This window comes from Nyctibius grandis, chromosome 4 (genome assembly GCF_013368605.1).
Source record: "Nyctibius grandis isolate bNycGra1 chromosome 4, bNycGra1.pri, whole genome shotgun sequence".
In the NCBI taxonomy this organism is placed as follows: Eukaryota; Metazoa; Chordata; class Aves; order Nyctibiiformes; family Nyctibiidae; genus Nyctibius; species Nyctibius grandis.
The window spans coordinates 85,604,479-85,746,393 of record NC_090661.1 but is presented as its reverse complement, the minus strand read 5'-3'; the positions used below and the strand labels follow the sequence as shown (position 1 = coordinate 85,746,393).

The window sequence follows — 141,915 nt, the reverse complement described above, 5'->3', positions numbered from 1 at the left end:
ACACACACACACACACTTTATCTGTGACATTTATCTGTCACTCATGTTATTGTTCAGATCACTGATAAAGGCATTAAGGTGCATAGCTAATGATGGGTAGGGAAGGCCCCACAGAAGCACACCCACTCAGCAGTGATTTCCCTGCATTGATGTGCTGTGAGACTTCAGCTAGACAGTTCTCATGCTAGTCTGCATATCACAGAATCACAGAATGTTAGGGACTGGAAGGGACCTCAAAAGATCATCCAGTCCAATCCCCCTGCCGGAGCAGGATTACCTAGACCATATCACACAGGAACGCGTCCAGGCGGGTTTTGAATGTCTCCAGAGAAGGAGACTCCACAACCTCTCTGGGCAGCCTGTTCCAGTGTTCGGTTACCCTCACCGTGAAGAAGTTTTTCCTCATATATTTAAGTGGAACCTCCTGTGTTCCAGTTTGCACCCATTGCCCCTTGTCCTGTCAAGGGATGTCACTGAGAAGAGCATGGCTCCATCCTCATGACACTTGCCCTTTACATATTTATAAACATTAATGAGGTCACCCCTCAGTCTCCTCTTCTCCAAGCTAAAGGGACCCAGCTCCCTCAGCCTCTCCTCATAAGGGAGATGTTCCACCCCCTTAATCATCTTTGTGGCTCTGCGCTGGACTCTCTCTAGCAGTTCCCTGTCCTTCTTGAACTGAGGGGCCCAGAACTGGACACAATATTCCAGATGCGGCCTCACCAGGGCAGAGTAGAGGGGGAGGAGAACCTCTCTCGACCTGCTAACCACACCCCTTCTAATACAGCCCAGGATGCCATTGGCCTTCTTGGCCACAAGGGCACGCTGCTGGCTCATGGTCATCCTGCTGCCCACTAGGACCCCCAGGTCCCTTTCCCCTACGCTGCTCTCCAACAGGTCTGTCCCCAACTTGTTCTCATACATGGGGTTGTTCTTGCCCAGATGCAGGACTCTACACTTGCCCTTGTTATATTTCATTAAATTTCTCCCCGCCCAACTCTCCAGCCTGTCCAGGTCTCTCTGAATGGCTGCGCAGCCTTCAGTTGTGTCAGCCACTCCTCCCAGTTTTGTGTCATCAGCGAACTTGCTGACAGTGCACTCTATTCCCTCATCCAAGTCATTAATGAATATATTGAATAGTACTGGTCCCAGTACCGACCCTTGAGGGACTCCGCTAGACACAGACCTCCAAGTGGACTCTGTCCCATTGACCACCACTCTCTGGCTTCTTTCCTTCAGCCAGTTCACAATCCACCTCACTACCCGATCATCCAGACCACACTTCCCCAGTTTAGCTGCGAGGATGCTGTGGGAGACCGTGTCAAACGCTTTACTGAAATCGAGATAGACCACATCCTGTGCTTTACCATCATCTATCCACCGGGTTATGTCCTCATAAAAGGCTATCAAGTTGGTTAAGCATGACTTCCCCTTGGTGAAGCCATGTTGACTGCCCCTAATGATCCCCCTATCTTTGATGTGCCTAGAGACAGCACCAAGGACAAGTTGTTCCATTACCTTTCCGGGGATGGAGGTGAGGCTGACCGGTCTATAGTTCCCCGGGTCCTCCTTCTTGCCCTTTTTGAAGACTGGAGTGACATTCGCTTTCCTCCAGTCCTCAGGCACCTCTCCCGTTGCCCACGACTTAGCAAAGATGATGGAGAGTGGCCTAGCGATGACTTCCGCCAGCTCCCTCAGCACCCGCGGGTGCATCCCATCAGGGCCCATGGATTTGTGGACGTCCAGATTGCTTAATTGGTCCCTGACCCAGCCCTCATCAACCAAGGCAGATTCCTCCTCTATCCTGACTTCTTCTGGGGCCTCAAGGGTCTGGGGCTCCTCAGGACAGCCTCCAGCAGTATAGACAGAGGCAAAGAAGGCATTCAGTAACTCCGCCTTCTTTTTATCCTCTGTCTCCAGGGCCCCCACCTCATATGTCGATTCTGCATTCTCCTTATTTTTATTTCATGTTTTAGAAAGTGAAAAGGTTTAGAGAACTCTTACAACTAAGTTTGTAATATTTCTCATAAAAAGTTTGACAGGAAATCATTTTTATAAAGCCTTATTCATCAGCATTTATTCTATTACCTTATAGTATTTTTTATGATTTGGATTCTATATTGGCAGATGTGATAGTTTGGCTTAAAGTGGTGTGTTCATGTGGCAAGTTTGTAATTAGCTACTTCATGCCATTACGTGCTTGAAATTTTTGTTAAACTGCCTTTCTTCCTGTTTTGGGAAAACACCTTAAGCATTTTTAGGGACTAATGAAAATAAGTGTTAATTGTTCTGGAGGCACTTGGGCCTGTTCTCTGGGACACCTGGATGGATGCAGGCTATCCAAACCTGCTGCACTGTGCATGCCCAACTATACTGCTGGCTCTTTTAGCACCCTCCTGCAATGGAGTTGAAATAGAAAGCCCCAGACTGTTTTGCAATCCTTTGAATTGACATCTGACATTTTCCTGGTACAGAAGATGTACGTGTATTAAATGTTTTCATTCACCACATTATTTTTTGTAATTTCATATAATAGCATATATTTCCATATAATACCATGCCAATTTCAAAAATACATTTTCTTTTTATCCTACATTATTTTTTAGTCACACAGGTAGTAGATTTCCCCTTGTATTTTTTGTACATTCTTCAGTTTATTGCCACATAATGCTCATTCCTTCACTGTGATACAGTGGTTCTCATGTAGATTTAAAAAAAAGTGTTCCGCTGTGCTCTCGGGAGTTGTTTGTTGATAGGTTGTGCTGAGTGGCTTGTACAAAAGATGAAGAAGTTACAGCAGGGCCATGTCTCCTTGTCCTGCCCAGCAGTGACACCTAACAGCTCCCCATCCAGGTGCCAGGAGAGAGGGGCTGGAGACCAGGGCTGGGCCATCTGGAGAGATGAGTACCTGCTTGCCAACATTTGTGGGGAGAGGTGCTCCACAGTTTGTCATCATCCAGAGCCCAAGGGCAGAGAAGCTGTGTTGGTTGCAAAAAGTGAAACTCTGGCACTAGAGAAAATTATTAAATTTGTTAGTGAAAGAAATTACCCTACAGAGGTCCTTTTCTTCCCTGTTTGCTGGAGGGCCAGCCAAACAGGCTGATACAGGCACTCGAGCTTGTGAAGCTGTGTGATATAACTAGGCATGCAGAGTCTACTGGTTTAATCTGTAAGTAATAGCCTTACGAAACCTCCTTTCAGGAAATCCTGTTCAATATCTTTATAGATGATTTAGATGTGGGGATTGAGTGCACCCTCAGTAAATTTGCAGATGACACCAAGCTGGGTGGCAGTGTCGATGTGCTGGAGGGTAGGAAGGCCCTACAGAGGGATCTGGGCAGGCTAGATAGATGGGTCAAAACCAACGGCATGAGGTTCAACAAGAACAAGTGCCGGGTCTTACACTTCGGCCACAACAACCCCATGCAGCGCTACAGGCTGGGGGAAGAGTGGTTAGAAAGCGGCCCGGCGGAAAGAGACCTGGGGGTGCTGATCGACAGCCGGCTAAACATGAGCCAGCAATGTGCCCAGGTGGCCAAGAAGGCCAATGGCATCCTGGTCTCTATTAAGAATAGTGTAGCCAGCCGGTCTAGGGAAGTGATCGTCCCTCTGTACTCGGCACTGGTGAGGCCGCACCTTGAATACTGTGTCCAGTTCTGGGCCCCGCACTTCAAGAAAGATGTTGAGGTGTTGGAGTGAGTCCAGAGGAGGGTGACCAAGCTGGTGAAGGGTCTGGAGGGTCTGACCTCCGAGGAACATCTGAGGGAGCTGGGGTTGTTTAGCCTGGAGAAGAGGAGGCTCAGAGGTGACCTTATTGCAGTCTACAACTCCCTGAAGGGAGGTTGTAGTGGAGTGGGAGTCGGCCTCTTCTCCCAGGCAACTAGCGATAGGACAAGCTGACATAGCCTCAAGCTTCGCCAGGGGAGGTTTAGGTTGGACATTAAGAAGAGTTTCTTCTCAGAAAGGGTCATTAGACATTGGAACGGGTTGCCCAGGGAGGTGGTGGAGTCACCATCTCTGGATGTGTTTAAGAAAAGACTGAACATGGCACTTAGTGCCATGGTCTAGTTGCCAGGGTGGTGTCAGGGCAATGGTTGGACTCGATGATCCCAGAGGTCTCTTCCAACCTGACTGATTCTGTCATTCTGTGAAATTTCTCTGATGGGAAATATCAGATTTCTCATAATGTGCAAGCTCATCTTGAAACCTTTCTTTTTGTGAGACAATAATAGGGCAACCACTTCCAACAACGTGGCGGGAACTTGGTCTCCTTGTTGCTGTCAGTCTGGGAATACATTGGTTGGGGAGCTCGGAAGTTGTGGAGGAAGGACCCCTGTGCTTTGCCTGCCCCACGCACATGCTGCATAGGTCTGACTTCCTTAGGAGTACAGGGCTTGTTTTTCACAGTGATGTGGTGGGAAGATTTCATTTATGTTTTGACAAATTTAGATAGCGTGTTACTGGAGAGGTTTTGATAATCATCTGGGGGAATCTGCCCTCTCTTAGCTCTTAGGAGCCAATGTAAATTTATCATGAAGCCTTGTCTACAATGTCATTTAGGACAGATATGTCTGCATGAACTGTGAACAAGCTACTGAGGTGCTGCTAAGGGTTTACACACAGTGGGGCAGAGCTCAACCTTGGCCAGTGGCCTGAGGGCTTATCCAGGATCTCTGGTGGATTTGCAGCTCTTGGTATAAAGTCAGTGTTCTTTTGACTATGCTTCTAATGTATCTGATATTTTCTTTCTAACATTAGGCATGTCTACACCAGCTGGAGTGTGAGCTATGAGTGCTGCCTTGCAGATAAAATGTAGAGCTTATTTCCACAAAAAATTATGGAGGGCAATCTATTTCCAAAACTATGTGTTTAAATTAGGCAAATTTATGGAGGAAAAATCTGTCTGCTTCTATTACACATGAAGATATAGGTACAAACTCCTGTCTCAAGAAATCCTTATGTTACACGTAAGAAAGCAGAAAGGATATAGGAAGAAAATTATCACTGTAAGATTCCCATTTATTTCCTAAGCGTCTGCTGTCAGGAAATCTCAAAGACAGGATACTGAGCTAGATGGATATCAGCCTGACCTATCAGGGATCATTCTTATGTGGTATTTATTTATCTAAGAAGGATGGGGAGGGAGCTATTAGCTCATTTTTACTTTGAATATGTTCCTTTGATTTTGAATGAGGGATAACTTTACCTAACATTACCATGGAGAAAGATACCTTGTCTAGAAGATGAAGGGAGTTTGTGAATTAACATGCTTCATGACCCCACTCAGGAGGCCCAGGAGGCAAACACTGTATCCTCTAGCTCTTGAACAGCACTGGTAAAACTATTTTCCAAACTTGTAGGTTGAAAACTGCCATATTTGAGAATGACTAGAGGTGTTTTTTCTTAGTTGTTACAGAGAGACCAGTGCAAGAGCCTGACAATCATAGAGAAATCTAGTCTATGGGTGTGACAGCTTACGGCTGATCTGACGCTCTACAGATGCATACTGTGTGACAGCTGCAATGAATCAGGTTTTTAGAGGGACTTTCTGCTCCCTAAAACTTATTTATTTCTGCCTTTCTCAAAAGGAGGGGTGGGGAAATGTAAAGCCTATCAATGAGACAGAGAAGAGGGCCTGAAGCCAGACAAACCAAAACATTTAGAGATTCTGCTAATGCTACGAAGATGAAAGGAATCCCCAAATAAAAAGGAGTCAGAGACATATTTAGCAGAGCCTCATTCCTAAACAGCCAATTGGATGTAGGCAGGAAGGTCTCCACGCACGTCTCAGAAGTTGTTTTCCCTTATAAAGTAATGGCTTGTAATGTTATGAGTAAAGAGGTTACTTTATTCCCAGTTTTCTGTAGCAGCTGGGATAAGACTGCAACTTCTGCCCTCCTTTACCATAAAAATATGGCATCTCTGAAATGGTGCGTGGCCTCTGAGCTGTCGTTCTTCAGGCCAGCTGAAGCCTGTGTCCTAGGCATGGTGGCTATTACAGCTCCTGCTGCCGTGGAGTCCCAAGCACATTTTCTGTCCATACAACAATCTGCACAAGTTACTGAAAACCAAAGAACGTGGCTTAAGGAACATGTAGCCAAGAGTTTCCACTGATATCTTGAAAGATGCTTGAAGTCAATAAGGAAGTTCCCATGGTGCATCGGAGCTTTGCTATTATCACTATAAAGAGAGCAAGGAAAAGGGTATGAAAGAAAGAGGCAAAATTACTTTCTTAGTTTATTTTCCTCTCTCTGATCATACTCTGGACATGCTCCTGTGATGGAGCCTGCATGGACAAACAGAATTTCTCAGGGAAAGCCATAAAACCCATCATTTTTGCCTATGGATACAATGAAAGAACTAGAACCTCAGGGTATAGACACACTGGGCAAATTGTTCTGTGGCAGTTTCTATAAAATTGAGTGGGATAAGTGCTGAAAGATAGGCAACAGAGAGTGGTGATGGAAGTGGCCTCCAGAAGGGAAGATAAACTACTTTCAGGAATGGTGTTGTGTTCTTTTTCTTGCCAAAAATTATATATATATTTGGGCTAAGCTGGTACATGTCCATACAGGAAGGTTCAGAGGTTTGATCCCCAGCATTTAGGCTTGGTTCTCAGAAGACTTGTTCTGTTCAGTTCTCTTTAAGTTCTTATTCATGTCTCATGCCAAGTACATTCTGCCTTTTCCCCCCTGCCCCTCTGGTGATGACCTAGGTTGCTGAGAAGAAAGGTGTAAACTACTAATGTCATTTTTTCCCATGTGTTTTTGTCTGTAGTGATATCTGTGTGATCATAACTAGAGCATGGAATCGCTAAAAAGAAAAGAAATACTTATATACTATGAGGTCCCTTGAGCTGGACTGACCTAACTTCCTGGCATAGTTCGCCTGTTTACTTGCCTTCCTTCCTGTCCCAGGACCTTCCATAACGCAACACCCCAGAGAGGAGCTGCCTGCTGAGCGCTGGCTCTCCATTGTGTGCTGGAGGCATGGTTGTGCAGCATCTCTATATTTTTGCTGTGCTGTTCCTGTGTATCCATCACTAAATCTCAGTCAGTCTCTGGGCTACTTCTCCCTTCTAGTCTGCATAGCCCTGTCTCTAACAAATATCCTTCATATGATAGGTTCCTCCAAACAACAGGTGTTTCCTCTTTATCACTGTATCAACAACTACCTGCTCTGAATGAGACTCTGTGTCAGCCGTTTCTTTTTCATGAGCACCCTGAAACCTGGGATTCCCACCTCTTTGGTGCCCATGACAAGCAAGGTTATGTGTGATCCCCACCCAAATAACTATTCCTCATAGCAGCCAAGGGGCTGCTGCTGCCATCATCGCCACCACCAGTAATTGTGGTACACACCAGGCTGAGTTTACAGGAACTGTGATGAAGCTTAACAGAGACACAAAGGTGTCTGTGGTATCTTCCCGGCCACTGACTCCTATAATATTCACAGAAGCCTCTTGTAGAAAACTGTTGCCTGTATTTCTAGCTATGCTGAGGTGCAGTGTGAATGGTGTACCAGTTCTACTGAAGGGTTGTTTACTTGGCTCTGCAATCTCATATGTGCTTTATCCACTAAAGCATCATCACCAGTAAGCTTTCTGGGGAGCTTGAACCTCTTCTCATTAAGGTGAGGAGTTTGGATTCTTTTGGTTCTTTGTCCCAGTCTTGGTACTTCCAAGGAGAAGTAGTAGATGATGCTTCTGAAAACCCTGGATTATGTTTCCTCCAATCCAGGAAGTAGATGATGTTTGTATCAAAATCAGACATGATACTGCGGTGCAGGGTTCTGCTGTGTGAAATTCTCCTTCCCCTTGACCTGAGTTCCCTGATCTAATACCACACGTTCTATGTGAGGTACATAATTTTTCTCAGCTGTGTTTTTGAGTGTTGTTTGAAAACAAAGAATTTGGTTTTGGCTGTCCTTTGAGTGTCAGTTGGAGAGACACAAAAAAGGATTTCTTTATATCCCCTGTTGTAGGTTGCTTACCTTGGTGGTTTCTTTCCTTTTTTTTTTACGTATCTCTTATCTTTTGCCCTGATGCTGGAAGTGAAATAATAAATAGCTTTTGCATGGCTGATGTTCCAATACTTGTTAGCTTCTGTTTCTAACCCTCAAAGGCAGTTACATTCCTTAAGAGTTCCTTTCCTTAAAAGTTAAATTCCTGTTGGTCTTCAGTCCATAATTCTGCCTATCTGCTATCTCTACTCATGGCCTAATCCTTATAATCTCTACATCAGAAAAACTCCCACTGTGTTTGTATGGCAGATTTTATTGCATTAAGACTATTAAGTTAGGCAGCAAACACTCTGTAAGCAAACACATGATGCTCCTCCCCATTGTAACAAGACTCACAAAGCAAGAATCTTGCTTGGATTCTCACATCTTTCTTGGCTTGTGTGTGTAGAGCAGTTTTGAATTTGTAATGGTTTAGTATCGGAGTTTAGAGATGGTGACTTCTGGTCTTTAGTACAAACTTAATGACAAAATATTGTCAGCTATGCAAGGGCTGCTTTGCTAGAATCAGCCTGTCCAGAGAACAGCTGGCTACAGCTGTAGCAATCCAGTCCTGTGCTGAAAATAACTTGTACAGTGAGAACCCTTGCTTTATTCGATAAAAATATGTTCAATGGAAAAGCTAGATGGGGGTTATAAAATTTTAACAACTTTATTATGAACAATTTGAGAAGAGTTTACAACAGTCCAGACTTGTGGCCATCAGTGGAGTAGTGCTGGGGTGAAGCTGGCCCACAGGTCCTAGGGTTTTGAAGATAAACTGATAGAGAAACAGAATGGATTCTAACCCATCACAATCCAGAGGGGATCATAACAATCTTTTAATGGAACGTTTTCACAGCCTTCGAAGACTTCACTGTGAACCCTATACAACAGCAGGTATTTTTTTCACTACCCTTAAGCCTATGGGCAGTATTTAGCATGAAAGCAAAATGCTGAGCTTTTAAAGATACTTTGTAGCAAATTTCAGCAGCTGTTTATCTTGCCAGAAATATTCTCATTGTTTTTGTCAAAATCTTTAACAAAAGTAAAGTATTTCTTCAAAAATGCCTTCCCTGTTATAAATGACCACTTTTCCAATTTCTCATTTTGCCTCTCGGATGTTACTATGGAGGCCTGGACCTCTCTTGTTTGCACACATGCTCCTCCTGCCAGAGGGTGTCTATTGTTGGCACACTCTGTCTCTCTGTATTTCAGTAACTCTCCTGAAGTTTTAAAGTGTTTATCTTACACAGACGAAAATCTCCTCCTGTTTCATGAGCTCTGCACTGGAATGCAGTGGAAGAGACCCAGGGCCTGTGGCCACCCAGATTAGAGGTTTTTGTAATAAGGTCCCTATATGGTTTTCTTAGAGACTTCAGCTCTGTCTCTGGCTGTCTCTGCTCCTTGTTTGGGAGGCTGGTGGGAGGAGAAGAGCTGAAGGGGCTATATAACCTCAGAGCTTTCAGATACAGAGTGCACCATCCCAAAGCAGCTATCCCCAGCCAAGCACTGTCAGGGTAAGTGGCACTGGACCAATAGCATGATTTACAGATTGCTGGAGGACTTCAATTAAGTAATGTCAAATGGAAGTTATTCAGGAGGATGTACTGCTGTGCTGTAGTTTACTTAAGCAAACTTACTTATTAGAATTGAATTGATAAAATGCTTGTAATATCTATACTGAGTTGTCTTTGTTTTATAGCGCTTCTGAAAGGGAAATAAAAGTTCTACCTGATGATTTTGTTGATTCCACCAGCATTCCAGCAATAGCATAAAGATACAGTCTGTGTAACGTTATGGCTGGAATTATAGCTATATTCATGTTTAAATGAACCTGTGTGACCCTGTGGTGTTAGTTTTGCACAGAACAGTGTTTCTGAAAGGGTAAATTTGCCCTCTGCGTAGTAGGGTTTCTCAGCAGATTTGCTTCAATGCAGTTAACTCAGTGTAAGGTGACGTGAGTGTTTTGGGGAATATGACTGTAAGAAGAGCTGGAAGTATGCAAAATAGCAATATCTAATAGGATACAGTGAGGATGCATGTGTATTTGTCCTTGTCTCTATGTATATGAAATTACTGTTCTGTAAAATGCCAAACATTTCATTAAGGAACAGGCTACACACATTATTTCTTGTGGGGCTGGAGTTCTCTTAGTAGCTTTTTGTGGAGATTGGTGAGGTGATTGTTTATCTTTAGATATAAAGCAGGTAGAAGAAAGAGGCTAAATACTATATTAATTACTTTGGAGAAAAATTTCCTTTCTTCCACAGTGCTGAGTGACATTTGCTGCTGTAAGATATTACTACTGCATGCCATGGCAATCCTGAGCTGTAACTCACTGGCTGGCAGCAGAGCGCCCTGTCTGACATAATTCAGCTCTGATTTTTCAACTTTTTGTGCTTTATTACTAAATATGGTTTTCATTTAGAGTCCACTAAGCTCAGAAATGTAGCCTCTCCTGCCCCTTTCTTTCCCCTCCCCCAAGTGATTTTTGGCATTGCATTAGCTGCATGGGTTTGAGAAAACCCCCTGACCTCCAACTCTGTTCCAAAAACAGCCGGTTGAAAAGCCTATTTCCTAATTAGGAAATGGTTTGTCCAAACCAGTCTGTTCATTCACGTTAGATAACAATTGTACTCCATTCAGTAAATGTTTAAATATAAAGAGCCTGTTTTCCCAGGGGTTTAATAAGTACAAAAATTGCAACCTACTTTCCTTTCCCAATAATAATGGTAAAATATCTGGAGTACTTCAAGTTAGGATTTCCCTATCCTTGTCTTCTCCTGGGAGCTATGCCCAAGCAGCCTGCAGGAGCGGGGCTGCAGCCGTGTCTCGTGGCTGCCTGGCTGGGGAGAGATGAAGGATCTCAAATGAAGGATTTGTGAGAACTGTCCGTGCTTGTTCCATCCAATGTAGAGGCTAAACAGATTGTGGGCTGCCTTGCTTCTCGGCCATGGCTCTTGCTGACCCCATTCCCTCTTTGTCCTGCGCTTCCAGTATTCCCATGGCAGAAGGTTTCAGAGACTGTGTGTGGAGCCATCTGGTCTGTGGATGACAGCTGTCTGCTTTAGCTGTTAACACACTGCAATTTGTTGAAATCTTTATGGAAGCCCAGACTCAGAGCTAGCCAAGTGATTCCCTACCACACTATAAATTGCAGGCAAATAGTTCTTGAGTCCTGGTGTTCAGTGCTTGTTTCTGTAATTGACTTTAATACAAAGCCTTCAAAGCATTTTTATTACCCATATTATCTTCCTCTTGCCAGAGGAAGAAAACAGTTTCTTTTTACTGAGACAAGGAGCCAACATAAATTACTCTGTCACTCTACAAATGCGCTTTATTAGCTGCTTTGAAATGATAATAGACCGTACACTATGGCCTGTTTTTTAAAAAACGTACTGTCCCCTACTTAATTTTAAAGGCAGGTTATTTTTTCTGAGCGACTAGGGGAAGGCTGGAAAAGGTTTTTTTTTTTAATTGTTTTTGCTTTTTAGTTGGGAACATTTGATGTCTTTTAAAAGGTTAAATGTAAACTTAATTTACCCTCTTGACCCAGTAGGTTAATATCTGCATCAGGAAAACACCCCTGATACATGCCTAGCATTTAATGTGTTTAGTCTTTGGGAAGCCCAAGATTGGATGGGGAAGACTGAAGTACTCTTACCTTTGACAGCTTTATACATGTGTCAGGATTTTTCCAGGATGATAGAAAAGTGGGGGAAGTTGTGCTGAATCTGATGCAAAGGGATCATTGTTTTTGCAGCTGTCACTCCAGCATTCTCTTTTTATCTCCCACCCACCCCCAGCCATGGATTTCTGCGACCAAATTTAGATAAATATTTGCTGCTCCCTGATCTGTCTGCCCATGCTGCAGGACTAGAAGTCTCCTCTGGAATCCCCTGGATAATCTGTAGTGCATACAGCCCTCCAGCAGACATGGTCAAAACCTCTCGTACTTTCAAAAGGAAGCCTGTTCCCTCATATGGCCCTGCAGGCCTTGTGATTTCCAAACTGGTGCCATACCTCTCTTTGCTGGTCTTGGTTCCTTTCATACAGCCATCTCTGTCTTCAAGGGTGGGTCTGCTGCCTGAGTATGGGGTTTTTTTAAAATTCTTTCCTGCTATTTTCATAGGGCTGTTTTCTGTCTGGAGGGCCTGAGGACATTGACATAGAAGATGTGCGAGGAAGAGGACAGCACTGCCCTTGTTTGTGACAACGGGTCAGGGCTCTGTAAAGCCGGCTTTGCTGGGGACGATGCTCCACGAGCAGTTTTCCCGTCCATTGTGGGTCGTCCCAGGCACCAGGTGATGAACTGCTTTGGTTGTTCCATACTGGGCTTGTAGAAGGCTTTGCTGCCCCGTCCCCAGCCCTCCATCCCAGAGCCACCTTTTCCTGTGTTTGGGACTAGCCCAGCCCTGGGTGATCTGTGTAACACGGTATTTCCAGGCAAAATTACTCCAGCAGTGCACTCACCTGAATCAAAGCAGGTCTCTTGCCTTGTGAGAGGAGTCCTTCTAAAAGTTTTCACTCCCTTATATGCCCTCTTCTACCTGTCCCTTAATTTTGGATTACCCAGAGAACTTGGTGAGTAAAGCTAGTTTAAAAAAAAAAAACACAAAAGCCCAACACAAAATTTCCAGATATTTCTGAGTGCCCTAAAAGCTGATAATAGGTGACGTGTGGAAAACTAAAGGAGGAAAGAAAAGTTTTCAGTCAGCTTCCTATTAACCTTCCTGGCTTTATTCATTTAGTTGTATCACAAATGGACATCTGTCTAGGTTTGAGTTTGTTTAGCTTCAAGGTTTACGTTAGAGTATGTGATGCATTCCAGTTCATTTTAATAGTTTGCAAATACATATATTATCTGAGCTATTACATGTAGAGAGTTTTTGAGCCAGATCATTGTTAGTGTGAACTAGAGCAGCTTGGCTAGGCCATGACAAACTAATCCTCCTAATTAGTAGATCCACCCAATTGCTTCTATGCTATCTAAGCACCTGGTGAAATGAGAAGAGGTAAACTGGTTGTAAGATGCAGCACTTTATATACCCATCAACAAACATTTTAAACTCTTCAGGGCAGAAGAAACCTATGCCTAATTGAGGCCTCTGGGCATTAACATAATTTAAAAAAAAATGCAAATGCCAGCTTCTGCAGATAGTGTGAACAGTATTAATTGCTCAAAAGCAAGCCATGCAGTCACAATAGAAACAAATACAGCAGATTTCTAGAACCTTTCTTTTTAGATCATGTATCACGGATAGCATTAGTGCCCTAAAGGAAGGATCATCCCATCATAAATTCCAAATCCAGCTTGCCTGTTTCTAAGACAGGGCAGTTTGAGATGCCAGAGTTTGGAATGTGTAATGACTAAATTCTGATGACAGTATTATGCACTCAAAACATCCTACTGTATTTTTTTTTCCAGTATTTCTAACTTTAACATAGAGATTACTGTATATCCAGAGTAATTTCCAGCTTCTGGTCCATGGACCATTTCTACAGGATCCATGAAAATATCTATAAAGAAGCCAGTACCAGTAGATTTAAATTGTCTGTCTCTAATGGCAATATTATAATGTTCAAAAAGAAGATTAAAAAATGTTGAAATTTAAGCTTTGGGAAATGTAAAGTGTGTATTGCTCTGTCTTGACCCTTAGATGGCACAACTATCACTTTCTGCTTTTACTTCACTTTATTATAGTTCAGCAGACAGTTCATCCCTAAATAATAACAAACGTTAAAACAACCCTATTTTTCCACTTTATCTTGATGAATTTAACATTGTACCTGTGCTGTTTACTCAAACTGTAGTGGAAACATGAACTCCAGAGGTTTAAGTGAACTAAACATTTAATTTTGGAAATTAAAGAGCAATGAGTAATTCTCCATTCATTAGTATTCGTATTTTGTAACTAGTAACACTAGCAACTAGATTTATTTCACAGCTAATGTTCTAACTACTTTGTGACACCTCTCCTTGAGAGGCTAACTCCATTTGTGTTATTTTATAGGGAGTGATGGTTGGTATGGGTCAAAAAGACAGCTACGTAGGTGATGAGGCTCAAAGCAAGAGAGGAATCCTGACCTTGAAATACCCCATAGAACATGGCATCATTACAAACTGGGATGACATGGAGAAGGTATTTCATTTTTGAAAGGTTAATGTATATCACTGGTAAACAGAAATACTTGATCCAAATGTTTACAGAATACCCACTAAATTTTAGATGAAAACGTCATGCTGTCAAGTATGGTTTAACAAGAAGGTTGTTAACAACAAAAGTTAACTTGCATCTAAAGCTGAAGTATCAGCACTAGGAGATATTGAAATATTTATTGGGAGTTCTTTTACTCCAGTATGATCTATACATCTTTGCTAATTACTGGAGGGGGAATAAAGAAAAAAAAAAAAAAAAAGGAAAGAAAAGGAATATCCTCAATTTGCTAGTCAGGAAATGGAATTTAAGAAGGCATCTGTTTCTGCAAAAATGCAAAGCGTGTATGTAATTCTGATGTGAAGGCCATTGGTTACACACATACTTTTTAATGCTTGAAAGATTAGCAATGTGACAGTGCAATGCATCCATTTCAGAGCCAGTGTTTGGTTATGAAAGACTTCCAGGACTATTTTTACAGTTGTAGTCTGTACGGTTGATATAATTTCTAAGACAGCAAAACCTTTCAGATGCCTAACCTATCAACCAGTCTCTAATCACCACCAGCTTGAAAACAAACTCACAAAAAACTTTTTGGCCTTTAGAAAGTCTCTGGTGGTTTTACTTCTTATTGGTGTATTACCCTCCTCATTGCAGTCCACATGGCCTCAGATTTTTATAGCTGGTAGGAATTAGCCATAAGGAGGCAGTAAGCACAAGTTGACTTTCAGCCTCACAAACCTTTTGCTGTCATTTCTTTTTACGAATTCTTGGGCTGGCACCTACAAACCAAAATATGAAACTGTCTTCAAGAGACCTGTTACCTATTGAGCTCTACCGCATGGTTCTGCATATGTTCTAGAGTTGTTCTGGAACTGTTTAACTTTCAATCATTATTGAAATAGTGTTGCTGGAACCAGGTCTGTCCTGCTCTGTCTCTTCTACTGTAAGATTAACATACTTCTTTTCATTAATTTACGTGTTCTTAAAAGAACTCATCTCTTACTAGCAGTATAAGCTGTTTTCTTTCTACAATTACTTTGCTAATCTCTATGAAGGAAGTAAGAACAACTGCATGAGAATTATTCCTTTGGCTTCTCCCGTTGTCCTTAGATCTGGCATCACTCTTTCTATAATGAGCTCCGTGTTGCACCTGAAGAACATCCGACTCTGCTGACTGAAGCACCACTGAATCCCAAAGCCAATAGGGAGAAAATGACCCAGGTAAGCCCGCACTGAAGTTATGGAATAATTCCAACTTTGTGACTTCCACAGGACGTGAATTTCATCTTTTCAGTTAGTCATGCCAGCTTGACTGACCAGTAGTCTCTCTCTCTTTGTTATGGAAGATGGAAAGTGCATAGTGACACCTGTCATATTTGCATATTATTACATTTGCTTTAGAAAGTCAGGGTATCAGTTTTCAATGTGAGAACTTCAGTCTGTCCAAGCTTAATGTCATCTTAAACTTTTTTTATGCCCAGCCTATTACAAAATTATGTTTAATATGTGTGTGTGTCTATGTTCATATGTTATAGATATAGGCTAGATACAGATATTTTTGGATTTAGATTTTGGTTTTTCCTTCCTTGTTGTTACTAACCATCAAGAAATATGAAAGTCTTGTCTTCTCCCTCCCTTTCAATATATTGCTTCAACTGAGCTAAAACCTCTACTGTTAAGGCAATAATTTTAATTGCATTTCAGATTATGTTCGAGACTTTCAATGTGCCAGCCATGTATGTAGCTATTCAAGCTGTTCTGTCCCTCTATGCTTCTGGACGTACCACAGGTAGGCCTCTGGGGAAGGTGGCACAGGCATCTGAAATATTTAAGCGTGTTGGTGTGCACTTTGGAATGAATTGTGTGTTATCCTCTCGAAGGGATTGTGCTTGACTCTGGGGATGGTGTTACCCACAATGTGCCAATTTATGAAGGCTACGCCTTGCCGCACGCCATCATGCGCCTGGACCTGGCTGGCCGTGACCTTACAGACTACCTCATGAAAATCCTGACAGAACGTGGCTACTCCTTTGTGACCACCGGTAAGGACATGCTGCTGACTGAGGAGGAGAGTTGTTTAATGTGCAACGTTTCTAGTGACCTTAGAAGGTCTCTAGAAGTTGTTCTGCAGTTGATTAGACACAAGAAGGAATCCAACAGGAAAGTCCCCTGAGAGACTAGCAGAGTGCTTGTTTAAAAAATAGGGGAAGGGGTGTTGGAGAATGAAAGGGAACAACCTGTCAACATGTCTGAGTCCTTCCTGAATGCTATTCTAAAGATTGAATCCTCTTGATAGCGGAGCGTGAAATTGTCCGTGACATCAAGGAGAAGCTGTGTTACGTGGCCCTGGACTTTGAAAATGAGATGGCCACTGCTGCCTCTTCCTCCTCTCTGGAAAAAAGCTATGAGCTTCCTGATGGTCAGGTGATAACCATCGGAAACGAACGCTTCCGCTGCCCAGAGACCCTCTTCCAGCCATCTTTCATTGGTAGGTTGAATGATTGTACTGCCTTGGTAAAATGCACGTAAAGATCAAGTCCCTGTTTTCTATTAATTGTGTCCCATTGCTAGCTCACTTAAACATATACACGAGTTTGTCCTAGCACCCATTATAAAATAATCTTTTAGAACAGCACTATTAATATAGTGAGAGAAACTTCATGCCAAACAATGAGGCAAAATGCTTTCCCAAAATAAACCCTGAATGTTTATTCCTGGCTTCTGGCATGGGGCCCATGCCATTTTGTAAGTTGTGCAGTTGGCTACTACGAGAAGCATGGCTGTAAAGCCACTTTTCTAAATAGTGTGAGGATTGTAGTTTGAATGTGCTTGCAGGGAGCACTACTTTTATTTTTCCAAAAGACTGCTCCAAATCCTGAATCCATGGTTCATCACCTTTGCAGAGCAAAGCCAACAAAATGCCATGCTAATCAACTGCCATGAAGGCGCAGACTTGCAATGAAGTCGCACAGAAATACAATGTCAGTTCTGCCAAGCGGCAGAATTTCAGCTCAGAAGTAGATAAAGTAGTTGCATACTTAGAGGTATTAGGATATATTTTGACTGCTCTGTCTCTGAGCTGGCTCAATTTAAAAAAAATTAAAAAAAAAAAAAGAAAAGAAAAAAGAAAACAAATGATTCCAAGACCATATAAGGAATTCTTAGGACATTTGAGATTGCCTGCAAAAGCCTAGTGGAAACTTTACTATTCCACTCCCCCAGCATTCTTTTTAAGGAGGAGCTGTGTACATAAGGGAGAGAGGAGGGCTGTGCACCAAGGAACTCCTTAGCAAATAATTGAGGCAGCTGCAGAATTACTTCCCAGACTTCCACAACTCTGAAGACTGATGTCTTCCAATGAGACACTAAAGTTCATGTTGTCAGTTCTGTGTTAACAATTCTCTGTATGAAGTTGGTTCCTCAGTGTTCCTCTGTAACTTCCCCAGGCATGGAGTCTGCTGGCATTCATGAAACCACTTACAACAGCATCATGAAGTGTGACATAGACATCAGAAAGGACCTTTATGCCAACAATGTGCTGTCTGGAGGCACTACAATGTACCCGGGTATTGCAGACAGGATGCAGAAGGAAATAACTGCTCTGGCTCCCAGCACTATGAAGATCAAGGTATGGTGCAATTATTAATGGACTCTTTGAGTTGGCTTGTACAAAGTCCTCAAGAAGCTAGTGAAACATAGCAACACTTTACAAAGTAAATGCTTTATACATATTTTGAATCATGTCTGTACCTCCTAGCAAATAATCGCCACCTGGTAGCTCTGTTGCTGGAAGGAGAAAGCCTCTCCTCTCATTTCCTTGTGCATGGTGAATTCTGCAAACTGCCTTAATACAGGCAAAGAAGAATAGTGTGGACCCAGAAGCGTAAATCTTCCACTGGGTCTATACGTGAGCTTCGTCAGCCTTTTTTGGCTGATGGTGACAGGAGAGAGGAAATGCTGGTTTTGTCCTTGGCCTACAAGTGCAGAAAAGAAAGAGTATCTGACAAGCCAATCTTCCTTCTGCTGCTTCAAATCTTCCATTACTTGCTTTGCAAACATTTTATTAGCTGTACCAATAAGAGTACTCCACTCATGTTTCCAAGCCCTCCTGGGCTATCATTATATGTTTCCAGAACAGTTATCTCCCCTTTTCTCATACGCAGTCACGAATACACAAATGCACTACTCTTACTGGGCAGACTGACTCAGTCAGAGAAATTGAGGATTTAGGCTCAGACTCAAATAACAGCTTTTAAACTTTACTGCTTGCAGCAATTGCTAACTGTAATGCTAGGGATGACACTAGCACATACAGTGCTTTTATTAATATCAAATATCACTGCTTTAATATTTTTGTATAACAAATATATTTTATTCACAGCTGTATTTAATGCTTTCATTTCTTAAACAGATCATTGCTCCTCCTGAACGTAAGTACTCCGTCTGGATTGGAGGCTCTATTCTTGCCTCTCTGTCTACTTTCCAGCAGATGTGGATCAGCAAACAGGAATATGATGAAGCTGGCCCATCCATTGTTCACCGCAAATGCTTTTAAATTGCTTTATCTTTATATGTCGCCCTAATGTATTACTGTGAATGTATTCAGGAAAATACATTCTTATAACTTCATTCCATAAATCCTTCATTGTAATGACTCTCATTAATTGGATACTATGTATTTTTTTGGAATAAATTTTAAATATGCTATGAAATTGCTGCTTCTATTAAAAAAAAAAACAACCCACAACCCACGCATTTGTGGAGGTACACTTTAGCTGGTTTGAAGCTCCATCTTGTGACGTGAATTTGTTACTACACTATACTGGCCTTAATAGAAAGAGTAGTACCTTTTGCTCAATGTTACCAATGCTAGAAAATGCTCAGCTATCAGGCTGCACGTTGTCAAAATTTAGCCTCAGTAAATATTTCAGTCTGCAAACAGAACCAGTCTTGATTTTTTTTTTTTATGGGCAGTACCAAAGGAGCATAGCATCTGTTCGATACCAGGATGAGCATGTGCACTCTGCTTTGCATCTGCTCTATCCAGAAATATTATCTACGCAGAAATATTATCTATCCACATCACTTCTTAATTCACAGCTGTCATGCTGGAAAAGTGAATTTTTTACAGTGGGCAGCCCAGAGGTGTACGATGCATACTACAACAATTCTGTGTGCTTTCTTTAAAGAAATGAAACCTGTTCCTTTTGAACACATGACTTTCCTATCACATGCCCTCAGGATGAGTGCAGCCTATTACTTTATGTTGTGATTTCTGGTAAGGTCTAAAGGGTAATTAAGCTGGCTTAATATACTTTGTTTTATTTTTTTTTTTGGGGGGGGGGATTAATATAATCAAAGTAGATAAAATAATTTAGACACTTTTTCTGTGATTTTTTCTGATTCTGTTTATAATCTTAAATACATAAAAACTGATATCCAACTAGAAGTATATGCATAGAAGATGATGCCAGTAATACTGTCTAAAAAGTATATATATAAAATAAAGAATTCACTGAGACAGACCTGGAAAAGGTCAGTTCTAAGGAACTTGCTGCAATCTGTATTCATCAGAGTTCAGGATAAAGGATGCTATTTATTTTTGTTACCTAGTTTCCTGTCTAAATTCAATGGTTTACCTCACTTACCTGTTACTCGTTATCTTTCAAACTGCAAGCTTTTTTCAACAGCACATGTTATTTACCATGTCTGTGTAACCCCTGGGTTCCAGATCTTATCCAGCTTCTAACTGTTAGAATATGTTCCAGACTTTATTGTACTAACCTTGTTATTTAAAGTATAGGTCAACTAGGTTCTTGGAACAGACACTAAATAAAGTCTTGTAAGAGCAAATAACTTTGTATGGTTCTTCCTTTTAACTCTATCTAGATCTTTTTATCTAACTCTAGATAGATCCAGGGAAACCCTTTCAGGATAAGAACTTGATTTCAAGTAAAATTTTCTCCTACAGGGGACTTGCTTTCTCCAAGACACTCTCATGCATCTCTGCTATGCCAAGATGTGATGAGGGTCAGCTCTCAGGTAAAGGACTTGTGTTTTCCTAAGTGTTTTCTGCATAATGACTTAACCGAAACTTGAGCTATACAAGGATGGAATGGGGAATAAAAAAAATCACCCAAACTGATGTATTTACCTCTACTGTATCTAACGTAAATTCACTGAAGCAGTGAAGAGATGTACATAGCTGGAAGTCACAAAAGACAACCACTGTTAAAAATTTCTAGTTCTCAGAAAACAATTAGTACCAACAAGTGACAAAAGAAATATTACTTATTTCAACACAGTTACTGTTGTTTGAAGTTCATTTTATTGTTGTGTTTTACAGGTGAGATTTGTTTACAGATTCAGGGGTAATGCCACTGAACTCCATCTTGACAGAGCAACAAAGTAACTCCAAAACAAGCTAGAGCAATAAATATCAAACCATTCAATCTAAAATGTATAAATATAAAAGTCATTTCTGAAAATGTAGGAAAAACAGGAATCCATTTTTCTGTTTTGGCCATTTGTATATTAACATCGCTATCGTCCATCCGTATCACCTCAGATCCAGCACTATTATCTTTATGTCTTTCCCGACCACGTGGCTACATGGCTGCAGGAGAAGTCAACCCATTATTCACAGAAATCAGTTTCAGTAAAATAGCATATGAGGGCTATTGTTTCCTTCTGTTTTTCTGAGCCTGCTTAACAGGTGCGTGGAGGACAGCAGCAAGGAAAAGCAAGGAAAACGTCAACTTGTTCTCTTCCTGCAGTAGCTTCAGATACATCTGCCTACATGGATTTTTAAAGCATTTAGGACTACACTGTGTCTTTAGACACAGTCATGACTAAGTAACAGCTTGGTTTGGGTCTGTAGAGAAGAGGTTTTTACCAGAAACCGGACAGATGCAGAATAGAATTGTTCTAGTCAGGTTTCATGAAGCTTCCTGTATTATCACTCCTGGTATTTTTCCTGTGGCTGTGATCTTACATTTTTGTTGGAAGATCAATGTGTTTTGGGGATTGTACTTGAAAGGATATTTGTGTTTGATATGTGATGCCAGCAGTCTCTCTAATGATTATAACTGAGCTCATGTGGCCAGTAACAACTTCATTCATGAACTAAATCTGTAAAGGACCACTGAAAAGAGCCTATCTGGAACAAACGTCTTAAAATTTTTCAGAATTGGACTACCTTCTCATTATCCCTACTGTCAATGATAAAAGAACAAAACAATAAAGAAACACAACCTCTCCTTCTTTTGAGGAATAATACTGACATTCTGAGAGTCCTACAACAAAGAAGTAACTTCCAGTGTCTTTCAGTATTACTTCTTTTCATTCAATCATTTTATTTTGAGCTATATGAGATGCTCTGCATTTGACATGAGCCTCATTTTTAAAAAATCTTAATTATTCAAAAGTAAAGATTGTTGCCTTCCAGAAAACAGTGACATTTCTGAGAATTCTGACTGACTATATTGTTTAGCCACATGTATAGCATACTATGCTATTAAAACCATCAAAAGATATGGAAGTTACTGAGAAAGACTTGTGAGAAGCTGGGGGAAAATGAGGGGCAATGAAGGAAATGGGGCTTAATCTACTCATATCTGCACTTTTTAACAGCTGGGATGTTCTGTTGGGACACCAGTGTTGGGAAAATTAACCAACTGCTTTGTTTAAAAACTGAAGAGCTCAGGAACAGCTCCCACTTGAAACTATGGCTTTTGCTTCTGAAAGCAGCTAAGAGGGGTGACTGATGTTAACTGCCTCTGGTTAGCCACCATTTGAATGGCAGTGTGGAACACTGACTTCATGGCTGCTATTGACTGCTTAAGTAGACTCCTGACGTCTGCCTTGGTCAGTGAAGGAAGGGTAATGAATTATTAGAATGGGGAGGGGAAGTATAAAGAAACCTAAACTGAAGCACATATAATTTTTGCTTGCAGCAGAACCATGGGCAAGAATTCGAATATTCAAAACCATGTTGGATTATATACTTACATTAAACAACCTAGGCTCCTTTGTATGTGGATGGAATCCCTTCTTTTTACAAGCAGAAACTTCTAGCATGCCAGCATTAGTAAGTCTGAAGATGCCAGTGCTGAAAAGCAAAAGACAAAACTGCTGTTACATACTGCTCCCATAATACAAGTCCAAGGTTTCACATACAAATTGCTTAGCTAACAGAAGGACACAGGATCATGCTCAGTAACCTCTGATACACAGGAGCTAAGGCTGGATTGAATTCTTAAAGATATTTGAAAACAAGGGGAGCTGTATTGCTGTAAAGAAAGAGATGATGAGGGGAAGAGGAGAAAAAAAAACCACAGTACTGCTGCTATTCCCATTACGCAGGTTAGCCTACCAAGGGCGGAGGCGAGTTCATACAGGAACAGATACAAAACAGAAACTTAGGTGTTCTGATTGCATTTCATTCACTGAACTCTAGAGGGGCAACTTAAAAGAGAACAAACTTTAGGCTAGCTGTGTAAACGACTCTTGAGAGTACACATCCTCCCCACTCTTTCAGGTAATCAAGTAGTACAAAGCAAAGCACTACAAAAATGCATTGCTGCATACGTATGACCTAACACTTTGAGTAATGAATAAAAAAGTTAGAAAACCCACTCTTCTGTAAAGAACATTAATATCTAATAACTACTAGACAGCACCTGATTAATAGATGTTACCGATAGGAGTAACAGGTTAGAGTTGGTTACGGGGTATCAGCACAAACTACGAAAGAAGTTGGCAAGACCAGAGATTTGAAAAGGTACACAGATGTTGTGCTCTGGGTTACAAAGCCTAGTGCTTGTGCACTTGCGGCTCAGGCTGTATTTACAGCTCTGCTAGCTGAATGGCCCGTATATAGGAAGTTAAGCAACCAGAATGGGATTCATAGAAGTCATCTACAGGGGCAGAAGGCCAGAAAGACAGGCTAAAGAAACGCACAATCTAAACAACAGAGTTAGTCCTGGGCCTTGAAACTCCAAGCACACCAAAGCAGAATCACGAAATTGTTGAGGTTGGAAGAAACCTCTGAAGATTGTCTAGTCCAGCCTCCCTGCTCCAGCAGAATCACCTTGAGCAGGTTGCCCAGGACCATGTCCAGTCAGGTTTTGAATGTCTCCAAGGATGTAGACATCACACCCTCTCTGGGCAACTTGTTCCATTATATATCTTCATGTTAATTATTATGCAGTTCCAGGTTTTTCCAGATACTTACTGTTTGTATTTTATGAAGTACAAAACCAGGACCTTATTACTGAATAAAAGTAATTTTCATATTGCCCTAGAGAAATACGTCTAACCCTTCCACTTTCTTTAACAGACAGAATGAAGATATGTCTGTGGTAGGACACCGGCAATGAGGTCTCCAGAAGAACAGCTCCTGTCGTTACTACTCAGTTGAGCAGAGTATAAAAAAATAAATAAAATTTAAACCCTGGGGCTGGGAGGGAGGAGGAGAGAGAAGTCAGAAACAATACTGTGCATATAGACTGACTGGAATGTAAGTCTAAACAACTTAAAGAAAACAAACTCACAATACAATATTCCTGCCCTTCATTCCAGCTGACCTGCTGTTTGCATTTGATCAAATTTATAGATAAGGAGCAGGGGAGAATATCTAAATATTACTTAGAAAAATCAGAACTCACTCATTATGCTTTGGTGAACAAACAATTGCAATGGCCTCTGGCAACATTAGCTGATAAGAACAATGAGTATGAAGATCAACACTGGATAAGAACGCAGTTTGTGTTGGATGTGTCTACAAAAAGAAAGGGAAAACTCAACATCATGAAATATTTCTTACAAATCAAGGTCAACATACATTCAAGAAGGAACAATAATTTGTAACAAGTGAAAGCGTCAGTACTTTCCCAGGTTGGTTTCTTAAATTCCTATTAAGCAGATTCTACATTGTTAGGGTGGCTTTTCAGTACGAAGTTTATGGAAGCACATTCACAACCAGATGCACAAGCAATTTTCCAATCATGGAGGGAAATAGGTGGAATGAAGAAGCACAAGACAGAGGGAAATTACTTGATTGTCCAAAATCCCTAAGAGTGAAATTAATATAGAGTTTAAAAAACACAATACCTCCCCCCAAATTTTGAATATAGCAGAAAAATAAATGGCATTAGAAAGTAATAAAATACCCCTAAAACAACATAACAAAAGTGCATGTCAAAAGCAGGCCCATAGTGTCAACAGGATGCCTCAACTTTGTTAAGAAATACTCATCTGTGAAGAACGTCAGTGCTCATTTACATTACTACAATTAGAATTGAGCAAATTAATTTGGATTATTCCAGCTATTTCTTTAGTTTGTTATTTCCAAGGTTTCTTTTACGTAGTATGCAGAGCTGATATAGAAAAGCCAGAATCTGTGAGTCATACGTACATGGATCCAACCCAAAGTGAGGAGATCATACTGATCCTGAATACCAAATAATTCTTCCACATTCTCCATGTCGCAGTAGTCTGGTCCTGAAGCTTGCTTTGGCACTATTACATGGGTAATAGTAAATTCATTATGTGTCTGCAAAACAAACATTGACTTAGAGTGGAACAAATGAACTAATGAATAAATGCTGAATCAGAACCTGAAAGACGTCAGCCCATCAATCAGCTAAAACAGAGCAGTATAGCTCCACGGATTCCAGTGCAGCTACACTGACTTACTGCATCTGAAAATACGCCTTAGCATTTTATCATGAAAACATATAGGGAATTATTAGTAACAACACAAGATTGTTGGATGGACGTGTTCACAGCGACCAGTGTGAAAAGGATGTCCGTTAAAAAATGTAAAACATGAAAGAAAGAGGTTTGAGAATACTATAATTATTTTCTGTGAAACTTGGAACATCACTACCCTTGCTATTCTTTCTCTTCACACAATTCAAATACACTTGGACATCATCTTTAAAAGTCTTTGTATGCCATCATCAGCCATGACATCTTTCCCTGCTCTGAAACGACGTTAAGTGTTATCTAGGTCAAAGGAAAAAGCATCCTGAAAATCAGACCTTCTACAGCTTGATGGGGGAATTTTCTTCCTTTTTTGTTGTGCCATTATGAATTTGATGACTCCAGTAGATTCTAACAGTCTTTATATTTCATTGTCCTGCAACTAAACCTCACTTACCTTAGATGAAAGTCAGAGAAAGTACTCGAAAAAGCCTGTATTGTAGAGCATGCTGAAAAACTTGCTACATTTTATAATGACAGCAGTGTACTTTGGTCAGATGTTTCCCCAATAAGGCAAGCCCACACTGCTGAAGTGACCACTCAGGTTATAATATGAAGTTAATGACATCAAAGACTAATCATTTAGATCTGCTTTTGCTCTGAAATTGATATATTACAGGCAAGTACAGCACTATCAATTATGTCTTTCTCCATACAAATGTGAGGGTTAAACTGTACCAGTTTTCCACAGAGAATTCCACATGTCTCTATTCCTCTTACAGTATTGGCCTCTGCTAGCACCAGAAATTTGTGACAGAGATCCCTTGGCAAAATCACACCTCTGAGTGCTTCGGCCAGTTGAGCTAACAAACAAACAAACAAAAAAAAGGGGAAAGAGATTAAAAGGCATTTGCAGTTTACACAGTGACATTCACTAGAATAGGGAAACGTACACAGTTACAGGAAATTATTAAAAGTGAAAGAATTATGTTTACCACATCACAGATTTCTAATGAGAATAAATCTAAAGCACAAGCACTTCACCCTAAATTGAGGTCACCAGCCCATAAAATACGCTCACTGGCCTGCACCTCAGGTGACAGTGAGCTGATACCCTTTCCCAGGCCAGGGCTTTCCAGGGTGAACTACTGCAGGTTCTGCTTCTGTTCCCTTGAAGTCCATGACAAGATTCAGACACTGAGGCTTAGTCTCTAGATCCATCTATTGGTACTCAACTGGAAAATGTGAAACTGTGCAACTAATCTCCTTTCTTAAAATGAAGAAACTATATGGAACTGTTGTGTGTACATCAACCTGTTCATGCTTATTTCACTACGGACATCCTCACAGCAAACAAATACATATGCATATGCAATATGTGGACTGCTATAAGCAGAAAAGAGGCAGATAAAATAAAAAAGTAAAAAAAAAACCCATAAATCTCTGCACTTACTCTGAACAGCACTTAAAGTAGCTGCTGGCTTTAAGACCCGATTTACTGGAGGCGAATGTCCAGTGCAGCCAGATGTGTCACTCCTCTCTTTTTTCTCAAGCAGTGCAGTAGACAAGGAACTGTTCTCTGGTACAGAAATACAAGATAGCATACTTCCATCTATCTGTTCAGACAAAACCATGCTCTCTTTGATTTTCTGATCTCGAGCTAGTTCTTGCTTCTTAAGTTGATCCTCAAAGAATTGAAACTGTTCTGATTCAAGCTGCTGTTGCCGCATATGTGCGATTCGTTTCTTCTCTGCCTCTATTAGCTTTTGATGCTCTAGTTTCTTCAGAACTTCAGTTTTATATTTGTTCTGAAACATATGCAAAATAGCGACATTCTCAGAACACTAAAAAAAGCTACAAAAAAAAAATGAAAGGAAAGAAACAGTCTAGTTGTTTAATAAACTAATCAAATCCTGTCATTAAAAAATAAATCTTTTGGAACATGTTTGGTGAACTAGCAAATACAACTATATCCCCAAAAGTAGTACGATATGGAAGGAAATACAGTAAGTAAGGAGTTCTAACACTAAGCTTCCAATCTGCATACCTGTAGTGCTTTGTGTTCTTCAGTAGTGATAGCACTTGCTTCATTTACCTGTTATAATAAAGCCATTTAAAAAAAGACTTTTCAAAATAGTGATGGTAAAGAGGCTAGACACAAGCGTAAGCCCTTACAATTTTCAATGCAACAAGAGATCCACGAGCACATGGGTTTTCTGGGTAGATTTCATAATACATTTTGTTATCTGATTTTGTTGCTTGTTGCTGTTGTTTAGATAGGATCGTCAACTTTCTCCTGCTACTTTCTTTCCTCAGCTTTCCCTGGATTGCTTAACCTGGCTTTGGTGCATAACCTCCCCCTGCCTCAGACACATTAGGTGCCTTCTCCTCTCTGGTCTATTCTCCCTCGCCCCCAAGCCACCTGCTGTTCCACAAACTACAAGGGAAGCTTCAGGTTTCAACAGCCTGTCCTCCTCCCTCTTAAGGGAGAGCATCAAGCATCTCCAGGAGCAAATGAAAAAACCAGCCCAAAGTAATTTCTTAAATGTCATGAACAAAATGGAGCAGGAAAGAACACCTCAAACCAATTGGTGACAGAAATATGGCATGTGGGATCTGGGGTTTTCTGTTTTTTCTTCCTTTTTTTTTTTTCCTTCTTAATTCTCTATGTCCATTTCAAGGGAAGGAAAGAAAAAGATGCTTTTTCTCAGACGCTCTTTCCAAGACAAGTTTTTAAAACCGCAGGTCCTGTTTTCAGTGACTTCAATACACAAGATGGAGGTATTTAAAGTTACTTAAAGACTCAAACAGGATCAATTCAAACTTGAGCTTGTTAAGAGCCAAGAGACCTTTTCCACATACTCATATATGAGTGTATCAACAATATCCTCTTCATAAAACAGAATCAGGGTGTGCCAAAGACCTCTTCAGATATTTGTAGACTGTTATTAAGTAAATATCACAGCACATTTATTTCCAAGCACACACTTGCATTACTTATTTTCAAATGACCAACCAATTAGATTCTGAGAAGTGAAGAATCATTCTAAAGCAGCCTGTGAAATGATTAGGTTCTTGTAGAACTGGCATTTTACCGCTTCGTTTTTAAGAAGTTTTATATGACAGAAAAATATTCATACCAACAATGATTTAATAACCATATAAAACTTACTTCATTTTGCATGTATTCTTGATATTCCAAGTTATATTTTTTTAAAAGATCTCTTTTCAATTCATCTGTCCTTGGAAATGCAACCTCCTTCAATTTCTTTAGGGTGGGGAAGAAAGGTAGATAAATTTATTTTTCACTTTTTAAAAGAACTACCTGGAAAAGAAACTCAGATGTAATACAGATTTTAAAAAGATACAAAAATAAAACCAAAAAATACTGCTCTTCTTCCGGGAAAGAAAAGAAGAAATACACACTAAATCATCAGATTATAAAGCTTCTATAGTACACCAGTTTCAATAAAGCTGTATTAATTTCTGTCAGTGAAAGGTGTGACAAGACCACTTCTTATCTCAAGGAAAGATTAGTCCTTTTTTCTAGCAATCCGTTATCTCTGTTCGGTTTAATACGTGTGTGATGACTAGCAATGTTGTAGGTGTAATTTACAAAAAAAAAGCTAAGTTGAAATTTCAGTGTTTCAGGTAGCATTGTCACATTTTTCTCTGGGACTCCCTGGACAGAAATATGACTCAATATGCCCATTTCTAGGTGGGGGATTATGGAAAAAAGTTTATTTGGAGGGATAGCTACACATGTACTTCCTCTGACAGCCCTGGCAGATAAAACAATTTTGTTTTGTAAAACAAAAACAATGCCCAGTGTTTTCTACTGATGCAGATGCTACTACAAAATAATTTAGAGGCTGTAGGCAAGGGAGGGAAAGAGACCATGTGCTTAATCTTACTGAGTGCCATAGGAGGGAACATGTTAGATGCCCTTCCTCAGCAGGGATGCTTTGCTAGATTGTGAGCCACAGTCAAAATCCGGCATGAAGCATTTTGGCCTTGAATATAACATTATTCATCTCTAACAGTAGAGAAACCATGCAAATATGGCAGCACAACGCAAAAGAGATACTTATGCTTCTCATTGGGCAATTCCAGATGTTTTAAGCTTAGTATAAGGCTGTATTTGAAATTTCTCTTTTAGAGAGAAAAAAAAAAAAAGAAAGAAAAAAGAAAAAATGTGAAACTAATTTGTATACAAGTGGAGGAAAAAATCTGGTAAAAAAACAAGTAAATACATATTTAGTAATAAAGAAAGCAAAAATATACTTTGATTATTTAACAGGGTAAAAAAATACTGCACAGACAGCAGTAATGCCACACATCTCTCTTCCCCTGTGTTTGCAGTAGTCAGTTTGAACCAATAGCCATTCACATAATCGAGATGAGAATCAAACTCTAAGTACTGTTAAATTAGTGTATTTTTAATATGTAAACTTTCAGAAATAGATGTACCTGGGTTTCCAAAAATCTACCAACTTACTCAGAGACTGTTCTTGTTCACCTTTTAGAATGATAATTTCATTTCCAGTAATGACCAAATGATGAAACCAAAATAAAACATGAATGACTATTGTAGAAATATATCAGAAATTCAAGTTGTGGAGGCTGCCGTGGGCTATGTGTGCACTGGGGGAAAAGGAGTCCTGGGAAAGAAGGGATAGGTTCTGGGAGAAACATTTCTTAAAGGCCAGGAAATCGTAACCCTACCTTAATAATATCTTGTTTTTCTGGTACTGCACATTGGTGATAGTCTCGGTGACTGGGCAGCTTTTCTACAAACAACCTAGAAAATTAAACATGCTTGTGTTCACCTCAGTAGCCACAGGAATACCCACAATAGCTTTTATGTTGGCAGAAAAATCAGTTTCACATAACTGTTAAACACTGAATTCCAGATGACTTGGAGCAGGTTTCTATACTTTTGTTTAAACTAACACTTAAATTCTTGTACAGACTTGTATGAGACACATAGAGTAACGACAGGAGATAATTTTCTACATCTGAATATGTTTTGATTTTCATTAGTATTGGGTTGGGTTAAAAAAAAAAGGACTAACTAGCAGCCAGCACCTAAAAATAGCCCTCAAAAGCACCCTCCAGCCTAGCCAGTGTTAATAAATCCTATTTCTGTCTTTATCTGTCCTTAGGTGAAATGCTGAATCTTAAATAGGAAGTCCAGAATGCAGCACTGACTACCATTAAAGCAGTTATTTTTATCAGACCAAGCTGCACAGCTAACTGCAGTATTATTAACCTACCCAGACATCTAAATTATGGCAACACTCAGCTGCAAAGAATTTGGAATACAAAGCTGCTATCATTCTTTCAGCAATTTGTATAATGTTCACCTCCAGACACTCTTTTTGTAGTGATACATACATTTAAAATTAAGTAGAATAAGGAAGATTTGGTCTAGTTTTCAGAGTATGAGGAAAATAAGGGGGGAGGAAGGAGGTCTCCTGTTACAAAAATTTTAAAATATGCATTTAAAAAAACAACTTTCACAAGTAAGAAAACAAACCAATCAATCCTACAGCAAAACTAGCTAGTTAAAAAGTTTAAATCTTCCACTGATATGTTTTTCAGCTGGCTATTTTGAAAGTTCTAAAGAAAGCTGTCTGGATTTATTTTATTTGGCTGGGTAGAACAATCATACAATGAACATATATTGTGGATTTTGCATTTATTCCTGTAAGAAGCAATAAATTATACTTGATTCTTTTGGGGAAGGAAAGTAAAAAGAGGCAAAAAGCCATTTTTTCATGTTTTTTTTAAGTGCTGTGCATAAGATCAGCAGAAGCTTATAGGAGATCACTATTAAAGGCTCAGAAATCTTATCTCAACATTGCTTTTTAAGCCATGCACTGTATTTAACCAACATGCTGACAGATAAAGAATAATCTTTGGGAAACTGTGCTCGTAGTATAGCCTGGTACAGTAAACTTAAACCTCTGTATATTAGGTTAGTTCACACCTGGCAGTTATTAGATGGAAAGGACTACTATACTAACAGTTGAGATGAAATTACAACAAAGCCTGTGGTTAAAGATCTCCAAAGAACAAAGCTATTCTGCAAGAACACACTAAACTTTTTTTCTCCTGACCTAAAGGGGTGCCCTGTTTTCACTGCAACACTTCAGTTTACTCAGAATTATAAGCTGTAATGACTACAAATGGTTTCTTACGTTATGAACTTATTATAAAAAACAAAAGCGTTCTCCAGGTTTCCCTCCTCCATGTATACTGATGCCATTCGCTCCATCTCTACTCCAGATCTGAAGTAACGACGCGGAGTGATATCTTCATTGATTGTGATATTGCTGCCAAGTTTGCTTAAGGCACGTACTCTCTCTTCTGGGGTCACAGAGATGTCTGTATGGTCAGGAATAGCTACTAGCTTTTTCTGAAAAAGAACAGCAAGATTAGCAGAGAGAACCAGATGTTATGTTTCACTTTCAGTAAGTGATCTCATTCAAGAAACTCAAGGGAAGTCTTCATTTTTTTCTCAAAATAGGCATTGGTTTCCCCACTGCTAGCCATGGTTGAAACAGTCAGACATGTTTCTCAGTTGCAAATAAATTGTGATTGCAATTACAAATAAAAAGTGATCTTATAACCCTCCCCAAATCTTCAAACAAAAAAAAAATCCCAGAAAAAAAAATTAAGATAAAATTAAGTAAACCCCTGTAGAAATTATCAAAGGCAACACAACATGTACCCTCTTTAGGATCTCCCACACATGAAATTCTACAAGCTTCCACCTTAAGTTAGTGAAATAATTTGGTGGGGGGCCTGGATACTCCTATTACATGATGTATACAGTATGACTTCTGGGTATAGTTCAGCTAGCAAAGAGAAATAAGTTCCCCTGGTCAGTTAACTGTTCACTTCAAATGTTCATTTCCAGTTTCAAAGGAAGCAGCTAAAGCCTAAGAAGTTAGAAGGAACTCTACTGAAGAAGCAGCATAGCTACTTATAACCGTTACCTTCCTGTTAAGTGGCTACATAATTGGCTACAGCATGTTGTTTCCTCTTACTTTGATGAAAATTTTTACTCTTTGTATTCAAAATGTTCACTTCAACTTCTTAAAAACCTGATCGCTGAAACAAGCTACAAGCCCTTAAACGACATATGTAAAAATAAAATAAATTCCAACAAAACTATTGGGCAGAACATGGAAGGAACTGGCAGCATGCAGGAAGAGACCCTTGTAGCTGACAGCCGACACAGCTAAACGGCTCTCTTGAATTGTTTCCTATTTGAAAGAAAGGGTGCTCAGCCATTAAAGCATTTCTTTGTAATACATACCAACGAGCTGACAGTGAATGGTTGTTCCATGTTGTTGTCTGTCTGCAGACCAAGGAGATCACTCTTTTCCTCCAAAGTCTCCATCTGACTGCAAAGGGCAGTATCAATCAGACACTCAGTATTTGCAGCCAGCTGTCTCAGGGTTTATTAGCTCAAGGAAAACTTGAACATAGATCTGTTGGCCACGGTCATACGCTGGAAAAATATGACAAGTCATTCAGATTAGAAATACATTCAAATGTCACGTAAATTTGCATGCCTGCACCCACTCATTACTTCGGTATGACAGTACTTACATATTTAATAATAATCTAAAATTTACCAGGCATCTAGAATTTAAAATGGAAATGCATGGGGGCTTATAGGACAGTTGTGGACTAGCTGACCTGTTCTAATGTTATTACAGTGGATTAGAACACAATATAACAAATTATTTTTACAATTTTTACAGCAACTTCAAAAAAGCCCAACTTTCAAACATTAAGTGAAAAACTCAGAAGTTCAAAGACTAATCACAGAGTCTGTGTTTCCTTAAGCATATGTTTTGACAAACATATTTATAAACAGTGTGAATCTGGCATCTTTTTTCCTGCTAAGCGTATAATTAAAACTTAGCACATAAACACATAGCAGCAATATGAAGCAGAGAAAATATCTCAAGCACCACATGTTCCATCTGCACAGCTTGCTGACTTCGACAACATGCAAAATACAACGAACCCTGATGAGTCAATTGATGGTAATTGCTCCTTGCACAGCTCTGAACAAGTAAAGAAAAATATTTAGACATGTTATGATCATCAGCAAAAAAAACCCCCAACAAACCCCTGAAAGGGAAATGAATTATATAAATTACCCTGGAAATATGAAAATGAAGCTCCTAATGTGTTTTTTTACTTGTGTGCACTCAGTCTAAACAGATTTGATCCTGAATGTCAAAGGCATTTTATATATTGCAATAAATATGCTTTATGCTTTTCTAAAAGCATGAAGAGTGGGTTCAGCAAAAATATTTTCCCAGCACACTTCTCTTTAGAGGCCAGAAGACTATGGGTTAGAGAAAAACAACCCTAATGTGTTTTTAGCTGGCTGCATTTCTTGAGTATTGATTTCTGTATTTGGGTCTTCCTCATTTTTTTTCCAAAAAATAACAGCATCTATTAGATCAGTCTTTAATTTTAACAATTAGTGCAAGTATTACAGAAAACATTAAATTCATTTAAGTAATACACTTTCTTTAAAATAATCAGAATCATTCTGTTTTACTTGTAAAAGCCCTTACTGATATACTCATTCCACCTTATTAATTCTGTCTTACTCTGCTTTTACATGTGACCTCCCAGTCTCAATGAGTATGTTCTTGCTTGACTTTACATCCCTGTTTTCAAGATTTTTGTTCTCATCATCAGGTATGTCACAGGTCTGTGAATTTAATTTCAAGACCTGCTTTTTTTGAAATTATGGTATTCAAAATACTTGCACATTTTGTGACCAAAAAACGAAGCATGGATTATACACCCAAGACATCAACATTAGTTGTGGTTTCAATGCTAATGGAAACAGTTCTCTAAACAATTTGATTTTATATACGCAGAGCTCTGGTGTAAATGATCAGCTTTGCAGGAGAGCCTATTCATTGCCTATTCATGAACCGTAGAAAGGCCCCATGGGACCACAGTAATGAAATATTTTTGCTTTAGCCTACACCAAGAGACATGCTCCTTTACGGCTCGTTCCACCTGAAACCCTTCTTCAGCTGGACCACTGCTCATATGGCAGACTGTGAAAGGAGAGGGATAAAAGTTAGGCCAGTGCAGAGCTCATACTAGTCTTCTGCCCCTGCAGCTCAGATTTTAAGCAGAAATAAAATCTTCAACAAGAGACTCTGCATTCATATGCTCTGTGTGGCTCAGGAATAACAATTAAAAAAAAAAAAAAAAAAAAGAGAGAGAGTTTAAAAGCATGCATTTAAAACAATATTCACTCACTCACCCATCACTTGTGGATATTTTTCTTCAATTTCCCTTAGAAGCAACTGGGAGACCTATGATAGCTGAATGGAAGGCTAGTTTTGGTCTACAGTATGCATCCATGCATGACACACTGCAAAATATTCATTCATCTCCAAAAATATTGTTCAAAATAAAGGGTGTAGAAATGTATTTCTATTCAATTCCCTATTTCAGTTAGCAGCTTTTGAGAAAGAAAACTGCTTTTCAAGACTTTCTCCCTTATGAACTTTCTCCAAAATCTAGTGAGGAAAGGGACATTTAAGAGAATGCTCTTGAGATGCTTCCCTACAGAGGACATAGGGTATGGATCATATGCTTCTTTCAACTATTACCACACCTAGAAGACCTTTCAGCCTAGCTGGTAGGCAAGTGGAAAAACATTAGTGCAGCCACTGGGAAACACAAAAGCCACTAACTTGTGGTTTGTTTTGTTTTTTTGGGGGGACCAGTATTCCCAAAGGGGTCTTTGTTAAAGCCGCCTATGGTTTCCCCCAGCCAAAATCTCTTTGGAACTGGCACAGGGAGACATCATGGAACCCTCTACTTGCAAACATTTCTCATCTTGGTTGCCTCTAAGAACATTAAAGTTATAAATATAAGTTATTTCAGTGACTTTTTTTAACCTAAAGAAGCATTAAAAATAAGGGGGGAAAAAGCGTAGTACCAGGTATTTTAAAGAGGAGACATCCGGTAACAGCAGAAACTCACACTTCCTCAAAATTGTGTCAGAGTTTTGAAAGGGTGAAGAAGCTCTGCAGAGAGCACAAGTCAAGCCACACTGCAAGAGCTTAGCAGAAGTATTGCTGCAAATAAAAGAGGAAACTTGACTTTTTAAATTTGGCTTCAGGGACACATTAAAAACCAGACACTGTAAATAAAGAAGAAATATGAGGATGAATTTATATCACTTTTACAAAAACATCAAATAAGACACAAATATACCAGCTATTACAGGTGGCAGCATAATTAAAATCCTAAAAAGAACGTGGACTGTCTTATGACTGCACTACAATATATTATCCTTAACATGTAGACACACTGGCCAGAATTATAAACAATTAAAATGCAGAAAGTTAAGTTTTACTAAAAACACCACCACAGGCATGTCTGTCAGCTCCCTGGAATGCCTCTGTGCATAATGTTCCTCACGGCACAGTTTCACACCACCTTCAGCCAGTCAAAGGCCACAATACTGCCAAGGAGATCACCCCCACCATACTTCTTTGTGCTTCCACCTTGACATCAGTGACTCCAAGGCAAGTTGTAGCTGATCTAAATTAAAAATCAAATGGACTTTTAAAATTAATTACTTCCTTCTATAACTCAGAATGCAAGGGAGGAGGCAGAAACATGAAGCCAGCAAAACAGACAGACTTGCCCCTTTCTGAGGCGGTGCTGTCCTAGAATGACATGAACTGGCTTTGAAAATGCACCCTAAGAGCTCGTGCAGTGCCTACAAGAATTGCCCAGTCCTGATGAGTGACTCTCTGTCTTCTGGAAATACACTTATATTTCATTCTACAAGAGCAAAGAGAAATTAAAATATCAAACCTCTCTGTGTAACTGAAACTAATTCTATTCAAATATACAAAATAGTTATGCTAATACAGTGCACTACACTCCAATCCCAACCACAGGGGATAAGTAGAAATGCTAGCTTGGAGCTGTCTTAGTCTACTAGAGGGTAAAGTGCTCCAAATTCTAAGAGTAAAGATGCATTTTTCTGCTTTACAATTTCAGGCATTCCAACTAACTTCGATGGACTTAGGTAATGTTTGATTAAGAAGAAGTGTCTGGACAACTAGCATACATATCGAGCTTTTTCTAATGATGAATTTTCTGAGAGTCATTATCAGAACATAAGAATTAAACTTCAATTCAACAGTTAAGAAATTTCTCTTGATTTCATTGGTAATTGCACTGCTCACCAAATTCCATTTCCTCTTCAAAAAGCACTTGTTTTCTTATATGATCCAGCTTATTATAGTATGCATTAATCCTCTGTAAAATCCAGCTTTATTAAATCAAAGGTCCTTATAGACAGGAAACAGAGCAAAGTGAGAAAATCAGCATTTTAAATGGCATTGAAAGTCATTCTTTCTGTTCAGGCTAACAAGGATGGTACCAAGTACCAGGGGAGTGGAAAGCAGAGAAAGCAATTTTAACTTAAAGTATATGCAAATAGTAGTACATCAAGATACATGAAGTATATCAAGACATATCAAGTACCTCAAGAGCAGGCTAATAAAACAGAGGTAGTATGAGAAGATCTGGAGAATGCATACACGAATTCTCACAGTTTTCTGAGAGGTATAATGTCATAATTTATCACAAATTCTCCAATGCCCTCACAGTTCGCTGCATGCTGGCATATTTCCAACAATTGCCAGTACAGATGGATGTGAACAAACAAGAGCCCCTCTGCCTGTGCTCAGAGCCCCAGAGTCATGACCTAGCTAAGTTTGCAAGCAACATAACTGTGCTCTTGTGATAGTGAAATGTGGTACACACAGCTGCACAGCAAGGCTTATTAGCTCAAGTGCAGTATGAATTCAGTCACACAGGTTGTGTTCGCAATGCCTTCTGTGGAGTCAGCTCACAGTCTGGGCAGAAAGAGCTTGTATCAGTCTTCAGGCATTCCTATGACATGTCTGTTTAGTGTGCTATGTCCTTCCCCGACATAACCTGACCGTATGAGATGATTGTACCAGCAAAGACAAGCCAAGCAGGACCACACTCTGCCAAAGGATGCACGCAGTGATGGGCAGTACCCCAGCGGGAGCTGCGCTGCTTAAACTTTCTAGAGAAGACAAAGCCCCAAAGAGGAGCTCAGAGTACCAGTACCTCACAGAAACTACATAACTGCAGAGCACGAGGACTGAATTTCAACTCCTTATCACCATCCTGAGGCTGCTTTTCCTTCTTCAGCTCTTCAGAAGAGGTTTTTGAATGTTGAATGAGCTTAGATTTATGAACCAGCAATTTCGTAACTTCGATAAGCATTAGTTTAATCATTGTTTCCACTTTGTAACGTTACTTTGAAACAGTGTTGCGAGTTACCTTGACACATTGTTGCAAATTACATTGAAACATTGATACCTGTTTACCTTGAAACATTGTTGCAAATTACTTTGAACAGTTGTGGCACGTTACCCTGCAACATTGTTGCAAATTGACCTGAAACATTGTTACATAGTCCCTTGAAACATTAGTTTCCCCTTTGTAACATATTTTTAAATTCCAAGGGAATTAGTCACAACACACTGCCTTCACTGCTGTCAGCAACGTTAGTCAGTATTTTGACTATTGGTCTTACTAAAAAGCTACATTAGAGAGACTGTTGGTAAAATTTTCCAAAGCACTTTTTTTTTTTTTAATTCAAAGTTAAAAACAACAGGGTCTTGGGGCATTATCAATGATTTATTATTTCCATATTTTTTGTAGTCGGTTCTATCAGAAATACTCATCCTTTTGTTTGATATTTTGGTGGAACGTAAAGCCCGGATGTGGTTCGCATCAAAATATTTCATTTCAGTTCATTGGGATCAGGATCCTTACAGTATAGCTAGAAATATTTGCTAATATAGGAGTTAAATGTGGCATAGTTCCACTTTTTACAAACTACTCTTGAGAGCACTGTTCTGCATTCATCCCATAGTAAGAAAAAGCTTACTTTGCTATTGTCATGAGAAGTTAAAACAATAACACTCTTGTTTTACCACACTATGAAGTGTGATGATTATATAATCCTAGAATGAAGATGAGTCTCAAACCATAAAGGGGTCAGTCCTCACTAAAACAGCCAAATTAGCAAGTGCAAAAAACACCTTTTAACTACCCATAATGGAACTAAATTGTCTCAACAAACTTGAAATAGGGCGTATCCAGTGATTGCCGGATGAAGATAAAAGGACTGTTTCATGCCAATCAGTCACCCATGATGCAGATACCTGTATTTCTGTACTTTGAAGTAGATGTTCAAATGAATTTGGTGAAAAATAGCTTAGAAATACAGGCACCTAACTCATTCAGCTCTTTTTGAAATGCCAGGCCATGTATTGGCACAGAACATAATCATTTATACACACACTTGGGTTTGATATAAAATACGCTAAAAACCAGCCTAAATAGCAAGCTGCCTTCTGTTGGTTCTCTCCAAAAAGAAACAGCATGTTCATCTGTCAACATGTTTTTTGAAACAACCATTCACTGTTACAGCAAGTGATTCAGCTAGCATAGTAAGTAGTCTCTTCTGGAAAAAAACAGCAAAGCACTGAATGTCATGGCAAGATCATTCTCTTGTGCACAGGAAAAAAACCACCCCAGTCAACCAAAAAACCCCAGAAGGGCCTTACAATGAAAAGAAGCACCACAAGGAGCCACTTGCTGAGAACCCCAAACTTCTATTGGAGAAGTTGCTCTCCATAGTAGCAGTCTCCAAGCTTGGCTCTAGGAAATCCTGTCTCAGTAATGGTTCATAATTTAACACTGACCCTTAGCTCCTTGGATTCATTTAAACAGCATTGCCAAGACCTCCTCCCAGAGACAGCTGCTGAGCTATACAATCATCTCTCCTAGAAGTGGGTCGAGGTTATAACCCCTTTTTCACCTACCTTGAAGGACCAGTCCCACCCACCTCCCAATACACTGCCTAGAGCTCTCTCTGCAGATTGTGTCAGTGGCGTACAGAAAGTAGCCTCTTTACCTCCTTGGGTACTGAAAGGGAGAAATCTGGTGCAGAGGAGATCCTCCATGCACAGATCTACCAAACCCAATTCTTGCCTGTACGGTTACACCACTCAGCACTGTATCTTACATCACAAAATTGAGCTTTATTTTCATCTAAAGAAAATGTGGGTGACACAAGGGTCTGTTTTCCCACAGTTTAAAAAATTAGAATAATTATTTGAAGACTTTTTAAATTGTTCTGCAAATATTTGAATAACTACAGTTAGTTAAATACCTACTACTTAAATATCATTGACTGGCTGTTTTCTAGGGACAGTTTTCCTTTTGGAACAGATACAAACATTACTGCATTAAGAAGCTACATCAATAAAATTAGGTTGCTACTGTGTCTGCTAAGATTCTGATAAACCACTACAATATGCAAATAACATCCAACGTGACGCATGCAAGAACCTGACTTTTACTCCCTCGAGAAAATATGAATGCAGAACCTACAGGCTTTTCCCGTTACTTCAGAGCACAGAGGAGACCTCTGACCTTCACCTATTTTCTCATTCATTTCTATGCAGATTATTTTGAAGTCAAGATTTAGTATGTTTGTGCTACTGCAACATAACTCTATGCATTTGAGCTGTACACATAGGTGGTAGTTTGCTACCAGATTTATTAGCATGCTCTGTCTACAAGATATTAGTCACTTCTAAGAGAATGTCCTGAAAAACAGACTGGAAATATTGAACATTGAAACATGCATCTATGAACTGCTGACAATTCTTTCTCTTGTGGTTTCTTGTGTCAAAACAGAACACAATCCCTCCCTCCCTCTCCCTATTTTGGTAACACCATTCAGTTTCAGCAGAAAAGCATTTTTAACATAATAGATAAAGTATCACCAATTTTGGAACGTCTTGGATTGCAAGCAATAGCCGCCTTAGGCAGTCACTGAAATATACTTACACAGCACAGAACAGCATCTTTCCAGTGACCCAATAAAAGGATGTTTTAGCCATGGTGTACAGAAACAGTGCCTTTTCCTTCCCTGAGGAAATCCACAACAATTCCCCATCAAAACTGGTGTACCAGAGCACAGTAAGCCAGAAGGCAGCAGAAAAGAAAGAAATAGTTGTTGTTATATAATTTGTTCTTTGATGATTCAGCTGAAATACTGAAAAAAGAGATACCTGCAATACGTAGCATCGCTGATAAAACCAACTTCCACCATGAAGACAAGAAGCTGTGTTGCTAAGGGAAACAAATGAGGCTAAGATCAGCACAGAGGTCTGCAACACTTCATAGACTTCCAAGAAACAAAGAAAGCATGATTCCCTGCAAATCCTCAGGTTTTACAGATTTTTCTGCTTGTAGCCCTGTTTCTCTCAGAGGCAAAGTCCTACTAGGATAGAAGGTTTAAGAACCTTCCTGTTCTTCCTATGAAAAGTAATGATTTTTCTAGCCATATTTACTACTTAATTTTGTAACACTTTTAGACTCCATAACCTCCAGTATGGACATCTGTTAATTGGGTGAGTAACCAGTTACAACAATCGATTTCTGTTTGTCTGATGACAAATTCCTATTCTGTCTTACTTATTATGGTTCATGATGTAAGTGACAAAAAAAAAAAAAAGGAGAATTAAATTTAATTGACATTTCTGACATACAAATTCACAGTTCATCTGAAGTCTATTAAATTGCCTGTAAAGAATGATGCGTGCCTTGTGGCCTCAAAACTAGGAAAAAGAATTTGGAGCATTAGTTCAATGGATTCTGACTGTTTTGTACACTAATAGTTGAGTAAGCAAAGTGCAGATAAAAAACTAACAGTGTTATTACCTGCAGGATAATGTGGTCAACTAGTACAAATACCTACCAGTTAGTCTGGCATATTTCTGCAGTATGATGCTTATATTAAGATAATACAGTTAGTTGATTTCATAACGAAGTCAGTCTTTGACCTCCTGCCCTATCTTACATGATTCAGGATGTCTCACGCTATGAGCAGATGGGAAAAAAACAGGAATTTCTGGCGCTGCGAGAAAAATTCAGTGCACTTTAGACCATTTTTTCTACTTGGATAGTTACAATATTTAATTCCTCTTTTGTAAGTTTCCTAAGATTGACAATGGTAAGCACATGTTTTATAGCAGCACAGACTGTAGCACAGTCAGCTCACAGGACTGCTTGAAAGTCAGCTGAATCATCCAGAATATCAAAGCTGAGCACAATGATTTGTGGCTAACATTTTATATACTTGCAGGCCAACTGGCCATTCATCCCAGTGAAGCTGTGCACAGACTACCTTTGAGCCTATTCCCAAATTATTTGCTTTTCCCTTCAGATGAGTCCAATGATCTTTGCAGCCTATCCAAGCTCCTTTCCATATCAACAGAGACAGCTAGACATCTCTGAAGGCCTTTTGACAGTGGTTCAGAGATGCTAAAAGAGGAAGATCTTTCTATGTGTATTATGTAGTGAGCCCACAACTTCCCTAATGCAATTCCATATGCTGTGTGCTGAACTGAGTCATCTAGAGATGCAGTAGGAAGTGGTAGGCAATGGGTTGTGCCTGAGCAGGTGCCCGACTCAGACCATTACCATGAGGTATCATCATCCGTGTAAGAATTAAAATGCTGGATTTCTATAAGAGGGATGCCTATGCAACAACAGAACTAAGCCACTACACACGGATCATTCAGGAACTGTACATGCAAGATCATTCGCTTTCACGGACTGATACTTCTATTTATAATGGAAACTATGACCAGAAAATATGTTTAGTGGCATGGTAATCTAAATGTTAAATATTTACTAAAATAATATAGACAGAGACTTTAGTTACAAGGCAGCAAACTAAGTTTCAGAACACAAACTGGAAATGTAACCTTTGATACAGAATTAAAATCTCAGGAGTCAGATAAGAACCAAAAAAACCCCACTATGCATACAAGTCCGGCAAACTGACACCAAATATTTATTTTCATACAACATTTGCTCAGTGTCTTCACGTGTAAGTCACCTTGTCACTCCCTCAACAGTTGAAGATTTCATGACACCGCTCACCTTGAGCTATACTCTTCCTCACCTTGGTGATTAACTGCCAGGAAATGCCTTAAGGCCTGACCTTGAGCATACTTTATGCACATAAAGAAAACCACATGAGAAATGCCTTCGCAGTATTCCCATAGCAATATCAGTAATACATGATTGCAGGATTGATCAAGACACTGAACCCTATTTTTAAATGTAATACTGCAAAATAACCCTGCTGCTCTTACAGCTATTTAAAATATTATAAAAAAAATGTAAGCATGAAATTTACGCCTACAGAATTGTATGGCATTTGGGAGCAATGCTTCCTACACTCTCCTGTGATCTACAAAACTCTGGATTTGTCAGCACTGGCCTTTGGTTTAGTTATTCATAGCTTTAGCACCTAGACAAACAATACACCAGGCAGAAATGCATTTAGGAAGTCAGAAAATCCAGCTGTTACAGAGTAACACAATATATTGCCTCAGCAACATCCACTACAACAAACCTGGACTCCATTCTCCTGCGAATATTTCATGAAGTTATGGGTCTGTAACCCATTTTCTAGGACCCAATGGTCTAAGGCAATTTATCAAATACGAGCTAACTACAGCTTTGGACAGTCCACCACCTTAGCCTGCAATGAGGAGAACACCCACTTCTGTGAAGACAGAACTTTCTCAAAGCCGGTCTTCACCTGAGGAATGAACCCCGGGAACTACAGTCCATCCAAGACCTCATAATCTCACCACTTTCTATTCTCAGTAAAAGATGTGGGTTTTTCTGCCCATGACTTCCCAGACAAGCGTTCAGAACTATGTGCATATTAAATAAAAAAATTCCAAACCCAAAGGAATTCCCCCAGAAGAGACTTTTTGCCACCCTTTTGAAACAGGACAGTGCATCTACGTGTGAGAGAAGTGAACGATATTCCTCGGTGCACTTCAGAGAGATGCCTTAGATCCTACAGGGGTGAGAAGGAGGTACGTGAGCAGAAATAGCTTATGAGAGAGTTACAGATGCTCAGCGAAGATGCCCAGTGGACACAAGTTCCTCTTTTTTTTACGTTCTTTCCCTTTCTGTTCTGATGACAGTCTTTCACGTGTATGGAAATTATTTAAAAATACAGTACTGTTAAAAGTTTGATTTCTCTCCGAAACACGATAACGCTCTGAACTCTGCTCCCCACTATACTGTAATCACCTATTTTTGTAGACGCAGTGAAATCGGCAGCTTCACCCAGCCCAGGCTCGCTGCTCCCCCGCCTCGCCGCACACCCACAAGTAGCCAGTGTCACCATGAAGCCCACGCCACACCCACGCACCGAGAACCGCTCCCTCTCCGCTCCTCGCCCCACGGCGCACCCCGCCTGAGGCGGCTCACACCTCTGGGTCCGCCCTGCCCGGAGGAGGGCCATTTCCGACGGGCCTCTGGGCATCGCGGTACCTGGCACCCGGGGTGGTGATGGGCCGGACCGGTGGCGCACCGGGGACATTCGCCAGGGCAGCGGAGTTGATGAAGCTCGTACCGGCCCCGGCTCCCACCGCTCCCCGGCCCCGGAAGGGGCAGCGCACGGCACGGCACAGCACTGCACGGCACGGCACCTTTTTCTTCCTCTGCCCGCAGGGACCATTGGCACAAAGCAGCAGGATGGAGGCGGGGAGGCGGCGCCCCTGCCCACACTCCCCCGACCGGGGAAGGCGACGGCTGCTTACCGGGTCTCGCATCCGTGTGAGCGGCCCCGGCGGGGCCGGTGCTGGAGACAAAGAGAGGGGCGACCACCCCGCCGCGGGGAGGCGGGGGGGAGGCAGGAGCGGCGGGGCGGCCTGGGCCTCCGCCGCCCGGCCTCGCCTCTCCCCACCGGGACTCGGTGCCCTGGGCGCCCTGCGCAGGAGCGGCGGGCGGGGCGGCAGGTGCCGGCGGCGGCGCCGCGGAGAGTAGCCGAGCCGAGCGCCCTGCGCCGCCGCAGCCGGCCCAGGTTACGGTGCGGGGCGAAGGGAGGAGCCTGCGCGGCGCCGGGGCGAGCGGCGTGGCCGCGTCCCGCTCTGCGCCGCGGGGTCCGCCGCCACCGCCCGCCGCTGCAGCCCAACGGCCGCGGGCGCCGCCTCCCGCACGGGGCCGCCGCTGCAGCCCAACGGCTGCCGGGTGCGAGGGGGAGCGGCGGCGGGAGGTGCCTGGGGTGAGGGGAGGCAGGGGGACCCCGCGGGCGATGCCGCAGCGCGGCCCGTGCTCACCTGGCGTGTGTCCCTTCCGCGCTTCCCACGTCGCTGGTGTCGATGCCGCCATCGCCGCAGTAAGCCCGCACCTGCCTGGGCACTAGTGGGCACGCACGGCTCGCGTGGGCTCATCTACGCCCGGGATGCGGCTAACGGAGGGGAAACATAGCGCTGCTGCTGAGGAAGGTGTCTGTGGGTGAGGAGGAGGAGGAAGGTTTAAATGAAGGTGCCGTGGTCAGTATGGAACTGTGGTGCCTGGGAAGAGGGAGCACTGGAGAGAAGGGGACTGTCTCCCCTAAGGCAGAGGAGGCAGGGGCATGCAGTAGGAAGAGAGGCTGCCAGCCTGGGTTTCTGAGGCAGCCATGCAGCAGTGCTGTGGGCTGGCCCAGATCTCGGCTATGAATGTCCAGCCAACACAGCAGTCACTCCATGATAAGTTTGGATGACCTTCTTGGCGGCCTTCTGCTGAACTTGCTCAACAGATATTCACTGTATTGATGTCTTTCCTGGGGCCCAAACCTGGACACAGAAGTCTAGATGTGGTCTAAGATACTTGTATTTAGCTCATCCTGCACCCCCAAGCATGGTCAGGGCATTTCCTTTCCTACCTTCCGTTGTGTGCATGGTTGTTCTGGCTGCTTGGCATCCCAGCCTTGAAGTACCACTCGTGGTGCTGGTGGCTGTGGTATGGGCAACAAGTCTTGGTCCTGGCTTTAAGAACAGGAGGGATTGATTGAGGCAGGCAACAAAAATCCTGTTTGTTTGAACACTTACCTTGTTATCTTGGATTTTTCATGCAGTGCCAGTGGTTCACTGAGTTTGGCTGAAAGTCTTAAAAAATACAGGCTCCAGTCTATGCCATGGAGGGGTTCCTCTGTGCTGTAGTGGGGCTGTTGAGTTAATCCCATCCTGAAGCAGAAATACAAGGGACCCTTACAGTGCTGCAAGGATGTTGTCTGGGTAGTTAATAGTCTTCCAAGGGGAAGTGTAAGGGGTGGGTGTTTCTTTTGTCCAGACACCGGCCATTCCAGGACTGCATTCCTGATGGACGGCAATAAGAATCACAGAATCACAGAATGTTAGGGATTGGAAGGGACCTCGAAAGATCATCTAGTCCAATCCCCCTGCCGGGGCAGGATTGCCTAGACCATATCACACAGGAACGCGTCCAGGCGGGTTTTGAATGTCTCCAGAGAAGGAGACTCCACAACCTCTCTGGGCAGCCTGTTCCAGTGTTCGGTCACCCTCACCGGGTGAGATAAGGTTTGGTTGCAGGAAACTCTGGCAAGTGCAGAGCCTATCTGATAAGCATTTGGAAATTGTTGTCTTCCATTAGAGAGTTCGACAATCCATTGTAAAACTCATTTAGGCCAGAGGTGATGTTGGGTTGAACGTTAGGCTGATTTTGGTATTCAGTATGGAAGATGCTGCATGTTGTGTTCTTTCCCAAGCAGTGTTGGTCACTGACCTGAATGCTTCCCTGTAACCTCTTGCAGCACGTGTCTGTGACTGGTGCTTCTTGAACAGCACAGGAAGACTCTCTAGAGCAGTTTGAACTTGGTGTCCTGGGGTGCCCCTTGGCAGCTTCTTCCAAGATGAGTGAGCTTAATCTCAGACCTGTGTCCACACAAACATGTTTTGAGGAACTGCTAGATCCTTCTTCATTCATTTCCCCAGAAAGGACAGTCCTCTTGCTTTCTTCGGTCAGGCAGAGCCATGTGCTCTGGTTCACAGAGTATCTGAGTTAGTTCATGGTTAGCCCTGATTCTGCAGCATGTGAAAGGCACCACTTGTGAAGGTAGAAAGAGTTTGGTGTTGCAATTCTTTGTTTTCCCTCCCTTCCATCATATGTTTTGTGCAGTGTCACACTGTCAGGTTCATCATGTGCATCTTGTCAGAGTGTTAGGTGGTGCTGCAGAAAGTGAAAGCAGAGGTGAAGGGCTTTGCTGCCACACAGTTCAAAGAGGTGCTTGCTTCCTCTTTACCTAAGCTGGAATTCTTGTTCCTGCTCCCTCTCCCTTCAGACCTAGAGCTCTTGTTTCTATTGGTTGTAATGTCTGATGTGCCTATTCCAGGTCTGCCCTGCTATGCTGTGGGGGTGGGCTAGGTCTGTTCTGGGTTCTCTGGGGTGGTCAGGACAGTGGGGTTTATAAATAATGTGGTGTAAGTGAGAGTAGCCACTTTGTGATCTCTGTGTCTTGGACTGTGGACTTCTCCAGCTGTAAGCTGTTCCCAGTGGTACCACAGGCTGCTAGACAAGATGTGTCATCTCCTTAGCATGTGTTTCCTGTATTGCATGAGCCAAGCATGTTTTGCTAATGTATAGATATCTATCTTGCAGATTATCATCAAATGGCTTTCATTTGCCACAAGTCTTGATTGAGGAATCTGGGCTTAATCCCCCACCCAGAAACACCCAGAGTGCTTGAGCTACCCTGTCTTGGTCTGTAATGATGAACCCTTTGATGTGATCTTTCACCTCCTGTATTAATCTTCTGGGTGAGCAGGTGAGATGCACTAACACAGTGAACTAAGAAGCTGGAAGAACTTGCAACAGCTTCTTTACTGACAGTGGCAGGAATACTTCTTGAGATGGATGCTGTAGTCCTTTGAGTGCAAGCTGCTGCTGTGTCTGCATCTCCTCAATCCTTGGTTGCCAGGTTATGAGCATGAAGACATTTGTGCTCTTTGTAGTTAGGGCATGAACAAACTATTAGTTAGTGTGAGGGTAGGTGAGTATTTGCATCTGTCCAACAATCAAGTGATGTCCCTCTGACATAGGTTTTCTGAGTTTGGATTCCTTGGCATTTGGGCCATTAAAGCCAACTACTGTCTGCTTAGATGACAGGATAGTCTTACAGCTGAAGGTGTTTTGGGGCTGGCTTGCTGCTGTTGGTAATATGAGGAGAGGAAAACAGGCCAAGCACTCTATCAAGGGGATAGATGATTTAATTTATACAAAAATCAGTAATACTTCAAAGAAAAATAAGTATATCTCATTTTTGGGTTTTCATGGGATAACACCTCTGTCTCAGGTTGAATATGGGGTATTGATCTACAAGAAAAGAGAAAGTGAAATCTTAGTTGTAGCAAAATCAGTCCTATAAAAGCTAAGATCTTCCAAAATAAGTGATCCCTGATGTGTTCCTTCTAACATGTTTGTATTTTCAGTGGTCATTCCCCATGTACCTCAAACTCCTCAGAGTCTCCGGTCACCAAAATAATGTAACACCATGGAAAACAATGAAAGAAAATTACAAACCAATCTACAAAGCCCTGTAAAGCCCTGTACCAATCCCTGTACCCATATTCTACTGCTAAATACTAATCTTTGGGGTTTTTACTGGATGAATGAGTTCCCTGTGTGAAGTTTTAAGGGTGTTTTATTGTTATTTCAATCATTTTCCAATAAATTTTCTCAGTTGCTTCAAGGCCCCAGATGAAACTGAGATGTCCCCAAGTAGGAAAATGCTCATTGTAAATAAGATTAGTCCATGGTAAATAGGACATTTTTTTGTCTTCTGTTGTTTGAACTGTTTTATGGACTGTTGCATTAGTATTTACACCTAATCCATGAGGATTTGATCTATACATCTTAAAAATGGAGATTAATAAAAGCTCATTGTTACTGAAACTTTGAGAGAAACAGTTGCTGGAAGACTATGAAAAAACAATGATAAATGCTTAGGGTGTAAGAAGAAAGGATACTTAGCAAACTATAATACAGGGTACCTGGTAGATAATAGCTTTTATATAGCAGTGATCCTTACAGAAGTTAAAAGTGGTTTTAGATTGCCTATTATTTGTTTGTTTCAGACAGAACAGTTCTTAGAAAATTTTCCCATACTTTGCAAGGGTCAGTTTAGAAAGTACTTCTTCCTTTAATAACTTCTAATGAGAAAGAAAGATAGTTAACAGAGAGACACATGTTCCAACCAGGTAGTGACGTTAACTCTTTTGTATCCAGGCAGTCCTAGCATTACCTATGATTGAAGCCTCTGAGTGACCAACATAATATACATCCTTCTGTCCAGTTTTATTCCAGCTCTGCTGGAATATTGTATTTACCTATCCCATCGAAGATAAAGGGGAGAAACACAAAAAGCTAGCAGACAATTCAGCTATCACAGTGTGAGTTACTGAATGGCAGTTTGTTCACTGCACCAAGAAGAACCCATTGAAAGGCGAGGTTGCACACTTTGTCTGCATTCTTGCTTGAGTGAGTTATTTTATGATAAGCAGCACCGGTGCATGACATTCTGAAAGACCAAATTGCACCATGGAGCAGGAGAGGTAAAGAGGCATCTAACCTGTGGTTAGGATGTTTAGCAGGGACATGGAGGTTTCTTGTCCCCTGAGTCTGTGACAGATCTAGATCTGTACTGCTGCCTGTCTCGAGGAGTGCTGTGACCACATTATTTTGGGAATAAGAGAAAAGTCCAACTTTTTTCAACACTTTCTGCCTAAGAACATGGTCTCTGCTGCTGTGGTTTGTACAGAAGCTGTCATGGTCACTGGTTCCACACCTGTCGCTTGTTTTCTGAACTGCTGTTTGCAGATTGCTCAGGAACAATTCTTCATTAGCTAATCCTAGAATAAAAATACAAGTGATTCAAGGGTGTGTATTTAGCATCATGCACATATTCCTAAATCTGTTGTTCAGTGAACACCAGGACATGCAATGACCAGTTTGCTCTGAATTAGCCTGCTTTTGTAGGGTTTCTTGAGTACTGAATTAAGTTTGAAAACATCATGTAAACTGGTTCTCAGAGAGGATGCTAACAAGATTTCTTGCTACTTCCAAGCGATTTCCATGAACTCTATGAAAACATAGTATCCTTGGAGACTTCTGCCTAACTGCTGAATTAGTTGTAGTCAGCCCAAGGGCTCAGACCTCACTGAAATAGGCCTGGTGCAGCAAATTCTCTGGAATGTGGGTGCTAATCATCTGCTGTCTTGTGTGGGCAAACAGAGTGCAGTAAGTCTTTGTTAGTAAACAGAACCTGAGAGTAACCACAGAAACCATTCTGCTTTATAAAGTAGCATGCTGCCTGTGGAAAGATCAAGAAAGTGATTTCTCAATGAAAAGCATCACAGCTTGGCAAGTCTGATATCCGTGCTTAGTGAGAGATACAGACCTTTCTCTGCTGTATTCCCAGCTAAGACCATACTGCATTTTTTTTGTTTTATAGAATTGTCAGCCTGGAATGATCTGCAAGATTTTGCCTAGTTTCACCTCATGCCAGCACGTGGGATGTATGATATTGTTTCTGGTATTGTTAGTAGGAATCGAATGAAGAGCAAAATATAGGTAAACCCAGCTGAACAGGGAAAAGAGACAATGAAAGTAATGCATATAAAAAGAGTCCAGGAAACACAAGACCTAGCTAGTCGGTGTAGGAGAATGTCCATTCCTTAGGATCTGGATGTGAAGAAATACTGACAAGGAACAGTTTTTCACCTTTGAGGTGTTATTTACTCCTCTGTGTCTTTAAGCCAACGGAATATTCACCACATGCTGAAAAAATCAATCTATTGGGAGGATCCTAGTGAGGTTTGTCACAGGTGTGTGTAGTGTACATTTCTGTTACAAGCCAACCTATTTTTCTTCTGGTAAACAGCCATTGAAAGGGTTAGAACTGGTGCCAGCAGCTGGAGGCTGTTATTGCAAAAATTACAAAAAGTAACTCTACAGTCAATGGAGCTATGCTGCTTTAACCAGGGAAGGATGGAGACAGCATGAGTAATTTTGTATGGCCTTCTACCTCACTGGAGAATAAATATGAAAAATGCATAGAAATATAAGTTCTCAAATGTAAGGAAGAGGGCTTGAACTCAAGATGGACAGTTACGTGCATATGTTTTAAAACTCATTTTAAAACATGCTTGAAATATAGGAAATATGGATTTAAACTATGAAGAGAAAAGAGATTTTGAGATGTCTGCAGACTCTTGAAATATGCACGCCTTACTCAGAAAGACTGTCTGAGTGTAGTACAGAAATACTATCAGCATTTTGTCTTCAGAGCCGTGAACACTCAACGGGGATGGTGACATCAACAATAATTTTCTTCCCAAGGAAGCTCTACTGCAATTAAAGTATGAAATTAGCAGGTTAAACATAAACCATATTCATTTCTTGGGCTGGGCTAGGACGAGAAGACTGAGTAATGGGTGATGAAAGTGGCTGGCCCACTTATTAAGAGACTGGAGCTAATTATACCATGAGCTCTCATTAAAGGTGTGGGATCTAGTTGCTTCCTTTTTCCCAGTAGGCATCTGAGGTGTTCTTGCAGAGGCTTTGGGATATGTTTTAGTCAGAATTGGCTTGGGTGGCAAACTAGCTACCATTCATAGTTACTTGTTTTAAATTTCATGCTTTTTTTTTTTCTTTCCCCCCCTCCCTTTCTTCACTTGTGAAATTTTCTTCTCTCTTTCCCTCTTCCCCTCCTCAGCCTGTTTTGCTACTTTCCTTTTTAAGGAACTGGAGGCTGTTATTGCAAAAATTACCAAAGAAAATGCTTCTCTGTTGTAACTTGTTCTGTCAATCTCCTGCAAGCTGCTGTTCTCATGTTTACCTCCGTGGGTTGGGTTTCTAAAGACAATTGTTTCATGTTAACATGTAGAAATCGCTTGAAGGAAATGCAGCTTAAGAAAGAGTGATACTTTTAAATTAAATATTAACCAGATTCAAACAAGCTCAAGAGCATTTCAAGTGAGGTTAACTTGTTGGGCTGGTGAAGAAGAACGAACCCAAGCAGCGACGGATAGGCATGGGGATACTCTATTCAGAGGTACGTGACCATTTTCTGCACAGTAACTGAAGCTATTGAAGATATGGATATTCACCAGGTTTGGTTTGTTCCCTTTGCAGCCTTCCATACACAGGCTTATACAGATCTGGCAGTTCTTTTCCTTTGGAAATGCTGTACTTCAGCTATTACAAATTGACAGAAGTACTGTTTGTAGGAGTAAGGAAAATGCAATAACCAGTGTAATTATTGTCACTTCACCGAGAAAGTATGTGTTTGACATTTTTGTTATTCTGTGTTGAGGTCAGAGTGATTCTGAGCATGGTGCAAACAACAAACAACTTTGCAAACTGCAAGCAATTCCTTGGTTTATGTTGATTGAATATAGATAATAAAGCCAATGCCTAAGGAAACATTCTCTCCCACCCCACGATTGTTTTAGGAATGTGATTTTTTTTTTTTATCTCTTATCTGTATGGGCTTGTCCCCAGATGATGGTCCATTTAGCATACCCCTGGATTTTAGCATAAATGCTACCTAAACATATTCATTGTTTTATAAATTTTCCATTTGCACACTTGGGAACAAATGAGGATTTTGGTCCTTTTTGACTGTCAGTACAGTGGATTGTACTGCTGTTTCTTTTTCTGGAGATAGCATTACATAGCTGTTCTTTTAAAAGCTTACATTTCTATGCTGAAAGCCATCCTTTTATTTTTAAAAGGCTGTTCACTGAAATCAAGTGTCTTCTCTTTCAGTATTATAGGAAGCTTGAATCTGTGCATTCATAAGGCGATGGGCTGGGTAGACTGCACCTTATTCTGAAAGGATTTGTTGCCTCTCTCCAGATCTACTACTCTGAGATAGCATTGTAAAAGCAAGCAGTGTCATCTAGCTTAATTAAAGTGGTATTTAGCCAATGTTCAAATGCTGTCCATATCTTCTGTGCTTATTAGTTAATATTTTCACATACATTAGTTCTCTTCCTTTAAAAATTTTGAGTGAGACACAGTTTTCTGGATAAATCATTGTTCATTTATACAGGATAGAAATCTAAAGAAGTGCAAATAAGAAAGTGTGTGTTGCCTGTTCTGAGGAGTATGGATTGCCTACAAGTGCATTCCTCAGCATCACAAACATGATTTAGACTTTCCTGTTCAGTTTGTAGCATGCCTCTGGATGAATTCTAGTGCATAAGAAGAGACTGTTGGATTGGTTCAGAATATCTGGACATTATGAAGTGACTCCTTTTTGTCTAAACAACTGCAAAGCATTGATGTAAGTTAGGCAATCCCCCGCAGTTCGCAAGGAGGAAGCAATTACAATCTGAAATTGCTCTCTCAGTTGCAAGACCGGCTTTACCCTAGCCTTCTGCCTATTGGCTGAATGCTTTGCCCTTAGTGCCATGCCTTTAACCTTTACTTCAGGTGTGGTAGAACTTGCTGAATAGCTCATAGTTTATCACTACCTCAGCAAAGCTAAGCATGGGGAGATGCAAGCAGCTCTGAAAACAAGGAGACAAATTCAGATGTGGCATTTATCTGGATCTGAGTAAACTCCCAGGTCCTGATTTCAATCACATGGCCCACAATTGATTAAAAAAAAACAACTTTAAAGAAATCAGTTGTGTAGAAGTATTATCTTGACAGAGAAAGCTTTTTTACTTTTCTTGCACCCCTTATCTGGTGATCTTGTACTGAGTGATCTCAGCCATGAAAACCCTTGCCTGTTCTGTGACTATTCACCTTCCCTGAAGCCTCAGATACTGAACAATGAAATCCTTTTCTGAAGGGCTTGAAGAAGAAGTATTGTCGAAGTAGTATTGTATTGTGGAAAGTGTTGTGGAAAGTGTTGTAGAGAGAGAGATTCTAATCTAACTATAGATATTTTGCTTTAAAACTGCATATTCAATTTTCCTTTGAACACCTTGCTTGGGTGAGCATCACTCAGTCACCAGCATACCTAATCTTCAAACTCTAATTTCCAGTCCCCAGTGTCTGCCCTTTCCTTTCTTCACTCCGGCAGAGCCATGTGCTCTGTCTAGTTCATGGTTAGCCCTGATAATGTGGCAGGAAAAGGCAACACTGGTGAGGGCAGAAAGAGTTTGGTGTTGTGATTCTCTGTTTTCCCTCCCTTCCATCATATGTTTTGTGCAGTGTCACACTGTCAGGTTCATCATGTGCATCTTGTCAGAGTGTTAGGTGGTGCTGCAGAAAGTGAAAGCAGAGGTGAAGGGCTTTGCTGCCACACAGTTCAAAGAGGTGCTTGCTTCCTCTTTACCTAAGCTGGAATTCTTGTTCTGGCTCCCCCTCCCTTCAGACCTAGAGCTCTTGTTTCTATTGGTTGTAATGTCTGATGTGCCTATTCCAGGTCTGCCCTGCTATGTTGTGGGGGTGGGCTAGGTCTGTTCTGGGTTCTCTGGGGTGGTCAGGACAGTGGGGTTTATAAATAATGTGGTGTAAGTGAGAGTAGCCACTGTGTCTTGGGCTGTCAACACCCCTAGTAGTTGAGAGCTCAGTTCCCACTGATGTTTTCCTCAGGGTTTTTTGTGTTATGGGAGCACTGGCCTTTGTTTCTCACACGTGCCTAAAGGAGATGCCATAGGCTTTATGTCCATGCTCCAGTTGCCAGTGCATCTCTACTGAGGGAAGTTGCAGGGGTTCTCCTGGCTGTCCTACACTGCCATGAGACTTCTGCACTCGCAGTCCTGCTCCTCTCACAGCTGAGCCGGAGTCAGAGACAGGAACTTTGGATTCTTCTCATACGGCTTCCGTCTTGCATGAGAAGCCCAGTTATTCTGATTATGTATCTCAGATTTATTTCCCTCTTCTGTATGATGAGTAGATAACAATAATTTAATAACCATAATGTGATTCAGAAGCTGGTGGTTAAGCTACGTCATTGCTGAGGTGGTCTTCTAACGCTGTAGAAAACTGAGTGAGGGCTTCCAGGCTTTTAGCCTCCATGCTTTTCTCTAAATGTAAAGGAAATGCGTTTTCTTGTGTTTTGGATGGAACCTTCTGCTTGTACATAACATTGTCCTAACTCTGTAACTGGCCTCACTGCTGCTGTTCCAGACAAGTGCTGTCTAACTCTGTGTATGTAGGAAACTCTACTAATAGTCTTCTGAGCAAAGTTTGGAGAATGTCCAAAACAGTCTTAAGCATGATTAATCCTAATTGAGATAGAGCTGCCAGAGTGGCAACCCAAAAAAGTGGAAGGTGGAAGAGGGGTTTGTGGCAGAGGCTTCACAGCCACAGAAATCCTTGCACACTTCTCAAGCTCCAGCCTGGAGCCAGTCAGGTTTTGTGTCCATTCTAGTGCTACTGGAAGCCTGTTTTGGAGCTGTACTCTGCACATAGCTAGAAATCTCATTCTAATTTTCATGGTAAACTTCTTGGCCAGATAGATCACCTTTTTTACCATGTTCCTTGAAATTAATTGGCTCTTCTTCTCTAATACTTACCCTTTAACTTATTTTGGAACACTTACAGCCTTGTCTCTTTTCTTCCTAGCCAAGCTAAGCAAATTAGTCTTTGTTCAAGCTCTTTATATTCCTCAGTTGTGTAGAGGTTTTGTGCTCCTCCCATAGCCTGATCTCATTTTTGGACCCAGATGGCAAGAACTGTATCCACTACCCCAGTTAAGTGCCTTCTGCAACAGCTCTCTTCTCTTTCTGTGAGAAAGACTGCTTACTTAATATAACGTTTACCACTGATTGCTGTTTCTGATGCCTTTCTTACACAGATGACTGCCACCTATTTGTAATTTTTCTTATCTTTATTCTTTTCTAACACATTTTTTCTGAAGTCCTGTTGTAGTCTCTTAGGGAGTGGTAAGTGCTCCATCATTATTCATGGCTCTAGAAATGGGTTCAACGGTAGTGTGAGATCTGGAAAAAGATCCCACGGGTCAATGAGAGTATCAGTCAGAAATTCTTTGGGATTAATGGCCTAGCAAGTAAAACTCTTTGAGGCAGTACAGAAAGAAAAGCACAAAAGCATATAATTTGGTGACATGAGCTTCTGAACTAGCAAGAATCAGACTAGAAAGAAGCCAAGTTGTGTGGTAAATGGCTGGGACTTGAGCAGTTGTTCATCCAAACACCAAATCTCTTAAATAAGTAAAGCAATACTTAAAAGCAAGAAAAGTAGGGAAATCAGAGGCGCAGATAGACTCCACTTGATCTTCTCTTTCCTGGACATGAAGATACAGTATTAGACACTGGCATGACAGAGAGTGAGGTTCTAGAGCAAACTGATCATTTAGATGGCACTGATGTGCCGGTCACTTACAGCAAGAGGGATTTAAAAGAGGGGTTTGTCCTCAAAATCATTAAAACAATTCTGGTTCTGGAGGAGTGTATAATAGCATATGGCACACATAGGCTTTTAAAAGAATATAGACAGATGATGCAAATTTTCAATGTTGCATGTATTCTTTGTAGCTTTTTGTCCAATGTAATAAAAATAAAACAAGAAGTGGTGCAAGGTCTGATAAGCATGTAAATACTTTCTCTAGAAAGGAAAATCACTTCTCTTATGCAGCTGTCCAGAAGACTAAGCAGCAATCATGCTGGAGGTAAACTTGTCTTGTAGATCAAAACTTGTCTGAAGTGAAAGTGTAAATGAGATGAATCTTTTTAATGTAAAAAAAAAAAAAAAAGAAAGAAAAAATAACTGCAGGGCAGGGGGTGAAGAAACGGCTCAGAATTCAGGGCTAGACCTTGTTCAGGTAGTGTGTTTAGGATATGATAAAAGGAGGATGGGAAGGAAAAACTGCAGATAATATTTAGAGAAGATGTCTATCTTGGAAAATGCTGAATAAAACCCTCATTATTGAAGACAGAAGAAAAAGAAAGAAACTTACTCTCTTTTTGACTGGAGACCTTCAAATGTTACCAGCCTGCCAGACTTCCCACTGTCATTTTCAGCCTGTATAAGGCCATTAGTACTCCTGTCATTCTCAGCCTCTCCTCAGTCTGAGTTCTTGCTACAGTCAGGGAAGAAATTGCAGGTTAGGTCAAGGGCACATAGAAATGCTGAGCAGAGACTTGAACAGCAAGCAGTTCTCAAAAGCCAAGCAGGATCTGAGCTGTGGGCACACATGCATGTATTTTTTAGTATGAAGTTTAACTTGAAGCCCTAGAAAAGAAACATTGTGGAGGTTTTAGGCTTTTAGTGGGTTTTTGACGTGTTTTTTTGTTTTGTTTTGGGGTTTTTTTGGTGTTTTTTTTTGTTTTTTTTTTTTTTAACCTTTTTAGCTCAGCTTTCATTTGAAGTGTGTTTCTGTTCTGGGAATTGATGAGTCAGAAGCTGTACCTCTTGTTCAGCAGTGCTCATCCAAAGGGAAAGCCTGCTGTAAACTGAGAGAGGCGTGGGCTTGTCAGTGCTTGCTGCTTAATACAGTGACCAACTCCTGTGAGATCTGAAGCCGTTTTTTTAATGGCTGCAAATGAACCGGATTTATTTCTTGGATTATAGACACATCGTTCAAATGGAACAGAAAGTTCATTCCACTGTGCAACGGCTGTGACTTCTCAGGCTGAGAGCTGCTCTGTGGCAGCTGCTGGAGTATCTCTTATCACCATCTTCTGGAAGTCACCTAGAACTACAACCTCTGTCAGGAGCGCTTGGTGGTGTCTTAGGTTGTGCAAGTAGTAAGTCAGAACGGGAAGAATGGATGTCTTAGTGAAATGTGTGCTGATGAATATTATCTTCTCTCTTCAGCCCATTTGCCAGGCAGCTTATAATAACGATTTCAATGAAGTTCAGCTCCTTTTGGAGCACAACAGCAACTGTCTGAACATCCAGGATAGCTTCGGTGGAGACACACCCTTAATCTGTGCATGCAAACAGGGAAACAACAGGATAGTTAGCTATCTTCTAAAAAGAAGTGCTGATGTCAATCTCAGAAACAAGGTAAGTGGACACTGATGACTCCTTTGCAGAGACTGTTCTTTCAGATTTTTGAAGTGTGAGTGTGTGAATAGTGACAGTACTGCCAAACCTGAGGTTTGTTTCCGACTGAGGCATAAGTATAGCCCTCAAATCACAGTTTAATAAACCTTTATGTTTCTATTTGTCTCCTCATTTAATTTCCTAACTTGCCATTGCACACAAGATAATAAACATTGCCAGCCTGAATTTCTCTCTGTGTTCACATTCCCAGTTTAGGTAATACTGCATGGCATCCCCAGTCCCCAGTAGGTTCTGCCGGCTTACCCATCCAGCACTCTGCATTCATTTTGCCCTCCAGCTTCTATCTGTCCCTTCTGTAACTTTTCTTTTCCCTCTGTCTTTTTCTTCACACCGGTTAAAAGGAAGGTCTGAAGGAGACCCTGTCCATCTCTCACAAACGTATCCTTGAGAAGAGACTGACTCTATGAAAACCTTCTTTATTCCCTCTGCAGACCTGCTTTTGTCACATTATTTGGCACATAATAGCATGCTCGAGGGTGAGGATGGAAGCCTTTGTTCTTCACCTGTTTCCTATTTTAAAAACCTACCTGCCTTGCACAATAGCTGTGACTGGCTATTTTCCCTAAGGTGATGAGGGAGTGCTTGTGGTAGATTTCCTTGTAGGTTACAAATAAAAAGCCACCAAAAGTTGCGTGTTCTGGCTTCATTACTAATTTATTCTTAAGATTTTAAGGGTGATAAATAGCCAGGAAAAAAACCCACAGAGTCAATTCTATTGTATCATCTCATACTCCAAGGCAATGTTTAGCAAGTTCCTACACATTTGTGGGCTGTCTTATATCTCTGATTTCCAGTGCATTTGTTTATTTCATAGGAGGGCAGCAAATGTTCTTGAGGTCAGAGGTATATTCTATCCTATCTATTCTTCTTCATCTGATGGAGATCTTCATCAGACCTTCCATCAGATGGAGAAGGCTCTCCATCTCACCCCAAAGTCCCTTTGAAAGGGTTCAGTATTTTGCGGTAAGATCATTCCAACTGAATGGGCAGCCATTTACTAGCTGTTCCTGGCTTGCTTAGGCGCTTCTCTGCTTCAGCTTCATGAATGGAATCAGGCCCTTGGGTGCAGAGCTTGACCGTGGAGCTCAGGACTGAGAACGGGCAGCAGAGCATGACACAGAAAGGCTTCTGTGGGTATTTTCTGCCCCAGTGTAACACTGTAACATAGTTTGACAACCTGTAGGAAGTTTAACCCTTTAGTTGCTTTGGTATACTCAGTATTCAAAGATTTTTTTAAACTCTCTTCTCACTAGGAATCTGCTGGCGGTGTTGCTACTTGCCTGTGTTTCTTGCATGTGCCATAAGCTCTCTTACATCTTTGCTTTGGTAACCAGCACCTCTGTAAGACAAAGAGCTGTGGGGATTCTTCCTGCTGATTTAACTTGGTGAGCAGCAGTAGCAGCCACATGAGATGTCCACTCTGCTCTCTTTCCCTCTGCAGCCATGTCCAGGTTCACAGACATACACGTGGAATCCTTTGCACGTGTAGCCCAATTTCCGTGAGCCTGGATGTGTTAAATGTGCTTCTACTTGAAGGAAGCAAAATGCATGTGTCTGTTTCTGCTTGAAAATCAGAGAAATATTTCTAATAGATAACACAAAAGAAAGCTTGTGAAATATAAAATAGTCTATTATTGTCAATATTAAACAAATATATCCAAGTCACTGAATCTGGTACTGATCGGAGTTATTTTGTGTTTAGAAAGACCGCACATGTCTGCATTATGCTGTGAGAAAACGGTTTACCTTCCTTGACTATGTGCTCATCATAATCCTCATGCCAGTTATGCTTATTGGATATCTTCTTATGGTGAGTTTGGATGAAAGCAGGAAAGCCCCTGTACCTTTCCCTTTCCCCTTATCACCTTTCTCATGGCAGTATTTCAGGCCAGAAACCTGTATAAAATATGGACTGCATTTTTTAAAGCAAGGACTGATGGAGAGCAACAGAATAAGCAGGGATTTTGCTGTGAATATAGCTAGTGAAGGAACAGAATTGTATCACTGCATCAGTCTGGCATTTGCAGAAGCCAGACACTCTCTGGAAAAAAAACAACAACTAGTATTTAGCCAAAATCTACTTAGTACTATATACAGATGGACTGTCTTACTGTGTTACTCTTTCCTTTGTGCGAAACAGGTCTCAAAGACTAAACAGAATGAAAACCTGATCAAGATGTTGCTTAGAGCTGGAGTGGATGTTAATGCTACAGACTTTGTAAGTGGGTTTATACAAATGCAAATGTGTTTTGTATGCATGCAACATTACTAAAAACAAGACCAGAATCTTCTAGCAGTATAGTCCTGCTTTCAGAGTAGGATCAGGTACTGAACTGACTGTGATGTAGCAGGAGGATTCAGTGTTTCTCCTTGACACATAGGCAACAGTTTTGTAATGTACACAGAAATAATTCTCCACTGATCAACTAATTCTCCCTTTCTGACCAATGCCCTCTTAAGAGAATCCAAGCAAGCTGGCTTGAGATACTTACGTATTAAATACCTGATGCTGTAAAGATTCTGCTGATTTAAGGGTCTGAGTTTATCATCACCATTTATGAGTTCTTGGACTGGAGAAGATTTGTGGGCAAAGGTCGTGCCACGGTGCTGGACCCTGTGTCTTCTCTTGATCTTTGGAGTGCACTGATCTGACACGTGTAGGGTTCTGTATTCACCACCCTACTTGGGTGTGGCAAAGAGCTCCTGTCCTATAAGGCAGAAAAGGAGAACCCCCAACTTTGACAGCACCAAATTCTAAAACACTGAAGTGTGAGCAAACAGTATTGATTAAGACATAGTTGTTGAGATCAAGATCATGGAATCTTCTGAAATTAATAAAGAATTATTTGCTTCCTGATAAAGGTAACAGACCTGTTTTAGCAGCTGTATCCTGGGCGAGGAATGATTTTTTTGTTCCTGTTGCTTTTATGAGAATGCACTTGTTTGACTGTGTAGTGTACTGTGACAGGAAATTATATGTGTCTTTTGCGTCCTGCTGTTAGGGGGAAACTGATAAGGCTACAGGTAGTTGTACTTGCCTAAGGTCTACTAAAGAAGTAATAGAACTAAAACTCATCTGCTTCTGTTTCCCTTCAGTCTGGTAGCACAGCCCTTCACTATGCTTGTGAAATGAAAAACCAGGCAGCCATTCCTCTACTGCTTGAAGCTCACGCAGACACTTCTGTAAAGAATCAGGTAAGAAGCTGAAGTTGATAAATGTATTTCCTCATCGTGATGGTGAACCGGTATGTTGCAGGGCTCAGCTGATGTGCAGCAGTTTAAAATAAGCTGCTTCCTGGCAGCAGACTTGTTTACTGTGTGGTATAAAGCAATGTTTGCTCCATTGCCTTTGCTGGCAAGAGCAACTCTGAAGTCTAAATCCTTCACTGCTGAATTTCTACCAGTAAACACTGCCTGCATGTCCACTGGATTGGCAGATCTTTTAGCTGTCTTTACAGTACCAATTCTGAACTCAGAGCTACTCTACAGTTGTTCTTAAGATGCAGGCTGCAGGGGAGTGGTGAGAGCCTTCGTAAGTGCTTTCTGTGCCACTGGACACCATTCTTCTGAGAGGGGCTAAGTCAAGCTGCTTCTGTCATCAGCAAAGCTCAAATGTTGTCCAAATAAATATTGACCTGGGAGTATCTGCATTACTGAGTTGAGGTGAGCAATGTATTGCTCATGTTGCTCTTGAAATCAGCTCTTAGCTTAGCTGTGCACTGAATTTGGACATCAGCCCCAGGAAACAGTGGAATGGCTGTCACTCCTGGAGGGGAGGACTCTGCCCCGGCTTCAGTGAGAGTTGTATTAGACCCAGCATGTTCTGAAACCTTTGTTTTAGAGCAAGGATGTGACAGTGAAACTTACGCAGGAGAATACTGCATTGGGGTGGCAAATTTGGGAAAGCTCTTTTTACTTGACCCGTATCTATCATATTGCAATACATTTCATCTGTTTCTTTCAGGATGGGGAGACTCCTTTAGATATAGCAAGAAGATTGCAGTTCCATAACATTGAAAACATTCTAAGGAAAACTTCCTAGCCATCAAGGACACTTGAATATGCAGAAAATTACCTCATCTGGCAATCCGTCTTGCACAGCAGCAGGAGTCCTGCAGAGAGTTGAGGACTGTTACTTGATACAGACTGGGTCCAAATCCACCCATTCCTTGCTGCAGACTTTGACTATTTTGTGTGAGACTTGTCAGTACCCCCAAGGCCATGTGGGCTGAAAGGAGTTAATTTGATTTTACTAAGCCATGAATATTTACAATAGTGTTCCAATATTGCCCTTCCCATCTTCTTCCCCAGTTTTATTACTTGACTTGTGCAGACTGTGGATTTTGAAAGCTAGCTATAGCGTTTCTGGAAGCTTAAACATTGCATATGACGGTTGGCAGCCAATGCAAAAATAAAATATCCTGTAGAGTGTGTGTTACTTGTTCCATAGGGGACATGCTTGACAGCTGAACAATATGCCAGAGCAGCTTATACAAAAAGTCTGGCAACCTTCATCTTTGTATTTCTCTTCCTACAACGTGAGCAAGTGGGAAAACAGATCTCTCAGCTTAGCGCTTCCTCCTTTCATCCTTGCTTACAAGCTTCACACACCTGTATTCCCACTATGTTGCTACAAGGGAAGGATTATCTTCTTTTTTTTTTTAATATAAGAAACATCAAAAAGGGATTCTATGAGTTGCTGGAAATCACAAAGCAAGCCAATTCTCAGGTCACTTTAATGCATTAAGAGATAATGATGAAAATGTTTGGCGCAGAAGAGAAACAAGTCACTTGACTACTTTTCTAATATTAACAGTATGCTAAAGAAAAAAAAATCAATAAATGATATTTTGCTGATGGGAACCAGCTGTATCATTCCCAGGGGACTGGACAGGATAGCATTCTTTTCAGAGTGGTGCATGCCGCAGGGGATGCATATACCAAAATAATAACAACAACAACAACGAGAGTAATAATAATAATAAATTCATGAACCTTCTCTTGCATAGATAAAGGCAGAAGAAAATGTGCGGTGGCAAGCAATGTATTAATGTGGCCTGGCTGTTTGTGATTTAATAATGCAGCAATAAAGGGGAATCTCCTTTCAAACACTGCTGTATGTTGCTTTCTTAGTCTAATGGATCTTTATTTTTGTTGATAGTTTTGGCCATTTCCTGTAAGCTGTCATAAGTTCAGAAGATAGATGCCACGATCAGCACTGCTAATGGCTGCTAGACTGGGTGCATGGACAAGTTGGTGTATTTTTCCTGTGTTGCAGAGCACAGATATATTTTTCAGTGGAACCAAAGGGTCTTGGTTGGGTCATAAGAGCTTGAAGGCCCATCCAGAAACACCCCAGGAAACAAAGCTACCCTGTCTGAGCCTGTAATAATGAGCACTTCGGGTGTAACCTGGGGGCAGACACTCTTACCTACCAGATCAACTTGTAGGTGAGTAGATGTGAGGCACTTGCATGGATAATGAAGATGCTGTCTCTCTGGGCTAATGGCTGGAAAGGGGAAACAGCTGACTGCTTTCTTATGCTGCAGAAATTGCTTGAACAAAGAATGGTCAAGACACAGAGTTATGTAAAAATCAAAGCTGGTAGCTCAGACTGCTTGCAGCAACTTCATTGCCAGTGTCAAGAATAATTCATGGGGTGAAAGCTGTATTGCTTGAAGTGCAGCTTGCCTGATGGGTCTATACCTCCTCATTCTTCAGCTGCTACCCGTGGTCTTTGAAGTTGGGGGGTTTAGAGTGTGTGAACAAACCTTTGGGTGATGTGTAGGCATGGAGGGCAGGAGAATACTTCTATGAGTTTTTGAGGATGGATTCCTTGATGTTTGGAAGTCATTTATTGCCTGCTCAGTTTCTTGTGTCTGAAGATCCCTTGGTTGTGTTGACACTGTAGGTAAATGTGAGGAGGGAAAAGAAAAAAAAAAAAGCCAAGTTCCCTGTCAAGTGGATAAATGATTTAATTCAAACAAAAGTCAGTTGTACAGAGAAATGAGCAAATTCCACTTTTGGGTTTTCGTGGGAAGATGTAAATTGGACACGGGAATGCCTCTGTGGGGTACGTAAGATATATATGAGAACAACAGAGTTTAGGCTTAGGAAAATCAGTTTTGTATAAATAAAAGCTGTCCAAATTAAGTGATCCCTGCAATGTGTGCTCAGATACATTCATGTTTTCACCTTTCATTCCTATACACCTCAAACTTCTCAGAAAGACAGCAGTCACAGTAACACCATGGAAAACCTCAAACTATGAGGAAAGCAAGAAACAGGCAAGTGTGAATAAATACCTGTACTGGTATCCATTATGTGTGTCTGTGTGTTTATCTCTTACCCTTATTGCCAAATAGAAATTTTGGAGGTTTTTACTGAGTGAATCAACACACTGCATGTGGTTTCAAAGGTATTTTGTTATTAGTTCAATGATTTTCCAATACATTTTCTCGGTTGCTTCAAGGCCCCAGATGAAATCGAGATGTCCCCAAGCAGGAAAATGCTCATGGTAAATAAGATTAGTAATCCGAGGAAGGAGCATTGCCATGTCTTCTGGATCTGCAAATTTGTCATCTCCAGCGCTCCAAACAGCAATAGGTATGCTTATCTTCTCTATCTTGTATGCAGGAGGAATAGGCTGTGAGAAAGCGAGGAGACCTGAGTGAATGCTGTTGTATCAGAAGTTGTGTTTAGAGAAAGGATTCTGTGCAAGCATCTCTCTCTCCCTTCTGCACTCTCTACAATAAAACAGTAAGTATGAAGGCCACCCTCTTAGTGTCTGCTTCCCCAACCCCAGTCCCTGCCTACCGTGAAAGGGAACGATCCATCCTATTCCTGTGTCTTTCTCTGATGCATGGCTAAGAGTTGTCCTGCAGTTTGACACCTGCTCATGCCCTTCTCAGGTGGGGATACGGAAACAGCAGTGTCTGTTTATCAGGCAAGGACTGTGGAGTTTATTCATGTGTATATTTAGGGTGGGAAGATCTTTAAGTTTTGTTGGGGCATGGAGTGCAACTGTTGGTCTTAGTTGTTATGCTTGGGACCTAAGTGGCAAGGAAATACTTTGGCTATTTATAATTTCACTCTAGAAAATTTCTGAGGCAGTATGCATGGCTAGAAGTGACTGATTACATCTCTGGAGCCTTTCTGTCTGTGCAAAGCAGCCTGCCCTGGTACAGCACAGGACACTGCAAGCCAAATGTGCTGGTTAAAAGTGAAATGATTGTCAGCCAATTGGAGAGGTCACCCTAGCTGTGACATTAATTTCCCCTCTTAACTGAGAGGCAGGCCTTGAGGATTTTTGGGGAACCATAATCACCTAGCCCTTGGACTTGAGTGTGGTACTTAGCCTTTTGGAAATGGCAGGTAAATTGACATGTCATTGGACACACCCCTGCATCAGTAGGGGGTGCAAAATGAAGTTCTGTTAGCTGTCTGCAAGGAACTGTCTGTGCCTTGTCTATGAATAGACTTTTATATTTACCAGTATTATATTCAGGTGAAACATTATCTCGGACCACTCTCTCCCTCTTTCTGTAGCACAAAGGTGCTAAAATCTGAATTTTTCTGTTCTTAGTTTTGCCAGAACCCGAGAATGAGTTCTCAGGGAAACTATATTGCCTTACCTGGTGGTATTTCTTCATGTTTTCCTTAAAGCCGTAGTCATAAGCTTGAAATCGGTCTGTATGTGTGAGCTGTCAAAAGAACAGATAAAATGTAAGTGTTGATAGACCAAGAAGCAGAGCGCAGGAGGCATTTTCCTGCCTGTGAATGAAGCCAAGACTCAGGCAGTGGACTGTGAGCTGCTCCTACCCCTTCCTCTTGTGGCAGGCTTCCAGGGATACTGAGGATGGATTGTAGGGTGAGTGGCTTCATTGCCTTTCCTCTTGCTATCATTCTCTCCTGATGCTCAGCTGCCAGCCTTGGTATGTTTTATTATTAAAATTTTGCTTGACTACCTTAGTTAACTAAAGTTGGGATCCCTGTTTGTGATGCAGAGTTCGGTTCAGTTGTCACATGGAAAGAGGACTTAAATATCTAGAACATGTCAGGGCTATTACTAGTCTAGTGTAATATAGGATCTCTCCTTACACATCTTGTCTTTTGTGTGTCAGTTTTGTCTGGTCTGCTCACAGTAGTGGCAACATTTCCAGAGGCTCTGTACTTCTTAAAAAAGTTTGGCTATACATGAGTTGTGCTCTGATCGCAGTTCTGAGGTGGGACATTGGACACAAGACATCAGCTTTCTTGAGTTTGTGTTGTCTAAAAGACATGATATATGTCTTGCAGGACTGATGAGTGAAGAGTTAAGTACACATGTGTTTGGGGGGTTTTGTTTGTTTGGGGTTTTTTTTGTCTTTTTATTTTTATTTTATTTTTTGCACAAACCTGACCAGTAATTTCATTTGTGAGTGGTTGTATGTAATGCAGGGTGAGAGAAAGTCAGTGTCAGTTTAGAAAACCTTGACTTCAAGGCTTCAAGTGGCTGAGGATGTGCTAGAAATCTGCTTCCTGTGTTGCCTTTGCTATTTTCTTCTATCCTACTGTATCTGTGCTTGCTTTGTAGCCACTTGACTTTGTTAGAGGCTGGCAAAATAGGCTGTAAAGCCACTGGCTGTCAATGGTTCGTCCCCATTTCCTAGCTCTGGGTAGGTGTATCCTGCTGCAGTGAGGTTTCTTGGCTGGAGCTGTCTTGCCCTGGTCTGATTCAGACCATGAGCAGAACAAGCTCAGATCTGCCAGCGCATAAGTAGAAACCCACCTTTAGAGAACTGGAATCAAGATGTGGACAGTGGCAAGAGTAACTAAAAGGGTTTTGGAAAAACCTGGCTTTTGGGAATATCCTTGTAGAGCAATGTTGCTTGTCATGTATTGTAGTAGTATAAGGCAGTTCCCCACTTCGCCATTGTGCCAGCAGAAGTGTTTGTGCGGTTACCTGGCTTTGGGAGGTGATCCAGTCTGCAACTAACCCTCTGGGAGAAAAGCTTTAACCTGCATTACTTCTTTGTCTAGCTCATCCCCTGGCTGCTCAAGTTTCCACTATCCTCCTACTGCCTGCCAAGTGCCTAGACCGTGCTTGTGTTCACTTCTGTAGCTTTCAAGGCAAATGTCTTCATAAATAAAGATGAAGGCTGGAAGCCATTAGAGCCCAACATGCAGAGAGGCCTGATATGCCCTGGGGAAATTTCAGTGCCTGATACCAAGGGGGCAATTCAGGTAATGGTCTGGTGAGACGTTGGAAACAGTGCTCCCTCTGTGGCAGGTGCTCACGGTAGCATGTGAGAAGATGTGACAGGCAGTTTCCCAGATTCACTGCCTATGGATTTCCCTGGAGGCTGTTGGTTCCATAAAAAGCAGTAGTAAGAGTCTGTTTATATGTCAGTGCACAGTTATACCTGATGCCAATGAATAATGTTCTGTACGGATGTTCCAGCAGGGGAATGTCCTACGTATGCATCTATTCGGCTCTGGAGACAAAGCAGAAGTGTTATAAAGACAGGCATCCAGTGCTGTGACAGAATGAAGGTGTGAAGGACCTGAGGAACATACTGTTGCTGTGTTAAAACCCCATTTTAACAGGATATTCCTCAAATATCAGACAGAAAGCTGAGAAGCAAACTTAGGAATAGCGGGCTAATAGTACGCATCTGCACGCTTTCTCCACAAAAGCGAGTCTGTTCCATGAAGATAGTACTAATGTGGGATCCTGTGGTTCTGCAACAGTAGGGAAAAACCTTCCAGTCCTTTTAGATTCCTCACCTCACACCAAACCCCCATGCATGTATAAGTCTTTTGAAGATTTGCTTTCTCTTCACTTTACTCCTAGTGGTAAAGAAGACAGCTTACAAAACAGATTGCTTTTTCTTCTGTTTGCATTTTTATAGTTCTGTTAGGGAGATGTTCCAATTACATTTCCCTGGATTCCTCCTCAGACTTGTTATCTTGCCCTGAGAACCACCTTAGTGACTTAACCCAAGTCAGGAAAGACCCTTAATGGTTTAGCTCTGCAATTCAAAAGGGCTGTAATGCCTTTAAATGCTTTTGCAATGAACCTTTGATTCTCACTGCTTTCCCCTATGTGCTTTTACAAGTGGTTATAGATGGAGAAAAAAGGGCCCCAGTCTTTACATATATTGCAGTAATAAACATCACACAGGCCAGCTTCTGCATACTTTGGGCACTGTAAAGGGGATTTAAGACACACTACAGTGTCCATATGTTGGCAAGCATAGGGACAACACTACTGTCTCTCCTGTCCCCTCTGACTGATGCACTAGTCTTTGTGAATCCCACTGTAGGTGGGTTGCACTCCTCAGGCACAGTGCAAGGACTTTCTGTAGCTCTAATATTGTGGACTGAGCTGTTGGGCCCAGTTCTAAGGACAAGAAAAACTGGAAAATGCCCCTTACAGTAGTTCTTTGGAACGGAGTTCTGGTGTAAGTAGTCTGAAAAGTGGGAAAACGAGCTTTTTCCTGTCTTTTGATTATTCCAGTGTTCAGAGGACCCTGGTGTCTGCATGCTAAGGAAGGAAACTGGGAGCTGTATTACCAAGAAGTCTGACTCCATCATCTATTGGCTCTTTTTAAAGAGCATCTGTGTATGACCAAAATCTTGTCAGCTTAGCCCCAACAGAGGGCACATCTATTGACACGTGCAAAATAGCTCCAGGCTGAATTCAGTCCTTTCTTTCTGGGATTGGAATGTGCCTAGTTGTGGGTTCCATCTGTCATTAGCTCTACTACTGTTTGGCACTGTTCGCACTATGCAACGTCCTGGCATTCCCTCAGTCTGTTGATAACTATGCTGTGGTTTATATACGTTTACATGCATGACAGTTACTAGATAAGGATAGAGTACACAAACGTAACTTCCAAAATCACCTTCACTTTGAGTAGGTGTTCTTGCATATACTTACAGTGTTCAGATTTTTTATGTCGCCTCCAGCTATGTAACAGAGTATATGGCCACAAAACTTATCCAGGTTTGTACATAACTCTGTCGCAGGTCCTTTCAGAAATCCAATTTGGTGCATGGCTCCTTTGGAGCCAAATACAAACTGTGGGAAGGGAAAAGCACAACATTTTTTTTTTCTTGTTACAGGAGCATTTTATGCAGGGAAGAGTTGCTAGTAGCCTAGCCTCCTAACTCAGTATTCAAAGATTGCTGAAACAGCTTGCCCTCCCAGTACCCCTTAAAAGACCTTCTTCCCCATAGTGCATCACATATCCTTCCTTCTTCATATTACTGGCATCAGTCCTGGAGGAAGTCGTCCTTCCATTTCTAGTGTAGCAACCTCAATGTTCACTCATTTTTGAAGCCCCAGAGATTGTCATGGCTGTTATGGCAGTTCTGGTTTTGTTCTTCCTGCATGAGGCCAGCAAAAGTCCTATGACAAGATGGAGTTTCACAAGTCTCCTATTTCACTGGGACCTCCTGCTACAAGTCCTGTATCTCCAGTATTTTCCCCACAGAGTTTGGGAACAGATTTTTCAAGAGCACTCGATTCATCCCAAGCTCAGTATCAGCGTGTCACCTGTTTGGGAACACTTTGTCTCCGGTAGAGTGAACCCTGTGAAGATAAGTCAGGCATCGGGCCTCTTAGAAGGAAAAATGACATACCCTGAGCAGTGGATCAGGAACATTTGTTATCTTAATCAGAGGGCTTGTAGCATGTGAGCATGTAGTTACTGGGCCCAGAGCACAGAACATTTTCACCCGTTTAGCGAGCTCAGGGTGTGTAGAAAATGCTATGAAGCCTGCAAACACAGATGAGACAGCCTGAGTTAGTGAGGACATATTCCACAGACAAAATAAATAAATAAGCAGTAGGTAGCAAACAAGAAGTGAGACTAGATTTGCAGCCCATTATCTGTTGTCCATGTTTGTCTGTGCTGCAAGTTTTACCTAAGGCAAGTGTTGAAGCCAAGTCCTGAAATGAATTTTATCTGGGAGGCAAAGTTCATTCTGAGGTTTAGAGCATTTCTGGACATTGCCTTTATCAGAACAGTTTTTATAGGCAACATGTCAATGAGGTTTTAGTGAAAAGATCAATTCCCTCTAAAGTTCAAAAAACTCTCATAAAAAATGAGTTTTTCAAACTACAGTCTCTAAAGGTCTATATATGTTTATGCTTCCATGAAACCATAGAATAATTAGCTGGGTACTGGGAGCTTTGAGTGTTTTCAACTGATTCTTTGCATCAAAGGCAGCTGAAGAAAGCCTAGATGGTTAGTTTGTTTTGCCATGAAAGTCTTTAATACCCTTATGAGGGGAAAAGAAAGAAAAGCTCTGGAGCTCTGACAATATATGATTTTCCCACATTTACTTCTCTTTTTTTTTTTCTGCGTCATTTACACTAATGAACTGGCAGTTGTTCATTTCTAATCAATGTCCATTTATGGATCTTACACATAAACCATGAACATCAGGAACTTTTAGCTGACACTAAAAGAAAGTTAGTTGCATTCAGAGGCCATGAAGTGAGTTGATGCTAAAGGCTGACACTAAGAGAAAATAAGTTATTAATGTTTTTTCTTTCCTAATTTTTAGTCTCTGGCAATATGTTTTTAAACAGTAATGTGCCCAGTTATAGCCACTCATGAACTATGCTTTAAATTGTAAGATTGCCATTAAGTCACATGACTTATTCATGCTGAGGTTCCTTTGCCTTGTCTTCTGTTATTTGCAATATGTATTATATGTGCTCTTTTATGTTTTTAGTGTTTCCTTCCTGTTCACAAGCAAAATAATTGTATGTCTCAATATAAAAAATGAACTTAATGAAAATTCCTGTTGCTGAGAATTTAAAAAAAACCACCCAGTGCCAGTACCTGAAGTACCCAGTAAATAACCACTTTTATGTCTCTAATTATTTAAAGAGTTGAACTATATTTGGATCTGCTGTAAGGTTTCTTTGCTTATTAATGGTAACCAAAGCTGTTTTAGAAAAGTTTTGCATGTTTTCCAAATCTCAACTCAGAAGGCACTTCTACATTTGCTAGCTCTCCACAAACAAGAAAAACAACTGAATCAATGGGGAGACCCACTACTGATCAGATAGCAACACGAATAGTTGTGAACCATGAGTGTCCTGACATTACCTGATGTTGTGCCTTCAGAGTGACCAATATAGTATATATCCTTCTGTTCAGTTTTATTCATGATGAAGTACAGCTCTGCTGGAATATCGTATTTACCCATTTCATCAAAGCTACAGGGGAGAAACACAAAAGGTAGCAGACATTTCAGCTGTCATAGTGTGAGTTACCAAATGGCAGTTTTGTTCTTTGCACCAAGCAGGACCCATTAAAAGATGAGGTCGTCTGCATTCTTGCTTGAACTGGGGAAGGGGGTAGAGGGATGCAGCTGTACTGCCAGGCTGCCTGATGCCTTGGGCTCTCTGTGGAGGAGGTGCCAGTTTCGTCTGTCAGCTGCAGCCCTTGGGGGAACTGAATGTAATCAATCAGTGCTTTCGCTAGCATGGGTTACAAAACACATTTCTCTCTTGGTTGAATTCAGCTATGAGAGATCAGAAATTTCTAGACAAGGCTGCTCAGCCTGTTCCAGCTGAGGTTCTTGCTCTCCCTCATACAATACTGTCTTCCTTTTCTTCAGAATCCCATTTCATTTCCCAGTGTCTGAAATCTCTTCCCCAGCCAATGCTCCCAACTCTGAGTAGCAGTGAGCATCCTTCTTAGTCTGGTTCTTTACTTTCCTTAGTTGGCGTAGACCCTGTTCTGATGCTGATTTAGGTGAAAACAATCAGGTTTAAACTATCTAGTCCCCTCAGAGTTTCTGTCTTAAGTAATTCTACCTCTACAGAGTACCTGAACTGCCAGAATGCTTTCTGGCTAGGATTAAGGGTCTTGTGTTTTAAAGACCAGGTGTTGCCCCGGCTGTTTCCCATCCAGACATCATAGCCAGCATCTGCGAGGAGGAAGCCCAAGCTATTGTCTGGCAGGTTAGAAATCCAGTGGGTAGCATCTCCTAGAAAAGCATGCTGAAGGAAGACCACAGGCTTTTGCCCTGGAAAAGATGAAAGTATTCTTATATTGGAGCAGTAGTTAACATGTATTTAAGATGCAGAGTTTAGTTTGTGAGAGGTTTTAAATCTTTCCTTCTTTAAGAAGCTCCCAGGAGAACTATGCATAGATATTGGTCTGAGAAATCTGAAGGATTTGTTCCATGCAAGCAGTAACCATTTCATAACATTTCATAACCAGTTCATGACAGGCCTGGCCAGTAAAGAATTTAATGAAGAGGCCTGTTCCCACCTCCTCTTGCAAACTTACAGGTCCCTATATTGAAAAAAAAAGGGGAATAAATGGAAAGCCAACTTACAGGTCCCTATATTGAAACCATCTACCCATAGCTGAAAACTTCTGAAGCCATAACACTGTATGGCAGACAAAGAATAATTCATCTGAAGAAGCACATCTACCCGCAGGTCTGTTCAGTAACCAACTGAGCAGGGCTGAAATGCCCCTGATCTAACTTTGGTTAACCTTACTTTGAGAATGAGGCTGGCCCAGATGATCTCCAAAGGAGGAGATCCAAACAGGAGGAGGCATCCAAAATAAATTATTCTGTAATTCTAACAAGGAGTAATAAACAAAGTAGCAGTATCCAGGGTACCTTGAATTCCAGGTAGAAATTTTTATTCCATTCAGAAAATGTGATGGAACAGATGAAATGGATTTGCTTTTCATTGATGACCTGATTTCTTATCACCTTCCTTAAGAATATGTCGGTCCTTCAGAAGGCTGGGAATTAATATTCATATGCCTAACCTGAGAGGCTTTGTTGTCAGGCTTCTATTTGAAATGTATATTACTTAGGGTGTTAATGCAAAACCTCCCCAAATCCAGTCTACAAAACCCTCCCCTAGCTCACAGGAGGGAAAAAAAACTGGGATATGACAAAATTATTAGAAAAGTCTGAAATAAGGACAAAGACACTGAGTGTGTGGACTTCAGATGGATTCAGAATTCAGGCCCCATTCCTCACTACGTGCTCTTGCTGAGATGCAAGGGTGTGGAACGTGCCATTGCATTTTCAAAGGGGAAAGATGGGGGACTCATGTAAGAGTTGGTTCTCAAACCTTCCTTAAGTCCTATAACTGTGTCACACCTGTATTTCGGCTGTTCCTCCCAGCAGGAATTCTGAAAACACCAAGAATGTATCCATCCTCCGTGGTAACTTGGTATTCCTCACTGGGGTATCCATGATATCTGATAATTTCACTCTGTGGGAAGCCAACGTAGAGTTTGTTAACGTGCAAGTTATCCTGTTTTGGAGGGTAACCAAGCTGAGCAGTGTAGATGTGGACTGCTCTGTGATGATAGTGCAAGGCCCCTGGCTACAGGGACCATGGCTGAGAAAAAATATTACAGGTCTTGTAAAAAGATGCATCAAAAGTCTTCAGACCTGCTTAGGTGGTACTTGTCTGGTATTTGACTCCATATTATGGGACAAAGCAGAACTGCATTGAGTGACTAACCTTTTGGGAGATATTTTGTCATGTTTTGCAAGGCTGATACAGATCATACATTTCTGTAGATTAAATATGTAGCAGTATCTGTATAAGACAATGCCAGAAGATGTAGGGTTTGGTCCATGGTAACTCCTTTCTTGCCAAAGTGTGATTAGGCAAGCCATGCAGGCAAGGCAAACAAGGGTGGAGCTCCTGTCACTAGGGAACTCATGAGACCACCTACACCTAATTTTGCATTTACTGTGAGGAAATCTGTGGTGATTCAGAGCAAGGGGTCTTGGATTAGTTTGTGTTGTGAGAATCTGCTGTTTGAAGAAGGGATTCAACCTCCCTTGCCACTGTACTGAGCTTTCTGTAACAGGTTGTTACAGAAGGGGAGGACTTTGCTTCCCTTGAGACTAGAAACCAGTCTTTGCTTCCACTGCAAAGGAATGCTTTCTGGCAGCTCAGACTGTGTGGATAGGAGCATCGAGGATTCTTTTATGCCAGCACTCTCCATCATAGTGTTGGAGAGATCTTTGTCTTCTTGCCAAGATTGCAATCTTCCCTTCTTTGTGCGGTAGCCCAAAATACCGATGTATGTTGAGAAAAGTGACTGCAAACACACATTATGAGGCATGGCCCAGCCTCGTGTTCATCATATACCTGTTGGGGTTCACCCTAAATGCAGGCAGTGAAAGTCTATTGTTCAGTTTGGTATGGACTGGAGCGTGTAGTCTCTGCTCTGGCCACAGTCCAGGGCTGAGTCCTGTTGCTGGCGTCAAAATTCAGTAGCCTGGATCTCCAGTGCCCCTCAGGAGGTTCTGGGGAGTTGCCTGGCTTTGGAGCCAAAAGTAGCAGCCGGCACTCTCCATTGCAGTGCTATGTGTCTGTCCTCATTCAATGTGCAAGAGTCACTTCTGTCCCTGGCACATTCAGAGCTGGTCCTCGTTGCTGTTGTAACTCTAATGCAGTGGTTTTGGAAATTGGGAAATGTGGAAGGGGGGACCTTCTTAACCTCCTGACAGGGACTGTTAGTGATGGGGCAGTAGTAGTTGGAGAGATGCTTTAGAAAGAAAGAGAGAGAAAGTGACCAAACTTACAACGTTCATAAAGCATTCAGGGTTAGGAGTCTTCCTGTACAGGCTTTTGTCTGAATTCAGAGTGGAGGGCATTGCGAATCCTGCTAAAAAGGCAATTCCTTGGGAGCAGAGCAGCATGAGGAGGCACCACATCTTGGAGCTGTGTGAAAGAGCACATGCAGGGGTGTTTGCATTAGAAAAGAGTGCTGTGGAATTCCACATGGAGACCTAAGTGCAGAGTCTCCTGAAGATTGCCCAAGGGCTGTTCCCTAGGGGACTGCCAAAATAAGTACCTGTGTGAGGAGGGACTGCACACAGCTCACACTGTGTAACAGGGAGGGTTGCAGAACAGGTGAGTAAAACACTTGGGGATACCATGCAACAATATACCTGAGCACTCTGCAGATGACAAGGGAGCTGTGGTTGGTAGACAGGGACAGCTCCTGGCATGAGTCTAGCAGAAGCTTGACAAAGAAGCATGAGTACCTGAGATGACCATCATCCAGGTTGTCTGCCTTTATCTGCCTCCACTTCTCTGCCAGAAGGAGAGGTGAAAGGAGAAGAAAGCACTGCTTGTTTCCTGTCTCCTCAGGAATGAGTTGAGAGAGGTTTGGGATGGCCTCTCTTTCCACCTGCCCCCTCCTCCTTTGGGATCAAATGACATTCTTGGTGGTGGTCAGTGGTGTGCTGGGGTGAGGGATCAGTCAAAGAGGCTCATGAAGAGTTGTGGAGGGGCCAGGAGTGATTCAGGGACTCTAGGAGGAGATGTAACAGGTTAGGGGAACATTTGCTCCAGATCAGTGTCAGCTTGTGCTTTCATCATGTGGTGATGTGCCCCAGACCAGATTCAAGTTCTGTTTGAAATTAGTTCCTCTGAGAAGGGAACAAGGTGACCATGTATGTCTCTCCAGAAGCCCCATGAGTCTGTTCCCAGTCAACCTTGCCTTTCAGACTGAAACTCAGTCATCTGGGTCTCCATTTATCATCCCCTCAGGCTTCCTCACCAGCCACTTGCTGCCCACTTCTTCAAAGAACCTGCTCTGCTATCCTCAGATAATTGCATTTTTCCTACTGCTACTTCTGAGCCCAAAGTTTCTGTCTCAAAATCCATGGCTGCCATCAGCAGAGAAACCATGGAACGATTTGGTTTTAGAGCAGTGAACAGTGGATCCGGAGACTACTTTCATGTTGCCAAGGGCCTGTCTCCTTTATCTCGTAGCAACGGCTGTCCATATTGCAAATCTTGTCCTGGTCATGAGGAGGTGAGACCTTGTCCTTTCCTGGGTTGACTGATGGCACCAGATTAGCTTTTCTGAATAGAAATTGCAGAGTGCAGTCTATCTAGCGCTAGTTTATGCCAGCTCCACCTACAGTAGATATGCTTCCGTGTTTTAGTCTTTGTTTTCCAGAACCCAGTCAATGAGTGCAGGAACACTGCTCTCTCTGAGCTTCGCAGAACTTTTTTTCAACATGCAAATTTTGACTCAAATGCTCCCTAGAAAAGGGAAGAGCAGGTTCTGTGTCCCAGAAAGTTACTGCGTATGGGACTATGAGTTAAAACTGTTTGGAGAGCTGACATGTTCAGTGCCCCTTGCCTACAAGAGAGCTGCAAGTAGGTAGGATAGGATTTTTCTTTCCAATCTGAAGAACTGTACAAAAAGGATTAATCCATGAAGCTCAGGGCTGTGCTTGGACATTCTGGAAAAGCCCTTATACATCTAATTGTTGTATGCTGTGTTTGCATGTGTGAGGAGAATGAGGGCTGTGAAGAGAAAAGTAGCAGACATTCTGCATGTGGATAAAGACCATAAAGATCAGGCAGGTTACTTAAATGTTCAACAATAGAATCAATGGACAAAAGAGACATATAAGGCAAGGTAAGGCTTCAGCTCATCAAGGTGTCCTGTAAGATTGCCTCACTAGTAATGACTGAGGACATTACTGGTCTTGTAGTCTTCGTTTCCTCAGATGACTGCAGTGTGTTTATGTTAGGTCACCTTTCTGTTCATCCTGTAATTAACTTTTCATGTCATTGGTAAATATCTGCCAAGTTCAGCGCTGAGATACAAGTCTGTAAGGTGATGGGATTCGCAGGAGCTCCTGAGGACTGTTTGCTGGGGGAGGATTATTCAGCAGGGTTAGTGCCCTGCTGGGGAGAAGGCAGGCCAAAGGCAGCTGGTGTATGTTCTGCAACCAGCTGAGCAGTCAGCAAGAGCGAACTAGCCAACTAGTCAGTGTTCATGTAGCTTCGAAGCAGCCACAGCATGTATGGCTGGGCATCAGGGTTTGTGAGAGAATTTCGTAGGAGACCTGCCTGTATTATAGTTTGCATTAGGAAGTTAAGCAGACTCAGGAAACAAGTCTTTCTGAAACCAGGCATTGCTATGTCCATTAGACATGGAGAATACAATTTTTAATGAAGAACAGAGGTTCTCATACAGCCACGTTTCTAGAGTCTGCTTCTAGCGTAAGACATATGCTATGATGAGACACGCTGCTCTATGAGGCTTATTTAGACTTGCAAATGGAGCTACAGATCAAGAGAAAATAAGAGAGTATTCCCTGGCAAGTAATGGGGAAGATGAGCAGGATTTGTGGGGGTGGGGGAGGGGTAACCAAGAGATTTTTGCACTCTCTAAATCTCCCCATAGGAGAAGGAGTTTCAACTTTTTCTCATCTTCAGTTTAACTTTTGACTGAACAAATTTAAAGAAGTCAAACTTCATAAGTCATCAGGCAGTTGGAATGAAGCAGCATTTGGAAACACCCAAAATTTTAAACTTGGCATCAAAACACACTCCATTCAATTCCCTTTGTATATCAAATACTTCTTAATTTTTGTTGTCAAAACAGGAAGCCTCACAACTACATACTCCGTCAACAGAAAACTCTTTTACACTTTCTGCTGTTTTACTCTGTTCTAATGGAAGCAAAATATGCCTTCCTCTCCCTGCATGGGAAATTTCTTTTGGGAAGAAAATTTCTGCTAATGTCTCAGCTTGTTTTCAAATCACTACCAAGACTAGTTGAGGCAATGCAGAGGCTAAATTATTACTCTTGTTAGGGCAAACTTCTCTCAATGCACTCTATGATCACCTGGTTTAGCTGTCATGGCTCATGGCCTTCCAGGTATTCGTCTTTTTAGTCAGATACAGCGGGCTAAGTAATATCAACTTTGGCAGGCCACAGCTCCCTTAAGCTTCAGGAATAAAGACAGTTAGGAGACGTGAACAGCTATTTTCATCTAGTGAGATGAAGTCATTAGGAAATATTGGGCATGGTAAACTGTCATAAAAGAACATACTTAGAAGGAAAAAAGGTCAGAGAGAGAAATGCCCTTGAAAGTTCTTTAGGTACTTTTAAGATTTAGTGAAGCTAAGATACAAGCCCTTCAGAAACTCATCCATCTATCCTTGTGCTTTAAGCAGCCTAAAATGTAATTCATATAAGGTGTAAGGCAAACATACACCAACCAGAGTAGCAAATGTGACTAAATGCATACGAGAATCTGCTGCCTTTCTCACTAACAAAACATACATTTGCATCACACCGCAACAGCCGGAGGTCCAGTTTGCACACACTGTTGCAATACTGGGACTTTCATTCCCTTGTTCTCAGACTGAAGAAAACAAGTACAGGAAAATTAAATAGTTGCTCTTTTTCATCCTTTCGTGTAGGTCCAACTTCTTTGGCTTCTAACTTGAGCAAACAAGCATTTCTGTGCATAGCAATAGGCTTACAGATCAGAGAGGCGAAAAGCTGTCTCTTACTACCAACTGCACAAAAGCAAGACTGAACATCTTCATGGAGACAGGCAACAGAGAAAAAGACTGTGAACACATATGTACAAGCCACTTACCTCTGCTCTGACTGCCTTGCTTGTGTCTTCTGCCACGGTTCCTGGTCTGTCTCCACTAGCAGACTGATTCATGGGCAGAAACCTGCTCTGATAAAAGGAAGTCAAAACACAATGAGCACTTCAGGGCAGCAGCCGTGAGTGTCATGAGTTGGCAGCATGTATTGCAGAGCGTGTTTAAGTGCTGATTTGGCAGTGCTTCAGAAGTGAGGAAATCTTTGTGATGAAAAAGATCTTCTGGTTAAATTCACAAACACAAAATGCACCATGGAGCAGGAGAGTTTAAGAAGCACCTACAAATCAGTGGTTAGGATGTTTAGCTGGGACCTGGGTGTTCCAGTTCCCTGAGGCTGTGGCAGATCTTGACCTGTACTGTTGCCCAACTGAGGGGCTGCTCCAAATGTAATCTTTTAGGATGAAGAGGAGGAAGTGTCCAGCTTCTCTCAAGAACACCATCTCTGCTATTGCTTTTCATTTGGTTTATGTTAACTTTAAGTTTAACATTACACACAGACTCCTAAGTCTGTTTTTCAGTAAGCAGCACAACTCATGAAACCTGTCTTATTCTGCATTAGTCACTCAGGGTTAACATGGCTTCTCCAGGCACCCTCTGATGCGAAAGGCGGCTTGAACACATCATATAACCTTTCTCCCAGTGAGGGAACAAACAATGGTTCTTGTTTCTCCGAAGCCATTTTCACCAGCTCTAAAAATGCAGTGTCTTTGGAGATCTTTGCCTAGCTGCTGAATTAGTTGTAGTCAGCCTGGGGGCTCAGGCCTTACTGACATTGTCTTGATGACCATGGGCAGAAGGATATGTTCTGTGTCCTTGGGCAGCTGGGCTACAAAAGAAGTACAATTCTCCTACATGAGGACCAGCATTTTCAGACAATTAACTTATAAGTGACTTCAGAAGAACTCGTTTTTCATCGTGGACTGATGAGCATTTAGAAGAACACCAGATGAAAGGGATGTGTTCTTGGGAATATATAATCATTGCAAATAATATGATGCCTGTGGGTGGTGGGGGAAGGAAAAGAGTGAAATAAGAACAGGATGTCAGTGAAGCCACAGTAAGAGTTCTGCTTTACATACAAAGTAGAGAACATGGTTTGGAATGGTCAAAAAGGTAATTTGGTAGTTTCTCAGTGAAAAGCATTATAACTTGGCTCCTCTGATGCCTCTAAGTGACAATAACTTTCACCAAACCACAAATTAATCACTCAGAAGGGCTTCTGCAACATGATGTTCAGTCCCTCCTCATGTCCCAAGGTGGGATCAACAGTCCCTATGATGTTTCCAATGATGCTTGCCCAACCTGCTTTTACTGATTTTTGAGAAAATTCAACACCCTGCCTCCTCTGCAGTATCCCAGGTTGCAAGATAGCTGCACAGCTGCAATCTCTTTCCTGTGTGAATTTAGGGGATGCTCTGACTTCTCTCAGGTATATTGCTATTGCATTTTCCATCGAAAGTATTGAAAACTCATAAAGTAGGTCTCAGGTCCCCATGCATTTCCTCTACAAGAAGTGAGTCAATTGAAGGGCTGACTCTCTGGAGTCTCTGGAGAGGCCTGACTCTCCTGGAGAAGAGGAGGCTCAGAGGTGACCTTATTGCAGTCTACAACTACCTGAATGGAGGTTGTAGTGAAGTGGGTGTCGGCCTCTTCTCCCAGGCAACTAGTGATAGGACAAGAGGACATAGCCTCAAGCTTCGCCAGGGGAGGTTCAGGTTGGACATTAGGAAGAATTTCTCCTCAGAAAGGGTTATTAGACATTGGAATGGGCTGCCCAGGGAGGTGGTGGAGTCACCATCTCTGGATGTGTTTAAGAAAAGACTGGACATGGCACTTAGTGCCATGGTCTAGTTGACAAGGTGGTGTCAGGGCAATGGTTGGACTCGATGATCCCAGAAGTCTCTTCCAACCTGGTTGATTCTGTGATTCTGTGATTCTGTATTTGCCCCAAGGAATTTGTATCAAGTGTAAGGAATGTCATTGTCTGGAGAGGAGCTGTTTTGTTTGGATCAAGCTCTACTTACATTCGTGGAGCACAAGGAAACAGCATAGACTTCAGCAGTGGGCTCAGGAGGTGAAACGGGCCTGTTGTTTGTCTTGTAAGGGAAAGGGACAGAAATGGCACTAGCCATGGTTGATTTGTTTGGCTAATGAACCATTTCACAGAGTGAGACACTGACCTTTTGGTCATATAGCATCACCATATGAACTGTCTTAGTGTAATAGCTGTACCTGCCCTGGTTAGCATCCCAGACTTGGCAGACATTAACACTTGATTCAAATGGAGAATGAGGGTGTCACACTGAAAGGAAACCCCTAAATACACTATGTTTCTTTCCACAATGAACCTAATGGCACATCATTGTGAAGGCACAGTGACCCATAATGCTGTAACCTAATAACCATGGAGGCTACCCTTCAAGTGAGTGTCTGTGCAAGAACTACCTATTTGAAACAAGACTGGTAGAGCCAGAGTCTCCCCAGGATATTAAATAGGATGACAGTTTCTTCAGCACTGTTTTCAAAGCAGTCCTTCCCACTAATGGGCAAAGTGCTCTAAATACCCATGGGATGGAGATAATGGATTCTTTCTAGCGATGTTTGGGTACTTGTCATCTTAGAGTTTAAACCCCAAAGAGGCTTCTCACAGCCATGATAAAGGTTAGAACAGCTCAGCTCTGTGGTTGCCAGTAGATTCCATGTGAAATAAGAGGAGATGTGAGGTTCCTGCTGGGTTCAGAGTGTAACTTTGAACCAAACTGTAACACTGAAGTGCTGTCATTGCCAAGATGAAATCAGGTTTTCTGTCTCATCCTGGAAAGTTCATGTATGCAGATCCTGAAAGTGTTGTCAGCTGAGATTGAGTCTTCTGTGTATCAGGGGGGACCCTGAACCCCAGTTTACCATATTCCAGGTGTATGCTTGAACCACCAGACTGGCTACTGTTTTCTGCTGGGTCTACCCTCCTTATGTTCCTTACTCTTCCTCATGAAAAAAGTGAGCAGTTCTGTTTCAAATGAAGACAAACCATCTTTTTTCCACGAGTAAGTTTTCTGAGTGAACTTTGAGTTTTTACTTTCTAATCATTGTCTCATCTAATAACAAAATTAATCAATACCAGAACTGTTAGAATTAGTCTTAGCTTACACTATGCCTTTCAAGAACTGCCAGCCCAATAAACTGAGAAATAATATAGAAAATGGAAAACTTCTTGAGATCACTGACCACATCCAGAGGAAGTAAGTTCTTTCGTTGCTGTTAGGGTCTAAAGCAGAGAGCAGGCTGCAAGAAAACCCTGTCTTCTGTTAGCAAAATATGGTTATTGCAGAGTCTAGGCTGTATCAATTAAAAAATGATTACTGACCCATGAGGTTGCCAGAAAATATGAAATGCATCGTCAGAATGCAAAAGGCATTGCAGTGACACATGGTGTGGAAATAGCATCAGGAGGAACCCTTTCTCTGACTCTAGCAGAAACCGTCTGATGCAAAAGAAGGTTTTGTTTGTACCCAGTGAAAGCAAGTGTCATTGAATGAGTCAGGTATGGCTACTGGTTGTGGATTAAGGATACTTCTGCATCAGATCAATAATTTCATTGTACATGTGCAAAGGTGCATCCAATCCCCAGATGAAATCCAGGTGTGCCCATTCAGGAATCCTCTTTTGATAGATGAGCCTCTTAATTTGAGACAGTAAAATGGCTGCATCCTTGGGATCTGCGAGCAAGTCTTGTCCCCCAGTCCATACCGCGGTTGGTACAGTCATGTCTTCTACATTGTAGAGAGGAGGAGTAGCCTGAAAAACATGAAGCAGTAGAGTAATGAATGACCAGGAAAGCACAGCAAACTGTGCATTTGGGGCTTTCTTCCATCACTGTTCAAAGCAGAGGTGCCTAAACCAAAGAGGAAGGGAGTGCCCTTGCTTGCCTTTTCTGTCTATGCTTGCAGGGATGACCCAGCTGATAGCACAGCTAAAGGAAAAATGCCTCCTGAGTTCACAAAGAGTTACTGTTGGGTCTTTGCCCTCTCAGCTAGGAATTCATAGGACTGGAGCCTGGAACAAGACAGAAGATGTCAGGATGCCTCTGGACAAACCCTCATCTTGGTCCTTTTGGAGTACTGGTCAGCCCCAGAAGACATACATGGTCTAGTTAGAAAACACAACATGTGACAAGGGTGAAAAGGAACATGAAGTGACTTCTGTAGGAGGAGAGAGGAAGTAGCCTGGACTCCTGAATTTGGAAAATAGAGGCCAGAACAGGGACAGAAGACAAGCTTATACAATCACAAATACTACGAAGAAAGAGCACAGGAAGTAATTATCCCATTACTCCTCATAACCCAAAATGAGAAGGTATCCAGGGACTTTCCAGGGGCAAGCAAATTCAAGACAAACCAAAGGAGGTTGTGTTTCATGCAAGCCGTCATTAAAACATGTAACTCAATGATAGACTGTTGTAGAGACCTAAAGGGTAGGAGAGTCAAGGATGGGATTGGAGTCTTGGATGGTGGAAAGGTTCCTCAGGGACTGCTTGAAGACAAAGTCCTTTTGTCTCTGGCTGCCAGAATCTAGGGGCAGCTGTTAGTGCTCTCTGGTTGTCCTTTTCCTAATATTGTTTCCCTGATTTCTCATGCCTTGGCAACTATGTCAATCATGCTAGTAGGCAAGCCTCTTTTGTCTGATCCACTAGATGTACTCCTCTCTTTCAAAATTCATTTTCTATCTTTCCTGCCCTTCCTTCCTCTTATTCATATTGATCATTTAATTGAAAAGGTTTGCATGCTCGCTCTCTCTCTCATTATTGCCATTAGTGCTTGCATGTTTTCTCTGTTGACTTCCAAACTGGGAAGCAGTAATACAGATGGTGGTAGCTAAATCCATCTACTTGTATTCTGAAAATGTGCCTCCTGCTACAGCCTTGCTCTCTTCTTCTGTGCTTCTGTGTTATCCAAGGATGATAATATTGTTTCACCAAAACATACCTGTTGGTATTTTTCCATGTTCTTCTTTGAACTGCCCCAGTCATAAGCTTGGAAATTCCCTGAATGCACCTCCTAAAAGGATGAACAAGGGAAAGGTAGTTACAAAGCTGTCATTCAGGAAGTTTATGGGTTCTTTCCCTGCTGAGCCTCTGACTTGCATCTAAAGCCTCAACCAAAATTCTTCTAAGAGCTATGAAAGAGCCAACAGTAAATTAGTTAAAAATCTCAATCAGTGAAAAGGAGTCAAATGTTTTTTGTCAGAAGCAAAAAAATCACTGCTCCTGCAGAAAGACCCAGGGATCTTTTCACAGGCAATTTGTTCTAGTTTGTAAAATTGCTATTAACAACTACCTCCAGCAAGTTCCCCTCACTGCTGCTGCCATGTCCTCTTGTGACAGTCCTGTTGCCATCACTCAGCTCTGTGAGAAGCTCCTTTGTATGTTTTCTCTTCCCTCTCTGGTTTGAATACAGAAGTCACTATTTCTAGTTCTTCCCTTGTGCTCCTTGGCTTTGCATACAGCATGGGTTATTACTACTGTGAGAGACACCATCAATGGGATCTTAATATTGAACATAAGGTGTCTGTTAACTCCTTGAATATAATAACAGCAATGACAACGAAGGCTTAAAATTATTAATCCTCCATGTTTGTGCTTGCCAGTCTGTGCCTAGATGCTGAATTAAACATGAGTCTTCATTACAGGTCTAGGCCAAGGTTACAAAAGCAACTTAATAAAATCTAATATTTTATGTAAATTCACAGCCAAAATATTGTTTGATTTTGAGTAAATGCCTGTGCATATGTCACTAAAATGTATCTATGTGTTTGCTGCATTGAAAATTGCATTAACACTCTTGAAAGCTCACTGTGTTCGCAACTGCTTCTTGCTCTGCTCCAGAGCCTGCAGCGCTGCCAGGAAACCTGTCTTTCATGCAGCAGCTTCTGTGACTGAGCCCAGACTTTATGAATCCTGAAAGTGTGAGCCCAAAGACAGAATGGCAGCTTCTATCAGCACTACTGCTGAGGATGTATGGTGACAGAACACAGTACATTGTAAGCAGCGAGTCTACTAAATAAAGGATTTTTTATTTATAGTTCTATTGCTGTCCAGACACTGAGAGCTTTGAAAGCAAGAGATGAAAATACAAGGGCTTTTACTAGTAAAATTTGATATTTTACAGAGCAGCCTATGTCTTGCTCATTTCTTGACTCCACATTGGAAACAACTAATTTCTTAAGGTAAGCTCTGTTCAGAATAGTAAACATCATTTATAAAAGGTACTGGATACACAATAAAAAGAGTGATATATACATCTGCATACACAGCTTCCAGCATACATGGTTTTACACAGACAGAGCATCTCATTGTTGGCTTCAAATGTACCTGTAATCACATAGGGTATCTTTATCCTGCTGGCAAAAGAAAGATCAATGAGAATTAGTGTTTTGAATTGAGATTTCAATTGTAAACCACAGGTTGCACGTGTCTCCAAAAATTCAGCAACGGCTTCACAGAAGGATATCAGCTATACCCACTCTATACAATTCATCCAGAGGTAAGTACCTATTTTATTTCTCAGGAGTTTGCTAGTACCTGACTCCAGTGGACTATATTCTGCACAGAAGTTCCAGTGGGGATTTGTGCGATATACACATCGATTCGGTTCTGAAAGAAAATATTCAGTGAGTATTCTCTTCCTCCCTTCTATTCAGATGTACATCAAAACATCTGCCACAGCAGTGTTATGTATCAATAAAACCATCAGAAATTAGAGTGGCATGATCGGAGTCTTCCTCAGAGTTAGTCCAGATGTGGCAGTGTGTCAGGTTTGGAGTAACACCAAAAGAACACCCCCCCAACCAGAACATTTTCCAGGAGGATTGAGAATCTAAAAGAATCTAACAAGTGGAAAGGATAGAAGAGAAAGTCAGCAATTTAGATCCCAAACTAGCTGTTTTTTTTCAGGAGTCTGCAACAAATCCTGTATGAGAGAGGACGGCTGTCAGACAGAACAGCAAAAGGAACTGCAGCTGCCTGAGGAATGCACGACTATTTGAAATAAAACACACCCTCGTCCTGCAGGGGTTTCTTAACAAGTTGCTGTGTGATCCTTCCTCAGAGAATATGCTCTGAGACATTTTTTGGAAAATGCTGAAGCAAAACTTTGATGCCCAGATGGTCTGGCCTACAGCTGGACATAGTGTGAACTGCCCAAGTATGTCTTAAACCGTTCTTAGATACCCCTGAGGTATCCTGTGCCTGTAAACACATCCCTGATGATCCAAGGCTTGGAGGAGGAGGACAAGGGGAATACATGTGTTTCTTTCTCTGTTGCAAAGAGCTCCTGTAAACATGAAGCAAGCAGGGGTTTTATTTCTTCTTCTGTGGTGTGCCAGCATACTGTAGATCTCTGATGAGACCAGCAGTCACAGTATGAACCAGGAGACAGCACTCTAGGTAAGGTCTGGCTGAAGGCAGACTGCAGAGTTTTGTGGGGGCTTTGAGCAGCTGTTGGTTGTTGGGATGATGCCAAATGCTTTTCTAGGAGCGAGGCAGTGGTCCCCTGCCAGTGATGGGGCAACCAGCAGATATTGCCGTCTGGTAGTGGGGACTGTTTCCTGCAATGTGATGCTGACTAATAGAAATTCAGGATTCACACCATAAGATAGAAGGTAAGTTTTGGGAGCAGAAGCTTAAATTCTTAGTAGAGCTGGTAAGAGTCATACAGACCATGTCAATGTTTTTCAGGTTACATCCACCCAGACTGAAGAAGACACTTCTACAAAGCCTGGCAAAAGCTCGGTGGCTGCAGATGGGAACTATTATCCTTCTTAGACACTCAGCCTGGGGAAGGAATTCTCTTTTGCCAAGCAAACCCTGTGAAATACAAAGGTAACATTCATTTAAGAATGTACACTTGTGCATCGTGCTGTTGTTTTTAAAAGGTGTTTGTGTCCTGTTCCTATTCTCCAGCACTTTCAGTGGTTCTCACTTGCTTTTGCTTCATTTGCCAGATGATGTTCCCATAAACAAGAAAGAAATTAGGTGTTTTTCCATTGCATCAGCCTGCTCAAGCATTACTCAATTTGTGTTACATCACTTTTAATGAAGAGATACATTAAACATTAACTCCAATTCGTATTTTGTCTCTAAGCTTGCACATCAGTTGTGGTTTTGTCTAGAGGAATCTTGGAAACCTTTGAGGATCTGCATCTCTGTACCTCTCTATGTAACCTGTCTTAGAGCAGATAAAGTGTTTTTCTTAATGTCCAGTCTGATCTTCCAAAGGCTTCAGTCATAAGGTAAACCTACCCACATGCAAATGAGTAGACTTCGTAAAGCCCTGTTCTTTCTGTTTATCCATTTTAAAAGCTGAACAAACAAGTATATGGTTAAACAATTGAAACCAAGATATCACATACCCTGAGCAATTTTTCAGGAAGGTAGAGGAGTTTTGTTGCTGGGCTTCTAGCATACTTAACAGTCGTGACAGGTGCTAGCGCAAAATAGAGTTTGATTTTTTGAGCCAGCTCTGGCATTGTTGAAAATGCAATGAAAGCTGAGAAAACAACAACAACAAAGGAGATAAGAAAATAATTATTTGTACATTAGACTGTTTTCAGTATTTATAAATGCTATTCTGCAATTTCAAATCTACAAGCAACCTTGTTAGTTGTTCAGAGACTATGGTTCAGCCTAGATTTTTGTGAAATCCCTCTTCCCCATGTGTTACCAGCTTGTAGTTTTAGTTCCCTCTTCAGAGAGAAATTTCTTTCTATGTTTTGCTTTTGCAGCTTTCTTCCAAACCCATTTAAACATAAATGCACACTTCTGATGTACATACATGCATTTCATATCCTTTTAGGAGGAGCAGTTGTTTTTCTTCCGGTCAATTCAATTATATATTTTTTGTGTGTGTGTGTGTGTGTGCTGTCCAAACTGGCCAACTTCTCTTTCTGTATTCTCATCTTCCTATTTTATTTATTTTGGTCAACTAACCAGCTGCTGTTGAGCACACCCTTGCATCTTTGAAAGAAACAATTTGCATGGCCCACAATAATTTCCAGTATAATTCTAAGTCGACAAACTTAGAGCAGCAGTGCATTTGGCTCATTACGTTTTATTGTCTTTATAATAAATTAAAAATGCCTACATGCTGAAAACAGCTTATCCTGCGTTTTTCACACCTGCAAAGAGTTAATGTATACTCCAGGTACATCCAGTATTTCAAATCCCATTTTAATCCTGTTTTCCTGAAAAATTAGTTTGTTTTGTGTAACTTACCAATGGTAGTACCTTGTGAATAGCCAATGTAGTACAATTTTTCCTGTCCTGTTTTCTCCACAATGAAATTTATTGCTGCTGGAAGATCAAACTTTGCCATCTCATCAAAACTGCAGGCAGGAGATTGAAAGAGAGGCATGCATAAATTAAAAATCCATTTGAATTCACATTTTTATTACAGGATTGTCAGCAAAGAAACAATGTGAACTGCTTAGTGAATCACTCAGCTATTCTAAGTTCTGTGTTTTTCTGGCACTGGATATGGAAGATACAACTCAAGATTTTTTGGGGTATTTTCTCCCTTGACATCAACAGAAGGACTATAAATTCAAGAAGCATCAGGTTGAATTGTAATGGTCTACACAGAAGGAAGAGGAGGTGATATAGTAACAGAGCTCCTTCCATGGAATCACACATTTTGTACAATCTGGTGTTAAAGAAAAGGCCTATTTTTAAATGTTCGTTAAAATAAGTGCAAAAACAATTTTTTACTTTTTCTCCTTCTGTGATTTTTATGTTATTCTAGTATATGGACTAAGTGTTTCTAAATAGCTTCCAAAACTGCCTACAGAACTGAGGAGTGGCTTGGACATGACCTGTGCAGTTTCCTCTGAGTTGCTCTGCTGCTATGCCTCTAGTTTGAAGAAGTAATGAGAGGGAAGTTGTCTCCGTCACCATTAAGATCCACACGCATGCATAGGAGCTTCTCAGCAACAGTGAATGTAAAGAATATTTTTTAAAAGGTAGTATATGTAAATCCCTGATTTAGCTTAAATAAATATGTAAGGGTGGGCGATGGAGATGCCCTTCAGTGGTTCAGGCTACCTGAAAGCCCAGAATTCATCCTGATAAATGGAATAATTTTGATGTTTTCTGGACCAGCGATTCCCTCTGCTATTTCCCATCCAAACGTCAAAGCCAGCATCAGCTAGTATGAAGCCCAAGCTGTTGTTGGTCAGGTTTGTGACCCAGTTACTAGCATCTCCCAATAATCCATGTTGGAGAAATACAGCAGGTTTCAAAGCTGAAAAGCAAATCAGAAACAAAACATCAATTTATAAAATGTCTTGATTTTCTTGTAGTTCAGAGACGTTAGTGTCCCATATTCAATACTGGGATTTGTTCCTGCACCAACTTAAAGGAAGACAACTAATTATGAGAACAAAGCATCTTTTTCTGTAAAGAGAGAATTTTTTGTAGACTTCTGTAAGGATTTATAGAAAAATCTGCTTGAGACCAGTGGAAACTAGCTCGGCACCCTCCAGTCATTGTTTGTATAGCTCTACCACATTAGCTTGAGATTCTCAACGCTGATATATAGAAGGAAGGTGTGGGATTGTTTGCAGAGATTTCCTTTACCCAAAATATGAATCAGTCACTGATATTAACCAGGTGTAAGCAAAAGCGAAGCAAAATTAGAAGCTGGAACAGCTTTCTCAAAACAGGCTAATTGGGCAGATTGCAGCCTTTACCCTCTTTTTTTAACTTTTACTCATTGACTCTTATCGTGAGGATATATGCTTCATATTATGGTGCCTTTTTATAGTAAAAAGATGTGCTTGACATAAATCCTGTTGATCTTGAAGGCTGTTCAGAGTAGCCAGAATTCTCTGTTGAAATTTCATTTGTGTATACAAGCTTTGATGGACATTTTACAAGTATTAGATACCTCTTTCCAGAATGTGCCCTATCTAGTCAGGTTTTGTCTCATCTTAAAGAACTGTACCTGGGTTTCCCTGATTCTGTGTACCATAAGGGATTCTATTAATGGTAATGATATAACCATCTTCTGTCATCACTTCATACTCCTCACTGGGGTACCCTTTGTAAGTAATGAGCTCATTCTAGAAGAGAAGGTACAAATGCATTCACTTGCAGAAGTCCATTTCATATATTATATGCATAAGATATTCGCTATGAAGAAACATTAGGGAGCAAATGCAACTGGGGATTTAGTCTACATACATTAAGCATCTAAATAAAGCAATATCAGGTTGTATATTGTAACCTTAAAACTATAACAAATTTCCGTCATTCTTTGCGTTATACCCAGGATTTGACTATTCAGTTAAAATCTGGTATAAAACCCCTATATTATACTACCACCATATAATCACAAGCCCTTGCACTCTGGTGATATAAGAATCACTATAACCTCATAGCAGGAGCTTATGATTCCCATAGCTGAGACGAAGAGCTGCCTGGGTGCATGCTCCTGATCTGCTGCAATGCAAACTGAAACCAGCTTATTTAAACTACCTTCAGAGAAATCCAGAGAGCTTCATAATGCCCTTTTGTGAATGGCACTTATACAATGAGTGCCACTGCAAAATTGACTACATTATGGAAAAAACAGCATCAGCCTCTTGCATAGTCACAAGGGAAATCACTAACACAGCCAATCTTAAGCTCTGAAATAAATATTACTTTTGACCTGTAACATTCAACCTGTTTGTTTACAAAAAAGGATTGTTTTTTATAACTTGTACTCGGAGAATTACCCAATACAATTTGTCATGCAGGACAGAAAACCCAAGATTTTAACAAGGGACTAAAGATTTAAACAACAAACTTGCTTGGGAAGAGGTACTCTTCCAAAAAGTTGGGCATTTCTGATCTATGCTAGTCATTCAAAAAAGGAGAAAACATAAGCCACTAGTTACTTAGAATCATCTTTGATGATGAAACACTGACATTCCAGATGGTCGTTCTTTCAGATACAGGGATAGTGCCAGCAATAGCAAACTAGTAACTGATATTTAAAAGGAAAATAACTCTGGATATTTACTAAGGAAAGGTGTTTGCACTAAGTTCTACCAATCAAACATAAGATGTGCTGTTACACATGCAGAAAGAAGAGAAAAGCAGAGAAAGCAGTAGTAAATAGAGTCATTAGAGAAGATGGGTTAAATAAAGGCAGCTTATCTATGTTGTTGTTTCCAACTCCTAGAAACCCCTCTGCTGTAAGACATGCATTCCTTCCATCCCAGGTCACTCTATCCAGCAACTTACAATATTCATAAATGCTTCAGGATCCACAGCTCTCTTCATTCTCCTGAGTTCTTCTGAATAAGTAATTCCCTGAAACAAATATGTCACAGCAACAAACAGCCATATCTTCTTTCTGGATAAAACAGTATATTCATCTGTCAGTAGTCCTTCTCTGCACTTTTAATCCACACAGGTTCTGTGCTTTTCTGATGGGGGAAGTGCTGCTGCCTAATACTGAATGGAGCTAGTCTGGTACTCCTTACTTGTTAATTAAATGGAACAAAGTTGACTTTAAACACCTATCAGAGGGATTCTGGCAGCAATCTGGATTCTCTGCTAAGGTTTGGACTTGGATGTTGCTCTCAATCAGGGCAAAAGTATCAGTGAATCCAAGAAAAGGAGCAAAGCTTTCAGAGAAATGTGTTTCACTCATTCTGAGAAGCAAGTCACTTGCATTACCATGGCACATATTTGTTCTGCAGATTAATTAGGAAACAGTTCTGGCTAACTCTGGGGAATGCTGGAGTTACTGGGCAACTCGTAACTAAATCAATCGTTATCACAGTGAAGTTTTCAAAGTGGAGACAACTAAGGTGTTGGATAATTAGCTAAAAGAACAAAGACAATTGAAAATAAACAAATTAAAATATTTATCATTTAATTAAGAACTTAGGAACCTAAATGAAGCACTTAATTCTAGTTGCCTAGCATAATTTCTACAAACCTGCTCACTGGCAAAATTTATCTGCTCTGTAGGATGGGGATGGAGAAAGGAAAAGAAAGCTTTGCTAAATGTAAAGGTAGGTAGAGACTGAGTGCAGGGGCATCTAGCTTTGTTCAAGAAATGAGGAACAAAAAAAACTGAGAGAAAACTAGTCTGCTTAGCTGCACACATAGCAGCTCCACAGTCTGTGAACACCTACGTACTCCTAGCTTGAAGACAATGCGGAGTGCTTGAATTAGCATTCTCTCTATGCCATACAACCGCCTGGAGACCATGTCCAAACCTCTGTTGTCCCAGTGATAGAGCTCTAAGCTAGACTGAATTAGCCAACAAATCTACTGTATTTATGGTTTTCCCAATCAACAAGACTTTGTAACTTTTTCCTCAAATAATATGAATGGTTTATTTCTTCTTATCACAGAACAATTTGTATTCTAACTTTCTAACACTACATTCTGATATAATCTGTATCTTGAAAATACTTGGCTCCTTTTGTAGTAAAAGGAACAGACATTTTAAAAACTTCCTTTCACTTAGCTTCAGCCTCCTTGCTTTTGGTCAAAAGCCACTGCTATCTTATTCCCACACTTGGCATTTTCCCATGCCTCTCCAGTTATCCCGGGGTTACCTAAATTCAGGCTAGGTGAGTCATGCTACTCCTCTTTAGCCAAAAGGAAACTTTCAAGAAATAGCCATCCTTTCACTATGTGAGTTACAAACAAAACAATAGAACAAAATATATTTGTTCTCAAATAATAAAGCAGCTCCTCGAGCCTCGGTTTGATACTGTCTTTTGTAGCTCCCACAAAGCCTTCACCAATTTGGGGTCAGAGAGAAGTTTAAGCGTTACCAACCTTGTGCCAGAAATCATGTGTTCTGCTGCGCGACTGAGATGACAGAAGAATGGAAACTCAATTCCTGGGTGTTTGGAAGCAGTGCTGGGTAAAGAAGGCAGCAAAACAATGGTCACGCACTGTTTTTTCCCCAATCATGCAGCACTTTGGCAATAAGCATCTGTTTCCTTCCCACTCCTCATGCCTTCTGCTATCACTTCAGCTTTTCCCTAGGGTAGCAGCAGAGAGAGGCAACGCCTTTTATTCTCAAACCTCATGCTTTTCGTCTCCTTCACCACCACAGCTATAACAAGGCTCTTTTTACTATCACAGATTGCTGGATCTTTAAGGAGCATACCAGCCCTTGTGGAGTAGCAGAGCAGGATCAGGAATTTTGAAAGCAAACATATTCCTAGATATACCTTATCATACCTAATGGAATTGTCAATAAACCTGCGACAATTTTCTCTTGTACTAACAACCTGCCAATTCTAGCTTCTTGTGTTATGCAGAAAGGATGGAAGGAACTCTGACTCTTTGATACTTCTATAGATGTTATTGCACATATTTTTCTTTTATTCTTTTAATGCTCATGTTGCTGTTCTGTAATGCTATATTGCTGCAGGAGTGATTTCACAAGATTTTCCTTTATTCATATTTCATCTCTAAAATGGCCATAGAATAAAATGGACATTCCCTAAATGTATAGTTATGAAGCCAGAATGCTTTTCCATAATCTGTATGGATTTAGGAAACTACCATAGTGGCCACTTGTCTCAGCAGTCTCAAGCATGCTGGGAGTTGGCCAATGTTGCCTAGCAGTAGAAATTAGGTAGATTTGAGTAGATCATTAGGTCTTCAGGATAGTGACCTTTGTGAGGCTCTTCGTTTTGTGGAGTACAAGCATAATGCAGCCATGTTCCCTAACTGATGTCCTAGCTGTTAATATAATACAAACTTGCAGAAGTATGATTGAGGCTTTCTTTTTTTTTTCTTCACTTGCATATTCTGGTATAAAGCTGGTGGACTTTGCATTATGCCTGTTCCAGCTTGGTATTTTTAAACCTTGAAACTAATTATTCTTTCTTGTTCAGTTCCCCACACTTGTTCCTCCAAATACTCATTCTGTCTTACAGATACTGTTCATCCATGCAGAACAGATTATTTTATACACTGAGACGAATATCTACCAAGGTTTTGAACAGGCTTTGATACTTCTATTTATATTATAGCTTGTATACTTTCTTCTTGCAATACTGGCTCTGGTTAGGACCAGATTTATTTAATATGTCCTCAGAAGTTATTTTCTTTAATATTTACCGACCGGAAAGAAGTATGGAAGAAAGTCTCAGGAGAAGACCTGTTCCTACAAGATTTGCTAGCAGGCCTTCAAAGAGAAATATAAAGGTCCAACCTCAGGTTCTGGTGGAGAAACAGGAGATGAAATGATTTTCAAAGGGCTGGCCATGTGAGTTCACAAATGGATTTTTTTTTAATCTCCTGTTTATTTCCTTTCGTATACTTTGACATCTTGCATCTTCCCTCTAAGAAAACCAGCTTTTCTCCTTTTTAAAGTCACAGTATCTTTTGAAGCTCAACATGAGATCCACAAACGAACTGTTTAAATATGTACTTGCCTTCAAATAGCTCATGCTATTCTGACTCATTAAGACATGCTATTAACTCGCTCTGAAAAAAGCCAGCTTCATTCTTTAGTGTAAAGCAATGCTTCATTGACAAAAATAACTCAATATTGAGTAAAAGGACAACATATAAATGGCATAATACCATAAGCAGCAAACTAGTGGATAAAGTCATCATTGCAAGTTATTGGCAGCACGTGTTTGAAGCGAGTCTGATAATTTTTAAACACAGACGTGCATACTCTGTTGTAAGTTGACAGGTTTCAGAGGAAGTTACTCACGTTATAAAGAGGTGTAGAATTCAGCGGAAATGCTTAAAGGATGAAATGTCGCTCTCAGAAGTGTGACTGCAGCTTCACTGATGTGGTCACATGCAAATGAACCTTGCACTGGTCAGTCTAGGTGCCCCTATATAAATACCTTTGTATAAATTGTTGACTACATGCTCAGTTTATGAAACCTCAGCTCCTTCCAGTACCCTTTCTGGATAAAAAACACCATCAATGCACAGGATATAATCCCTAACATTTTGGTGTTTTCTGCACACTTTTTGCTCTCCCCATTCCCTCCTGCTTCAGGAATTAGCCCTGGCTCTGAAAGTGACTTAAGAATGGAAGATATTCACAAGCAGATGAATATAGCAGTTCTTTGTGGGTCAAATATGTCCTTTTGGCTTCTTCATCCAGCTAGTGTATGTAGTTATCAGAAACATTTGGCTATTTTGAGTATGTTAAGGAGGGCCTTTACAGGAAGGTATGTTTTTTTTGAGAGACAGACTTGTTTTTGTGCGAGTTGCCAGACACTAGTCTCCAAGGGAACACACAGCAGCGAAAACAGAAGGAACCCCTCTGTGCACTCATATGGCTTTAAAAATATTTCATACCAAAATGGTGTAAGCAGTTGTTTCTTGAGAGTGAGCAAAACACTGAGACCTAAGGACAGGATCTAACATTGTGTTCTCCACAGCATCCCTAGGACAATACCTGGTTTCTGGCAGTGTGGGTGCAACGCCTGCCCTCAGCCACCCCATGCTATTGCCTTGGCGGGGGCACTGTTGGCTCCCAGCACAGGCATGTCTAACGGGGTGAAGGCAGAGCCCCCCGTCCAGCAATGGCTCCTACACTTCCGAACAGTGAAGGGAGTCCTTTCAGTGGAGTCTGCACACAAACAGACACAAGTGCAAAAGCATAAAGCACTAGTGAGAATGGGTGCTGCTTGGGTGAGTTTCTCTCAGCTCTGCCAGGCCTGCAAAAATACTCCTGGTGCTCATCATCAAGGCAAACGGCATGGGCTCACCTGGGGGAGTTCCAGCAAGTAGGCCGAGCAGCACTGTAATCTTATGCCATGAGTGAGCTAGCTCCGAGTTGGCACTTACATAATTGTGAAGCTTTCATGTGACAAATGTAAAGTAAGAAGTTTCAAAAGGAAGGGCTCAGGAGGGACAGAGAGGGGTGCAAGCCTGTCTCTTCTGCTCACACTGCTGACACCTTGTCTGGGAATGTCCCAGGCCATGTTGCCCTCCTGCCCAAGCCTCTTAGAGCCTCAGACACCCATAGAGGGGCAGCTCAGCACTGGCCCCTCTGTTGACTTACCCAAAGGAAACACAGTTTCTGAAAACAAAAATAATTTCCATGGTATTTTTTGGCTGATGCTGAAGTTTGTGAAATGTATGCAAACCAAGATTTCTTCACCTCTGAGGGTGGATGAAGATGAGGTCTCTGTTGCAATTCATGAGCAATAACTGTTCAAATTGTTTTGCCGCACAATCCACAGGTAATTCTTTTATCCTTCTGCTAATTTTGTAGCAATGTATACAGCAATGTCTCCTCACCCTTATATGTATCAACTGTAATTAGAAAAAAAAGGAATTCACACATTTGCATACACACGTGTGGAAAGCTGAATTAAGTATGCTTTATTTCTCTTGCACTTGTTGTTCAATGAAAGTCTTGGGAGTGTGAACTCAAATCTTCTGGCAGAAGAACTGGAACCAGCACGAGCAGTAAGCAGGAGCTACACTCAGTGTACACCAGTCAGCGCTTGTCAGTGCGACCCAGAGAGTCCTGGTGGGCACATGCCATTAAGTACTGGTAAGCATGGACTAATGAATGAGGCTGGGGTTGGGTCAGGCAGTTTGCTCTGGTCAGTTTTGTGTTGGCATCAGCAGGAGCTACCCAGCTGTTTTTAAGGATGTGTCAGAGGGTCTGTGGGCAGAGTGGCTTGGGTTTTTCTTAACAGCTAAGAATTACAGTAACGGGTTTGCTCTGAGACAGAATGAGGCTGCTGGGGATGGCATCACAAAACCCCTGTCCTCTGTTCAAACTGGGATTTTTGCATACTGTAACTTGGTTGGGCTGGGGTTGAGTTGGCTGCAGCCTGGAGTGGGTAGTGAGCTGAGGTCAGGGCTGGGCCCCAAGGTGGCTGGCAGCTGGGACTGCTGGCTCTCTCTTCCCACGAACACTTTTCTCCTTGCCTGCTTTCTACTGAAAAATCCTCTTCAAATATGAACTCCATTACTAATTACCTTAATCTTGGTTTGTTGAATGTCTTCATGCATAAAAAACAACTTCCCACTAACTTGTGCTAAGTCAACAGCTTGGATAATCATAGCTCTGTCTTTCCAAATTGTAAAGCACTTGTTTTTTCATTTTGCCTTTATACACAATAGGAATTTCTTTTGAAACAGTGAATGTGTAGCTAACTCATAGATCTGATCCTTTTTCTTTAAAAAGCTAAGGGATAGTTACCAATACAAGTTGCTGGTCTGCTCTGGGCATCAACATTAATTTTCCCACATTAAATAGTCCATCATAAATTAATTAAAAAATAAATAAAAATAATTACAAAATTAAGATGATTACTTCACACTTAGGGCTTAGAATATAATTTTGATGTTTTGAGAGGAAAATGGAACACAATGAAAGTGTTTTAACCTTAGCTATAGAAATGCTCTTTAAATAACAAAGCTGTGTATCAAATATAGTCTGCATTTTCAAGAAAAGCTTTCCCTTATAAAGATAATTTGTCTGTTGACCCCAAAGTGATACTTTTCAAAACCAAATGAAGAGTCTACACATTCTATTTTACTTATGTCAACAATATTTCATTCTTTTGCTATGTGAAGGAAGTTTACTTCTGAAATACTAGCGCCAACACATAGTTTCACAACTTTGCACAGAAATAGGACAGATGAAACTTATGGAACACTCTCAAACTCTGCTCCATTTGGTGGTTGCACTGGACGTTCAAAGTTTCCATGAAACAAGTGAATATTCTTTCATTAAGCCAAGTAATATCAGACAAGGGCATAATTCTTACCATCACCATATCTTTTTCATTGTCAGGGTAATCTCTTTGCTTTGGAAGCATTTTGTGAAGTGTCTTGAGGCAGGAAGATCCCTTTGCAGAGTGGTCTCCCAGCTGTTTTGCTCCCTTGGAGCAGGTAGCAGCGGCCATCTGAAAAGTGGTAAATTCCCAAGGTCTGTGTAGGAGCATGACATGTCCCTCAGCAGGGATGCCTCGTGGCTCCATGCTCTCTGCTAGTGGGGCTGTCAATCTGTAGCAGAGGAGCTCCAATATCAGAGGAGAAATAGGTCTGAAAAAACAGCAATTTGTATTTTCCTTTTGAAAACCAACAGGAAAACTGGTCATGTCTTTGCTGCCCAACAATTTGAGTCACAGTGATCCCCAGGCTGATTCTGATCTGAGCTGGCGGCATCCCTACAGAGACTGCTGGGACTCCCTACAGAGACCTGGCTCCAGCAGCACCCCTTTTAGGGTTCATACCCCTTGCAATTCACCCTGTCCCTCAGCTGGCAAAGCCGGGCTGGCATCTCCCTGCTACATTCCCCGGCATCATTGTGGCACTGCTCAGCCAAATCGCTCTGCACTTGTATCCACAGTCTCGCCCAGGTCATCCTGGCATCTTGAAATAACTAGTGTCCAGGTCTAAGGAGTAGGACATTGAACCACTCATCACTGTTGTGTGATTCTACTCAAGTCATTTTGACCTCCAGGGCTTTTGTTTTTCTTCCCATTGTCCAGCTGGCACCTACAGCTATGTGGATTTTGTGCATGGACTGTCCTTAATATTTGTCTGAACAGTGTCTAAGTGATATTTCAGTTCAAGCTGCATTCCTGTTAATCTGAATGAATATTCAGATAAGTAAATGAAAATCATGGCTGAAATCCTTACTTTTAAGCCCTAAGGGGTGTCAGATTTTATTCATATAAGCTGTAAAGACAGACATGTCCTCATTACAAGTTCTGTTGACAGACACTTAGAAGAATGGACTATTGGAGATAAAGAAATCACTGATGAGTTTTTGCTTTGGAAAAAAGAAAGGGATATCTGAAAAAAAGATTTAAACAGATTTTTACCAGGTGAGTATATTCTTGGAGCTAGCAATGCTGTCCAAATTTTCATTCAATCCTGTTAGAATTCTTCCGTGTTTAAAAAATTGTTCCCTGAGCACTTGATGTAGCAACACTGGTTTCCTATCAGTTTGTACCTTACAGCTGATTGCAAACTTCAGTTAAATATTTCCAGTGATTGGGGTATCTGTCTTTCTTTTCTTCTTCCTCTTCTAATCTCCTAATCATGCTGCAGTCTTTACTGGTCTGGACACCTGTAGTCTTTCTCTTCTACTTGTTCACCTTTTTTTCACAAAACACACAAAGCCTTAATTATTTTGCAGAGGACTATTCTGCTATCACTGAAAACTGGCCACAGGGCTCAAATTTACCAGGGAACATGCAGACAGACACACAGACAGCATAATTTCCTGAGCATTGTTCCCTTAGGAAGGCAGCTAAACCTTAAGCTTTTGAATAAAATCACTGTATGGTTCTATACTGTTTCTGGATTGCTTTTCTTCATGTTTTGAAAAGGGATTGTGCCTTTGCAAAATGAAATTATTTTTTTAGACTAGTATAATTTTCAAATTATGAAGACAAGTACGAATTTTTTGCATAAATGAGTTATTCTAATATTATAGACCCTCTGATGTTATAGACTCACCCTTAGCCTTATGGGCAACGTGCAGTGTAAAACTTGTACGTGGTGAAAATACTGGGCACCCACCTTTTTAATTTTATAAGAAAGTATTTGTTTTCCACAGAAGGCAACAGCTTAGGAAGCACCCTGAATTTAATGTCATTCCTTTCTGCATGTCTGTGCATGGTTCAGTTTCAACAAGGGAGGAACTGAAATTAGATCTGTTCAGAGAAAACCTTGTAAGACTCACCTAAAAATGGATGGGACGTCCCAGTCTCCAAGGGTTTTGGCATGTACACGGAAAGATACATTACCATTTTGCATAGTGTGAAATCTCATCTGGCATGTTCAACACCCTGGAGGTTGTTCCAGATTGTACAGAAGTGAACCATGTCACCATGTCATGTCCTTGTCACACCTTATGTCCTAGCAAGGGACATTGAGTAGGGCCATTGGGATGATCTGTGGAAGAAGCCAGGCTTCCCTTCCCCACTGTGGGATTGCCTAGCTCAGCAAGAGATCTCCCACATGATGCCTTCCCCACACATGATGAATTTCCCATGTGCAATGCCTTCCCCACGCTCTTCGATGCCACCGGCGCCAGGGAGGGGGAGCAGCATCAGGGACAGGTCAGCTCTGACATGGTTTCTGCCACCACTAGTCTGTAATTTTCATTTGAGGCTGCAGAGAATTACAGCCTTGGAGTTCATTTATTAGAAATTAAAATCAAAGCCAGAGGTAGATAATTGCTTGTGGCAAACCGACTTCTCTATGTGGTACACCAGCTGTCAACTACTAGTGGGTGAAATCATAAATACAGGGTGTATATGCATACAGGGTGTGCATATGCAACCCTCTACTCACAATGGCTATTTTTTCCTTTAGATGACAACTCACCTCAGCTGGAATTTTGAGGAAAAATCTTTTGCAGAATCACAGAATTTCAGCCACTAGTCTGTTCTTTTTTTATATCTTTGGCCATTGCTACCTATGGGCCACTGGACAAAGAAGAGGAGTGTAGTAAGATAAGGAGCTACTTGAGGCGCCAGTAATCAGTTCACGGATCCATCAACAGAATGTAACAAAACATGGGTTTTAGTGCCATTTGAGATGTCCTTGGGCATCCTGCCTGCCTCTGGGATTTGTCCTAGGCTTTGTGTATATTCATTTTGGCTGAACCAGTTTCTTGCTGGATCATGTCTGGAGGGTGTGAAGTGTTTTATCCTTATCTGTTAAAGATCACTTTATTTACAAAAATATTAGTAAATAATGAAGACTGGATTTGCAGGTATCCTTCATTTGGTTTATGCAAAGCAGCAGCAGATTTTCAGATGTAGAAGCAGCTTTCCGTCTGTGATGACTGATGGGCACAAGTTGGTTAAACTTGTGAACGTCTATAGTCTGCAAAATGTTCACTATTGGTAGCTGAACATTATAAAAAAAAAGGATGAATGAAAAGTGGGAGGTCGTTTACGAGAGGAATTCTAAACAGTTTTCCCTTTCACAGGCGATGCAGACTAGCCAGTTCTCTGCATTCAAAGCCATAAATGAGCTCTCCAGGATCACGAGGAGCTCCCAGTTTTCAAGATTTTTCTCTATGACTGAGGCATCTCTTTGAACAGGATCTGAATGTCTGATATCCTCTCATGAATCCAGGAGCAGCAATTTTAATAGAAGTGCCAACCAACCTTTCAATAAAATCTTACTGAATTTGTTAATTTATAACACCATTATAATTTAAATTATGGCTTTTCATAGCTCCTGCAAGAATGGCAAGTATGAGCATAGGGTTTGATACTATCCTTGGACTTCAGAATACTTGATAGGTAATTTCATATTTTTTTATCTAGTTCTTTGATGTTGTGCAGGTTAGAGGGGGGTTTTGGGTTTTTTTCCCATTACTGATGTATTTGGTTTTGGTATTAACTCTGGTGAGGTTACTTTATGCCCAGACTCTTCCAGTTGTGGTATGTTTCCTTACATGCAACAGGCAATTGGGTTTGCACAGATCAGCACAACACATACTGAGTGAGGGTGTGTAACTGAAAAGCATGTGCTGCAGAGGTTAGCTCTGTTAGCGTGCTAATCCCAGAGGGTTTGCTGCCTTTGAAACACCAAATACACTATGCGTCAGCTACCCAGCATGCACACATGCGTTTCTGTCTGGGAAATCACCATCAGAAATAGCGTAACTGCGCCTAATTGGAGACAATCATCCTGATATTTCCCATCAAAGCAATGTGGGTTTACTGGAGTGACACAAAATGAAATAGCAGGCTCTTACCACGCGATGCACATTTGTCTTGTTTATTTGTAATAGATAGTGGAGGTCATTTATGATGAACCTGGTTTGTTAAATACAATTGTAGCATGAAGAGGTGTGGTATCTCCCGTATGAGCTGAGGAAAAGCTGGTTAGCTGCAGTCGTGGTGCTGTAAGAATGTGCCATTCCCATACACACCCTGATGCGCCATGTCTCTCAGTCCCATCCAGTCATCTCCATCTGCACTGAGGTGGTGCATGTTGTCCCGCTGTTCCTCCCACGAAACCACACAGCTATGCTGCAAGAAGCAGCACATTGCACAATGTGTTCAAACTATCTCAGAATTAAAAAGCTGATGAAAAGGTTATACAGGGTAGTTAATCAATTATCATGTATCCACCTTTGCTTATGATTGTATGTCTTTGCTTTTTTCTGCCTTCTGGTCTTTGAAGGGGCAGTAATCACTCCTAATATATGTGACAATTTCAGTTCCAAATTCAATTATATGTTGCCATACTTCTGCTTGGGGTGAATGAAACAAAACCTCATTTACCCTCTCCTTGTTCATGAGGTGAGGCCAGCTTCTAACCTAGCCAGTCTCCTGTCCCTTGTCTACTCCTCCGTACTTATGTCTTCTTTGCAGTCCTGTTAATGTCATCTACTCCCACTGTTTTCTTGCATGTCCCTCAGCTCCTCCTGTCCCTCATGTTTGATTTTCATTTCAGTATCTTGTCATGTTTTCTTACCTACCTGTCCTATTTCAGCTCTTCATCCTTTCATAAATTCCTCCTGTTTCTCAGCTTTCCCACGTACTCTTTTCTATTCTGCCTTCATGATCCTCATATGCATTTCCTTGCCTCGCCACTGTTTCTCTTCTGTTCACCATATGCCTTAACATCCCATGAAATGTTCATGTATATCAATATCCCAAGTGAAATTCCAGTGCTTCTAGTCATGGAATTTCTTCTGCTAAATCAGATTACTGATCTGAAGAAGTAACATTTCAATGTCATACCATTGGTCTCTTTCTCCAGACTATACAGCAGTTGGCATGGCCTTTTTTAGTTTACAGAGGGGATAAACAGATGTGGGAAAAATGTACTTTTGAGAAATCATCATAATTTTAAAACCAAATCACTAACTTACCTTTGGACTTCAGTCCTGGTGCATCAAAGAACAACCCTCAGCAATTCCACTTTTCTAGTAGTGACAACTTGAAATTACACCTACATCAGAATTGCATTTATATTAGCTGAAGCTATTCCATTCCTTTCCATTCCAGTCTAGTCTAGTCTAGGCTAGTCCATGCTACCTACTCTATTCCCTGACCCAGGTATCCTCCTGAATCTCAATATATTCTTTCTTGTAGAAGAGACTATAAAGTAACATGTTGCCTCAGGTCTTTTTCTGAATATCAGGCATGTATAATAGATGTGATTTCTAAGATGTTCCCCTTAAAACTATTTCCTGACTGCTTTTCATACACGTCCATTTGTGAGAGATTCATCCAAGGCAGAGTAAATTTATAGACTTGTGAACTCAGAGGTCTATTAAAGTTTCTCATGAATATTTTGAATAAATCAGATTTTAAACATGATTAGATAGATCAAATGAAATATAAGCCACAGTATAGTAAAACAGAATTTCTGCTTGGCTTCAGTGCAACTTCTTCTTAGCAACTATCCTGTGCGGTTATTGAGCCCTATACACACCTACACAGCTTCATGAGAAAACTTTTCAAAGATGTCAGACTTTTTCCTAAAAGGATAGAACAAAGGCAAAATGCTATTAATAAAAATATCTTTCATCTTTGTAACTACAGCATTAAAAAATGTTGAAACTGCCAAAAGAAATGAATGTTTTCAGAAATATTATTTATCTTGTAATTTCTAATTACTGTTACATGAAAACTCTGCAAAACTTGATTGCAAAGTATTATTAATTATTTTCTACTTGAGACTAGCTTTGATTGAATCCCATTCAACTTGTAATTTTCACTGTGCTTGCCTGAGACATACAATTTTTTTTAGCAAGAAAAAAAAACCTCTGAATGGCTCATCAGAATGCCAGTAACATGGGAGATATAGTCTTATAAAAAAGGTTTAAGACGTTGCCTATGCTGATTTTTCTTACACATTTTAAATTGTTTTACTGACTTAGCTGCTTGTGGGGCAATAACTCCAATGATTACTTTTGTTAATAAAACTATTGTGTAACAAACCTAAGTTTTTCATGGTAGCTCCATGTAGTCCTGGGTGGCTGTATGAGCATTTCACAGGTGTCAGCCACACAAGAGTGGAAATCACAGAAAATGCTAGGGTGGGCAGGCAGCTGGAGCTGAACTCTGGGTATTTCTCTGCTGTCATTTACAGCTCTAAGCAAGTAACAGGAAAGCAGAGAGTCTGTCTGGAATGGCACGCAGGGTGCTGTTTCAGGGCAGAGTCAGCACAGTGGCTGCAATAACAAGTCCATGGCAATATAAATTCTGCATGGTATGTTTTCCTTTGCCTTGTCTGGTACTTTGTATCGCATGATCTGTCATGGTACCTTTTCTGAAAACGCAGTGTGCACTATTGATGAGTAACCCACACACGCGGTGCTGTTTCAGGAAAGAGCAACGCTGTAATTAATGAGTTTGGGGCAGTCTTAATTGTAGCTGCAGGACACAAAGCAAAAAATATTTTGCCGTTTTGTGCCAGCTTTTCCATGGTTGAAAGTGCTATGTAAGTGGAAAACAGACATACAGTAACAGCAATTTATGAATAACATCAGGATATGAAAACTAAAGATAATTTGTATTTATAACTATCTGATAAATACATTAGCAGAGGGACTATGTTGTACTTTTGTTTGGGGTTTTGATTTAGAAGGAATCGGCTTGAATGTAGGAATGTTTGTGCCTGTGACTACTGGTCAGAAGTGAAGAAATCCTAGAACAAGTGAGGATGGAGTTGATAAAATAATTACAGCATATGTGCGATAATTTAGTACTGGGTAACAGCCAGGAGAAGCAATGACAACAGCAGAGCCTTCTCCATTTCCAAACCAGTCAGCAGGAATTTGTTTGCAATTCCCTTCTTATGGCACTTCCACATGAGAGATGTTGACAGTAAGATTGTCATATTTTTACACTGTGACCACATGCAGTCCCAATGTGAAACACATAACATGTCTATTGCTGGAGAAGACACACTTACTCCATTTATGTAGCTGATGATTTCTTCTGAGCTTGCAGATGTTTGCATGAGAAAGAGATGCTGAGAGGGAATAATAATTAATTTGAGAGGAATAAGATGGAGTTCACTTTCATGCCTGGGCTTGGTGTTTTGAGGGAAAGGTGCAGCTAAAAGGCGTAATTCCCTTCCCAATCCATTCCCCTCGAGACCTCTTGGATCAAGCTTCCCTGCTGTGCTGTTACAAATGTATATGCCCAGGGAAAAGCTTCAAGTTGCCTGGCCCACCTGACTTCACCCACCAGATCTGGGAGCATGGCGAGGATCTGAGTGTTGTAATACCCCTGCACCTTCATTGGCAGTCTCAGTTTTCCTGAGCATGTGAAATGGGGACTTAGCTCTGCACTGTGACATAAAATGGGATGTGGCCCCCCTCATCTGATTGGGCTTGGGGACAGGCTTGATCCCATGCAGGGGACTGCCTCCTCAATAGGCACAACAGTGAGAGGGGTAACCAAGAACCTGAAAAAAGCCTTCCCACCTTGAAATGGAGAAATGTAGTGCTACTATATCAAATTCAAAAGTAACGTCATTATGCCAAATTCCCCCTGAGAGTTCTTGCATGTGGCCGAAAGAGCAACCAATGTAGAAGAGCTTCTTCAGCTTAGTTTTGTGTGCAGCAGAGCTCTTTTTGTATACTCTTATTGCAGGAAGTAATACAGCCTAGCACAAAATGTTACTGAAAAAACAAACTTGCTTTTTTATGGTGCAAAATTTGTAGCACATCAGGAGGCATCAAAAGTTGGAAGGTGAGGTTTGCCTAAAAAGAACAGAAAAACTTTACAGGTTAGTTCAGGATGCTGTATAGTTTCCTTTCGCCCAGCTTGTCTTCTGTGGCTGCTGCCTTCTTTCCTTCTAGGCACAATTTGGTGCTCTCTCCCTCTGCAGTGTTGAAAGCCTCACCCAAAACAGCAGCAGCAAGTGTGGCTCCAGGGAGAGCAGCGCAGTAGGCACCACACCAGCCAGGGAGCAGGGTGCCAGCAGGGAGCTGGGGGCTGATAAGCAAGGTTGAGTACCTGCTTGAGTACCAAACCCAGCCCCTCTTACAGGGGAGTTTTAGAGAGGCAGTGGAAGAAGAGTTAGGGCAGGGAGGAATGTGCGATCATGTCACAGTATGCATATTTTTTTTTTAGCATGGATTGATCAGGATGATATTTCTTTTTAAATAACTCTCCTGAATGAGGCCAGGTCTGGGGTGGAAAAGGTTGGGATGAAGGAGAGGCTGGGCAGAAGGATGAGAGTGGGATGGGGTTTAGTGTTAAGGTGCTGTTCACATCTTCCTCCTGTGCTGTAAGAAGTCCCCTTTAGGTACAGGCTAGGGTGAGGAGGAGCTGTCAGGAAACATTACTCTTCCTTTTTTTCTTCTTTTTTTCTCTTTTTTTTTCCTTGTCTGAAATATGAATTCCCTCTTTAGTCTGTGATCCAAAGACCTGGGTTGGAAAATCAGGTTCCTGGTGTTTTGCATAGAGCCTCAAAACAGGATTCAGTAAAGTCACATGCTGAGTGAATAGCTGCCTAGAATTAGTTTCCTAAAGGTACCATAATCTTTCACTAGAATATAACCTAAGTGCAGTCATTTCACCAGTGGAATGCAAGCTGATATATGGTGGCTGGAAGCCAGATTCCTGCTTTTGCCCACGCCATGCCAAGCAGATAAGGGAGCTGACAGCCCCGAGGAATCTCAGGTAGGTTTGGGACCTGGTTTCTGGTTCCTGTAACTTCCTGCACAGCACAAAATGCAGGAGTCCATCCAAAACAGAACCTGCATTTCTGGCCCAGCACATGGGAGAATCTCCTGAATGGGATGGGAGAAGGTGCAGGGCTGAGGAGTGATAGGGTTTCAGGTGTGTAAGCATGCAGCATTTGTAGTCAAATGGAGACAGGTCCTCTCCTGCATGTGGATATGAATTAGGAGCCGTCCATGCCACTGATGCCAATACCAGTGTTTGCTGCTGCCAGTGTTGCATGTGCAGGTATGAGTTGGGCATTTCTGATTTGGAGTACTGACACTGCAGAAACTGAACAGTTTTCTCTCAAAATACACCTTATTTTTCTAACGCTGCTGTTGTATGGGTAAAACATTTATATCCTTGTTTCAAACAGGGAGCAGTGCTCAGAGAAACTGCGGCCCAGAGTCCCTGGGGGGAGCGAGGGGGTTTGGAAGGTGACCATCTAAGCACCTGACATGAGGTAGGAGCACTGTGGTGGGGCGGGTAGTGTACCTGCCTTCAGGGTTGTGCAACAGCTACTTATGCTGGTGTGCACTGGAGGCAGAGAGGAATTGTAACCGAAGCCTGCACTGAAATCTGTTTTTGTCTTCACGTAAAATGTAAAATGAAGTAATTGCTTGCAACGTACAAGTTCACTAAGTTGTGATGGTGGCTGTCAAGTGGCATTGTAGAGTGTTTCCAATGCACACGGTACATGCAAAGCAGGCAAATTTTTCCTCATACAGGGAAATCTCTGGAGGAAATTTTGAAAATTATTTCTGCCAGGATTACCTCACAGAGTTTCACCTTACACAAGTATTTCTTTTGGATGATTCATCTTGATTCCTTTCAGTATGTGAATCCATAGGAGTTTATAGCTTTATACATCCAGCTCTAGCTCAGTGGCTTAATCTCAATGGATTAGCTGTATCATGAATTAACTGTAATGCAGACAAAATTTATATAGCAGTGTTCATGTGGTGCTGTGTGGATTTACAGTTCAGGCAGCTCAAATTCAGATATCACTGCACTGCACAGTTAATAGTGTCAAGTCCTTCCTCTTTTTCTTTTCCTGTAATTACCCTGCATATATGAGAGTTTTTCACATGCAGGCCCCCCAACAGCTCTCTACAGCATCTCTGGTGCTTTCAGTAGCCCCTGGGATGCCCCTCACAGCTAGATGTAGGGAGAGAAGCCAACACAGAATTGCACACTTGAGTTAATCTCTGAGCCCTCTGCAAAGTCATCCGACACCCCCTGAGGCTGAACATTTCCTTTGCACTGGGATTTTAAAGAAAGCCTGAGGCTGCATTTCTTTAAGCAGTTGAGCTGTTCTAACAGCCTGCTGCCTCTGAAAGGGGTGCTTTTATCCCCCATCCCCTTCATTTTGTGGCTGGTCCATCCTTCCATGAATTTATTTGGCTCATTACCCCAGAGGATAGCCACCCTCTTTCTTTTTCCTAATTATTTTTCCCCTGAGCTAACGAGCTCTGTCAGCCGATGGAGCTGGCAAATAGCACCAGGGGTGGGGTGAGCAGTGAGGAGCAGAGCGGGGGAGTCTGTACAAACAGACTCCTTGGCAGGGACAACCCTGGGAGCAGCTCAGCTCCCATGGCAGGAGAGCACCCATCTGCTGCTGTTTGGGGCCCATCTGGGCTGCCTCTCGAGCATCCTGCCCCCGGCTCTGTAGTCCCAGCCCTTCCTGACACTGGTGCCAGCTCTTGGCAGACTCCAGGGTGAGCCAGCCATGGACCTTAACTGAACAGGCAATTTAATACCACAGGAAAGACGAGCAGCTTTTTTCCAGCCTTCATCTCCTGAGCCAGCAAGCTGTGGGGTTGGAGAAGAGCCAGGGCTCCACAAGGGAGCAGGCAAGAAAAGCAACCAGGTCCAGTGCTGTCTCCAGGAAGGCTGAACAACCACCTCACCTGTAGCTTCCCCCAGTCTTGCTTCCTAAGGGAAACCTACATCAGACTCTCAAAAGATGAGCCTAAAAATGGAAGTACCAAATTCTGCAGACTCTAACGATTACAAACTCATTTTATGCATTTCACAGAGCAATGAAATTTGCTCCCCACACACTTCAAGGTGCCACAAGTGCTCTCACTACATTGCTTCTCCCCTTGCCAGATGTCCCTGCTGCCCCACCGGTAGGAAACATAGGGCTGATTGAGTAAAGGGCTGAAGGATAAAACTTGTCGCAAAGCAGCTGTCGCCGCCTAGACTGCCCTGGAGCTCAGAGCTAGAGAGGAGGCTGAAGAAATGTGGTTTTTCTCTCCTCAGCGGATCACTTGATCTAATGGGAGCAGTGCCTTTCCAACAAACCTTATCTCTGTGTGTGTAATTAGTTATGCAATGTTCAAAGAAGAGCCTTGGATGATGATGAAAGCTGAGCTTGCCAATGAGAGCAGGTCTAATAGCAGAGCAGACGTGTGATCGAGCTGGGGAGCCGGCTCCGAGCATGGCCTTTTGGGGGAGTTGGCAAGGGTGGGTACCCTGGTAGCATGGCTGGGCTGGGACCTTTGTTGATGCAGGTATGCTGTTTGGCCACCAACTTTAGAAGAATATAGCTTTATTTTTATTTCTTAATGCGATGAATACACTAGCTTGAGGCTGGAGCTGTGGCTGGATCCTGGACTTGCTGCTATCAGTAGTTCAGCGTTAGGTTGTAAACCGGCACAATTTTCTGAAGACATTTTTGCAGGTACAAAGCCTTCCTAAAGGCAGGTGTGTACATGACTCTTCCCCAGCATGCGATTACAGGGTGGAGAGTTAATTTGTGCAGCCAGAAGGAGGAGGTCTCTAATCCATGTACCATGTTTATAAAAGAAAGATTGATACCAGCTATCATTTTAAATGTTGGTGATGCAACAAAAGGCTTTTTGTTCGTGTCTGGTTGTAGGAAAGAACAAGTGTGTGCAACCATTCATAAACTGCTCTTATGGACAGTTTCATTATCAAACACAGGCAGTCAAATATTGTGAGTCAGTATCTTCCACCCTCTTCCCCATCCATCTCCCAAATTAGAAGTAATTTAAAAAGAGTTTATTAAAAAGTAGCATTGGGTTTTTATCTCAATTGCCTTCAGATTTTTGAATGCTTACACTTCACATTTTCACACTTCAAACTACACTGCTTTCCTAAATTAACATGGCAATTGTGACTCACAGAGCTGAGATTTTAAAAAGAGGAAATAAAGTATTTCCAAGAAAAAAAGCCAGCCCCACTGGCTTCTACCTTATAAATAGTCTAAGCAGGTCTCAGGGATCTTCTCTCCTTACGACCACCTCACCCCAATGCTATGTGCCCAGACTCAGAGCAGTTACAACTCTTCATCCCAGCAGTGGTGACAGTGTGGCCTCATGTCCCATGTTGGAGAAAACCCAGCTACCTGACCTCTTCCCCATGTGCAGCCAAAAGAGTTGCCTGATGCTGATGAGAGGGTTTTGGTGATGGTACCTGCAGGCAGAGACGGCATTTGCTGTGCAGGAGCAGAAAGTCTTACTCCTCAGGTGCGAGACAGCCAAGGGGATGAGTTGAATAGGAGAGAAATGCCTGATTATAGGTGAACGGTCCTCAAAGGGCAGAATATATGGTAGGATTAAGCCAGAGGTAAAGAGTCCAGGGAAGAGCAGGCATGGAGGCAACTGGTGAGTCAACATTGTAACTTTATTACTGCCTTTGCCCTCTGGACCCCATAATTAACACACATAGGGAGTTACACATGGTCTGCTGTGCCAACATGGTGCTGAACCTCACGACCTGAGCTGCTACATCATCCCAAAGCTCTTCTAATTCAAGAGAGTTGTCCGGGCAGGGGACACCAGGAAGCCCCAGGGTCCTCCCTGCTCCTGCGTAGGTGTCCCCAAGGGCTTGGAGCATGTCTTGTGGGAGGGCACTTACTGGGTGCTAGCCTCAGGGGTGTGTTTGGTCTCAGCCCACTTCTGAAATGATGTTTTGGATGCACTGGCCCTGCTGCAGCCAGTGCAGGTGCTGTGAGGGCACCTGCAGGCTATGGTGCCCTGTGCTGGATATGTCCCAGCTGTGAGTACTTCCATGTGCAGTGAGGGCAGGAGGGAGACCACTGCCCACAGCAGAGGCTGCTCTTGCGGGATGGCAGTCTCCCCTGCTTCTGCCTGCCGCCGCCTTGTGGGAGGCATATACCACAGCTGTGATGTTAGGCAGGAGCAGCTGCTCTGATGTGTAAGGCCGTAACAGAGGGGTGACCCACAGGTGAGGCCATGGGAGCAGAAACCTTACTGTCCTGGCACTACCCTGGCTGAACCACCACCTGTCCCCTGGGCAAGGCACTGTGGGGGCTGGGGACCACCACTGGCCCTGTCACAAGATGTGGGACCATGTAGTGCAGGCAGCCCCTTAAAAAGAGGGTGACACAGTGGTCACCCTGGAGGAAGGGAGGGCAAGGAGGGCCACCTCTTGGGGCCCCTCAGCTGCTAGAGCAGCAGGGAGAGGTGGCAGCGGCTGCCCTGCCCTTGTTCCTGCTGAGGGCTCAAAAGAGGCCTGTGGAGCTGAGGGGAGGAAGGATGATGGGGGCATCGGGCGGGGGGAGGATGGGTGTTGTGTCTGACATGGTTTCTTCAGCCTCGCTCTCCATGTCCTCCAAGCTCTCACTGACAGAGGGGATGATCTGCACCACCTTCTCCTGGAAGTGCACTTGCTTGCGTGGGGTTGGCGGGGCTGCTGCTTGGGCAGGAGCTGCTGGGGCTGGGCTCCTGTCCTTGCTGCCCTTCAGGATGCTCTTCATGTGGCCCAGCAGTGAGCGGTGCTGCTCCCTCTGGGCTCCGCGGAAGGTGTAGGTCTGCTCACTGTCACCAGCTATGGTTGGGGCTGTCACGGTGGCTGAAGGGTCCACGTACTGGCCTGTCTGGGGATGTGTCTCTTTGTGCCCTGGGCTCTTCCTCCTCTTGCTCAGCAAGAAGTAGGCCAGGGCAGTGAGCACCAGCATGGACCCTGGGGAGAAAGCCATGTTGGCTGAGGGTTGGGGCAAAGTGAAGAGCTCATCAAGCAGTGCTTGGTCCAGCTAACTCAGTGGTCCCCGTCACTGATCAACACCCTGCATATCCCCACCCTCTCTGGCCCCCAACAGACCATGCTCTTCTTCCATCTGCACTACTCCCCACCCCAGTACAGGCTCCTCACCAGGGATGGTGACGTGCCAGATGAGGACGGGATGCAGGAAGCAAGCCACTGACAGCAGCGTGTATGCCAGGAATTTCTGGAAGCTCCCCGGGCGTCTAGCTCGATTCCAGCAGGCCTGTGCCAGGGACTCGGGCTCATATCTGGGGAGAGAAACAGAGGTCCTTGTGGGATGGGGCACCAAGCACATAGCAAGAAGACTTGGACTTAACAATCACCCATCTAAAGGTTCAGATCCTCACTCTGGCTTGCCAAGAAACCACTGTGTTGGTCAGGGAAGGGAAGCAAAGCCTGAGCCCCTCCCATGGCGGGGGGAAGAAGCTGGGGGCTACCTCTGCCAGACATGAGCATCTCAGGCCATCTCTTCTTGTTGTGTTTGCCCATCTGGCAGCTAGCTGAGTGTGTATTAGCTGGAGTAAAGTGTTGCCTTTAAGCTATCAGGGCTTTTGTGTTTATGCTAAAAGACAGCAGAAGTGCTCAGCCTCTGAGAAGTACATAAGGATTTTCTACATTCTAACTTAAACTTCTGTGCTGTCTCTGGGAAGGAGCTGCAGCTCACCCTGGGGATCTGGCTCTTCCCTCAACCCCGGTCCATTGTAGGGCTTCATACTGTCTGTTAAGTAGATGCTGTAGGCTAGGGTTTGTCATGATGATGCTCCGCAAATTATGGCACAAACCTGGGCTAAAACACAGGTTTAACTGGCTGTGGACATGGCCTCATGCACCTCCCCCCTGCCTGAGTGCCCTTGCCGTGGCAGTAGGGGCAGGACCTTTGGTTTGGCACTTGCAGCTCAGCGAGGTCTAGTGTTGCCTGTAAGGGGCAAATTGCCTTAGGGAGGTCCCACCCAGACTGGAGAAGACTGCAGAGGGTCTACTCACGTGAAGCACATCTCCAGGAACAAACTGATAAAGAAGAAGCCTTCACAGACAGTAACAGCAACCCCTGAAAAACTGAAAGGTGGAGCTGTCAGGGGGAGCAGGGCTGGGCATGAGTATGCTCTCTGTGTGGCAGAAGGGGCACAGTGGGCCAGGATTTACTATCCAGTTCACAACAGAGTCTGTATGCTGGGACCTGAACGCTCTCTGCTCAGCTGGTTTATGGAGGAGAGCTCAAAGCCCTTCTGTCCCCAGGGTGTCAGCTTGCAGCCAGTGTCACCTCTGGCCTGCCTGAGTCTGCAGTAGCATGCATGATGCAGTAGCATCAATTTTTTTTTAACAGGAATAGCTTACTTATCTAAAACGTAGAGATGGAGATGGAGATCTGAATTCCCCAAATCCTTGGACACTGCTCCCTGCTGCTGTTGCAGTCTAGTCTGGTGCTGCATATGGAGGGGTTTGAACATGTCACCCCCACTGGTTCTGTTTCCAAGGGCAAAAATACTCACAGAAGATAGAAAGCCAGGCTTTTGAACTGTCCTCGCTGTAGAGTTTCTACACCCACACCGATCAGCACTAGAAAGAGAAGGCAGGAAAGATGACGACTGCAGAGTTGTTTCCCGACTTTCTGGTGCCCCACCAGCTCCCTGGATCGATGCTCCAGTTTCCCCAGAGGCTGGCAAGGCTGCTCCTCCCATGCTGCGCAGCACATTAGGACTCCCAGCATCAGTGATTCATGCTGACGCACCAAGCCAGGAGGGTCAGAGCTGAATGCTGGCCTTGACATACTGCCCAGAAACCCATCTGAGCTGCAGCCCTGTCACAGCAGCCCTGCCACTGTGTGGGCTGGGGAGAGATGCCCTGGGGATACCAGCTGGCCTTGGACAGCTGGGGGAGGTGAGCAGTGTGTCCTGTGTCCCTTGCACCCCCTGCCATGCCGCTCCATCACAGCTGCCACAGGAACTTCCCTCCCACTGCCCCACCCACTTCTGCACCCTCCCAGTATGGAGGCCTCTCTGCCCAGGTGCCCCCAGCACCCCTCAGCCTCACCTCCCTGCCCTCCCTGCTTGCCCAGGCCTGCTGCACCCAACAGGTGGCTGCAGGGCAGCAGCAGGACAGGGGAACTGTGCCAGCTGCCTTCACAAAGGGCCGTAGCCATGGCATCAAGATGCTTTGCTAGCCAAACAGAAAAACATATAATGAGAGCAGGCAGATTAAAAACAGGGAATGAACGTCCCCTCAGTACCCCAGCCAGCACAGCACACTGGGGAGTCAGTTTAAGGGGGATTAAGAGTATTAGTGAGACTAAAATCTTCCCTTGACTGGCCGTTGGGGGCCAATAGCTTCAGGGCATGAAAATTTCTTTCAACATCCTTCCATTCTCCACAAGACTATTTCCAACATGGTGCAACAATGAAGTGCCTGGCACCAGCTGCGGCGAGTTGGTTGGTCTGTGACTGGCCAGTCACAGTGCACAAGTGCCAGTGGTGTGGGGCTGAGCGGAGCCCAGGTCTCCCGGCCAGGGCACCGCTGTAGGTAGTCACTGCACTCCTGTCCGCACTTGATGTCTCCACATCTCACCAAGTAGTCCCTGGCGCTCAGGCAGTTCCCATCCACTGGTGCTCCGGAGCTTCACCACTGGTCCTGCTCTGTGCATGCTGACCAAGGCTTGAGGTGCAGGTTGGCTTCATTTATCTGCGCTGTGGTTTGCCCCAGCTGGAGAAGGATACCAGGCTCCCAAACAGGGATGCAGACCAGTGTCCATTAAGCCTGCGAGGTGGGTCAATGACTAGGGTTTGTGCCTGAGCACAGAGGTCTCCTGTTCTGGCCAAGCAAAGCCCCGCTGCGGTGCTGCAGTCTTGCTTTGGTTCCCCCTGTGTCACCTGCAGCTGCTGCCCCCTGTCAGCTGGGGGAACACATGGGGCCCAGCACCACTCTCCTCTGTGGGGGCTGCCTCTCCAGCCCCGAGGAGAGGCACAGGGAAATCAGCCTCATCAGAGGGCTGTGAAGCTGTGTGAGCTGCTTAATCCTATATGCAAAGTATTGTCCTTTGCTATCTCGTGACTGAGAACCCTTATTTATAATCTTCCCTACAAATGTGGAGTTCATTCATTCATTCATTCATTCATTCCCTGTGCATGAATGCAGAATTCAACAGCTCGGCTGTCACGCTCGAGCTTCTGCTCTGGATGGGGAGGTTTCCCCATTTTGCACAGCTTCTGCTTTATCCACAAAGCTGTTTGGATGAAGAATCTGCAAGAAGCAAAGGGCTGTTTCTGAGCTGTTTGTTTGGACTAGTTGCTGCCTTGATTTGGATTGTATCCAAACCATGTGGCTAAAGGCACATGATTAGGAATTAAATGGTTGAAAGCATGAGAATTAAGAAATAAGTAAGGACTCTCTCCTAGATGCAGAAATCATAAGGCCTTCAATCTCTGAAGTGCAGAGATGACCCAAACACTGCAGCGAATTGTGGGGCTGTTTGATCTCTCTTCATGAGGCTCTGTCGATGGCAGGGCTGTCTGATTTCTCTCACACAAGAAACCCCGTAGCCCCACCATTGCAGACAGCCATTACACTCCAAGATCCTGGGGAAGAGGAGGTTTATATTAGGTGGATAATCTTCTGTGTTTGCAAGCAGCTTATGGAGCTGGCCAGGCCTTCTCAGAATCAATTAGTGAGGCTGATACACTCTCCTCTCCCTTTCATTTTTTTTTTTTCCAAACAAAACCTGCGGGATTTTCTTCTGCATGGTTTCCATTTCATGCAAAAACCTCACACACCTCATCAGGCACTAAACACCGCAATAGGCTGTTTTCTTACTCCATTGAGACACATAGAGGAATAAAACAAAGGCAACTCCCATTCTTCACTGGCCTTTTGGGAAAGTCAGGTGGTACTGGGAATGCATCAGAGCTATGGGAAAGCAGAGAGATCGGTAGAGCAGCTGTCTACGTTCTGTGATGCTCAGCAGAGAGACAACTGCGCTGCTCATTTCAAGAACTACAGAAAGAGGTGCAGATGATGCAAAATGAAGAAAAGAAAACAAGCAGGGGAGAGAGAGATTATATTCCACTAAGACACTTCCAAATTGTAAGCTACTTTCAATTTTGCTGTTCTAGCTTTAGTTTTCCCGTGGCAACAAGCTCGTGTTTTCTCCCAGGAAGGTCTCTATGAGTTTCCTTGGAGCTTTAAGGGAGAATATGACCAGCATGGGGCTCATGGAGGCCGGAGGGGAATGGGGATGGAGAAAGGAAGAGATTTGCATTTGCTGGTTAAAGCTGGGTCCCAGCTCCTATCTGTTGCAGTCCGATCACGATGTGCACTTATCTACGGGGAGTTTGTATAAACTCAGAGACTCAAATCTCTGCCCTTTGTCAGTTGTTTAAGGCACTTTCCAGAGCACATCTGGGCTTTGGGTGTCCTTGGGGGCCTGTGCTCTCTTCAGCTGACCTGTGTGCTTTCTACTTTGCCCCCTGACTTGAGCAAAGTGTCTCTCATGGTTTTCTGCAGTTGATAAAGGAAATGAGGAGGTAGGGGGCCTGCTGCAACCTGCTCTGCAGTGTGTGAATCTGATGTTCCCGGGGGTCTGACACAGGAATCACAGGCACCACCTCAAGTTACCTTTCACCAGGAACCTCTGGTTCACTCCTCCAGCCTTTGGGCAAATCAGGCACTGTGATCTCTGCTTTACTGATGGGGAAACTGAGGCAGAGAGCGCTGCCTATGCTGTCCCGTAACAATAAGTCAGCAGCAGTGCCAGAGTGAACCCCTGAGCCCTCTGCATTAGCTGTTTCCCCACGTCCCATCCAGAGATGCCCGATGTGAGAGGGTTATTCACCACAGTTCAGTCCTTCTGGGTGAGATTCTGTGCCTGAGACAGGCAGCTCAAAACACCTGCATTTCACCTGAAACCAAGCACTCAGATGTGTCACCAAACCCAGAGGATGCTGGTCCCAAGCAGCCCCTGGCAGCAGGTGAGAGGATGCAACTAGCCAGGTGGGTGAATTTATGATGTTTGTACTGCAGCTATAACCTGAACGGCTTCCTGAGCCTGCTCCCTGACGGGTTGCTGGAGAGGCAGAGCAGCACTTTGGCAGTAGCTGTGCCACCATGGCTGGGACCTCTCTATCCTGCCTGGCACAAGACAACTCACCGTGCACAGCTCAAGCTGCTCCTCCTTCATTTTCACATCACACAAATCAGCCTGGCAGTTTTGTGCAGCCATGAATATTTTGCTTTTCAGTCTCATTCATATCTTGCCTGTGCCCATGACTGTTTTACAAGAATATAATTTAGTTTTCTTTTCCATTTGTGCTTTACCTTGTCCTCTGCCATGCTGAGTGCTGGCCCTTCCTTTCTAATGTCTCACTGTGCCTCCCACAGCATTCAGAAAGAGCCTGGCCAGGCATTCAGCACTCTCCCTCGCTGGGTCCCAAAGCAAAAGTGACTAAGTATCCTTGTCCCCCTCATAGGATGGGGCAGTAGCTGCACCTTGCCAAAGGCAGGGAGACAGCTCAGGGGTCCCGACACCCACTCAGTGCCTTTTAGTGCCAAAGAAAAAGAGAGCTTGCTCCTACCTGCTGCCGTGGAGAGGCCCAGCAATCGGCAGGTGTACTCCAGGGCACTCCAAAACGCCTTGTGCCGCATGGTGAAGAGGTGAAGGTTGTGGTGCTGACCAGGCAGAAGCTCCTCTTGAGAGCTCCCACCTCACTGTGGCCCAGTAGCTCCCAGACGCAGGCAGAGCTTCCCACCCCCCGGGACCCAGTGACCTTCCTGAAGGAAAGGGCCTTGAGTGCAGGACTGGCCACCTCCACCCGTGCCTCCCCAGGGAGGGTGGTCAGAGGGCGAGCTGCCACCACAGGGAACCGGTCAGCACTGCTTCCCGCTACTCTCGCGGGGGCTGCGGAGACTTGGCCTTTCCCTGCTCACTGGCCACTTGCTCATGTTGCTGGCCCGGCAGTGATTAATGATTGGTAAGGAGGGGGTGCGGCTTTGGGAGCCTTTGCACCGGGGTGCACGGTCTTTCCTGCTCCCAAGGAGGAGGCTCTGGAAGCCCAAGCTGATTAAATGCATGTGAAGTCATTAGTGCTGTGCAGCTCCCGGCAGGTTAACCATTTGTGAGGATGGCGATGTTTGCTCTCAGCGAGAGAGCGGCACATTTCTGTCAGGTCGTGGGGCTCCCAGGGCATCCCAGCCCTCCTGCCTCCTGCAGCTGAGCCCCCCGCCACGGCTGCTGCTCACCGTGCAGGTTTTGTTGGGCTCTGATTAGTACAGCTCGGGTAGTGTCGGGGCTGATATGCAACCACAGGAACAAGGACATCAGATCTATTCCCAAGGGTCACAGAATCACAGAATCACAGAATGGTTGGGGTTGGAAGGGACCTCTGGAGATCATCCGGTCCAACTCACTGCCAAAGCAGGTTCCCCTAGAGCACGTTGCACAGGGTCATGTCCAGGCGGGTTTTGAATATCTCCAGAGAAGGAGACTCCACAACCTCCCTGGGCAGCCTGTTCCAGTGCTCTGTCAACCTCAAAGTAAATAAGTTTTTCCTCATATTGAGATGGAACTTCACATGTTTCAGTTTGTGCCCATTGCCTCTTGTCCTGTCACTGAGTACCACTGAGAAGAGTCTGGCCCCATCCTCTTGACACCTGCCCTTAATGTATTTGTAAGTGTTGATAAGATCCCCTCTCAGTCTTCTCTTCTCCACACTAAACAGACACATCTCCTTCAGCCTCTCCTCATAAAAGAGATGCTCCAGTCCTACAGACCTGGGCCAACCATAGCAGGGGCGATGTGTACTTCTCTTCTTGGGAACCTCAGTGAAATATAATTCTGTGTTGTAGTCACCAGAACCATTTGAACGGTACCAGGGTCACACGTGTTCCGACATGGGGAGTGGGGTACATAGGTACTCTGACTTATTTGTATTGGATTTGGTAGACAGCTTGGGGGTCCTTGGCTTGTCTCTGCAGGACACATCACCTCTGAAGAGGGGCAGCCCTAGGCATGTCTGAAAGCCAAGACAGGACAGCGCTGGCCTGGACACCATCCCCGCATGCCTCTATGCACGAACGTGGTGCATCTCACTGGGGGACACCAATTTGATCCCCACCTGCTGCTGCCTGGGGAAGAGGCGGTGTTGGCAGCAGCACCTGGTCATTGCAGTCCCAGCAGGAGGGATGTGTGAGCAACAGCACTGTCCTGATGGGCAGCACGGACGTCTGGTGCCTGCAGGGCTGCGGGGTCACAGGTCAGTGAGCTCACCTTGTGCTGCAGCCGGCATTGGGAGAGTCACTGCAGCCCCTGTCCCTCGCTGCGCTTGCTGTGAAGCCAGCAGTGGTGCAGGCAAGGGGCTGGTTGAATCACACTCAGTTCATGCACAAGCAGCCCTGCGGGGAGGCGGCAACCAGCCAAGCCTGTCTCCCGTGATCCCTTCTCACCTGCCTGAGACCACCTGCCTGGCTAGTATGTGTTTTACTGATGTGTCCTGGGGCTAGAAATGACCTGGTCTAAGGGCACAGCACCAGCTTTTCTTCCACAGGATCTTGGTCTGTATTTCAGACTGGGGTTTTCCCAGGACAGCCAAATGCCTGGGGTCATGAAATGGGTCCCTAACTCCTGTAAATAACTGCAGATAGTGTTTTTCTGAATACTTACAAGGTGGTGGGTGGCAGGGATTTTGCAGGAGGCAATGCTGACAAGGTTTGGGGGCAGAGGACATTTTCCATGTGAAAAGTGGAAAAGCTCACCGAAGAAGGGCTTCCAGAGCATCCCGAGGAGCAGTGCTGAATGGTGCAGACCCAAAATGTGTCTTTGGCTTTCAGGGCTGGCACTGCATTTGGGTGTTCCTGTTTCTTCTTGTCCTACCGCACCACCGCGGGTGTTTGAAGGAACTACGGGTTTCCCACAGCTGATGACTCAGCCGTCTGTCAAAACTTCCTTTTCAAGAGGGACACAGAGAGGGAAACAGAGGCACACCAGAAGGGAAGGTCACACAAAGTCTGGGGAAGAGCCCAGCCAGGGCACTCCATCACCCTGCCCGCTGCGGCTGGACACCGCCTGGGTGATCCCGGTGCCCTCGCACAGCGCATTGCTGCAGGCTGCAGGAACACCTTCCACTTCCAGAAATCACCAAACCGGCTTAAGAGCCCCGAGGTTGTGCAAACAGTCTTCATGCTTTTTTTCCTCATTGTCTTGTTTTTTTTTAACAATTGATGGATCGAATTTTAGGTGTTTCTTTACAAACAAGAAAGCTAGAAAACGACTTAAAAAGAAAGTAGATGAAAGGAAGACATGGGAATCTTTCAGAATCAGTTAAAGCCACGAGCCTAGGCTTGAAGAAAAGCAGCAAACACCACAGAGCATTCCTGAGCGCTGTCAGCACCCACCCTTCAGCAGCACCCAGGTCCCCATTGCCAACATGGGCAGTGCAGTGCACTGGGCTGTTACTCTGGAGCACTTATTAAACTGCACTGAGCTCTCACCCAGACACTAAATGACTTTGTCTAAGTGCCCTTGACAGTAATGTTTGCTTTCTGGAGAGCAAAAAGCCCCAGGGTTTAAAATAAATGCAAATTTATGGGTGGTGGTGATGGGGGAAAAGAATCTATTTGGGAAAGGCAGATTAATATGTTAACAATTTAAATCTCCCGTCTCCCTCCCATGTTCCCTTAGCTATAGCTCAACCTCCATCCTGTGAGTGGGCCCACATCAGCCCTCCTGAGGGTCCTTGTCCCCAGCCTGGGGACATCCTTATCCTGGGGTAACTTAAGGTCTTCTCCACTCCCTGTTCATCAGTGCACTAGTGCTTTCTCACTCCAGTGCTCAGGAGGGGAGCATGGAGTGAGCAGGACAGGTATCCTCAGACTTGCTTTGTACCAACACACCTTTAGCAGCTCCTTCCTTCCATTTAGGAATTTTTTGGCTAGTGCTCCTACAAAGCAACCTCACACGAACCTAATTTTTCTTGGTAGATGGATCTCTTTTCATTCTGCCTCCTTTCAAGTGGGGAGATGATACCCTCAATGAAACTGTGAGCCATTTGACTGTGTTTTGGTGAGATTTTTAGGAATGAGTTTATACAGTCAGAAGAGGAGTGAGAACTTGTGACCTTAGAGGGGTTTAATAGCCTGTAACCAACACTGCAAAACCTATGCACCAGCACAGCCTGTTCTGGAACACGTAATAACAGTGGTCCCCACTGCACATTAAGCCACTTCCCTCGCACAGAGGCTTGCCATTTGCACTTTGGCTGCCAGCCAGGTTTCACATTTACAGGCTGCTTCCAGTGATATATAGTTTGATTTGAGAGGATTTTATTTCAGTGTTAGGGTTTCATGGTGATGTTAGTCCTCATCTTCATCTCTACCTCCTCACACTTTAGTCAAGTCATTTTGCTGTAGCATGGCCACTGTGGCAGTTCTTCTGTGACCAAGGCCACAGTGCAGCGCCTGTGCCGAGCGACCGCCCGTGGAAGGCTGCGAGGGAGCAGCATGCACCTTGTGCCTTGCCTCTGTGAAATGATGATGCTGCAAGAGCGCTGCGGTGAGCGGAGATTCCCGTCACGGGGTGCAGGGCACCACAAGCCGTGCTCTGGCAGAAACCTATGGGAACATGCTTGACTTACGCAGCTCTTCTCACTCCCTGCCCATCGTGTGAAAACAGTTCCCAAACTGCCTTGCACAATGCTCTAGAAATTTGTTTCTGCTATTTCCCCCCCTTTTCTCTAAGCCCTCAGCTATAACCACCATGTCAAGCAACCTTGCTTGGCAGCCTTGGTCCCCTCTCTGAGCAGCAGCAGCAGCGGTGAGAACTCCTTCAGCCAACGTGTCCATCTGAGACAGACTGACACCAACTCTTTCCCTTGGTCACCGAAGGGCAGGCAGCCAGCCGGCAGCTGTCCAGAGCCTTTGCAGTGGTACCATGTACTGCCTCCTTCCACCAGGTCACCTGTCACAGGGAGGAAATGGATTTTCATGACAGCCAGCTGATGGTAGATGGACCCAGTTCATTGGAAGCACCAATGAATTGCAGCTGTGGGTTTACTGGGTACAAACATCTTGCAGTCAGTGGGAGTTTCGCTCTGCCTTGCATCACCAGTGCTCCACAGCTTTCCAAACCAGTCTGAATGAACCGAGAGCATCCTGAGGTGAGCTTGGCAAACCTCGCTCCTCTCCTGGGGCAGGGGAAAGACATGACACTAGAGTGCCTGAAGCCACATAAACAGCAGAGCTGGAGAGAAAAATCTTAAGTGTGCCCCTCCTTCCCTTGCTGTAAGCACTAAGTCATGTTCTCAGTGCTGGGGCTGCCCGGCAGGGGACAGCAGGGTCCCACTGCTGCACCGACAGCCCCACTGCTCCCTGCCAAGGGCAGGCTGGAGCCAGCCCTCTGCAAGGCGGTGGTGAAAGGGCACCGTAAAGTTTTACTGTCTGAACAAGAAGAGCATGACAGACACCACATGGATCTGAAGGGGGTTGGGGAGAGCTGCGGCAAACACGAATCAATAACGGTCCTGTTTTGCTTTATGCTCTGTGATCAAAGGCTGTCCTACACGGTGCCGAACACTTGCCCACCCCTCTGGGAACTTCCCACCCCACCAGGGATGGGGTCAAGGCTTGGCAGTATACTGCTCCGATTGTCCCCCCACGGGACAGACAGACCCAGAGGCCTTTGGCCGCACAGCCCCAGTGCCGCAGGCTGAGCCAGCAGAGAGGGAGCTGGAGGGGCTGGTGAAGAGCCTTTGTGCTCACACCCTCTCCTGGGGACCTTCCCACTGCTGGCACGGAGGGAAAGGCACTGCATTCCTTGCAGGCTGTGCCTTGTGCCTGGCAGTGGCTGGGGGTAAGCTCTCATCCAGGTGTCCGGAGCTGTTAAAGCTCATCATATCATGGTGTGGGATGGCATGGGGGTGCTGCCAGGGGATGGGGAGAAAGGTTGGTGCCTCTGTGGCAAAGGCAATCATAGGCAGAAACTGGATGTGGAAACACTTCTGATGTACTTATGGGGATCTCACAGACCTCTACAGCACCTATATCACCCTCTCGGGGATGAGGGCCAGGGGTCCAAGTAGGCTGTGCCTCTGACTTGCTGGTGACTCCTGCTTTCCCTGTGAAACATGCAAGCCTCCTGCCCAGCATAAATTCCCCTTCTCCTATTTGGTCACCTGTTTGACATGGACCTTAGAAGCTTTCCAAAAAGTGGACTAACACTGGCCCCCTGAGGTAGCGTGTGTGAGGGGCTCCTGGCTGGCTATCCCCCAGGGCTCTGCACTGTCAGGACGGCTGGGATCAATCCCCAACCCAGTGCCACCCTGCCCAGACTGGGTGGGCTGGACACTGTGTGCTGAGCTTGCGGTATTCTACATAGTGCTTAGCAGAGAGATGTGTGATCAGGATGTACACATACGTGTGCGTCTGTATGCATGTATGCATTGAAAACCCATGTGTGTGTCTTAAACCAAAGTGTAATAACAAGAACTATCAAAAGCAGAATTATTTACTATGCATCTGATCTCCAGTTCAATAGCAGGGCTCCTAGAGATTGATGTCCAGCTCCCAGAACCATATGATTATGCAAGACCCTCCATGAAAATCCATTTCTAGTCTGCAACCCACAAAGTTGCAGAGAAAAGCTTCAAAAAGGGACTTAAAACACAGAGAGAAGGAAATTCCTAAGTGAAAAAAGATCTTAGTTTGCTATCATTAGTAGTATTATTTCTAATTGCGTGACTTAAACTCATGATTTTTGGGGGATGACAGTAAAGTCAAACCAGGAATGCTGCAGTGGAACGAGAGAGAGGAGACATCAGGAGAGCTGAGACTAAGTTCAAGGCATGAAGTTCAAGGCTAAGCCTCAAGGAAATGAATGCCTCCCATCTCGCCACTTCTCAGCTGCCTGTGAAGTTTCTTTGCTGACAGCAGAGCGTGAGTGGTTAGGAGGGCAGAGACAGGAGTGGGACTGGGAGCTGCAAAGCACTGTGAAGGCAGCAAAGTCCTGATAGGGACAGAGTTGCTCTCCCAAACTAACGAGGGTGATGCCAGCCGGTGAGATGCATGAGCTGCCTGTCCAGGGAGCTGCCAGGGACCTGGCTGCTCCTGCCATCAGGGATGCACCCAGTGCACCAAGCAGTGGGCTGCTCCATGTCACAGGCACGAGCCCTCTCCCATGGGACTGCCCCTGCTGTGCCGGGGGGGGCAACACAGCAAAGGAGCTGGTCTCCACCCTCTGCTTGGTCATTGCCTCCACTGAGAGGGAGTGGGGCAAAGGGGAAGCCTCAGCATGATGGAGTTGCTGTGGCATGTCTGGGGCAGAGGGAGCAGAGCTTAGTACTGGGCTTGGTGGTGGGGACTCAGGGGCCTTGTCTCTCTTCTTTGGAAGCCTCTGGTCTTTGGGAGCCTGATCTTGACTCTCAGGTGGATGACAGGAGATCTCAACATCTCAACTTGTCGTGTAAAGAGGAAAAGGAGACAGGAAGGAAGCTGTATGTGTGATCTTGAGGCAAGGCTATGCCCTGTGCAAGTGCTTGCGTGTCCTCTATATGCCTACTGCTCTTCAGTTTCCATCCTTTCTTGCAGGAGTGTGGGCTTGGTCAGACTCCCCTGCTGTCAGCTGCTCCCATACAATGGCTGTGGGGACTCCAGACATGTTCAAAGAGGAGCTGACATCTCACATAGACCATGTTGCCCACACATGCAGGAACCCTTCACCATGAAGCAGTCAGCCCGCCGCAGGACTTGGAGAGACTTGTCATGCTGAAGCTGGCATCAGTGACTCTGGATGGACTGCCACAATAAAAATAGATCCATCTCCTTTTTCCGCAGAGTCTGCATGTCTGGGCTGAAGTCTAAAACGCTTCCAGACTACACTGAGTTTGATGTGACAAAGCCCTCCTAGCAGGTGGGTAGTGTTTAAGAGGCAGCTAGAAGTGATTGGTAAGGCAGACATAGGCAGGCAGAGCAGATGGAAAAGTCTGTGTTTAGGATCACTTATTGCAAAATAGCCATAGCTTGTGATCTGGATGTGAAGGTCATGGATTACAGCCCCATGGGAGGATGTGATTCATGTGAGCACACTTCCACTTTTCCCACTGACACTGAGAAATTCCTCACCCCACAAGAAGTCCCATGGGACAGGAGTGATCAAACAGGGAGATGAATAAGGGGCTTGAAAGACCCAACTCCACCTTTAATAATAATATTTTGTTTCTAACAGTGGGCTGTACTAAAAGAAGTCTAGCCCCACACCACAGGTCAAAAGAAAGCAGAGGGCCCAGGGGGTGCCAAAGATAACTACACAGGAGCAGTGCAGAGGCAGAAAAAATACCCATGAGATACTCCAGAGCAGCCTCAGCCTATTTGTATGTAGCTGAAGAAGGGATGAAATCAGTCACATATATTCTCTCTGAATCAGCAGTTCAGCTGCTGTTGGGACCTCTGAATGAAGATAGTGGCCCACTCCCAAGGCCAGCCAATTTCTTCCTCAGTAGCTGCCAGTGGACATGAGCTCTGGGCTGTCACACTAGGAGGTGTTTGAACTGCTGGCCAAGCTGTCTGTCCATCTTCCAAATTCTCCATCCCTTCAGCACCCCCCACGAAAACATTGTTAATATGAGCTGTCACCCTGGGAGACAGCAACTCATAGCAGCAGTGCAGAAGACACGTGCAGGGGTGAGAAGGCGCTCACAAGGGGTTGCTTTCCCTGGAGAAGTGTGACATGTTATAGTGTACTGTATATGCAGGCTGACTCTCATCATTGAGACCCAACGACATTGCCAGCTGGAGCACTATATCAACATAAAGTAATGCTCTTAGTTTTTCTATTTCACTGGCTCATTTTCATTTAGAACTGGGAAACCGAGGCAGAGCAATGTCTTGATCCAGACAGTATCACATAGCACGTCAGCAGCACAGCTCACTCAAGATGATGGATCTTGCTTGCCTGTCAATGAGTCTGCACATCCCTTGTGAAATCCGATGGTAGCTCTCAATCAAGAAAGTCAGCTAAACTCTAACTTAAACGAACACAAATCATTCACAGGACTCAGAATAAATGCTAAAAGTTGTGCTGTGACGGTAAAGAGTGAGATCCACTTCTGTGCGGAGTGGTTCTGTAACAAGACTGATATACCACCTTAACACCACAGAAAAGGGTTGATGTTTTACTTATTCCTGTACAGAGAGGAATTGCCACCACAGGAGGAAATGCAGTAGTGTAAAAGGAGCTCACAAAGGGATCAAATATTCATGTGCAGGCTCTTGGTCTGGAGTATATTTCATAAGGATGGATGGAAGAGGAGTATTTTATCAACTAGCAGGAGGAGGGAGTGCTAGTAACTCTCAATATAAACAAGCTCTGTGCATGAGGTTCAGCCCACAGACATTTGTCCATCCATCAAAACCATTTGACTTTTTGCCCTCTTTTCTGGCAAAGGGGACTGGTAACTTCTCCCTGCGTAGGAGCAAATAAGGTGTGCACAGCAGTGATTGATTCACCTGGTGATTGAGACATACATCAAAGAGCCTGCTCGCCGTGTTTCAAGGCCCAGCGAGCAATTTATAGAAGGGTTTATGCAGATAAATAACCAGAGAGATTTATGTGAAGCAACACAAAACACATGTTTTTGGCTGCAGAGAGGTAGAAATGCTCAAGTACTTGCAAGCTCTGTAGCAGAGGTTATTTATGAAAATGTTCCTGTTCAGTAGGATTTATTCTGGGGCTTCATTTTACTTTGAGTTGCCTCCATAAGGCCACAAAGCAAACAAGCACGGCAGGATCCATCACCTCTTTTATGATGTTGTGTAAAAGGTTTAAAATAGGTTTAAAACCAGGAAGTTTGCCACATCACCCCTAGCTGGGGCTGGGAATAGGAAGAGTCTGAGAGCAAGGAGAAGCAGCGGCAAAGGAGACAGACCTCCTGGAGATGGGGGTCGGATGAGGTTAGATGAGCCCCTGGAGGGACCCCAAACATAGCCTAGGCACTGGGCACTGGATCAGAAAAGAGGAGGTTTCCTTTGCAAACTCTGTGACCCCGCCATGGCTAGCGTGATTTGGAAGGAGAGGAGGAGGCTGGCCTCAGCAGGAAAGCTGGGGTGTAAACTTGAGTTTGTCTGCCACATCAGATCTCCAGGTGTGAGTCTGTGGGTCTGGGCAGAAGTTTCTTGCCATGTATTATATTCTCCTGCCTTGGGCATCTCCTGCAATTCTGGGTACTACTGGCTGTGTTGTACCTCATTTTGCACTGAGGTCCAGTCCCTGCACCCCAGGTGCCAGAGCTTGGTTGCACTCTCACTGCTGTCCCACCCTGTGAGCTCACCCTCTTAACATGGCCACGTGCCCTGGACCACCTTCCTTCTGCCCCTTTGCACCCGTGAGGAGGCACAGAGGATTGTATCAGAGCCAGCAGCTTGATGAAGACCTCTTCAATCAGAAGAGACTCACTGTGGGACAGGTAGTGAAGTCACCCTCTAACCTAGCAGAGGGTGTGCATCACCTAGAGCCCACAGTTCACACACCCAGTCCCACCACACAACATGCAGCCCCCAGCACATCCGCTCGCATGACAGATCCCCTGCCACCACGGGACATTGCACAGGAGACGGAGAGGCAGCTGTCTGGCAGTCTTCTCCTGAACTGCCCCCCGACCTATTTTTCCAGTCTGAGCTTCTTCTCTTTCAGGAAGGAACAACAAGGGAGTCGCTCAAACAAACGATTCCCAACAGGCCCAGAGCTGCCCCCATATGGCGTGCACCCTGGTCAACACTGATATACACATATACCAGCAACAGTAAGACTGGAGAAATCCTTCCCCTTCTGGTTGCACACCACTCATCCATAAAAATTCCTCCCTACATGGTCTCTTGTCCCCTGACCCACTTTCCTCCAGGTCTCCATCTCCTGGTGCTGGAGGCAGACCTTAGCACTCCCAGTAACTAGTATTTCCCACCCTAGGTAGAGAAAAAGATTAGCTGTTTTAAGAGAAGTTGTGACTGCTCCTAAATCTTAGGCTCCCTTTCTCTGTGCAGGAGTGCAGGGCTTGGGATTTGCTTGGCAATCAGCCTTCCCATCCATGGGAAAGACCCCCTGCCCTCATGTATGCTTACCACGTGGGCCTTTTTATTTACATAGCTGGGTCCACACATTTATATTTAGTATGTTTGAGAGGCCACCACAGACTTAAAAAGCTAAAAAAGAGGATGGAAGAAGATGCATGAAGTTTAGGGAGGGGGAATATGAGTTAAAACTGAAGAGGCTGGAGGTAACTCCAGGGCTTGCTTGTCTGTGGGGTCGTGAATGCTGGTATCTCCTGCTTCAGGAAAACAGGCCAGAAGTTAAGGTCACCTTTGGATGTGAACTCGGGCCAGATTCAGGCCCTTCTTTAAACATTCTCTCAGGAGAAGCTGCACTTGAATATGATTTGGCTTTGTCTTGCCCAGCAATTGCAAAAACAGCTCAGTTTCATCCACACAGTCTTATGCTTATATATATGTCTATATAGAGACAGTCTTATACTGATTTTATTGTTTTTCGTTATCATGTAAATCTGACCAGAGTCAGGCGTGAGGTTTCTAGATGCAGTGCTTTACGTCAGGCCTCTCCTCATGTGAACCCCCAGGAGATTTGGTGCCGTTCCCTCAGTGCAAACCCCCCTAGAAGAAGAAACCATGCGATGACAGTTGGGAGCTGATTACACATTCCTCTTCCTCCCACACCACTCGTGTCTGATATGCATTTGTCTTCTTTTGTTTACTAGAAACACGCTGTGGGGCGGCATTTGCTTTTCAATTAGGAATACTTATTAAAATGAAACATTAAACAGGACCGTTGCTCAATTGTTGTGGGCATGGTGCAGCTGCTGGGTTACCCTCTCCCCTTGCCAGCACTGTGATGACTGTTGAGGGTGGCAGGGCAAAGATCTGGGCTGCTCGTGGGCAACATGGCTGAGTTTGAGGGATGGCTTCAGACCAGGTTTTGGTGCCAAATAGAAAGCAATTTGTCTCAGATTTGCCTTTGTCTTCTTCACAGGAAATGTTTGTGTAAAGTTGGTCATAACAAACATTGAAAATAGCATTTATTATTCAGAAATTCTCAGTTAAGATCAGGTGGGAGATGGACAGACTTCAGCAGACGATCTTCGGTGAATGCGGTCCTGCTGAGCTTGTGCTACAGCTCATGGTATATTTTCAAGTCAAAATTGCAGGAAGAAACAGAATAAAATCTCCAAAGCAGCACGAAATTTTCTTACCTCTTTCTCCAACTCTACCTCATGATTTTCTAATTATATGCAGCCTTTTCCAAAAAAAAAATCAGATGAATGACTTTCAGCCTGTGGATTGTTAAGATGTTCTTTGCTTGGACTGCCTCCTCTCTGCTGCTATTTGGGGGATGTCACGAACCAGCTAACATTGCCTTGTCTCTCGATGGCAACTGTTTAGAAAGGAGCAGCATTCTTACTAATTTAAAGCACAAAATTATAACTCGCTTTGAGGTATGAACTCTTTGACAAATTGTTCCTGTTAAGATGAAAGCAATGTTTCAGGCACGTTGTTATGCAAACAGACCATGTGCTGAGCACAACATATTTGTAGCTGATCGTGAACTTCACTTTATACTGCGCACCGCTGCAGCTTGCCCAAGCACAGCTTGCCATCGTGCCCTCCAGAAATGTTCTCAGCATGTTGTTACAGGATTATCCCAACACTTAAAGCTGTGATCTGGGGCTACAAATAGATATTGTCACTCATCTCCTGGCTGGCATCCATGTGTTTGTTTATTTCCCCAGCCTTTTTCCTGCTTCCCGGGCTGCTCCGAGGGGAATTGTGGTTGGGGTTTTAGGAGCCAAGATTGGCTTCACCTGGGAGAGCCAGGGAGGAGGTCACCTCTCAGGTGAAGGGTGGGCCCTGCTGGTTGTGGTGGCCTATGGGAGCACAGCAGGATACTTAAATATCAAAGACAGGAGCTGAGTAGGTTTTGCTGGGAGATGTTTGTTCCTGTGGAGAAGGTGGCTCTAAGCTGGGCACAGCCACTATGGTTTGGGAAGTGGGCTTTGAGGTATCAGGGGATGAACCCTGCCCCTCTGTTGCAGCTGTCACTTATGTCTGGGTTTGGAGGTAGGAGTGTTTGCCCAGAGGAACTGTGCCGCCTCCTGGGTTACCTCTTTTTCGATCTTGGAGGTTCCAACCAAACTGCCCGCCTCATGGTTTTCTTTTTTTTTCTTTTTTTTTTTTTTTAATTCCCCACCAAAATAACACCTTGTAAGTAGGACCTGCCTGGCAGTAGGAGCTGGAGATGCCTGGGAGAAAGGCTGGCTCTGAAGGTGAGTGCCTCATCTAGGGAAGTGCATTACCCTGAGGGTCAGAGCTGTTTGGCTGAGTGCATGGCAGAGCAGGCAGGAGCTTGTGCTGTACCTGGCTCTGCTGGAAAGTGGGGGGCTTCATAGCTGGGCAGGCTGCAATGAGCAAGTGATCCTGGTGGGGTCTGAGGCTGAGCAATACCCTCACGTGGCACACAGCCTGCTGCAGCTCTAGTGACATTTCTCCTGTAAAGCCTCCTGGAGCCGGTCTATGTCCACAAACAACTTTGGTCCCAGACGAAAGACTTTTTTCCTATCATCATAAACATATTTGGTAGAAATGTTGTGTTTAGTGCAACTTGTTGCTTCCTTTAGCAATTACAGCAGAGTAAATGAAACTTTCATGAGTCTGAAGTATGTAACTCTCCTTTGAGCCCCAGAGCCTGTTTCCCTGGCCATCCTGCAGCAATGAGGGCTCTGATGGTAGTGTGGGGGTCCTTGGGGAAGATGGTCCTGCTCACCCAAGCTGGTGATGTAAACAGTGCTAAATTCCAGCTCAGCAGTCTCGTCCTCGGTAGACTTTGTGTAGCTGCTGGTTGAGGCAGTTTGAGTTTAGTTACTGTCACGGTTTAAAGCCGGTTACTCAGAGCAGCGAAAGCTTGCTGCTTACCTGCCCTGGCTGGGATTGCTCCCTACAGAAACAAACAGGGCCTGCAGACCACCCGTTAGCCAGCAGCCTGTTTCCATTAGCAGAAGGCCAGCAACCCCCTTCCCTTGAGGAAGTAAATTGCTCTCATGCCTTCTGATGAGAAGAGTCTAATTATGAAGAGAATGAAAAAGTACCATTTTTTTTTTCCCAAAAAAACCCTTATTGACAGTGCAAGACTCCCTGGCCTGTTTTGTACTTTGCTGGCAAAAAAAGCAGTGGAAATGAGCAGGCTTTTGAGGTTCAAGCAGGCTCTGCATCTGACTGCCAGCTTGCCTGGAGTCAGTGCAAGTAGCAGTGTTTCCAGGCTCCTAATTGTTGGTGTCGAGGCTCCTAATGCTGCAGTGTTCTGGTAAAAAAAGGTGCTGAAACCCTCCCTCTCTGCAGGTGTGCCCACTGTGAGCCCCCAGTACCCCCCACTCACTCTGCTCTCCTGAGAATGGGGTTTTCCTTCCCACACTGGGGTCTCTTGAGCCCTGAAAGAAGCTGGGGCTTAGCTTGCCTGTTTGATGCTAAGGCTGCCTCTCAGGGGTGTCAGCAGATACAAATTACAATTACTGTCACTGGTTCCATGGCTTAACACCTTTATGGGATAGCTGTGGCAGCATTTTCAGTTAACAGGTAAGATATTTCCTATGAAGAGGACTGCAGGATTGGGAATCTCCTGTAGCCTATGGTAAAATTTGTTTCAATTCTGGCACAAAATTCAAAGAAAACTTTAACCTTTTTCAGAAAGTCAGGTAGAAAGGGAGGTCTTAGAAGGAGTTGAAAGTCTCTTTTAAGGAATCCAAGCTATCTTAATCTGATATTTCTACTTTTAATTGAAGTTATTTTTGCTTTAGATTCATGTCTACTTACAAAACTTTCAGCTTTAACAAGGCAACGTTTTCTTATGGGAGAACATTGCATTATCCAGCTCTAGCCAGAACCCACCCAATTTTACTCTCCAGATGATGTAAAGTAAACAGAGGGAAGCTGATACTCTTTTTTTTAAGCAATGTAATCTATGCTGCTGAGAGGGATTCTGGGGGATTAGATTTCCCCTTGGCATAAGGAGAGACAGAAGTGGAGGCAAGATTTTGCTTTGGTGCTCTGTGACCTTGATAAATCAGGCACCACAAATCACTGCTGTTTCAGATCCAGGACTTAAAAATTTCACTTCTCTTAACAGGCAGGAGGTGGAAGTGCCCTGTCTTTTGAGAAGATCCTTCTGTTTCTTGCCTGTTAATTTAGCAGCTCCCAAAATAGCAACCTATAGTAGCTAGATTCATAGTTCATAATTAGAACTCCTACCAGCATTCAGGCTCCAATGTTGGTTTGACCTCTATGCCTTTCCATAAGCATCCATTTCAAGGGATGCTTGCCCTCTTCTCAAGGAGGGCCCTGTGACTCACCCCATTAAGCTAACAGAAGGTCATATAATAGTCATAAAAATATTATGGATCCCTCCCACATTCCTAACCCATGGCAAAATACTGCAACAGTGAACAATCAGAGCTTTCTAGCTGGGCATCCAATAAATCTGGAGAGGTATTAGGCAGAACTGAAGCTCTGCAGCTGTTGGGATAGAGGGTGAGTGGAGATGGATGGCTCAGGAAGGCGGGTCCTTTTTTCCCCTGTTAATGCTTGGAAGCAAACCTGTACTTCAAGAATGTCTTTAAGAGGTGCAAATATTTCATTTGATGAAAGATATTGTTTGCTGTTTGTTCATCATCTGTATTGTGTAGTGATCCTCAAAATTCAGTGAAGTTAAATTAGGTTTGCAGAAATGCTGTTCTGCTCAGTAGCTTTCTCAATAGTAATTGTACCAGCTAAGAAGTTTATTCCATATGTGACCTGTCCTGTAGCAGTCTCTCTCTTAAAGCCCTGTGCTGCTCCTCGCTGAAGTCTCTGCTGCCAGATAAGTGGCTTTTAGCTTTGTCGCTTGGATCCCGGGAGCAGGGCATAATTCAGCCATTCTGTACAGAAGAACTGCAATGTCTCCTACAGGCTGTCCTCCTCCTACACAGCTCCAGCCCACCGAGTCCTACCTCTGGCTGCTCTGTCTCAGGCTCTGCTTGCAGCTGATGACTGAGTCCTGCTGGCATTGCCAGCCCAGCAAGCAGCCAGGCTATGTCTTTTGCTTGTCTCCTTAACTCATTCTTTACCCTTTTCTAAGCCTCTGTGGAAGGCCTGGGGGAATGTGGCTCTTTCTATACATTTGCTATCTGATGTGTCCTGGGTCTGAGCTGCTGCCTGCTTATATCCTCAGACTGGACTATTTGGGGTAAGGGTTGTGCCATGTGTTGTGGGATGATACTGGTTGCTGCTGCTTAGGCCAACACAGGGTCACAGTATTTTCATGCCATTTGGGGTTCCTGGGGAAAAGACTTGTCTGACTTGCATGTGCAATCTTTCCTTCTCCACACTATGAAATTTTCTGCTCCGTAATGTTTTCTGGAACCCCATGGTTCCCTTGTGCCTCCTCTTGGCATGTACAGAGGCACTGTTTGTGCCTTTCTTGGAGGACTCTGACACCATCCCAGCTCTTCTGTGCGGTGAGTTGGGCAACTGAAGATCAGCTACGGTGCAATTGCCTTTTCTTTGAGGGGAGGCTGGTCTCTGCAGGCATCCTAGCCAGCCTCAGGCTTGGAGACCTTCTGGAGATAGGGCTGGGGCCCCTCTGTAACCCTTCCTCAGGCAAAGGCTGACCATGAGGAGAAAGTAGACCTCAAGGAAACTGCTTCCCCAGGGAAGTTCCTGCAGGGACAAAAAGCCAAAGCCTCGGGAATAGAGCCAACATTGATGAAGGAAAAAACTAATTTCCCTTTCTTGTGGGGCTTGTAGTACAGGAAATGTGGCCCTCTGGGACAGATGTAAATTTAGGGCTGTTAACCTAATGCCATACTTGTCTGAGAACTCCCCAAATCCAGCATCTCCCTATTAAGCAGTCAGTCAGCTGGTTGTAATGGACGCTGTTGTGTTGGAGATGGTGTCTGCTTCTTCCACTCCCTCCCTACCAGTCTGTTTCCAGTGTGGTAGGTGAGGGCCAGTGGCATTGTAAAATAACTGGCGTGAGTTACTTAACTTGATTCCTTTAGCTTTCCATGTAATGTGCTGATGTCTATAACCTCGCAGCTGTTTCTTCTGCTCTTGCTGGACAGGGGTGTAAAATTAAGACCCTCAGGCTGTTTCAGGTGTGGGAAACTGCCCTGAACAGCAGGCTTTGTCTGTGCTCCTTTCTGGCAGTGCTGCACCTCATCTTCAGCCGAGACCTGCCTCAATTTGAATAGACCTGAGAGCTGCAGGACCTGGGTCTCTTGCTATCCTAGCGATTTTGCTTGTGATCAGGTGGTGGGCTGGTGAAGCCAGTCTTGAGAGCTGGCAGATCTGGTTTGCTTTCCAATCCTGCCTTTGTGAGCAGGTGGGGTGGCCCTGGGATAATCAGTGCAGGTCTGTGCCTCAGTTTTCACAAAGGGGCATAAGAACTATTGCTTCAAACTGCTGTGAGTTGATTCAGAGTAGCCACATGAGAAAAGATGTTGGAGTGCATCAGACAAAGTGCCAAGAACTGTTACACTCACTCATCAACTGTGATCTCCACAACTGTTGTAACTGCAGTACACACACAGTCACTTGGCAAGGGCTTGCTGGTGTTAGCAATCTGCTGGATGCACTGCTGAGTGGAAAATGCTTGAAGAACCCATATTGCTAATCCAGGCTTTATTTGGCTATCCCAAAAAGCAGTCTGCGTCTTTAGGAAGTGGTGCGTTGCCTGAGATGTGCCAAGAAGATCTAAGAGTAGGGAGATAAGTTTTCCTTGCATGCAGAAAATGTGTGGGGTAGAAACACACAAGACTCTAGCTGCAGGGATAGCATTTAGCATGCATGCAAAGTATTCTTTTCCAAGGGTCTTTTGTTGTGTTAATTGTCTGTTATCCAAGTGTTTGTTCTCACCATGCTTTTGAGGAGTGGCCTAGCCAGATGCAAAACACTGTTCTTTCTAGATGAAGGAGCAGCTGTGTGTGCTAGCTGGGTTTGCTTGGTTTTCAGTCCCAGGGAAAGGGGAATCCGAGTGCTCAGCTGTTCCTAAAATATGGATGGTGAAAAAAACAAACTAACAGACACAGCAGGGATTTTGAAGCAGACAATTGCGGAGCTGAGCTCTTTTCCCCCAGCAGAGCTCAGAACCTCTGTGCTCACAGCCTGCAGGCAATGGGCTCTCTGGCAGAGGCTGCGCTCAAAACCAGCCCGAGGGAGCTGTCTCCTTCCTTGGACAGAGCCTGCTGGGGAGAGAGGGGCTGGGTGGGCAGTCAGCTCCCAGTAGCCTGGGGGCAGAGGCTGGAGTGTCAAGGCAAAGGAGAGCTAAGTCCAGCCAGGACTGGCAGGGAGGGTGTTACTGTTGAGGTTAGGCTTACAGTGCATAAAATTAAGGAACAGAAATCAAGACAAGTTTTTTTCTGCAAGGTCTTTGCAGGTTAAACAAGAACCTGTCCCACCTTGGTCCATGTTGCAGCACTGTGTCCTGTTCCCGCACTAAGCAGTGAAACATCAGACTGATGCTGCTGATGGCAAAACATGGGAAAAAAAGTATGTGGTTCTCAGTTGTGAAGGCTCGCTTCATTTACTGCTCAAAAAGTGCCATTCTGTCTTCATGGCCTTGTGTCCCCTGGGGACCAGTAATGCCAGTTTATGCAGTTGCATGAGTCCCCGCTAGCTGCTTCATACTGCAGCCCTCAGCACAATTGCTCTGTCATGTTTAGCTGAGGGAGAGCAGAAGTGGGTGAGGTGATGTTACCCAGACCCCTGTTCTGGGAATCACCCAGCAATGCAGGCTGCTCTCTGTGCTTAAATTAAGCTCTTGGTAGCAGACTGATTATATCAAACACTCAATGCCCTGGCAGCACTTCTGAAAGCCAAACCCAGAGTGAAAGACAAAGTGTTTTTCCGTTCCTTGGAAAGTACATGCTCCCAAACTGCTTTCCTGTTTGCTGCCCCACCATTCACTGCACATGGAGGATTTGTTTATGTTAGGCTGTGTAAAAAAATCTGCATGTTATCTCAGAGCTGGGCAGATTAATCCAGATGAAGATTTACTTGAGTGTAAATCAAAGACTTTGTTTTCTTGGATAGTTCTTCAGTGTCTTGAAACTAAATCCATCATGTTATCCCTGCAGCACTCCAGTATTTCAAAAGAATTTAGGAACTTTGCTGTCCACCACAGTTTGTAACCAGACTGGAAGCACTGAGTGTATTGCTGTCTCTTTTTCTGCTCTTGGGGCTTGGGCTTCTGCTCTGCTATATTTTATCTAATTTATTTTAATGTTAGGATTAATGTTGAAAACTATGAAGTCCAGATGAGGGCTGTACAAATAAAAGCTACAACCCAAATCCATGACATGCACTCCTAGTTCTGTGTAAACAGATTCTAAGCTGAGCCAGTATAACTGTGTGTAACTGAAGTGCCCAGGGCTGTACTTAACTAACCTCTCTGCCCAGAAGCAGGAAAATATTCCTATGGTTGCCATACTTTTCTAGTTTTCTGAAGTGTTTCAGGCAGGAGTTATAAGGACACTTTGATTTAAATTGCATAAAATGTATTCATCCCCTTGTATTCCTTGCTGCAAGTGCTAGATGTTCTCCTGCATTGTATTCTCTGGTTGCTGGTGTCCCGCATGTACCAGCCTACCTGATGTGCTATGCTGCCATGTCTGCACCAAGTCTTTAGGAAGTTGTTGGGAGCAACAAACTTCTACTCAATAAGTTTGTTACCTGTGTAATGGGAATGGTGGTGAGCTGCTGCTTGTTCTGACACTTTGTGGCTACCTCTGCTCAGGGAAGGCTATAGAAGTGGGTGACACTTTCATTCCCAGCTTCTGCCTTTGAAATATGAATGTATGGAGAATATGGGTCCCAATATATTGACAGCTGGGGATGGGCAGTCCAAGAAATGTTGGCAGAGCTCTACAGATTCAGCAGAACAACATTGTGGGTCTGAGTTATTTAGAAAGTTGGGCAGGATCAGTTTGGGGTGTTGACAGATAGTTTATGGTTTGTGTATAGCAGCTTGGCTTCCTGGACTGATTCTTGTGTCCAGTGTGCTCTGGAGGCATTCCTGTTGAGAAATTGAATCTTGACTCCTCTGTTGCATCCACAGGGCAAGCTGGAGACTTTGTTGTCTGCTTTTTCCAGCAGCTGCAAGCACTTTTCAGTTGATCATATGTATGCAAGTCAAATGATTAAAACAGATATAACCAAATAGCTGTCAGTTGCTGATGCAGCTCTTCAGTCTGGAAAAAAGGAAAGCAAAGTGGCCCTGAGGCTGAGCTCCACATCTGGCTGTCAGGCTGCAGAGAAGCCGAATGCAAGGGGCTGGCCTTGAAGAGGTGGGAATTCAGAGTCAGCGAAAGGCACCGGGATCACAGGGAAGGATGGAAAACCAGGTGCAGGAGCAAGAGCGGTGTTTTCATGGTGCAATTCCAGAAAAAGGGCAGAGAGCTTAAGAGATAAAAGGTTAATTAACTAGAGCTCTGTGTGTTTTCTGGTATGTGTCTTCTAGTGTTAGGAAACCAGCATCTTTAGCGAAGCCTCTTCCTTTGGGATATAAATGTTGGGTTCACATAGCAGTCAGGACAAAGAAGTTTTGTTTCCCATGTCACATCAAACTGGAAATAGCAAGTTATCCAAACCAATTGGCTACTTGCACTGTCAGGTGCAGGAGGTTGAAAATTGCCAGCTAATGCTTTCCTGGGCTGTTCCTTTAATTTCTTCAAGTTGCTGGTTTGTAAAGTTGCTGTCTCCATCATTTTTGCTCTGGACCCCTAAGGATCAGCTTCTCTTCCTTTTGGCTTGGGGAGCACTAAAGCAAAGCTCAAGTGATGAGCACTTTTGTACAGCAACTTCGAAACAAGATGTCTTTCTCCTCAACGTTTTGTGCAGCTGCAAGTAGTCATGCACACTCCCAAATTTTTTCATTCGTTATTCCGTCCATATTTCTGGCTCAGGCACCATAACTGAGAGTTGGACAGAGTATTGCTCCTGCATTGCTGCTAGAGATTTCTGTCTTGGTGCTGACACTGGAATAAGGTTCCAGTTCCACACTGCCATGAGACTCCAGAAATCAGCCCCTGCCTTTGCCTCACAAAATACACTGTTGATGTATTTCCAGTCCTGATAAAAGGTGTTTCCCACAAAAGTGAACTCATGAGCAGTTGGTAAGGTGCCTTTACTACGATGGGACTGCCTATGGGTTTAATGTCTCCTAAAACCTTTATCCACAGAATGATGGATCTGCTGCTGCATTTCTCATATCAATTACACATGTGTATATTTGGGAGGCTGACTGTTAGTGTATTCAAAACCATTAGGCAGCTTTCCCAGTGATTTCCTTTTTCCATGGTACAAGTCTGTTGGTGAAGTAGATGGCAATTCAGACAACTAGTGTGAGCAAAACCAAATCAGTTAATTTTTGCTCAGAGATTAAAAATTCTTTGGCAACTTTCTGGAAAACCTGGATAAATAAAATCTGCTATGGAGCCACTGTATACTTTGTCACAGTTTTTTGGAAGCAAGTCAGCTCTGAACAAGAGACGGCTTTGAGCTATTCAATTTTTGATCAACGTCATTGAACAAGGTGAAAATATAGCCCATGCCAGAAGGAGCAGATTAGTTTGATTCTACCCATAATTTGCTGTTAGGTCCACTGGGGACACAGACAGATGGGGTTGACCCTATGCCCATTGCAATTTCAGATATTGTCACTTAGGTAATAATATGCTACTTCTCTTGTTTCATTCTTCAGGGTTCATTTTTTTTCCACCATATCTGGGGATGGTAAGTTCTGAGCCTTGCATTCTGCTTTTCCTGTTATCTTCCAGATCCATTTCATCTCTGCCCAGATCTCATTGGCATAGTTCTCTGTGGCCAGGTTTTTTTTTCACCTGGCCCAAGGGAATCTTTTTTTTAGCGGACATCACATGAACACCAATTATTTTTGTGAAGTCTGCCTTATTTGGAAAGGCCCTGCTGTTCCAGTCCGATGTAAAATTCATTGCTCTCATGTCTGACTCAACCTTTCCTTCCACAGGCTGCATCCTCTGTTTCTGGAGCAAGCTACACAGATGTTGCTCCCCTGGATGCCCTCTTACGTGGTTATAAAGCTAAAAGGCTCTTTGCACTTAAAATTGGATGACATGTCATGGTTGGCTAACGTGGACACATCTCTGACCTTGTAGTTGGCGCAGTTTTAAAACCAGATTCCCATTTGTAGCTGCCAAAAACTTAATAGGATAGATAGTATTACAGCAGAGGGCAGAAGCATTTTCAAAGGGGGCTGGGATGGAGAGCTTGTTGCTGTCTGCAGTCCTTGTGCTTAGTAGCATTCATGGACATGTGTGGACATTTGCAGACCCTATGTGAGAAGCCAGACTCAGGATTTCATTAAATCTGTAACCCATTGTTGTTCACCTGCATATCTGTGATTGGGCAAAAGCAGCCACACGAGATTTGCAGGTATTTCAAATTCTTGGAAGAATTTACTTCCAGGGTAAGATCTATTCGAAGAAAAAGAATTTTCCTGTTGTCTAATATTTCTTCGAATTCTGATAGATGGAGTGATTTGTAAATGGCCTAAGCCACTTGTATAAGCCCTAATAAACAATTGCAATGCTGGGGCTGACTCACCTACAGTCCCAGCCACCACCTGAATTTACCTGATTTCTGCTTTCCTTCTGTTTTTTCAGCTGGTCTTCTATTCAGCCTCTGGCTTTGTATACTCTTTCATGTCACTTTGGCCCAGCTTTTGACTTTTGGTGTTAAGCGCTGCTCAACACCTTTGAGCGTATTGAATTTTCTCAGGAATTTTAGAGCTCAAACAAGTTATGCTGCCTCGACTTTCGCTTTTGAATGCTATACTAACTATTTTTTGTTCTAGTTAGTGCTTCATCAAATTTCCTTCCAGATGTTTTCTCAGACTTCGTCCCCTAGGAGGTGCTCTGAGATAATATCCGACTCTTGATGATGAACTGGCAAGTGTTTTCTGTGTTTGCTCCTAAAATCTTTGTTAAAACTAGCACACCATCCTGATGTAGTTTACTTTTTTGCTACAATCTAAAACTTGACAGCTGAGAAACTCTCACTATGAAGGAGAATCTCTTCAGCTAGTTATTTGGTAATCAAAGCTTGGGAAGGAGAAAAAAAGAAAAAAGCTTTCTGAAAAGTGTGGAAGTTGCAGCCTGAATCTGCTAAAACAAAGGAGTATATAATACATTGTTTAAGCTGTAAATCCAGGCAAATATCCTTTCAGAATTTGCTCTGGGATTGATGCTTGGCAGCAAATCATGGCTGAAGACAGATATTTTTGGCCTCAGTTAGGATTTCCCTTCATTTTGTAGCCAAGTGCAAAACCACCATCCAGCTGCATAGCTAGATATAGCACTGACCTTTTTACCTTATTGGACCACAGTTTGACTCTTAATTGAAATTGCACTATAATTACACCTTAAGTCCCAATGGACACTTGTCTGTCTCATAAAACCAGCACAACATATTGGAACAATCTGTTCTCAAGTGATACAGAGCAGGCTCCAAGGAGTAACTGCCTCTCATCTCTGCTGGTGGTGGTGGCTCTTCCAGGACAGCATGGCTAGAGCTGCTGTTGAAGGAGGTGTACACCTGGGTTTTAGAGAGGTCAATGGGGTTGTGGCTGGTTTCAAGGGAGTTGGCTCCTCCCTTTAGCTGACCATCCAAAACATTCCCATGAAGTAGAAGCAAAACCCCAGGGTCATTGGAAAAACTTCCCTGAGATCTTGCAGCAAGAGGAAGTTGCATCCATGGAAATCGTGTGCTCCTTCAAGTCTGCTGTGACATTAGCACAGGTCTGTAGAGCAGTGTACATGGGTTGTGCCAGTACACCCTGACATTGGCTTCAGGACTGGAATCTTTGTCCTGGCTGTATTTCAACCCTGTAATAGGAAAAGCATCAGCTCCACTGCCCTCTCCCTTGCAAAGGCATCCTGAAGAACAGAAGAAGGCTGTTACGTGTTTGGCTAAGTTCCTGATCTGGGCAATTAGAATACCAGGAGCATGAGGACATAAACGTGCTGCTTGGTTTAACATGTTTACTTTTGTTTCCTGTAGTTCTGATGCTTTCCTGATTGAAAGAAAATGCAGTTTACACCAAAAGGCTCAGTGAACTTTGTTCCATAGAATATAATGATATTTATGTGGAGGCTCACTTGCATTTGTGCCCTGTACCTTAATGCTCTGCCTAGGAAAAGGGGTGCAGAAGGGTTTTGTAACACTGGCTGCAGACCCTGTCAGCAGGGAGTGGAAGGAGCCTGGCTGATTTTGAAGGTCAGGTGTGAGTAGGATACTGCTTTCTACCCCCTAAGATGACTAAGATGAGTAAAAAAATAGCTTCTCTGTGCAGCTGAAATGATATCTGAAAAACAATGATACAGAAAACAAATGCTATAGCATCAAGCCAGTTCTGCAGTATAGTGCTGAAATAAGTTATTTGGCACGTGATGCATGTGAAAACTAAGGGCAATTATTCCTTCCTGAACTCTGTCCAAACTACCTTTAATGGTCTTAAGTAATGGAAAATCTGTCACTTTCCTGGACTCCTCCTTGCTCTAGGAGCCATTTCTTCTTATCAGTCTTTGTTCACTTTCTTTTGGTCAGATTCATGCAGTTGTGCCTGCTCTGGCCCTTCTTTCTCTCAGATTCCTTCTCTTTGCTTTATACCTGCCTATGAGAGCTGCACAAATAGTCTGTAGCTCTAGGAAAGTTACCTGTCCCAGGAGGAATTTCCCAGTGCTGGAGACGAGTTATCCATCATGATAAAAATGCCTTATGGAGACAAGGTGAAGTGTGGAGTCTTGGGGACTTGCCTGAAAAGTTGGGTAATTGGTTGCATATGAGGCTGGTTAATCACTGTTGTCGACTTGTGTGTTGAGTGTACAAAAGGAGGGTCTTGTGGTGGCTTGGGACTGTCTGGAGGGGATGTGTAGTGTTGCAGAGCAGTTAGGAAGATGCTGTTACAAGATCAACATGGCTAAATGGCTAAAGCTGGTTAAATCCTAGGAACACAGTGTAAAGACTTTGTGCAAATCATGTCCCAAAACAAGTGCATGCATTCAAGATGGCACAGGACTGACAGACTTAGGTAGATGTCTGCCATTGGTGTTAATTCGGGGGGAGTGTGAAGGAACTATGATGACCCCACTTCAAGTGGGTGCCTAAAACCAGGCAGAAGAACCAGGGCCTTGATTTCTCAGCATGGCTACTTTTGGCCTTTAGCTCTGTGCCTTGCTGTTTTATCTGTAAATTGGGGATAATGCTGCCTTACCCTCACAGGAGCTTGTTGAATTTAGTGTTTGTGGAGCACTGAGACTGAGCAGTACTGAGCAGGACAAATTAATGGAAGTGAAAGTAACAGCACTGTGCAGACAGTGGGGCTTAGGAGGCCATGCGGAGCAATGGAGGTGGAAGAAAATAGTGAGAAGCTGTTAAATGAGTCCAGCCCTTCCTCTGTGCTCACGTCTGTGAGCAAAAATAGTCCATGGCCTGTATTTTAACACTGGCTACACTGGAAGTTTTTCTCTGCAGTTGTAACAGTTGTTTTGGCTTTTCTTGTTCATTATAGCTCAAGTGGGGATGAGTGTATAAATTCTGTGCGATGAAGCATATGAGGATGCTGGGGAGATGGGAGACACAGCTGATGCTCTCCGCATGCTGACTGCTCCAGGCATATTTCCCCTTCAGCTGGGCTGCAATGGGTCAAGCTAGCTGGGTGAACATAGGGACAAAGTGACAAAGAGTAAATCACTTCCTAAGAAATGGCAAGCCCAGAATGATGGATGTTATCTCTCTCCAGTGAACTTGTGGAGCCTGGTGGCAAACTGCTGTTTTGTCTATTGATGGAAATAGTTTCCCTGATAAACTATTTGCAATTACTTGGTAATCAGCGTGGCTATTAACAACTGGCTTCTCAGCTCAGCAGGAAGACTTTGGGCTTCGGATTTGCTAATCAGAGAATCAGTCACTGCTGCTGTTTGCGCTTGCAGTGTGAAATACAGCATGCTTACAGCTGAGGGCAAAATTACTATGCGGGGCACTCCAGATCCCAGCAGCATCCTATCCACCCTCCTGTCTATGAAGAGTGGTCTGCGTACACCCCTCAAGTGAAACAAGCAGAGGTTTGTCCCTCCCCCCTTCCCAGCTGGGGACCATTTACATTTGGGATTGTCCACGAGCCTGGGGAACGCAGCACTCTGCTCCCACAGCAGGTGGGTACTGAACTCTTCTGCATGCAGTTTGAAAGGTCCAGGTAAACCTTTCCCATCCAGGTGATTAATTTTTCTTGAATTTTCATGTCTCTACAGAGAAGAGAAGGGAGTTCAGGGTTTTCAGTAGTTAAGAAAAACCTGTAGCAAACAACTGCGGAATCACACTCAAACTTGCACACCACTTTGCCTAGGAGCTCCCTGTGAGGGCCAGCGAATGAAAACTGTGAACTTTCTAAGACAAGATATTTGTAAGCTGTGCATTCCCAAGGAAAGCAAAGATGGCTTTTCCAAATGTGAGTGATTTAAATGCCTTGTCTGATTAGCCACAAACTTCCGCTACAAAAGAATTTGGCAAGAGACCACACAGGATAAACTTCAGGCAGAAATCATCTACTGGGAGGAGAGGTCTCAAAACAGGACTTCTGGTGGGAAAGAGAGTTAAAATTGTAACAGGATAGCGACTGCTCTTCCAGTGCAACCACTCCATAACTTAACTGACAGGCAGGAATAATTCCCTCTGCCTTGGTCACTGCATTGGGTAGAGGTGCCAAAGGCTGACCAATGTTTAGGGCAACAGCCATACAGAAATCCCTCTCCTCTAAATTGACATCACCCACAGACTGGCTTCCTTCAAGGACACTCA

General features: G+C 43.2%; 6 protein-coding genes across 8 annotated transcripts; 2 read left to right on the top strand and 4 right to left on the bottom strand.

The window, feature by feature from the left end:
- The first annotated feature begins 9,468 nt into the window (after positions 1-9,468).
- ACTA2 (actin alpha 2, smooth muscle) lies at positions 9,469-20,018 on the top strand. 2 transcript variants are annotated; one of them, XM_068397887.1, is made up of 9 exons: positions 9,469-9,518; positions 12,134-12,305; positions 14,016-14,144; positions 15,273-15,383; positions 15,867-15,951; positions 16,043-16,204; positions 16,459-16,650; positions 17,609-17,790; positions 18,574-20,018. In XM_068397887.1, the coding sequence occupies exons 2-9, from the start codon at positions 12,177-12,179 to the stop codon at positions 18,715-18,717; spliced, it is 1,134 nt and encodes a 377-aa protein (XP_068253988.1). In that variant the 5' UTR covers positions 9,469-9,518; positions 12,134-12,176; the 3' UTR covers positions 18,718-20,018. The 2 variants fall into 2 exon arrangements, with proteins under 2 accessions (XP_068253988.1, XP_068253989.1); XM_068397888.1 differs by lacking the exon at positions 14,016-14,144.
- Positions 20,019-20,721: 703 nt separating this feature from the next.
- On the bottom strand, positions 20,722-32,280 carry STAMBPL1 (STAM binding protein like 1). The gene is made up of 10 exons (XM_068399328.1): positions 32,197-32,280; positions 31,073-31,290; positions 29,595-29,670; positions 28,042-28,137; positions 26,323-26,677; positions 25,608-25,732; positions 24,580-24,717; positions 23,831-23,943; positions 22,173-22,272; positions 20,722-20,778 (listed from the first exon to the last, which is right to left on the bottom strand). Exons 1-10 carry the CDS (start codon positions 32,278-32,280, stop codon positions 20,722-20,724), a joined length of 1,362 nt encoding a protein of 453 aa, XP_068255429.1.
- An 18,636-nt stretch (positions 32,281-50,916) lies between these two features.
- On the top strand, positions 50,917-60,918 carry ANKRD22 (ankyrin repeat domain 22). The gene is made up of 6 exons (XM_068399979.1): positions 50,917-50,937; positions 56,625-56,816; positions 58,579-58,686; positions 59,017-59,094; positions 59,973-60,071; positions 60,841-60,918. Exons 1-6 carry the CDS (start codon positions 50,917-50,919, stop codon positions 60,916-60,918), a joined length of 576 nt encoding a protein of 191 aa, XP_068256080.1.
- A 2,370-nt stretch (positions 60,919-63,288) lies between these two features.
- LOC137662193 (lysosomal acid lipase/cholesteryl ester hydrolase-like) lies at positions 63,289-73,592 on the bottom strand. Its single transcript, XM_068398320.1, has 9 exons — positions 73,461-73,592; positions 72,015-72,129; positions 70,712-70,910; positions 69,986-70,095; positions 68,505-68,641; positions 67,801-67,941; positions 66,281-66,352; positions 64,511-64,579; positions 63,289-63,522 (listed from the first exon to the last, which is right to left on the bottom strand). Exons 1-9 carry the CDS (start codon positions 73,590-73,592, stop codon positions 63,289-63,291), a joined length of 1,209 nt encoding a protein of 402 aa, XP_068254421.1.
- Positions 73,593-80,768: 7,176 nt separating this feature from the next.
- Positions 80,769-91,164, bottom strand: LOC137662138 (lipase member M-like). 2 transcript variants are annotated; one of them, XM_068398219.1, is made up of 10 exons: positions 91,148-91,164; positions 89,591-89,702; positions 88,305-88,422; positions 87,404-87,602; positions 86,579-86,688; positions 85,717-85,853; positions 85,025-85,171; positions 83,888-83,959; positions 82,293-82,364; positions 80,769-81,105 (listed from the first exon to the last, which is right to left on the bottom strand). In XM_068398219.1, exons 1-10 carry the CDS (start codon positions 91,162-91,164, stop codon positions 80,872-80,874), a joined length of 1,218 nt encoding a protein of 405 aa, XP_068254320.1. In that variant the 3' UTR covers positions 80,769-80,871. The 2 variants fall into 2 exon arrangements, with proteins under 2 accessions (XP_068254320.1, XP_068254321.1); XM_068398220.1 differs by lacking the exons at positions 85,025-85,171; positions 91,148-91,164 and having other exon boundaries at positions 89,591-89,599.
- An 18,316-nt stretch (positions 91,165-109,480) lies between these two features.
- On the bottom strand, positions 109,481-115,653 carry TMEM72 (transmembrane protein 72). The gene is made up of 5 exons (XM_068400055.1): positions 115,584-115,653; positions 111,513-111,579; positions 111,007-111,078; positions 110,131-110,270; positions 109,481-109,941 (listed from the first exon to the last, which is right to left on the bottom strand). The coding sequence occupies exons 1-5, from the start codon at positions 115,651-115,653 to the stop codon at positions 109,481-109,483; spliced, it is 810 nt and encodes a 269-aa protein (XP_068256156.1).
- Positions 115,654-141,915: the final 26,262 nt, after the last annotated feature.

Excerpts from the sequence above, each read along its gene's own strand:
- LOC137662138 (XM_068398219.1), bottom strand. Across the intron at positions 82,365-83,887 it reads ATATAGTCCACTGGAGTCAG|GAGGTGCATTCAGGGAATTT; the intron begins GTACTAGCAAAC and ends TCATCCTTTTAG. Across the intron at positions 81,106-82,292 it reads ACATGGAAAAATACCAACAG|GCTACTCCTCCTCTCTACAA; the intron begins GTATGTTTTGGT and ends CATGTTTTTCAG.
- ACTA2 (XM_068397887.1), top strand. The coding sequence starts at position 12,177 with ATGTGCGAGGAAGAGGACAGCACTGCCCTTGTTTGTGACAACGGGTCA. Across the intron at positions 14,145-15,272 it reads ACTGGGATGACATGGAGAAG|ATCTGGCATCACTCTTTCTA; the intron begins GTATTTCATTTT and ends CGTTGTCCTTAG. Across the intron at positions 16,205-16,458 it reads CTACTCCTTTGTGACCACCG|CGGAGCGTGAAATTGTCCGT; the intron begins GTAAGGACATGC and ends TCCTCTTGATAG.
- STAMBPL1 (XM_068399328.1), bottom strand. The coding sequence starts at position 32,280 with ATGGAGACTTTGGAGGAAAAGAGTGATCTCCTTGGTCTGCAGACAGAC. Across the intron at positions 29,671-31,072 it reads TTTTATAATAAGTTCATAAC|GTTGTTTGTAGAAAAGCTGC; the intron begins GTAAGAAACCAT and ends TTAATTTTCTAG. Across the intron at positions 26,678-28,041 it reads AAGAATACATGCAAAATGAA|AACAAATATAAAACTGAAGT; the intron begins GTAAGTTTTATA and ends CATATGTTTCAG.
- ANKRD22 (XM_068399979.1), top strand. The coding sequence starts at position 50,917 with ATGGGGATACTCTATTCAGAG. Across the intron at positions 50,938-56,624 it reads TGGGGATACTCTATTCAGAG|CCCATTTGCCAGGCAGCTTA; the intron begins GTACGTGACCAT and ends TTCTCTCTTCAG. Across the intron at positions 59,095-59,972 it reads ATGTTAATGCTACAGACTTT|TCTGGTAGCACAGCCCTTCA; the intron begins GTAAGTGGGTTT and ends GTTTCCCTTCAG.
- LOC137662193 (XM_068398320.1), bottom strand. The coding sequence starts at position 73,592 with ATGTGGTGCCTCCTCATGCTGCTCTGCTCCCAAGGAATTGCCTTTTTA. Across the intron at positions 67,942-68,504 it reads TTCCTGATCCACTGCTCAGG|TTTGTATTTGGCTCCAAAGG; the intron begins GTATGTCATTTT and ends CCCTTCCCACAG. Across the intron at positions 63,523-64,510 it reads ACATGAAGAAATACCACCAG|CCTATTCCTCCTGCATACAA; the intron begins GTAAGGCAATAT and ends GCTTTCTCACAG.
- TMEM72 (XM_068400055.1), bottom strand. The coding sequence starts at position 115,653 with ATGCGGCACAAGGCGTTTTGGAGTGCCCTGGAGTACACCTGCCGATTG. Across the intron at positions 111,580-115,583 it reads GGGCCTCTCCACGGCAGCAG|TGCTGATCGGTGTGGGTGTA; the intron begins GTAGGAGCAAGC and ends TTCTCTTTCTAG. Across the intron at positions 111,079-111,512 it reads AGCCTGGCTTTCTATCTTCT|TTTTTCAGGGGTTGCTGTTA; the intron begins GTGAGTATTTTT and ends TCCACCTTTCAG.